The sequence below is a fragment of the Amphibalanus amphitrite genome, unplaced genomic scaffold (genome assembly GCF_019059575.1).
Source record: "Amphibalanus amphitrite isolate SeventyFive unplaced genomic scaffold, NRLGWU_Aamphi_draft 000042F_arrow, whole genome shotgun sequence".
NCBI lineage: Eukaryota > Metazoa > Arthropoda > Thecostraca > Balanomorpha > Balanidae > Amphibalanus > Amphibalanus amphitrite.
This window is the reverse complement of record NW_024881538.1, coordinates 1,272,916-1,417,094: the sequence shown is the minus strand read 5'-3', so window position 1 is coordinate 1,417,094 and position 144,179 is coordinate 1,272,916. Positions and strand designations below refer to the sequence as shown.

General features: G+C 47.9%; 4 protein-coding genes and 2 long non-coding RNA genes across 8 annotated transcripts; 4 read left to right on the top strand and 2 right to left on the bottom strand.

The window, feature by feature from the left end:
- Positions 1–38,772: 38,772 nt before the first annotated feature.
- Positions 38,773–141,498, top strand: LOC122376704 (calcitonin gene-related peptide type 1 receptor-like). Its single transcript, XM_043356622.1, has 11 exons — positions 38,773–38,786; positions 64,001–64,273; positions 88,879–89,017; positions 92,369–92,491; positions 98,709–98,907; positions 99,274–99,412; positions 99,741–99,897; positions 102,217–102,344; positions 102,621–102,706; positions 132,111–132,291; positions 140,953–141,498. The coding sequence occupies exons 2-11, from the start codon at positions 64,235–64,237 to the stop codon at positions 141,184–141,186; spliced, it is 1,425 nt and encodes a 474-aa protein (XP_043212557.1). The 5' UTR covers positions 38,773–38,786; positions 64,001–64,234; the 3' UTR covers positions 141,187–141,498.
- Positions 56,421–60,104, top strand: LOC122375894. The gene has a single exon (XM_043355470.1). The coding sequence runs from the start codon at positions 56,421–56,423 to the stop codon at positions 60,102–60,104; it is 3,684 nt and encodes a 1,227-aa protein (XP_043211405.1).
- On the top strand, positions 67,481–73,853 carry LOC122376727. 2 transcript variants are annotated; one of them, XR_006255692.1, is made up of 4 exons: positions 67,481–68,064; positions 72,542–72,637; positions 73,035–73,188; positions 73,676–73,853. It is a non-coding gene; the product is annotated as an uncharacterized LOC122376727 (long non-coding RNA). The 2 variants fall into 2 exon arrangements; XR_006255693.1 differs by lacking the exon at positions 67,481–68,064 and adding an exon at positions 71,042–71,108.
- On the top strand, positions 73,894–83,819 carry LOC122376737. The gene is made up of 2 exons (XR_006255694.1): positions 73,894–74,544; positions 82,779–83,819. It is a non-coding gene; the product is annotated as an uncharacterized LOC122376737 (long non-coding RNA).
- Positions 84,465–86,947, bottom strand: LOC122376713. 2 transcript variants are annotated; one of them, XM_043356648.1, is made up of 3 exons: positions 86,853–86,947; positions 86,230–86,342; positions 84,465–85,066 (listed from the first exon to the last, which is right to left on the bottom strand). In XM_043356648.1, the coding sequence occupies exons 2-3, from the start codon at positions 86,334–86,336 to the stop codon at positions 84,802–84,804; spliced, it is 372 nt and encodes a 123-aa protein (XP_043212583.1). In that variant the 5' UTR covers positions 86,337–86,342; positions 86,853–86,947; the 3' UTR covers positions 84,465–84,801. The 2 variants fall into 2 exon arrangements, with proteins under 2 accessions (XP_043212583.1, XP_043212592.1); XM_043356657.1 differs by lacking the exon at positions 86,853–86,947 and adding an exon at positions 86,522–86,654.
- On the bottom strand, positions 108,060–117,044 carry LOC122376710. The gene is made up of 3 exons (XM_043356636.1): positions 116,771–117,044; positions 110,979–111,099; positions 108,060–109,632 (listed from the first exon to the last, which is right to left on the bottom strand). Exons 1-3 carry the CDS (start codon positions 116,809–116,811, stop codon positions 108,754–108,756), a joined length of 1,041 nt encoding a protein of 346 aa, XP_043212571.1. The 5' UTR covers positions 116,812–117,044; the 3' UTR covers positions 108,060–108,753.
- Positions 141,499–144,179: the final 2,681 nt, after the last annotated feature.

The following is a 144,179-nucleotide window of genomic DNA, read 5'->3' as shown; positions in this document are numbered from 1 at the left end:
GCCGCCAGCCGAGCTGTTTCGGCGTGCAATATTCGCTCGTCATGAGAATGACCTGAGGCCAGTGACAGTAGTAGTCAGTGAAGTGAAGTCAGTGAGCGAGTCAGGCCTCTCCTGCTGCTTGGTCTTACATAGTTGCCTAATTCTTCGATTAAGTGGTAGAACTCATTACATGCGCAATCAGCGCTGCTTAGCGTGAGTTCAGGTCTAATACTTTGCACAAACTTTGGCCGAGCTGTAAACAAGACACGTACCTAAGGTCAATGTCAAGTTCTAGCGGGACGATTGACGGGATGCTGGAGACGACTAAGTATCAATTCATTGACATCTCTATTGACAGCGACGTAATGACCCATGGTGTTCTGATGGCAACACAGCAAGGCCTTAGTGACATTACAGTGGCAAAGCCTATAAGTTGAGGGATATCCCTGTCTGGTGACAGCGCAGTGACTCATGCGCGTTGTTCCAGTGACAGCTCGGTCACGGGTCACTGGCAGCCTGACTAGACCTCTCGGTGAAGGTCTGGTGACAGGCTTTGGTTGATTGGTTACAGCCCTGGTGACCTTTAGCAGCTAATTGACAGTTTGGTGACAGATAAAAGACAGATGCAATGTCATTCGGTGACGGTAGTGACACCGTGTTGACACTAGTGACACAGAGTGACAGCTGACTGCCAGACCAGTGAGGGATCACTTTGGGTGCGTGACAGACCGCGAGAAGTGGCCCACCTGGACTAGTGAAGCCGTCAGTGGCGGGACACTAACACAAGACACAGAGTGCAAACACACGTAGACACACATACGCACACACGGGGCGTTTCACGTCGCGCTGGTGCAGGTAGGTATACCGGTTGTGTTTACTCAGGCCGCCAAATACACGGTGCGACTGCGATGTATGCGGGCGGGCGGGCGGCAGACTTCCGCTGAGCCGGGGGCGCCGTCTCACTTCTCCCGAGTCTCAGGGACGGCGGCGGTGGCGGCAGGGGCGCAGGGCTGAAAAAAAGTGTTTCGGTGGTTGTCGTCCGAAGGAAAACGGGCTTATTTGGTTGTCGACTAAAGATGTCTAACCCGCACCCCGTTGAGGGTCCTTGATTTCCACGCCCTGCTGGGCGGAGGGGGGAGGGAGGGGTCCAACACCCCGCTCTTTTAACTCTGATCCTGGGCCAAGAAGTGACAAACAGAAAACGGCATTCGAAAGAACGTCTAAAATAAGGACGAAAATATGTCATTCATTTTTAGGTCAAGTCAAAGGTCAGGTCGCCAGATGCCATTAACCCTCGCCCGCACATGGGGGGGGGGGGGGGGTGGTTGCCCCCCCCCCCAGGTAGTCTTTCTGCTCTGCACTCAACATTTTTAGAGCTAGACCCCTGATTTTTCGTATAACTGCTTCTCTATCCTTTCTTGATGTCCACTGAAAATGTCAAGTTTCTGTGATTTTTGGTTTCGGAGATATGACCTTGTTTTTCAGGTCATGTCATGACCCAAATGGCCAATTCTCAACATCTTGCGTTTGCCATGGGCCTTGTGAGCTTTTGACACCTTGATTTTGGCCTTTTTTGCCAGTCTTACCTCCCACCTATCATAGAACATGTTGTTCGACGATGCACAGGTGTCAAGGTCAGGGTCAAGGTCAACCTAGGTCATCTAAGATAATTGCCTTTTAGGCAAGCTGAATTTACTTTTTGTGAAGTTTTTTGACTGCATTTTTGGTAAAAGCTTCTCAGATCATGATTTCATGTAATATGGACACAAAAACAATCGGTGCACACATCAGTAGGTATACACACAGACACACACAGACATACAAACACATATAATTGACCTTGACCTAACTTGACCTGGAATGACCTCAGCAGCAAAATTCTGGTCGGCTAGTGTGACAAAGAGGTGCTAGCTGGCTTGGCACCAGAAAACAGCACCGTCATCGGTATATGATAAGCAGCGCACTTGATACCCAACGGTGACCCAAAACAGCAACATTTTTTAGTTTGACCTGACCTGGAAGGTCAATGACTGACCTGAGAAGGTAAAACTCGGTATCATTGGATTCGTCTCTTCCCAAAGAATCTTTTTGGTCTTTACCGCTAAGCTCTATCTCCAACAGGAACGAAATGGCGCGGGGGGTGGCAACCAACCCCCCCCCCCCCCCCATGTGCGTTCTAGGATGGGAAAATGGCATGTGCGGGCGAGGGTTTTAAATGAAAAAATGTTGCCTATTTCAACTTTTTTTCGAAACACCGGCACACAACTCGGAAACCAATTATAGAGCTACGGCGCCGCGGAAAAGATTCGATAGCCCTTTTGACCCTTTCCGTGACTTCGACGGTGCCGCTGGTCGACTTCCACTCACCTTTGAACAAAACGTGCTCAAGTTAGTACATGCACTTTAGTCGTGCAGACGACGTCACGGACCTGCGTGCGAATACATTCTAATTCCTCTCCTTGAAAGCGTGGGGCGCTCAGCTGTCAGGCTCAAAAGTCCGACGATCCTTATTCCTCGACCTCAGAAGTCCCGAGCCACCATATCCTCGTGGGCATGACATGGCGTGCCCTCCCCGCATCAAAATATTACCGGCACTGGCGCGGTCCCACTGCGGACCTACCCCCAGGCGCCGCCGGGGGTGGGTATGACGTCACAAAAGGAGCCCCGGCGGATTGGAGGGGACGCTAACTGACCGCCGGCCGGGGGCGGCGCTGAAGGGTGCGGGGTGCGGGCAGGGGCCGGCCGAGTCCTGGAAGATACTAGATTTGCCAGACACGTGCATACCAGTGGACAACCACGACGACCACTTGGTATGCCATTGGTCGCCTTTATGAGGGTCGCCGGTCGGCCGTCCGAACGATGGTCGAACGACGCAGTATATACTAAATAGCTACGGGGATCGTAAGTGGTAAGTGGTTGTAAGTGGTTAAGCGTTCTGAGGAATATCATCATGAGAAGTATGCTCGACATCATCGACCGACGAAGAGCTGTGCTCGAAATATCTCGATTTTTAATACAGTAATTTATTTTTGCAATTTCATATTTCCATACAGAAGTGAGGATAAGGTCAGCCAGATGCGCATACTTCTCATAGCTACGGGGAGTTGGAATATGTCTGTAGCTACCAGGAAATTTTCCACTGGGATGCCGCCGCGTAGGGTGGAACGCCGGACTCGAGAACTGCTAGTCGATTTGGGGGAGGGAGGGGCAGAGAATGGTTTGAGTGGGCAGAGGGGGCATTCCACGATAGATCGTACCACTTTTTTCCAATTTGACACCCTCATCTCTCGGAATTTGACGAGAATTGGTGTCTGGGGTAATCAGGGGCTCTGAATCCACCTGTAACAATATCAGGCTAATCAGATAAGTATTTTTTGAGTTATGGTGTATAACATTTTTTGGATCTTGCTTTGCAGCGCTAAGTTTGGCGGGCTGTAACTCTAAGACGGATTATTCAAATGCCAAATGTTATATAACATTGAACTTGCAATGAAACAGAGATTAATATGTATTTTTGAAATTTCGAAAAATACGCTATTTTTGATATATGACATATCGAGTTTTCTTTCATTTGTATTTTTCGGACTTTGGGACCAAATTTTTTTGAATTTGTATTTCTTTAAAAAAATATTTGGCTCATTGTTAAGAAGTATGCGAAAAATTAGGAAGGTGTTCTTTCTATAAATGTATTTATTTTACGTCACGATAACGGTTTCGAATAGTGATTTCGGGAGGAGAGCTTACAAATGGCGTGGTAAAGCTGTCTAGTGACATCACGGGTTACTGAAATTTCAATTCAAGTCTGAGTCATCTGAAAAAAGTGAAAAGAGGGTTCATTCAACCCTCTTTCCTATAAGCGCGAGGGTGAAAAAGGCTGTTTGGTTCTGACATTGTTTTGTACGCCAATGACCATAGCTGTCAGAGATGAAAGTTACAGGACGCATATATGGTGTCCTCCAGAGGTCTCACAACTTGTATATCTGGGAATTTTTCAAGGTTACATGAGATCAGGTCGGTCACGTGCAGACTTGTAAACGATTCAAAAAAATTCAATCAATTCAATCACGACTCACTTGATGAAATGACCGATTCAATCATAACTCAATCAAACAGTCTGATTTTCCAAGCGATTCAATCACGACTCATGGACCTTGTGATTCAACTCAATCACGACTCATCCCATTATCAGTGATTCAGGGAATGACTCAACTCATGATTTGACTCAACGCGATTCAATCAAGATGTTATATAAAATATATACATATGTGATATCAATTTAAGACATTTTTGGAAACTGATACCAAACAGATATCAACCAAATACACTAGAAAAATACCAAAAAACATAGAAAAGTACTAAATCTATGCTTGCTCACAAATGTCCTGATGAAACAGGGTATTGAAAATATAAAGATTAACATGGTATCTAAAACATGTGTGTTGAGCACTGAACTCTATAATGACCGTGAGGTGTTGAGCAATGTGCACCTGCTTACTGCTACTGTTAACTTGATTACTATACTGATTTTAGGGCACTGGAAAGAAACTTTACATTCATTTTTTCATCTTCATGCATTGACATTTATGTATAATTTTGTGTTTACAGTTTGATTAAAAACTTAAAACAAAATTTTTATGTTTTTTCAATACTGATAGCTATGCGCATTTATAATACTGACAAAATACCTAAAAATTTTGCAGTGCATTGTGTGTGACTATGATGCAAATGCCACATATATTTCCACATAATATAGCACTAAATATGGTCATAACTTCAATTTCCAGCACATGGTGATTGAATCATTTTGTTAATTGAATCAACTTGAATCGATGAGTTGCCGATTCAATCACTTGCAGTTGCCATGTGTGACCGATTCAATCAGGATTCATATGGTGACAAGAGGTGATTCAACCGACTCAATCACAGTGAGTCGGCATTTTCAAGCGATTCATGAGAATCGATTCAATCAGAGTTGAATCGCTTACAAGTCTGGTCACGTGACATCACTACATAATAAATCAATGGGGAAATATAAAAACTGTTATTTTGGCGCCGAGAATGATCTAAAACTATCCCACGTACATGGTATCGTGATTTCATGCACTCCTTGCAAAGTCCAATGCTTTACTTTTGCATTGTTAACCTTGCGTGACGTCATTTATGACGTCACTAGGGTCGTACGAGTTTTTCGTCAATAACTCCCGATCAAATAGAGCTAGAGAGTCGGGAAAGCCACCAATGGACTCGGGAAGACCTTCCGAATCGAATGATATGCCATATGATACCCTTTGCCCAGCTTCGTGACCTGAGGGGCTCTGACCTGACCTTGACCCGAGGTCAACTACTTAAGTTGACCTCACCCTAGCAAAAAGTATACCATTCGATGCACCTGAGCTAGGCGAACACAATAATGCCAAAATCGCGGCTCTGCGGCCATTTTTTGCGAAGTTATTTACTAAAAACCGAACCCGTAACTTCAGTCACGTGACCTGACCTCAGACGCTACCGGTTAACCTGAGACCTTAAAATCGGGTACCAATCGCTGCGACTTGTAACGCCACACACGCCCGTTTTTTCCGCGAGGCTCTAGCTCTATTAGAAGCGAAACGGCGTGCTGGGGTCGTATCAACCCCTCCGAAACCCATTTTGTTTGCGGGAAAATGAGGAACTTATAGAGAGAACACCTTTCTAATTTTTTGCATGCCGATTCGCAATGACATGAAGATTATTTTGAAAAAATAAGAATGTGAAAAATTTTGGTCCCAAAAGTCATTAGAGGCAAATGAAAAAAGGTTAAGGTTTTTGCTCAACAATGAAATTTTTTCTTTGGAATTTTTAAATAGTAATATTAATTTTTGATTCATCGCAAGCTTAGTGTTGTTTACTTTTTGTTGGTTGCTTAACCCGTTCTTGAGTTATAGGCCATCAAACTCACCGTTACATACCGAAGCTAAAAAAATGTAATGCAATATAACTCAAAAAGTTTTGATCTGAGAAGTCTGATATTTTGCCAGGCGTCTTTGGGGCCTATGATTACCCCTAGGACCGATTTTCATTAAAATCTGAGAGATGAGGGTGACGGGCCTGGTACGATCTATCGTGGAATGCCCCAGAGGCGATCGGTAGGGTGGGCAGAGACGAACGGATTGCGCGCTTCTAACCGCACTGAGCGGGAGGTCTAAATCAGTTCAGGCGCTGCGCGTACGGTCGCCATAAGATCGTCTTCTCGGTTGTCGTCGACAACGACAAAACGATACAATTTTTCACCCCTGCAGGGGCGACCGTGGGCCGCCTTCCGGGCTCCCGCTGACGACAGCTCCCACAAACACTGCGACCAGCCGGGCCGACCCAATTCTGAACTCGAACCGATCCAGCGGCGACGCGTTTACGGAACCATGGAGACACAGAAATGCGGCCGGCTATTCTTAAAGCCAATCTAGGCCTCAGCTTTATTTGATTTTGCTGGGTGAGAGAAGAGTGATTGCCGAGCCTTTCAAACTTTGGAAAAACATATGTAATGCTTCTCAGCGGATTTGAAAAAATCAAAGCTTGGTAATGTGAATATTGGATAAGTCATTTATGTTCGTATGTGGGTGCACCGATGCGGTGTGTAATACAAACAAAGAAGAGTATAGGTACGTTCATAACCGTTCATCAGGTTTAGGTATATGAACAGTGAAGAAGGAGGTCAGTGTCTCATATGTAATTTTTGAACGTACTCCAACCCCAGCCTGTTAGCTATAGGCTAGTTCAACTGAAGGATATGTTATGCTGTGGTCGCCGCCCTTGGACCGGTTGACGTAATGGTCCCACTGCATCACCGTCACCGTGCCTGGTCCATAATGGTCCGCTGGTCCATAATGGTCCACTGTTCCATTTACCCCCAGCGGGCACCGAGCGGCGAGGCCAGCCCGCGTATTGTGCACGGCTGGTGAATCGCTGACTGATTACCATTATCTGTCGTCTGCCATCCATAAACGGGTTAACCTTGGCACCAAGTCAATGGCATTTATTCAAGAAACGGGTGGGCTGCATTATTTAAAGTTAGACATGGTAAATGGTTACTTAAGTAAGAAAGCCGATGTATGAGGCGTAACTAGGTGGAGTTGGGTATCGTGTCTTAACCACACTTTTTGAGGTCGCTAATAATTTCTAGTTATGGATGGATTATTTTTTATATAGATATCTAAAGGTCTGTTTCTAAAATAATAAATTTTTGTTTGAAGTCCTGTTCAGAAGGCAATAATAAATATTGGTTAGTTTTGATTTTGTTTTGATTTTTAGTTTTAAAATGGGAAATGTTCTCAGTAATCCCGCAGATATCCGAAATAGTAGCATTGCTAGACCTACCGTGCATGATCGACATTTCCCATACCTGCTACATCGCCTGATTAAATCGAGACATCCAGGCATTTAAACGGCACGTGCACTGTACCACACTTTTTCACAGTTTAATGCAATGCTTTAGTATTACAAGCCGTGTGGTTCAAGGGGTGTGGTTAAACACGTTGAACCACACGGCTGCCTGACGTCACTATCATATAGTTGTGAGCTTTTTGGCAGGTATGGGAAACACCTTCCAGCCGTTCCAGCCCTTAGGCCGGGAATTCAATAAATGTCACCTCGCTTTTTTAGCAAAATCACCTCGGGCCTAACGGCCCTCGGAGTTTTCGCTAAAAAAAACTCGGTGACATTTCTTGAATCATCCCGGCCCCGGGCAGGAATATATTAATCGACTGAAAAATTATGGACAAGAACAATGATCATTTATGATATGCACCGCATTTAATGTGTTAATGCTTATTGCCCATGAGCTTTATCTACGGTACACTATAGATAAGTCGTTAGTAGCTGCAAACATCGCTTTTGGACAACTGCCAAGCATGGTCATTATTAATGGCTGTCTAAGTTAGTAAATGTTTGGAAACAAGCTCCTACAGAGTAGCGAAGATGCTTGTTGGTGTTTAATTTGCTTGTTAACAAGAAACATTAACAATGTACGAAAAGATCGAGCGAAGAAAACAAAGATATAAATTTATTAAAGGGACCCTCCCACCTTCAAAAAAGTCAATGAATTGGCATAAAAGTGATGTCGCTCGGTTCAGAAAGAGCAAAAACGAATATCTACCAAATTTCATCGAAAAATATTCACCGGTTTTCAAGATATTAGACTTTTACTTTTGTTTACTTTTTGGGATCTCCGCTGTTCTTAGCGACTTTATTTGAAAGTGCGGCATTTGTTGCGCGCAAAGCAGCATATACCACCGCGTGCTACAAAACGTTTTAGTCAAACATTTAAAAATCGTTAGATATCTGCGATGACGTCACACATTCAGAGGGGTATTCCTATGCATTAGCCCCTCTGAATCAAAATGCTGCAATTTTGAAATTCAATATTTCCGATTTAAGGCATTTCTCGATGTTGTGAGTACCGAAACCGGTAATTGTGAGCCAGGGACCCCATTTTGGCTATCTCAACTCAAATCTAATGTTAAGGTGGGAGGGTCCCTTTAAGTACTTACATACGTCTTCACACAACTTATTTTATGTAATAGTTGTAAGAACGTTTTGTTACTGTTTAACTTTTGCCAGCGGTGATTTTTGCCGTTTATGACTGCAGCGTTAAAAATTGCGTGTTGCGGACTGAAATAGTAGAATGCAAACGGCTGCGCCACTTGCTTCGCGGCGTTATTATATGGCGTTATAGTTATGGCAGGTGATAGCTCATCAATACTGCTGACTCAGCTGTTCATGTATCCGATTAGACATTCTTTACCAATACGCACGAACGCTTTGCAATGCGTGCAAAGATGAGAGCAATGGGTAGATGCACCTATTAAGTCCTGTTGGTTGGCCCTAAACCTCAGATTATCACAAGCGCAATACTACAGATTATGCAAGATACTACCTATTTTTAACCAATAACCAAAAAAACATGTCAGGTAGGCTTGTGGATCCACTGGCGAATCCAAGGGGGAGGGGGATTCGAGGCAATTTCCTCTCGCGCAGCGCCCGAATTCGATGAATATTGGTCGTTTTTTTCTGGCACTGAAAGAACATTAAATATCGTTTATGAAAAAGTTTGCTTTAAACTGCTCAGCAGTGCATGAGGAATCAAAATCCAATGATTTGTTTAATTTTTAAGAAACATTTTCGGGGGAACGCCTCCACCAAGCAGCAGCAAAAATCGTGGCCATCTGGACCCATCTATGTGTGGACCTACAGCAAAAGAGATCAACAGACCATGAATGATGCGTGAAACTAGTTAGCTGCCAGCTACGGTAGGTATACGACTCGTAATCGAAAATGCCTCTCAAACTGTCTTCACATCAATATTGAGTAAAATTCTCCGTACCAGCATCGGCGGCGCCTCATTGCTGGAAAACCGTTCAGATTGTCTCCTAGTTTTACCCAGAAACGGCCTGGACCGATTCACTGGCCGCGGCTGAGGCCCATCCTTTTCGCTGTTCGAATTGTATCCGGCCATGAAAAACGTCCATATTTCACGGGTGGCCTTTCTAAACCAGAGCGGTGAAATCAGTATTGAGCCGTGAGTTAGGACCCGTTGGAGTCGACAGTTTTGTACGAATAAGATCGGAGCTCGGTTTGAGTTTGATGACATAATCTTTCCAACTCTCTGCCCACATTCAGTGGGATGTAAAAAGTGTTGTGTGATGTGAATCGTCTTCCTTGCTCTTTTATTTGTTATTCGCTCTAATACATTGGTGCACGCACCGTGGCTGGGAGAACACACGATTGCGAGAACTACTCGTGCATTAGTGGATATAACAGCACTGAAAATGAGCAATGCATAAGTACATGCTTTCCTTGTGGACCATTGGCTGATGTGTGCTATGACAAAGCACGACTAATTTACTTTCCACATCATGTTTTTGTCATTCGTAATTTAACAACTTTTTCGTTTTGGATAATTTGCAAATTATATGCATAAGTCCTGAGAGTTTTACGGAAACCAGTTAAAAAGGTTTCCCAATATTACCCGAATAAATATCATAATTTATTGCTACACACATAAAAATGGCATCAACGCGACACAAATAACTCATTGCACTCTACTTTCAAATGTTGTAGATACGAATGCAATGCCAGTCACGGTCCCAATATAAACTCGGTAAACTGAACAAGATCCGGCCCGGTCGGTGGTTGGGTCACCGTTTGGATTCAGTATCTGATCTGCTGGCACTGATATTCTGCCCCCGGCCATGTAGGTATTATCAAGGCTGAGGCATTTGCATGGAATGTAATTCACGGCATCATTTAACCTGCGGTATCGGCGGTTATGACTATGCTGAAAGAGCGCGGCTTTGGATAAACTGAATTCTTCCCAGTAACCCTGGAGCCAGGCGCTTTTTGAACTCGTGGTATGACGGCTCCGTTATGATCGGCGTCGTCAGCGCTGTATGGCGCAGCTGTCTCCAGGCTGTGTATTGCGGTGCAGCAGCATTCCAGGCGCTCGTCAGGCGAGCCATCTAGCGGCGGTGCTAGAACTAACACCAGGCAATACTGGCTAGAGATGTCAATCGGATACCAAGCTGTTGATATACCAAAACCAAGATAATTATATATAACGTTTTGATATTTTGCTGTTTTATGAAGCCTCAGTAGTGTAGTAATTCGGCAATGCTCTTAATTTTGGTAATAAGTTGGTTTCTAAGTTGGTTTAAGCTTTCTGATATTCCCTGGCTGGATTGGTTCAGTATTTGTCCATGGTTTTGGTAGATGTTTTGTTTGATCCCGGCTTCCCTATTGTCTGAAATTAACATTACTTATACAGACCTACCCACTGGGGTGCTCCAGAACGAGCCAAACATCCTTTGCTGGATGAAATCTACAAGCTATGAATTGAAATAAGTTTCAACATGGAATCAAGGTTTTATCCACTTAAAAGCAGCTGCAGATCTCATATCGTTAAAATGCAAAATTGGAGTTTAAGCATGGGACGCTGACGGGAGGGACTTAAAGTCTTGGAACATCTAATGTTTTCTGAATAGGTAGTATCCACAAAGTGGCGTAGGAATACACTTGGAAAGTGCATCATTGCCGCAGCAAAGCAAAAAATATAGAAGCTCCCACCTCACCGAGTAGCTGAGAAGGTCACTAGGTCACACGTGTGCTGCAGGTGGTACAGCTGATTAATGTTGATCCACTTTTTTCTTATTCCGCACAGTGCGCTGAGGTCTATCGTAAACACCATTTGTTGACGTGCGACCGATACTCTGTTCTTCTCTGCCAAGTGTGACACACATCTGGTATCGATAATTATGTCATATGTGTCACCTTGTATGCACATCTATCTGTGGCAACGTGTTTCCTGTACTCTTTTCTTACTTGTGGATGAACCGTAAAAAATCATTGTGTTACTGTGTGGTTTAACTACCAATACCTATTGCTTGTAATAAGGTAGGTGTACCATCGCCTAATGCTACTTTACTGTGATAGAAATTGAGCTACATAGATCGAACGCATTTCATGGATCGGCTTATTACTTAGATGAAGGTTGGAATACTAGGCATTTTTTCTTTTGTAGCTCTAGCTGTAGTTGATGGGTGCTTACGTTTGTGCCAGAAATAAATAATGAAGGAAGTACAGCGCACACGCCTATTTTACGGATACCATGCCATTTTTACTTTTGGCTTCTGTCTTATGTCGCCCTGTGTACGGAAAACACGTCAGTCGACTCATCACATCTGCATAATATTGCAGCTGTACAGATCTCACCTTCGTTATGTAATAGAAACCGTGCTAATGTTCTCAATTTAGTGGGATTGAGATTGTAACTCATAACCTGGCTAGTCTCATGAACTGCTTTATACCTCATATAAATTGCGCATTTGTCGGGGACCGCGGGGTATGGGTGTGGGAATTAGCCCTGCGGATGACGGTTTTGGGGTTCGGTGGGTGTCTCGCAGGCGATCCTTCAGAATAGGTAGTGGTGAGAACGACCCGGAGGAGGTTATGTCACTCGGGTCACCTATAGAGCTCGGTGGGGGTGCTTATACTTAGAAATAGAAATAGTGAGCTTTATAGATTGAGTTGAATATGACGGATTTAGGCTGAGCTTGGCAATATTGGTGCTTTTATTTGAACGCTGAATGCTGAATGAAAACACTTTTCTTCTTCATTAAGTCAAACCCAGCCCATTGTGCGCAAATGTGCCTACAGCTGGACACAGATTTGCCGTTGGTGAATTGTTCCGTGGTTGTATGAAAGACTGGGTCAAGCAGTCTAACATCGCGTAGGTCCCTCTTCGAAACTATCGGATTTATTTACATACGAGTTAACGCCTGGCCCGGGTAGGGATGTCCCATTTTAGGGTCTCGGGTAAACTGGTGACGGCTGAGGTCAGGTCAAGTGCATGGGCTCGTTTTTTAATAGCTTCATCAAAATGGCCACAACAAGCAAAGCCGCGGTTTTGCACCATCGTATTAGTCATGCTTAGGTGCTTCGAATGATTGTATGTACTTTGTGTTTAACGGAGGAGTCTCAACGCCAAGCTAATCAATTAAGCGTTTCGATGTGACTTGGAATAAAGGGGACTGGTTTCCTGTCGCCGCTCACACCGCGAGTGACCTTTGCGATCGGGCTGCCCCTTGGTGTAGATGGACAGCTCACGGCTCAGGGGACGGCACTGTTATCGCAGCTGCACACCCGTCATCTCCCCTGCCACCGCAGCGCAATGCTGCCACTGCACAGTGGTTGGAAACGCCGAAATGGTTGGCCACGCGACTTTTGCTGACAGTCATTTTGTTATAGCGTATAAACGACTTGAGCTTTTCGCACCAAACCTTCAACGTTGTGTTTATACATGCTTTGAGCAACTTTGGATGGTAAAAAACTTGTCAGGTCATGACAGGTCACGGGGCTATGAGGTCACTGATGTGGAAATGTCAGGCTCGATTTAGACCAAATCAAAGTTTGTCTACTTGCATGTGTGTCATTAGGAGACTTTTGACCTGGAATGGCATGTGGTGACCTTGTGCGACCTTCAATAGCTTTTGCTGACCTCGGTTGACGTTCCGTGACCTTATGTGACCTCCGAGCGATAGGGATGTGATGTTTTACATTTAACTGACGAAGGGCGTGTTTGGGGGCCCCAATAACGTTGCCAAATAGTTTTGAATGGCAAATTGTGATTCGGGGCCTAAAATTACACACAGATGTAACAAAATATTTGGGGGGGGGGGAGCGGAAAGCAAAAATCTTATCGTATGCATAACGTATATCTTGTAAGTATCATACAAATCATAACTGTATCATGATCATGATTGTAAGCATTAACAAATGCAATGCCTGATGTCCACACTAAATTACAATGGTTCATATAGGCGTCCCCCTAACACGCTAACACGCTTAACCCATGCGCCACGTATGTCTATTCAGGCCAAGATATATCGGCATTTGAACTCGGCAAACTGTGGCATATTTTCGGGCACAGTGAGCATTCTTCTGCACTTCATGAAAAAGCATAACACGAACAATGAGCATATGTACTACAAGGACTCAACTCAAGATGGAATGCATAACTCGTCATCGCTCGTCTTCCGCGCTGATCATCGGGATCAGGAGTGGGTTCCTGGTTACGAAAACACTACACTTTTCTTTGAATGCAGTCCACGTGCCAAGTTTCAACTGGTCGCGCTGGCTTGCACGGCTACACTTAATCGCACTGATCTCGTCACAGCGTGCTCTGACGCAGACGGCACCCTCCGGTTCACTGTCTCACGACAGACTGTTGTTTTCTCCAGTTGCCCCGCCGATCCTCGGTAACATGAGACCCCTCCCTCACCGGTGTTTGGTATCGCAGGGGGTGGGTATTCCCTTGCTGACCAGTCCCCCTCCCCCGTCAGTCTCCCCCATGTTTGCACAACGCATCCCGCACCGCCCGCCAGACAGGCGGGGCGCCGCACGGCCGCTGCCGCAGACCGGGCGGCGTCCAGGGCCCGCCAACGAGCGGTGACCCCGATTAGATTTTCTTCTGTTGACAGTTTTGCGCAAATTTGCGCACTTAGCGGCCTTCAAGCCCCGATGCAGAATTGATTGGGCTATCTTCACACCAAATACCAAAGTAAAACTAGTTAACACAAAAGTTGTTCGTCTATTTAAATAAATATATAGGTATATTTATGGTCGGAAATGGTCGGAACACCATAAATGGAATATTTTTCTTTGCCTAATTTGAAATCCAAAACACATTTCGCGAATTGCAGCCGTTAGCACACATGCTGGGCAACATTTTGGTGTATAGAAACATTAACTTTTCTGCAGGCTGATGCGCACTGTCGAATGCTGAAAACTCCGGACGGAAAAGCACGGTTATCGTGCACAACACAGAAGTTATGTACATCAACATTCAGACAGTGATTGCACCTATCTATAAGAGAAACATAACATTTTCAATGCTAGCATCGAGTTCTACAGTCAATTTGCATCCTATATGGACCCTAAAATGGCCAACTTTGCGATGTCCCAAAAGGCCACCCATGAGCCCGTTTCCAACCACTGTGCACTGTTTACTGGTGTTCCGTGATTAGTAAGCACACGTCAAGCCAAACGGCATGAAAATGAGCTATTCCTGGTGGAACATTTTTAGATGTTGCGGACAGCCATCGATTCAATTTGCCCAAGTGTTTGTATAACTTCTTTACCAAGAAGCAAATTGTATTGCTTCAATCTGAGTAGCAAGAGGCAGCGTCTCATTGCTATTCGTGGAGTGTTTCTTATAGGTACTAGGTAGGCGACGCTCTGAAGCATATTTTACGAAATAATGTTTACTATTATACGCATTACGCTTAGCCCGCGCCCCGTAGGGCTACCGGCGGACCCTACCACCCGTAGGGGGGGGGGGGCCGTTTCGGCCCCCCCCTAAGATCTCGGAAAGTTACCGGCCGATTTTCAAAATTCAAACGGCGTTCGATAGCCCCACCCGGGAACTACCTTTTGACCAAATTTCATTGACCTAGGTCAAACCGATGACGTCACAGGTCAGGTCAAAGGTCAGATTTCCACCGTTCACAGGCATTTCAAAAATGTGTTGTGAAATCGAGTTAATTGGTAATTTATTGAAAACCATCGATGGTGCATTGTTCGTCAAACACATACTTTGCTATCTGAGGTCACTGATACCAGGTCAGGTCACAGCGAGGTCAGGTCACCGGGGTCACAATATGAAAGTGTCGTGTGATACATGTTTTATGGTCCATTTTACATGACAAATGCGATTATGTGGGTTAGGCAGCCTTTGGGGCCAGCCTAGGTCACGTTTTGGTGAAGGTCAGGTCAAGGTCAGGTCAAATAAGGTCAAATTTCAAAGTTGATATTTTTGCATAAAATGGGTATCGATTCGATGCAGCTCGTCACGGGGAGTCTAATGGTGGTCTTTGTTTTGCTCTACGAGGTCTAGAACTGCCAAAAATTGAGTTTGAAAATTTGACGTCATCAATTTTTAACAGTTTTTTCGCTATAACTTGGCCAAAAAACGAGGTATCGATCTGAAATTCGGTATGTAGATAGAAGACGGTAAAGGCTATCACATATATTCCGGTTTTTTTTGAAACTCAAAAAACTTTTTGGATTTTTTGGCTAATATATCCAAAAAAATGTTTTTTTGATTTTTGGGGTTCAAAACTCAAAAATTTCAAAAATCCGAGATAGCAGTTTTGTAGCCCTGTCAATTCTACATCTTTTATGTTTTGATCATTTTTCTGTATCTTCAAAGCTGTAGGCCTGACAGGTCTTCTCGCGAAGGTCTTTTTTCGGTCGAAAATGACAGAACATGACGTCATTCTGACGTCATTTGTGGCCAACCTATCATAGCCTCTGGAAAAATTTTTGGTCACAATGTGTAAAATTGATGCCCGGAGGGGTCCTGAAAGTTTGGTGGCGATATCTGAAGCGGTTTAGGAGATATCGACCGAAAAGGACAGGGAGGGGCCGTTTCGGCCCCCCCCCTACGGGGCGCGGGTTAGTGTAGTGTTATACCGGGTGGCCCAGAAAAAACGTTCCGAACTTTGGAGGCCTATATATCAAATTCGAGTGCAAATAACGAGACAAAATTTTCAGCCAGTTTGCGTCATTTCTTTGCGCATTGGTATGCTAAATTATAACACTATATCATCATTTTCAAGTTGGCAATCTTGAGTTGAATTAAGCAAGACGTTTTTGCTTTTTTTGCCGATGTCAAACGATAGTGATGATTGAGTTAGACGCCCCATGTTATAAAATAGAAAAGAAAAATAGAGCATGTGAATGAAACCAACACGTATGTTCTTATTTTAAATATTTGTATCTCACTTATGTGCCAAATATTCAAATACTGAGCCAAAATGGTGCTCATGGATGCCATTCGTTTTAACACCAAATCATGATTCGTGGCACGGTGCATGGATTACTGCTGATTACCCTCCTTTCAGTAGATCAAATAGTAAATCGACCGGATAAGGAAAACAAACTAAAACAGACTAGTTCCTGTGCCAGAAGACCACATAACATTTTATGAAAAACAACATTGCCAGCAGATGACAAAAAAGAAAACTGGTTGAAAAGCTACCTTTTCCCAGGAATGTCAGCCAGGAAAGCATTTGAGCCACAAGATGGTTAGAAAACTGGAAACTTCTTCCGATGCCACTGGCACAGAGCCATCGTGGTTGCCTGATGGAATGTGTCATCCTGAGACCCGAACCATCAATGAGACTAGCTGCCAGTAGCAGCCATGGCTCTAGGCCGTGGTGCCGAGGGGTGAAAGTGACCTGTTCACTCACATTTTTTAGTAAACATCGGAGCAAAAAAGTAATTTTTACATGGCATGCTTGAAACACGAACCGTTTAAAAAGTAATTTACCGAACACCATGAAAATCACACCATTTACTGAAAATGTGTGTCGCATTGACTATTCGAAGTTTCAATGTTGTATCTTTATCACTTTCTGAGAAATATTGATTTAAAGTTGGGAACGTTTTTTCTGGGCCACCCGGTAGTTTCCTTCTTCATTTTCTGCCGTTTTGTTTTCTTCACGGGTAGCTTGGATAAGCCGTGTGATAACCATGTCACGTATGACGTAGGACAGCTGCATACGAAAACTTTAAACTCGAATGTGACAGCGATAATTACCCGCGCCGTTTTAAATCGTGAAAGTGAACCGCGTGGATCTGACAGCGTAGATGAATTCACCTTTCGCCAAGAATATTGTCGAGACTGTCGTGAAGATGCTGAGCACGTTGGAAAGTGTTGCTGTGAGGACCATGGTATATTTTACATGGTTAAACTTCTATACTATCAAAGTTTAGCCGTAAAGGCCAAGGCCATATATAGAAGGTACAGTCACTCCCCCGCCGACCAATCAGAGACAGATCCTGAGTGACGTCATCCCTGATGCTCGCAAGGGGTACTCCATTCCTTTACAACGTAAAAATGACAAACTTCATTTGAAGATTATTGATGGTGCTTTTCACTTATTGCTCAATCGTTGATGTCACTCGAAAGCCCAACTAATTTTCTAGCGACGAAAAAGAGCAGCAATATGCTAAGAAATGACCGGTTTTGAAGATAAAGGCGATTTAAAAACCCTCTGCAGTAGCAGAAAAGCAGCGTAAAAACGCATCGAGCTTATAGTTTTGCTATAAACCAGTAAAACGCCTTTTGGGCGAAGGACGAGCGAGCGAGATAGTGAGCCCTGCACGTGCGGAAGGGCGAGAGGGTACTTCCAACGGACTTGTGCAAAGCACCCTTCTAACCGGTCGCTAGCGGTGTGCCAAATTTGAACGCAATCGGCCCAGCCGTTCCTGAGATCTGAAAGCGGCATTCTGCACGTGCGCACGTGCAAACGGGGTCCAAACTGACTTTTGCACGGCACCCTCCTAACCGGTCGCCAACCGTGTACCAAATTTGAGCGCAATCGGCCCAGCCGTTCTCGAGATCTGGAAGCGCCCCCTGCACGTGCGCACGTGCAGTAGCACCCTAACCGCAACACATGGGAATGCATTGCCTGGTGGGTGCCTACCTGCATGTCAAGTTTCAGCGAAATCGCCCCAGTAATTACCGAGTTATTGAAATGGGAACAAATTTGACACATCTTATTGTTGTATTTTGCACGTGCACTGGGGGTCACTCACATAGATCAAGAGTATCCGATCTTTGGTAGAAGGGATGCAGCTACCCTATAAAAATTACCGCGATACAATCGCTCAAGCCGCTGCTGAGATATGGGCCTCTCAAAATCACTACTTTTGCAAAACTGCTTGAACACCCTTGACTTTTCACGTGGCACGTGCCACGACGGTCACTGAGATGTATCAAAAGTAGTCAATTACGGGGTAGAAGGGATGGGGCTACCCAGCAAAAAAGACCGCAGGGCAATCGGTCCAGCGGTTGCTGAGATATAAGCCTCTCAAAAGCGTTACAGGCCGGGCCGGGCCGGGCCGGGCCGCTCATACTGAGATTTTTCCCTTATATTGAAAAGGCTTCGCTTCGCTCGCTGCGCTCGCTCGCTCGTAATAAATCATTTTTCAGTATGTTTTTAGATATTGTATTGATATGATTAACAACTTCATTAAAATATTTTTTATTATTTGTAACTTAATTTCAAAATAATATTTTCAAAAATGGCGGCTGTTGGCAAGAAGCTTGGAAGCGATTGTGGCGCACCACGCCATTATTGTCTTGAGGCCCCCTTATGATGTCATCAAAAGTAGAGTGACATGGGCCTGGTAAAGGCCGTACAAATGTATCACGTGTCAAATACATGGAAATGGATTTCAAATGGATTTCTGTGATGCGAAATCCCAACGCGTGCTTGACACATGTCTTCGAAGATGAATTTTAGTTTTACCGGGCGTTATTGAATGGCCACTTGATGAAGAATGAAAAGCAAAGAAGGTCATTAATAAACTGGCTAAAATTTCAGTTATCTAGAGGTCATTGATACTTGCTCAAATACAATTTATTTGCAGCATGACAACTTTGTCAAAACCGCTTATATCCCACGGTTTCTTTGTTAATGCATGTGGTGTATAGGGCTTAGATTAATGCTTTCCAGAAACTCTACTGCTCCGTTCGACTTAATGGGGTTAGTTTTTATAACTCACATAGAATAAAAAAATAGAATAGTTATATAAGATATTCCAAGGCGAAGCCTAGACGCTAGACAGCCAGATAAGCTTGTTTTTAATTTATCGGTTTAACCATGGATTAACCCTCGCCGGTTAGGGGGTTAAACCGGTTTAGGGGGGTTGATGCAACCCCGCTAAGATGTTTCGCGAATAACTCGGGTAAAAAGCGGCCGATCGCGACGAAACTTTCAGCACCTTCGCATTAATCAATTTTACACCTACCCTGAAAATTTCATGACCCTGGCCCAAATGACATTTGACCTGTGACCTACTTTCCGAGACCATGTTTAGCCGGAATCGCGATTCGGCGTATGTCGGCTCGCATTAGCCGCGCGTTTGCAAGCTTTTCGTGGTATCAAACGTTCAAACATGTGAGTTGATGTTGCTCCCATGCATTAGGGCGGATGTCAAGGTCACCTGAAGGTCAGGTCAGGTCATTGACCTTTGGTGACCTCGGTTCACTTTTTCGAGTTTTACATGTTTTTTGCTAGTTTTTGGAGCTGATTTCGAATTTAGCAACCATTTGAACATTTACGAAGTATAGTTTTGGTGCCTTCGTAATATGTTACGAAGCTGTCAGAGGCGGTTGACACGTATTACGAATACCCGTCACGACCCCTACCGGTTGACCTGACCTGACCTAACCCGACCTGGTTTAAATGCTTAAAGACATCATCTCTGATCAAAGTGATTGATCAGAGTTATTATGATTGACATGTCAATCATAATAGCCATGTGTTCATGGACCGATTGCACGATGTAAATACAATACAATACAAAACTAACACGATATTCGTGATCAGCACCCCGAAAAACCCCATTACAGCCACACTTTACGACTTTCTAACGGGCCCCGATTTTCCCGATTTTCGGGTCATTGACCTGACCTGGAAGTTCACCCGATGACCCAGGACCTTAAAATTAGATATCATCGGCTTCCTCTCGTGACGGGCAACACGCTCGTTTTTTCCACGAAGCTCTAGCTCGATCAGGGGCCAAACGCGAGGGGGGGGGGTCGTACCACCCCCCCCCCCCCTTGTGCCGTCGAAGGACGCAAAATGGCCTGTGCCGGCGAGGGTTAAGGTAAGGTTTGACATATACTTTTTTGCTGAATGCATGAATGTTTTCAATTTTTGCTTTCTTTTTTACACATGACATTTGTCAAAAAATGTCATTTGAATTTGGTAACATTAGCTGGGATACAATGCTATACCACACCGTCAGTATGCGTCATTAAAGCATAACGGCATGGACCGTTAAATACTCGTTAACTCTACCGTAACAATTTGACCTTTCTGTGAACACAATAAGCAAAGTGTTTCCTACTGAAAAATTTGCGTGTGATTTGTAGCAATCTTTATTTGAATTATTAATGTTAGTTTATATTCGTCCAGCCGCTCACGCAGTGACCGAGAGGACTGCCGTCGATATCGACCATGGCTCCACGACACTTGCCGCAGTGTGCCAACAAGCTCTTGTCGCGCCTGCTAGGCACGATAAAGAATGACATCGACGTGCGACAGCCGACCGAAAACCCATTTCACAAGTTTAGCACCAGACTCTAGGATAGCTACACAGTACACGCGTATGAAGTGTCGTGCGAGACGGCGCTGGGACATCATGCAATCAACTGGTTACTGGGCGTGGCGGCCCGTCAGGCCGCTGATACCGGGTGGGGTGTCGCGGGACGAGGTCGACCAGCGCCGCAAGCGGCTCCGACCCGGCCAGCGCCACCGCCGACGGCGGTCTCCGCCCAAATCAGACGTCCGGACATCGGTTTATTTGGCCGCCGGACCGATGGCAGGAAAGGTTCCCAGAAGTGCCGCCGCCGTTCACTGATGAACTGGCGATGACGCGTATACCTATGCTCTATAGGCTGCAGCCGCGGCAAGTCCGGGAATGCGGGTCTATATTGAGGACATAATGAAATATAAGTTCATGGACTTTTTCGATTTAGCCCACCGATTGGCTGCGGCCTAGCATGATGATTACCTACTAGCTACCGCGGCTCAACTGTTCGGGCTACTACTTGCCAAATTCGTGTGACGTGATGTAGATCACGACTGACGACTTTTGGTAGTTCCAGTACTGCGAACAGCTGCACAGCCGTGACGACACAGCCACCGACCGCGGAGTTGGGGCGTTCCACGACAGATCGACCAAGCCATAACACCCTACCTCTCAGATTTTGATGAAATTGCGCCTACGGGGTTATCCGTACCGTAGATTCATAATCTCTTATTTTTAGCGTTATACTACGAAGGGTTTACGAGTTATAGCCAGAGGCATTTTTCAAAATGCCCAGAGTAACCCTCTTTTAAACTCGTATTATCAAAAAATATAGCCAGTAACCTACATTAACATGCATATCATTGGAATCCTCATTGACAGTAGAAAATTATCCAACCAAAATATTTTGAAAATTTTCAAAATCGCAAGATTTTTTGAAATAATGAATTTTTGATTTTCGATTTACAAAAGGTGGCCATTTAATTTTTGACAAAAATATTATGCCAAAAGATGCCTCTGGGTATGAAAATTTAATGTCCAAAAAATTAGAGACATGTTTTGCCTTTAACTTTTTATATAATTTTTTTGTTTACGACAATGTTTGTAGTAAAAGGGAACATTTGGTGATGCCTTCCAGAGTCAATCATTCTCCTACCCACATATCCTCGAACTGTTTCATGAAAATTAGAAATAAAAGCCTGGCACTCACACTCACAGACCAGGCATGCGATTATTGAATGATGTTTGCTTCACTTTCGCTGTAGTTTCGAACATTGTTCAGGCAAAAAAATGAGCTGAACACTGATATCGGCCGCCTCGCATGTAATTCTGATATGCTTCTAAGCAGCTTGCACTGGTGAAACGTTACACTGGCGGATCCAGGGGGTAGGGCCATGCTCCCCCCAAAGCCCGTTTACCCCCCCCCCGCAAAAACCCGAGTTTTAACATTGCGCCTATGGCGGTGCATGGAAAGGAAGGGGCCATTTCGGCCATTTGCCCCCCCCCCAAAAAAAAAACGTCCGGCTCGATCCGCCAATGAAACGTTAGGAATTATCAAAATTGCTAATCGGACATTGTGGCCGGACATACCTAGGGGAGAGCGGGGAGAGTTGTATCATGTCCAAGTTGTATCAGGGCAAATTGTGCCAAACTTATCCAATAGATGGGGCTCGTGACACGACCAGCCGACGAGGTTTTCCGGGCGCCATCTTTCCCTGTTCTGTCGTGTGGCTGGGTGGACGCGTCTCGAGGTGAGAGCCGATTTTATGTTTTTTTAATGTCATTCTAAAAAATGAGTTGCAAGAAAATGTGTGTATTGGGCATTTAGATGTGCACAAATTTGAAAGATATCCCTAGCGGTGGTGAGGCCTGAGGGTAGGTTCTAAGGCTGCGTGAGTGAAAATGGATTTCTCCAGCTGTCCGCTGTTTTTGAGCACGAGGATGTTTTTCCAAGATGGTGGCGAGGTACATGTTGTATCAGAGCCGGGTGGGGTATGTTGTAACATGTATGTATGTATGTATGTATGGGTATGTTGCTTTTGATCGCGAAAGCTAAGCCCTGGCTCGCGTTTGTAGGTAGCTAGTCAATATTCGTTCCATTTCGGCACAATGTGTTGGCTTCTTTGCTCTTAACGGGCCACTTTTGCGTCTAGTCTGTTGATTTTCCGTTCGTTTCGATGTTTCGTTCGGATTGACCTAAGTTTGGTCTAATAAAAGTGAAGCCTTTGAGCATATACATTGTAGTAACCCCATTTAATGTTGTTGTTATGTTCAAAACCAGTAGCAAGCACACTCCCTGAAACGTGAAATAGTGATACAAATTACCCCACCATGTGATACAACTCACCCAAGCCATGGGGCAAGTTGTATCAAAAACATTGTTCTATTCGGCAGACCGTAGAAGAAAAACTGATAGAGGTAGCGGAAAAGTTACTTTGCACAAAAAAGCCGAAGAATCAAGGAAGGAGATAGTATGGAAATAATGAGTTTACCACGGATAGTTACGAGGTTATGGGTCTCGGAGTAAAAACTGATACAACCCACCCCACTCTCCCACAACTTCCGTTCATAAGAGCCGAGGCTGTGTTGGAGTTAAATGAGGAGAAGGCTCTAGCTAGTAATCGCATGAAGTTCGCTCTGTCCTTGTAATAACGGACTTTCAGTAACTTTGATGAATAAATTTGCCACAAAAAAAAATTATATGAGTACCAAAATGCGGCATTTGAAGGTAATTGATTGCAATTGCCAGGGGCGTGACCAGGTCAGAGTGGGCGGGGGTGACAAAATTACAAGTACTTGAAAACTCGCCGATATTGAATTATGTTTTCTTGAAACTGGAAGCATCTCTAACGTTTTGAAATTAATGCATTTCGAGGTAGCTAGTGGCTTGGGATGCTCCATGTTTCACTAACATTCACTTTCATAAGTATTTTTATTCCCACCCGGCCGAAGGGGAGGGTTTGATGTGCAGCCCCAACGGTTTTCTCGATATTGTTTGCAGTGGTGTAAGGCTGGAGAGCTGAAAGTTGACATTCCGAATCTGTTGACACCAACAGAACAGGCTCAGGTCAGCTTACTGACATATGACGTCACAAATAAACCTCGGAATAATGCAAAAAGTTGCAGCTTTGCACTGTACTCTCAGTGTAAGGGAACCTTTTGCAGGGGATGACACAAGTAACGGCAGTAACGGCTCTTGAGATTTCACATCAATTCCCCTAACTTTCCTAAATTTTCACCCGAAGTCAAGCTGGTCACGTGACTTCACTAATATAAGTCAATGGGAAATATTGAAACATTTGAACTGTTATTTGGATGCCGAAAATGATCCAAGCCCATCTCAAATTGCATCTCAAACGCCTGTAATCGTGATTTCATACACTTTTGCGATGAGCGATTCTTAGGTTTTGCATTCAGGACCTTGCAATGCGCCGTATATGCCGTTACATTGTACGGTCGTGTGAGGTCATCGGTTTTCTTTTTGTCAATGACTGAATGGAATTTATCTAACGAGTCGAATAAGCCACCAGTGAACTCAGGGAACCCTGCTGAACTGAATCATATACTTACAATAGCCGTTTTCACGACGGTTATCTGACACACATTAACTGATATTTGATGGGATTTGGTCAAATTTGGTTCATAGTTGATTCTTAATTGTTTTTAGCTTAGGTTGCGCTAGTTGCTTATTGACCTTATTTATCAAATTATCAGTCGTTACTTTTTACTCAAAATTACGTTATGAAAATAGCTGTAGTAAAAGATTTGGCTAGATTCGTCTGATATCCGTCGTGAAAACGGCTGAAATGGCCTCATTTGAACAGCTTCTTGACCTCAGCGGTTTTGATGTGGCCTCGACCTGAGGAAAACATCTTAAGCTGACCTCTTCCAAACCAATTGTTTTATCATTCCGGCAACCGGTAACCTCTGAGGTCAGGTCAAATGCCTTGAGGCAGGGATCCAATTTTCGGTCAATAAATCCCTTAAATGGTCGCAGAACCGTCATTTCGGTATCTGGCAAAATATTTCAGGTCCCGAAACTGGTCAATTGAGATAATACCGACCTACGGCAAAAGTATCTGTCGATTCGATAGCTCATTCTCAGTACATTGATGTCCCTCCCCTCAATGTCGTCATTTTGTTAGGAATCTATTAACGAAAAACTCTCGACTCAATCAGCGTTAGTGACGTCATAAATGACGTTGCGTCATTATGACGTCATGCAAGGCCCACCAGCAAAACTAAAGCATCGGACCTTGCAAAGAATGCGTGAATTACATACGTTCTCTCCGTAAACTATTGTTTGGCGTTTCGCAATAGTAACATTTTTAAGCATTAGATAGGCTCACTTACGTGACGTCATAGTTCAGTAAAGTGACCTTATATGAAAGTTCATTTGATGTCACAAGATAAATCAACTAGATAACTTGTAATAACTTTCCGGCTTCAGCACTCTATCGCCAATGCGTCCCCAGCAGTGATGAGAAAACCGTCAAAGTTGATTAGCATTCGCTCCCTCGGCCACAGGGGGTTAAACCTCGCTCTCTTGAAAACAATACGCCATTATGACGTTTTTGGATCTTTGGGTCCTAACTTAGCTTTCGTAGGTGTCTTAACCCTCGCATGTGTGCGGCGTTTTCCAGCTTCTAATGTGTAGGGGGGGGGTCGGTTGGACCCCCCCCTTGCCGTTTGGCCCCTGATCGAGCTAGAGCTTCGCGGAAAAAACGAGCGTGTTGCCCGTGACGAGAGGAAGCCGATGATACCCAATTTTAAGGTCCTAGGTCATTGGTTGACCTTCCAGGTCAGGTCAATGACCCAAAGTCGGGAAAATCGGGACCTGTTAGAAAGTCGTAAAGTGTGGCTGCTAAGGGGTTTTTCGGGGTGCTGATCACGAATATCGTGTTAGTTTTGATCACAGATGATGTCTTGAAGCATTTAGACCAGGTCGGGTCAGGTCAGGTCAGGTCAACCAGTAGGCGTCGTGACGGGTATTCGTAGTACGTGTCAACCGCCTCTGACAGCTTCGTAACATGTTACGAAGTCACCAAAACTACTTCGTAAATGTTCAAATGGTTGCTAAATTCGAATTCAGCTCCAAAAACTAGCCTAGAAACATGTAAAACTCGAAAAAGTGACCCGAGGTCACCCGAGGTCACCAAAGGTCAATGACCTGACCTGACCTTCAGGTGACCTTGACACACACGGGAGTAACATCAAATCACATGTTTGAACGTTTGAAACCACGAAAAGCTTGCAAACACGCGGCTAGTGCGAGCCGACATACGCGAAATCGCGATTACGGCCAAACATGGTCTCGGAAAAGAGGTCACAGGTCAAAGGTCATTTGGGTCAGGGTCATGAAATTTTCAGGGTAGGTGTAAAATTGATCAATGCGAGGGTACTGAAAGTTTCGTCGCGATCGGCCGCTTTTTACGCGAGTTATTCGCGAAAAACCATGGGGGGGGGTCCATCCGACCCCCCCCCTACACATGCGAGGGTTAAGCATCTTTAAAAAGAATTAACAGCGTCGCAATGAGCTCTTGATCACATTTCACCGTACTCCGTTTAGACCGGTTGACAGTTATTGTTATTTTTTTTTCACTGTACGACGAAATTCAATGTTGTATAGCGACATTTAGGGGAAAAACATGTTTTTAATATTTTCATCATTGAAAGTCAATGCGTTGACAAGACTTTTGCTGCAAAAATAAATTGTAAAAAAAGATGGCCACGTTCTCAAAATTTGATTTTTATTAATCAATTTTATGTTAAAAAATTAAAAGAGCAAAATTTTCAAAAATAATTGATATCACCAAAATCTTTGGTTAATTCTTATTGTGATGATATGCAGTTTTATATGAATCTAATCAGTATTTAGCTAAATATTTGCGAATGAAACTTAGAGTTTTTATGGTAGCCATTAAGTTGCCTGGGACAATATCTCCCAAAGTATTGGACGAATGAGATTGAAAATGTCACAACACGAATCGCCGGACAAGATAACCCCATAGACGAATTTTCATCAAAATATGAGAGGTAGGGTGTTATTTCGCGATTTTTTTGGTCGATCTGTCGTGGAACGCCCCAGTTGCGGACTCGGGCGAAATAGCTACACGCTGTATGCGTCAGGCGTTTGTGTCGAAGGGGTCAGGGGATTGGGAAAGCGGTAGGATTTTTGCAGGCTCGCCAGTGCTACCCTAGTCTGCTGTCGATAGACGCGAACTCCGAAATGATGGACGCCTCTTCCACCGTCTGGTCTAATACACCTTCTTGTGTATGCTACTAGTAGATTCGATTGTTTACTACCTACGGCGCGAGGGTAAGGTTATTGATGTGGGGTAGTGGGGTAAGTGTTGAGTATACTGAGTCGAACATTATCTATTTAGTATGATGATGCTGCTTAGTATCTTTTGCCAACAAAACAGTTGCTGCTGGCAGAGCTCAGCCAATCTATGGTTATTATTTCTGTCCTCAGATAATACAGCCAGCTCATAGGCAATAGCGGTTAGATAGACGGTATACACTTTTATCATTCTGTTAGAAAAATCCCTATTTATTGCCGATTATTTACATCAGACCAGACGATTAGTTAGTGTTCGCCACTTGGGATAGGTCGGTGGCCGACGGCCATTGGCTGTCTCCAGTCACCGTGAGCGGCGCAATCTGGACACGTCGAACACAGGCGGTCCGCGGCTACTGCGGCGCGGCCAGCTGCCTTTGAGTTGTCCCCGCAGTGGCCTGAAGACCGTCTGATCGGCTGTCGGCCCGTCACACTCCTGAGAGGCGGTGGCGCTTCTGGGTAGCCCCGCGGCTGACTGACGCACACTGCTGGCCTATTCCATTTGGTCCGGTGGCCACCAATGGCGTGGGCTTCTTTTGAGAGCGCGGCACGACGTGTGGACTAGACCAGGTTATGGGATAAGCTCCTATGACAAGCTCGCAATGCATTCCAACTCCACGAGCTAGCACATTCATAAGAACAAAGAACATCACTTTACTTGCGCACAATCCATCCAGCGGAATCGGAGGCAAATTTGATGGTGATGGGTCACCAGTTGATTCTTACCATGGTGATGGTGAGAATCAACTGGTCTATTATAGTTATGTATAGGGTATTTACCCACATTTCGAAGCATTAAAATGTTTCGAAATCTAGCCGAACCAAGCATATGCCACGAAATCAAAAAATATGAACAAAGTCAGTTTTAGGGATGCTGCATTTGCCTGCAAACTTCGTGGTATTAACAAAGTTTTTGTTTGTATTACCGCAGACGCATTATCTCGTCTACGTGCAGACTCTTATCGGGATAACTACTTCCGTGCTGACCAGCATAGGAATGTCAGCTGTGTAACTTCTTACCGAGCATCTCACGAGACTAACACCAGTGCCACCTAAATCTCGGTTAGCCTTTACCGCAATACGTGAGGCGAGTGGCTCATTGGGCACCGACCTCTCGGCTGCCGACGATAGAAAGTCGTGTCTGCACACCGCTCCGCGAAATCCATTTACTTAGTGTTTGTTTTATCCAATTATTTTTAACACAATTTGGTTGATCGTCTTATCATATTATTCAAATGAGTGAAAAGCATAGCTCACAGTGGCTATGAGTTGTGCTATTGATGGCGACGTTTTTACCAAAAGGGAATGAGGCTATTGGAACGATTCTGTAGGTGTTTGAAAATATAGATATGGTCACTTGCTAACTAGAAAAATATCAATTTCTGTTTATGTCACAGATCATGACATTAGTGTTAAATTCTTTTCTAGCAGTCAATTGAAATATCTGACTACCTGATTGAAATATCGTCTACCTGATCCCTCACCAATAGCTTGCCTTTCAGTGTAAGCTACCTCAATACCTTTTGTGATTGCGCTTTATTATTACTTTTTTTTTATCAAACTCGACTCGCATGGCTAAAACATGAAGAGAATGTGTTTCTGACATTGCCGTATTATAAGATGGAAAGAACATTACTGCTGTAAGGCGATGCTTGGAAATCTATCTCATTTTCTCTTCCCTGAAAATCCTTACTTTGAGCGTCCTATATCCAAAACCAACGTGACCAAGGTGTTTCTTGATAGCTGTTGTAAATCATTGTCTGATTTCCACATTTGACTACATGCATTCTTCAGGCTGATCTGAACTCTCAGCATCACGAGCATCATGCTGCCGATGCTGCCAATATTTACTTCTCCATTGCCGCCGCTTCGCTCTGTATAAATGCTACCCGGCTCAATATAAGTAGGTAATACGTAGCACGCGCGTACATCACTGGCGACTATGGAGGTGCCCTATATCGGTGGGCGTGGCGCCCCTTTGTCACCTGTCTGCCTTTGAGTGCCGTGACGGGTGGAGAGCGTGTAGCGACCGTCGCCGGGCCGTTAGCCGCCGCCTAACGTATGGGCATGGGCTCCGGTGGTATATGGTCAGACGCCACGGCGGCGGCCGCGCTCGCCGCTGCACTGTCGACCGGGCTCCCGAGCCCCAAACACCCAACAATGGGAGCTGGTGTAAAATGCCGAGACGGGTAACATTAAACGCATGCATACGCACACAAAGGAAGCTCGCTGATAACTTTGATGAAATCTGATAAGAGACCATATGCGTCTTACTGTACATAATGGGCGTCCGAGGAAGGAGAAGCATTCTTCTGCAGCTCCTTACAGCAGGAAGACGTTCTATACACTAGCTGGAGTGGCTTGCTGATCAATAAATTCTTGAAATACACCAACCGTTACCTACTTTGTGTTCTCGCAAATCCAAACGCATTTGGGATAATAACTAGTCGGCTGAATGGTGCGTACCGTTATTCGACGCGTGGTGCTCATCTATATACTGTCATGATTCGCGAGATTAGGTTTGTTACTAGAAAAGTGATGTCTTTTCAACAATTTCCTGGATCGGAATGTTTAAAGTGTGGGTCTGGATTAGCTGCCAACTGGCTCATCTGGTTAGTTGTTGCCCATAAAGACATTGAACTCAGTTCGCAGCTACAGCCGTCCCACCGTAGCTTGGAATTATTCAGTTCCTTCTTGAGCAATTCTGATGACTAGCACCGTATGTGTATATTTCCATTCCCCGTTCCGCTCCTTGATCTTTGCTCCTTCGCCCCATCTTCCTAACACTCTGAATTTTAGGTACGTATCCGTTAGTCGGCACCAATAGGTATTCGCTATTCACTCCCTCCAGCGATTCAACGCAGTCATGCCTTCCGAATCCGGTCCGGTCTTGTCTGATGTCCTATGTTCGATATCTGTTCAATGACCATGAGGCTAATCAGAACCTTGCATTAGGCCATGAAATATTTCACAGCACCTATAAATCGATGTGTTATTTCAGTCCCTCGGTATGTGTGGAACGAGACGGGTCCTCGATCTTGGTTACTGCCTCAGTGTTCCATGGCGCGACAGCGTCAACCGCCCCAGACCAGTCTACTAGTCATGTATTATTCTGTGAACCCTTGACCTGCAATCTGCATTTATCTCGCACAGTGTATGTATCTAATCCTTGATCAATGGTCATATGTCATATCTCAATCAGCTGCAACTTTATCTGTCCCTTGCCATATTCGCTCCCAGCTTCCGTCTCCAATCTATTCATATGGAATCCATTCTGATAAATTGTATGATCCAGGGTCCTATTCCCACGAGTCCCTGTTTCGTAACCCACCTCCCCGGCCGTATTCCGCAGCCCACTGGGCGCACACGCTCCGCCGGCCGGCCCCGTGTCTGTCCATTCGTCATTCCTGTCTGTATAGCGAAGGGCCGGCGCTGTCGAGCGGGATGGATCGGCGATCCTGGGCCGATGCGGCGATCCCTCTCAGTCGCACCAGTGCAGCCGCCGGAACCTGCAGCTCATATCAGGGCGCCGCCGGGAGCCGCCTACACGGAGCCGGCATAACTGCACAGCCACCTGCCGCGGCAAATGACTTATACGTGTGGGACGAAATGGATGGTGTGTCCATGAATAGACACTGCTGAATCGACTTATGTGTAAGCTGTCTGGAAAACAACGGCACGGTTAAGAGTCCATATTCATGGCAGGTCCGTTTTCTTATGTATTCTAGGATTACACATCCAGAATGAATCATGTGTTCCAGACACGTTTGGTGTGCATCAATGGATGAGACGTTGTTGAACCACTGAGACCATCCTGACCGTTGTATGTGTCACAAGAAAGCTTGGCTTTCTCTTATTGAAAGACCTACTATTGAAACTAGGTTTATGCGTGTTTAGCCCCTGCTATTATGAAGACACACAATTTCCTATCGATGAGGTCCAAATGAAAGCCGGCTGTGATGCCGTTGTATCCGTAAATAATGCGTCATGGAGCGCCCTGCTGCGTCCCGCCGATCCGGCGTCGCCTCTCGAGGGGAGCATTCATTCTGGCCAGGGTTCATAATGTCCAGGGTACGCTATGCCCAGTGTCAAAATGGCCAGTGCCTTGAATGGGCCAGAGTTCATAATGTCCAGGGATTGCATGGTCCAAATGTGGCCAACTGGCTGCAGATAGGGTATATTCAAAGAGGCCAGGGTTCATAATGTCCAGGGCACGATGTGTCCAGTGTTCAAAATGGCCAGGGTTCATAATGTCCAGGGCACGATGTGTCCAGTATTCGAAATGGCCAGGGTTCATAATGTCCAGGGCACGATGTGTCCAGTGTTCAAAATGGCCAGTGCCTTGAATGGGCCAGAGTTCATAATGTCCAGGGATTACATAGTCACTGAAAGTGACGTCATTATGTAAAAAAACACGGAATCAGCTCAATGCAAAGCAGTGCAGTGCCGAAGGCAATGCCTTAGGAGAGATTACAGGCAATAGTAAATCAAATATTTTTAGGTTAAGTGGTTATGTATCTGATTTACTATTGATTTACTATTGCTTGCAATCTATTCATGCGAGAAACTATTTCCTTATCCCTGGTAGGCAAACATCATTACCTTAGGTTAGGTTAGGTTAGGTTAGGTTAGGTTAGGTTAGGTTAGGTTAGGTTAGGTTAGGTTAGGTTAGGTTAGGTTAGGTTAGGTTAGGTTAGGTTAGGTTAGGTTAGGTTAGGTTTGGTTGGGTTGGGTTGACTATGTAATCCCTGGACACTATGAACTCTGGCCCATTCAAAGCACTGGCCATTTTGAACACTGGACACATCGTGCCCTGGACATTATGAACCCTGGCCATTTCGAACACTGGACACATCGTGCCCTGGACATTATGAACCCTGGCCATTTTGAACACTGGACACATCGTGCCCTGGACATTATGAACCCTGGCCTCTTTGAATTTACCCTATCTGCAGCCAGTTGGCCACTTTTGGACCATGTAATCCCTGGACAATGTGAACACTGGCCAATTCAAGGCACTGGCCAATTCGAGCACTGGACACATTGTGCCCTGGACATTATGAACCCTGGCCTAAATAATACGCACCCCCTCTCGACGGGACGGGCGTTCGACCGCGCGCAGAGCCGACGGACAATCTCCCGGCTCAGCGCTGATGACTGATATACCTCCCCAGGGATGCGTGCTTGTCTCTGCGGCACCCCTCCACAATTACGTCACCGTTGCCGCCCCCCCCGTCGTCTCCACGGGAAGAGCCGGGGAGGAGGGCACAGGAGCTGGGGAGGGGGGGGGGCGCTCCGGTCACGCGAGTCGGCACGGCACGCTCGTGTCGCCCGCTAATGCAAAGGTGTTTAAAAGTTACCTGTTTCTCCTCGAGGGTCTCGTAATTAAAGCATATTTCTGTCACTTTGTGCGTTTTTTTTAGTCCATGGAGATATTTCAACATATTTTGGCACTTTGTCGATGGATGGTTTGCAGCATGTTTTCGAGGTATATTATCTTGAATTTAGCAGTCAAACGATGTTAAGTTTTTTTTTTAGACTTTTCTCTATATCAGTTCATGCATTTTATGATATACGTAGGTCTTCGTATTCCCCACTGCTTATCTATTTTATTTAATATCTTTAATGTCTCGTTTCCAGCGGAAATTGCGCGTCAAGACCGAGGTTATACAGCAGTGTTTTTCTTCATTGGCGGTTATTTAGAGGCATTTGTAAGCGATCGTCAATGTCACTACCTGCTGATAGTAGATGCTTCTGTTCAAAGGCTTCTCGAGGCAGATGTATATGAATTCCGTAAGAACTTGGATATGAGCGATTCCTATTATGCCCGACAGGCACACCTGCTGGGAGCCTTGATTACATCATCACATTCTCTTTGTTCCGGATCGCCTTGTTCAATAATTAAAACTAATATGGAATAAATAATGCATCCTAGATGAGTGTATCGCTTAAGAAGCATGCGGGAAAATATACATTTTATTGAATTTGTGGTATTAATGAATTGTTCACAAACGGGAAATGAATGAAATGTTTATATTTCTCAGCACATCGTGATTTCTGAAAACTTATGGGATATTAAACTAGCCCCTGCATATGAAACTAGTTAGTCAGGGCGCCGATCAACTCGCGTAATTTTTGCAATTTTATTTGTAGTTACGATTAATATGGGTTTAAAGGGACCCTCCCACCTTAACATTAGATTTGAGTTGAGATAGCCAAAACGGGGTCCCTGGCTCACAATTACCGGTTTCGGCACTCACAACATCGAGAAATGCCTTAAATCGGAAATATTGAATTTCAAAATTGCAGCATTTTGATTCAGAGGGGCTAATGCATAGGAATACCCCTCTGAATGTGTGACGTCAGCGCAGATATCTAACGATTTTTAAATGTTTGACTAAAACGTTTTGTAGCACGCGGTGGTATATGCCGCTTTGCGCGCATTAAGTGCCGCACTTTCAGCTGCCAAACTATTGCTTCCAAATAAAGTCGCTAGGAACAGCGGAGATCCCAAAAAGTAAACAAAAGTAAAAGTCTAATATCTTGAAAACCGGTGAATATTTTTCGGTGAAATTTGGTAGATATTCGTTTTCGCTCTTTCCGAACCGAGCGACATCACTTTCATGCCAATTCATAAACTTTTTTGAAGGTGGGAGGGTCCCTTTAAATATATGCGTGTTTAATATCTGTGATATAAATTCTAGCGAGGCTTTTTAGCGGTTTCGCACTTAACTATGCCGATAAAAATGACGGAGGACAACGTAAGTGCGCCCTGGTTGGATCGAAAACATCGAATCAAATAAGACTGCTGTAGAACGGAATCAAAGGTATGACTTGTCCGTGATAATATTTATTCCTGCTTCCTATTGCGATGGTCTTTTTTTCTACAGTGTCCCACGCCACGCTTGAATCCACGACATCCATATGACCGTTACAACCACGCCGTACTGGAGAGGCGAGAGCGCGATGTTGTACGCGGACTCAGTCTCTGTCGTACCCGCGGACTTGGTGCCTGTTGTACCCGAGCAATGTCTGCCGTACCTGCTCTTGATCTCTGTGGTACCTATGTTACGGCCCGTTTTAAAACCCGGCCTGTATTAATGCTGCCCGGCCCGTATTAATACTGACCGGAGGTCCGGCCCGTATTAATGCGGGCCGGTCAGCATTAATGCGGGCCGCCTTGCCGGTCGGTATTAATGCGGCCGATTTAGGTGGGCAGTATTAAAGGGACTATCCCACCTTTAACATGGGGTTTGAGTTGAGATAGCCAAGTTTGCGGCGAGGTTCAGAAACCACTATCTATCTAGGTTGCAACCCCCGCGGCCTCTTGGTGTTGAAGAAATTCGTTCCCTTCATTTGAAAATGGGCCTTGTACAAGGCCCTATCTTCAACATGGAGCGACCGTTAGTGTGACGTCACCTCGTTTAGTCATTCTGATTTAAATGGGTTTGTTCGTTGAAAAATCGCTTAGAACTTGGTCTGAACTTTGTTGTGGTGCCTACAGAGTAAAAAGAATCAGCTTTATGACAGTAATGTGGCCTGGGGAAGGAGGTAATTTTGGGCTGTGACGTCACATATTTGAAAGTTTGTGTTTGGAATATGGGAAGCCTAAGCTGTTTAATGAAAAATAAATGCCAGAACCGTGTTCCTGGTCATCCAATCTATAAAGTCGGCCACAATTTAACTGGTTTTAACAACATTTTAGAAGGTGGGATAGTCCCTTTAATGCTGCCCACCTTTTAGTGAAAAAATATCAGTTTCCTTCAAAATCAATTACATTAGCTATGAATGCATGTCCATATTGATGGTGGCTTACTGATAAAAGTTGAACGCCCTATGTGAACATTCGCCAGTCACGCCTCGAATCCACAACCATTCCATACAATTCCGGAACTAGTACCCCGAGACTAGCGAATCAAGTTCGAAAGGCTGCGAATAGGACAAGCAGTTGTAACTAATGCTCGCGAATGATATAGAACAAAGCGTGCTCGATAAAATAGATGTTATTATACATGATCAAAACAGTTCAAAATATCATGTAGAGAAAACAAACGAAGACATTTCATGATTCCGTGAAGACAACTAGCGGTATTCATCTAGATGTTGCCCACTGGCGGATCCGGGGGGGGCCACGGGGGCCATGGCCCCCCCATCAAAGGCCTAAAGTGGCCTGTTTGGCCCCCCAAAACGTCAGAAAAATTGCTAAGAAAATATACCTTGATGGAGGTTTTTAGCCACTTGGTGAAGTAAAGCTTTCCACAGCATAATATGGAAGTAATATGGTAGCAGCGAGGGTCAGTCAAAAGTTGCGCGAGCGAGTCGACCTTCAAAAAAGACTGTTGTTGGCACGTGTTTATGGCGCGGTAGCTGGGAGTTGGCGGTGTTTCGCGTGGTGTGGCATCACTGGCGGATCCGGGGGGGGGGGGGGGGGCACGGGAGCCTGAGGTGCCCCTGACAGGCCCGTGGTGCCCTTGCTAGGTCTGTGGTGCCCCTGGACCCTGGCAGGCCTGTGGTGCCTCTGGCGGGCCTAGGGTGCCCCTGCTAGGCTGCTGATGCCCCTGGGACCTGACAGGACTGTGGTGCCCCTGACAAGCCTTAAGTGCCCCCAACAGGCCCGTGATGCCCCCGACAGGCCCAAGGTGCCCCTGCGTGATGCCTTGATGCCTGCGAGGCCGGTGGTGCCCCTGCGAGGCCGGTGGGGCCCCTGACAGGCCCATGGTGCCCCTGCGAGGCCGGTGGTGCCGCTGCTAGACCGGTGGTGCCCCTGGCAGACCGGTGGTGCCCCTGGCAGGCCTGTGGTGCCCCTGCTAGGCCGCTGGTGCCCCTGGGCCCTGACAGGACTGTGGTGCCCCTGACAGGCCCAAGGTGCCCCTGCAAGGCCGGTGGTGCCCCTGTAAGGCCTGTGGTACCCCTGCTAGGCCTCTGGTGCCTCTGACAGGCCCATGGTGCCCCTGCGAGGCCGGCGGCGCCCCTGGCAGGTCTCTGGTGTCCCTGACAGACCTGGGGTGCCCCTGACAAGCCTGTGGGGCCCCTCACAGGCCCGTGGTGCCCTTGCTAGGCCTGTGGTGCCCCTGGCGGGCTGGTGGTGCCCCTGCTAGGCCGGTGGTGCCCCTGCGATAGGCGTTATCACAAGTGTATTCGCGGCCATTGGGGCGACGTAAGAAAAGAAGAAACCAACTGGCCCCAAGAACTTTAAATTATCAGTTAGCATGCACCTTTTCCTTGATGTGTAGAGAATTTACCATTATTTGTTACAGAAAATTGCATTTAAAATCTTCCATTTATGCTTTTTTCATCGTTTGCACAATATGTTCTTTTACTAAGCTAGAAACACTAATTAGAAATAGTTCCCGCATCATCAAGAACAATAGGGAAGGCTTGAAGTGAATAAAATAATTTAAACGGTTTTGTAATCTATGTGAAGGCACTTCTAAAATTGCCTGTAGAAATATTGAAGGCAAAAGTTCAACTTTTTCACAAGACGGATGTCTATAAACCTATCTAACTTGTGACAACTCAGCCGGTACCTATTTCGTCGCCTACAGCCCAGCTTTCCCTAGTGACCGATAGAGGCGCTGCTATCGATGTCCGCCCGTGCCGCCCACGGATAGGCCTGTGGTGCCCCCGGGCACCAAGGGGGGTCATGACCCATGTGGCCCCCTTGGATCTGCCACTGATACATATTATATTGATTTGTAATGGCGTTATGGCTTATGCAATATGCAATTGCAGGCACTTGGTATCCCTCACTTATCCCTCATTGGGGGCTCTGGCGGGCTCCTGAGGGCCCACGTCTATCTCCGGGAGCCCTAGACAGGCTCCTTTGGGTCCTTTCAGTCCACTATAGTATAAGAGGTCTCCATGCGAGTCCTATACATCTGAGGGCGTACCCTGACGTCTGAGGTACCCAACTGCAGCTCCAATGGTCTCTTACACTGGCGGATCCAGGGAGGGGGCATTTAGGGCCATGCCCCCTTCCCAAAGGCCTAAAGTGGCCCGTTTGCCCCCTCCCCAAGCGATAATGAAACATAGTTCAATCAGTGCCTGGCCCAGGAGCCGAGTTAGACAGGGGGTGTTTTACCGCCTCCCGGCCCGCAAAGGGACCCAAGCACTGACTAGCGGGTTAGCTGGTCGACAAAAGCAATGGTAAGTGTTTACAAAGTAATATAAAGGCATGGGTCGGGTGGGCTACCATTTATATATTTTTATTTTTAGTTTAAGAAAAAAATATTCATAGTGTCAGGGCTGTGACGAAAAATAAGTGGCCTAAATCCGATGAGAAAACAGGATTTGGGGGTACCCTAGGTTTGGCTCCTGCATGAGTTGCCCCCCCCCCCCCAAAACGCAAGCCTGGATCCGCCAGTGATGTTGCCTAGGAGAATATGAGCAGATCTAACACCTCACCCAAGGTCACCTCAGGGGGTGACCTTGGGTCACTGCAGGCCTACGGAGCATTTGCCAAGACATGAAATAGGACTAATTACAGGACTGTAGTTAGTCCGTAACAGAAATAGGACTGTAGTTGGCTAGTTTTGATATGGCCCAAGTCTTGATATGGCCGCGAGGAAAAAAGTGGCCTGTATTAATACTGCCCGGCCCGTATTAATGCCGACCACGAGGCAGTCCGCAATAATGCTGACCGGGGGTCGTATTAATACGGGCCAGGCCTCCGGTCAGTATTAATTTAATACGGACCGGGTTTTCAAACGGGCCGTAACACCTATACCGAGCTTGGTCTTTGCCGTACCATCGATTGGTCTCTGTCGTACCTAGCCTGGTCTCTGGCCGTACTCGAGCGAAGTCTGCCGTATCAGAGCATGGCCTCTGTCGTACCTGAACAATGTCTCTGCGCCGTGCCGCAGTCGTTCCTGCGATGCGTTTAATTAGCAGAGTACGATCCCCAGTTCCCTCTGCCCGCTCTTCCTACCCTACCTATCCCCACCTTATCTCGGCCTGCCGCCGAGGGTGGACACTGGACACTCGCCGGTTCCCTGACCACTGTTGACTCCGGCTGGTGGCGATCGGCGCGGCCCGCGGCCCCGGCCCGCCACAATAGATGTATGGGTCCCTGCGCGGCCACAGCAGCCCCGACGGCGCTCCCAGAGCCTGCGGGCGCTCGCCGGATATGTTTGTGCTCTGGTGAATGTCGAGCCGCGCCAGTGCGCGTAACATGAATGGCGCTACTAGCTTGATTTGGGGCTCGAATAGAGGGAGCGGAGGATGGCCAGCACGAGGAGGGAGGGAGGGGCAGAGGGGTGGGAGGAGACCCGAGTCGTGGCGCGGTTGACGACCCGGGTCCAGGGGGAGGGGACCGGGCTTCGGCCGAGGCGAGATAAGACACGCACAGTACACAGGCCGCAAAACAGGTCGGGCAGTCCAAGGCGCGCGCTCAGAGGCGGCGGACGGTGCGGAAGGGTGGAAACGAAGCGACAGGCTGTGGAAAACGAGCGTGCGGTCGCAGAGGTGACGGACAAAGCGAGAGAGTGGGAATCGAGCGTCGAGCTAAGCGCTGTAAAACGAGCGAGCAGGAAAAGTAGACAAGGCCGGGAGACAGGTTTGTGGAGCGACAGAGTACCTGGTGCTCAGCAGAGGGGGACCAAGGGAGACGGACATGGCCGGTAAGTCAGGCTAGCGTGCTAGCGATACTAGTCATATAAGGAGCCTGCTGCCTGCATGGCTGACTCGCCGAAAAGTCAAGCGAATGGATTATGCTGATGCTGTGAACGAATCAATACCAGTGGGATAGACCGTTGTGCAGAGACCACATGGCAGATGTGTGTGTCCAGAGTCATTGATAGTGAACAACTGATACAATACCACCCGCTCCATCTGGGTATGAATGTATATACCGGCTCGTCGTCTATGTCACAGACCACAGTAACACAGAGCGGAGAACCAACATGTCTGAACCATGTTGACCCAGTTAAATTTGCTGTTCGTCAGGTACGACAGAACCGTACCGACGCTGCTTATACACATGGCTGAATCGTGTGGGCCCATTAATGCGCCTGGTATGCCTGACCCATACCGGTGCAGAGCAGCAACAATCAACATGCATGAACCATGTAGACCCAGTTAAATTCACTGTTCGTCAGGTACACGGGCTCATTCGGCGACCGGTCTGACCCAAATCGCAGTAAAACTCGCTGTACGTCAGATATGCCTGAACCATATCGACGCAGCGCCAAGCCACACATGCCTGAACTATGTGGGCTCATTTATGCGCCGGGTACGCTTGCACCGTATCGGTGCGGCAATGCAACATGCCTGATTCATGTTGACAGAGTAAAACTCGCTGTTCGTCAGATATGCCTGAACCATATCGACGCAGCTTCAAGCCACACATGCCTGAACCATGTGGGCTCATTTATGCGCCGGGTACGACTGCACCGTATCGGTGCGGCAATTCAACATGCATGAATCATGTTGACACAGTAAATCTCGCTGTTCGTCAGGTATGCCTGAACCATATCGACGCAGCGCCAAGCCACACATGCCTGAACCATGTGGGCTCATTTATGCGCCGGTTCCGCCTGCACCGTATCGGTGCGGCAATGCAACATGCCTGATTCATGTTGACAGAGTAAAAGTCGCTGTTCGTCAGATATGCCTGAACCGTATCGACGCAGCGCCAAGTCACACATGCCTGAACCATGTGGGTTCATTTATGCGTCGGGTACGACTGCACCGTATCGGTGCGGCAATGCAACATGCATGAATCATGTTGACACAGTAAAACTCGCTGTTCGTCAGATATGCCTGAACCATATCGACGCAGCGCCAAGCCACACATGCCTGAACCATGTGGGCTCATTTATGCGCCGGTTACGCCTGCACCGTATCGGTGCGGCAATGCAACATGCATGAATCATGTTGACAGAGTAAAAGTCGCTGTTCGTCAGATATGCCTGAACAGTATCGACGCAGCGCCAAGTCACACATGCCTGAACCATGTGGGTTCATTTATGCATCGGGTACGACTGCACCGTATTGGTGCGGCAATGCAACATGCATGAATCATGTTGGCACAGTAAAACTCGCTGTTCGTCAGATATGCCTGAACCATATCGACGCAGCTTCAAGCCACACATGCCTGAACCATGTGGGCTCATTTATGCGCCGGGTACGCCTGCACCGTATCGGTGCGGCAATTCAACATGCATGAATCATGTTGACACTGTAAAACTCGCTGTTCGTCAAATATACCTGAACCATACCGATGCAGCGCCAAGCCACACATGCCTGAACCATGTGGGCTCATTATGCACCGGGTACGCCTGCACCGTATCGGTGCGGCAATGCAACATGCATGAATCATGTTGACACATTAAAACTCGCTGTTCGTCAGATATGCCTGAACCATATCGACGCAGCGCCAAGCCACACATGCCTGAACCATGTGGGCTCATTCATGCGCCGGGTACGACTGCACCGTATCGGTGCGGCAATGCAACATGCATGAATCATGTTGACACAGTAAAACTCGCTGTTCGTCAGATATGCCTGAACCGTATCGAAGCAGCGCCAAGCCACACATGCCTGAACCATGTGGGCTCATTTATGCGCCGGGTACGCCTGCACCGTATCGGTGCGGCAATTCAACATGCATGAATCATGTTGACACTGTAAAACTCGCTGTTCGTCAGATATGCCTGAACCATATCGATGCAGCGCCAAGCCACACATGCCTGAACCATGTGGGCTCATCTATGCGCCGGGTACGCCTGCACCGTATCGGTGCGGCAATGCAACATGCATGAATCATGTTGAGACAGTAAAACTCGCTGTTCGTCAGATATGCCTGAACAATATCGACGCAGCGCCAAGCCACACATGCCTGAACCATGTGGGCTCATCTATGCGCCGGGTACGCCGGCACCGTATCGGTGCGGCAATTCCACATGCATGAATCATGTTGACACAGTAAAACTCGCTGTTCGTCGGGTATGCCTGAACCATATCGACGCAGCTCCAAGCCACACATGCCTGAACCATGTGGGCTCATTTATGCGCCGGGTACGCCTGCACCGTATCGGTGCGGCAATGCAACATGCCTGATTCATGTTGACAGAGTAAAAGTCGCTGTTCGTCAGATATGCCTGAACCATATCGACGCAGTGCCAAGTCACACATGCCTGAACCATGTGGGTATGTATGTATGTATTTACGATCATGGGCGATCCACACATGGCGTGGCGATTACTGCCCACTCATCTATGCGCCCGGTACGCCTGAACCGTACCGATGCGGCGATTCAACATGCATGAATCATGTTGTCAGTTAAATTCGCTGTTCGTCAGGTATGCCTAAACCGTATCGACGCGGCGCCTCACCTGACTTAGATGGAGCCAATGACGCTATTCGTTGGGTGCCGGGTGACGTCACCAGGACAAATGCACACATCAAAGCATTGTCGCTGTGATGGCCGCCGGGGAGTGCCAGCTGTACTCCCGCGGACGGGGCTCCCCCACCCATTCCGCTGTGCGCGCCCACCGGTCGGGCGGCCAACACTCGGCCGTCAGGAGTAATAGGGCCGTTACGTCACGTCGTGACACCGCCGCCGGGCGTCGCGGCGTGTAAAACCACCGCCAGCTCACGAGGGGGAGGGGAAGGCGCGGGAGGGACGCAGGGGTCACCTCTGTGGGGCCAAGTGGTTGACCTTTTGTCCGATAACACTGGGGAGAGACCCACGACTCCAGCAGTCGGTCGGGAGCTATTTGCACAGGATAACCCCTCACGCAGTCAGGGAGGACAATGGACGCAGCGTCCATTTAAGCGCCCGGAAGGCCTGACCCATATCGGCGTGAGGAAGCGATTGATCACGCATGAACCATGTTGACCCAGTTCAATCACTGTTCGTCGGATATGACTGAACCGTACCGACACGGCTTACAAGCCACACACGCCCGAATCACGTGAGCTCATTTGTGCGCCGGCAGTCTGCCTGACCCATATCGGCGTGAGAAATTGATCTATCAAACATGCATGACCCAGTTTGACCCAGTTAAATTTGCTACTCGTCAGGTATGCCTGAACCGTACCCCGATATGCCTGAACCTTATCGGCGTGAAGAATCGATTGGCCAAATATGCATGAATCATGTTCACCCAGTTAGAATTCGCTATTCGTCAGGTATGCCTGAACCGTACCGACGCGGCTATAAGACACACGCGCTTGAATTACGTGGGCTCATTCATGCAACCGGTATGCCTGAAACATATCGGCGTGAGGCCACATCGACGCGGCTCCCAGCCACACATGCCTGAATCATGTGGGCTCATCTATGTGCCCGGTATTCTGACACGTATCGGCGCGGCAATGCAACATGCATGAATCATGTTGACACAGCTAAATTCGTTGTTCGTCAAGTATGCCTGAACTATATCTACGTGGCTCCCAGCCACACACGCCCGAGTCATGTGGGCTTCCCTACACCGGTTCTCTGATCCGTATCGGTACGGAAATTCAGCATGCATGATCATGTTGACACAGCTAAATTCGTTGTTCGTCAGGCATGCCTGAACCATATCTACGTGGCTCCCAGCCACACACGCTTGAATCATGTGGGCTCACATACGCCGTTTCTTTGACCCGTATCGATGAGGCGATTCAACATGCATGAATCATGCCGACAGTTAAATCCGTCGTGCGTCAGGTACGTCTAAACCATATCGACGCAGCTCCCAACCAAACATGCCTGAATCATGCGGGCCCATTTATGCGCCGGGTATTCTAACACGCATTGGTGTGGCGATTCAACATGCATGAATCATGTTGACACAGTTAAATCCGTTGTGCGTCAGGTATGCATGAACCATATCGACGCAGCCCCCAGCCACACATGCCTGAAACATGTGGGCTCATTTAGGCGCCCGGTACGCCTGACCAGTAGCGGTGCGGCAATTCAACATGCACGAATCATGTTGACAGTTAAATGCGTTGTTCGTCGTGATGCCTGAATCATATCTACGCGGCCCTCAGCCAAAAATGCCTGAATCATGTGGGCGGCTGGATTACGCGCCCGGTTCTCTGACCCGTATCGGTCAGGCGATTCAACATGCATGAACCATGTTGACCGTTAAATTAGCTGTTCGTAAAGTATGCATGAACCATATCGACGCGGCTCCAAGCCACACATGCCTGAACCATCTGGGCTCATCTACGCGTCCGGTATTCTGACACGTATTGGTGCGGCAATTTAACATGCCTGAAGCATGTTGACACAGTAAACCTCGCTGTTCGCCAGGTATGTCTGAACCGTATCAACGTATCGACGCAGCACCAAGCCACACATGCGTGCACCATGTGGGCTCATTTATGCGCCAGTTACGCCTGAACCGTATCGGGGAGGCAATTCAACATGCCTGAACCATGTTGATCCATTAAAAACTCGCTGTTCGTCAAATATGCGTGAACCATATCGAAGCAGCACCAAGCCACAAATGTGTGAACCATGTGGGCTCATTTATGCGCCAGTTACGCCTGAACCGTATCGGAGAGGCAATTCAACATGCCTGAACCATGCTGATCATTAAAAACTCGCTGTTCGTCAGGTATGCGTGAACCACATCGACGCAGCACCAAGCCACAAATGTGTGAACCATGTGGGCTCATTTATGCGCCCGGTACGCCTGAACCGTATCGGTGAGGCACTTCCACATGCCTGAACCATGTTGACCCATTAGAAATTTATGGAACAATGGCAATTATAAGCGGTAGCGAATAAGGAGATGGGCAAACCATTAACCAATGCTGTGTGCATAAAACTGCGGCCGCTCAGCGCGGCCATCGTCGAACAGGCGCACATAGACGCTTGGCGGCTCCGCGTCGACTTTAGACGCTTGGCTCCGCGCCGACTTGGACTTTGCCGTCGCCGGGGAATAACACACCCTAAGGACACCTGGCGACCCTGTTTTGCACCAGGCACCAGGCCACCAGCAGCATGACGTCCGCTGGTCCATGCATATCGCCAGCAGCACGGCTTCGGATGGTGTCAATAAAAAGGACGCAATGGCGGTGCCAGGCAAACATGTCAATTTCAAATATCGCCGTCTAGCGTTCGTCAAACGCGAAAGTGGATATGAGGGTGGTCTATGGCCACGGTGGTGCTATTGGTTCTGGACGGCCGTTGCGGTAATAAAGCTACACCCCCAGAAAACCGACAAACAAGAGAGGGACCGTGGGACGGGCCCGTCCGTCCCGTAGTCGGACGTCGGACGGGGAGGAAAGTGAGGGAGAGAGGAGAGAGAGGGGGAGGGAGAGGAAAGAGAGAGAGAGAGTGGGGAGAGAGGGGGGTTCGGCGACATGGGGAAGGGAAGTGTTCGTCAGTGTGTGCGGACGCTAGAAAAGGGGGACCTGGCGTAACTCATAACACTAATCGCCGCGTCGGCGGGCCGATGGGAAGTGCAAACAGCAGACAGACGGACACGGCAGGCTATGGAACTGCGAACAAAACACTGTTCATGCCGAACGTCGTGTTCATTGCCAACAATCAGGATACCTATATAACCGCGTACATTCTGCTCCGTTGGCGAGTTTGGCGTCTTGTTATCGATCATGATATGAACGATAACGCGATTTGGGTGCAGACGGCCATTAACAGCCAATACTGGACAGCAGATCTGGGGAGCGTACGGTATGAGACACCCTAATCAGTAATAGGGCCCACCTATTAGCTTGATTTGGGGCTCGAATAGAGGGAGCGGAGGATGGCCAGCACGAGGAGGGAGGGAGGGGCAGAGGGGTGGGAGGAGACCCGAGTCGTGGCGCGGTTGACGACCCGGGTCCAGGGGGAGGGGACCGGGCTTCGGCCGAGGCGAGATAAGACATCATCCAGAGATTAATCTATGGAGATGAGCGTCTGTTAAGCATGGTAATATAGTGAGATGTTATCCTTTATTACGCTAATATGCTATGGAAAAAAACATTGGTAATATAGCTGGCAATATCCGTCAATGCGTACTATTGTAGAGATACCGTGTGTCCTTTTTTCACGTCGTCCTTTGTAGACAATCTGAAGCATGTCACCAGCCCAGTAAGTAAAACCGTCTGAGTCTCCCCAGCCACGCTGTCGCTCAGCCCAATTCCCCTGTCGCTGGGCCGTTGTCTCTCAGCCCGTCTCCTGCCGCTGGGACGTTGTCTCTCAGTCAGTCTCCTGTCGCTGGGACGTTGTCTCTCAGCCCGTCCCCTGCCGCTGGGACGTTGTCTCTCAGCCCGTCTTCTGTCGCTGGGACGTTGTCTCTCAGCCCGTCTCCTGTCGCTGGGACGTTGTCTCTCAGCCAGTCTCCTGTCGCTGGTACGTTGTCTCTCAGTCCGTCTCCTGTCGCTGGGACGGTGTCTCTCAGCCCGTCTCCTGTCGCTGGAACGTTGTCTCTCAGCCCGTCTCCTGTCGCTGCAGGGACGCTGTCTTTGCCATCCGTCGGACACCGCCGTCGGCGGCGGCGCCTGCAGCCATTCAGGCGAGCTCAGTCGCCGTTTTGTAAACAATGACGGTGCTGGGAGGCCGGCCAGGAGCCGTCGCCCCGCGACGCTGCCCCTCTCCTCTCCGCCCCGCCCCAGTCATCGACACGCTATATCGTCCGGCCCGGGGCGAGCCGCGGCTGGGTGATACCTCCCAGAAGGCCACCGACGGCACTGGCCCGGCCAAACGCGCTGCAATAGATCGGAAATTGATGGTTTCCGTAATAGGGTACTTTGAAATAGCCTGTGTACAACAGAAACATCACGTAAATTTCGAGCTGAATTAATGGATATTGGCTACTTTATCGGCTCTTTATTTCCTTCTAAATCGGCTGGTCTTTGGTTAGTATTGACTGTGCATGATGTTCATCGAGCTTAAACAGGAGTGATATTTAACTTTTAGATTATTGATTTATTGAATCTGGATTTTCTGGTAGGTAATGAACTGATAAAGAGACATACAATGCTTGAAGTTGGCTGACCAAATATGATTACAGATAGTTAATGTATTTAAAACTTCAGCTTAACACACCAAGTTTTGTGGGAGTTTTAGTAAACATGCTTGCAGCAACACAACATGCGATCTAATTTCTCGAGTTTTAAAAGCTTATCTGCTTCTAAATTTCACAAAGGCTGACCTAGCTTTTTGGTGATCGAAATGACACGCCAAATGGCTGCACCGTGGATGGGTTCCTCAATTATTCAAGTTCTCGCACACTGGGCTTCCAGAAACCCGGATTGCTTGCCTTTCCTGTTGGTTGAGAAACCCAACCGATGTGTGGGTTAATGAAAAGAAGCCTTTGAACTGAGAACATACGGTGCTTTCTCGAAGATAGGAAGTCCTGAATATTAGAGGCACAGACAATGACATGTCATTCCTTTGGTCGGAGCACTCGCCCTCCACTCAATTGGGCGTGGCGTTAAGATAGATTGCGGACGATTACACCAGCCGGCTCCCGTCCATTTCAATTGTTGCTAAATTTGCTTATATATCACCATTTGCCGCTTCATTGTATCGCGGCATGAGACCGAGTTCGTTTGATCTGGCCTTGCTCCCGCAGCTGATTTCATTTATTTCTCATCCGGCGGTTAGTGTTCTCGGCCGTTTCGCGGCGGCCGTGCGGCTGCGACCGATTGGGCTTCAGTGGCTCTCCGAGAGACCGGCAATGATTGGATCTGGTCTCTTGGCCCGGCCGACGCGGTGCCGAAGCCCCCGGCTCTGCGGCCGCGCTCCTTTCCGTGGCTATATCGGCGTAATTGTTGTGTCGCACCCGGCAGCGGACGGCGGCACCCGAGGTCCGACCCGAGCGGTGTCAGCCCCGCTGCCCCGCTGCCCCGCTGCCCCGCTGCCGCGGCCTAGCTGGATTAACACGGCCCGACTGCAGAGCGGCCGCCGAAAATGTGGATTTCTAGCCAGTGGTCGATAAAACTTCCAACGTGCCAACGCTCGTTGGAGCAAGATATTAGCAATACTTGGAAGAGCTGGAGACAGTCCGCCCGTCTACATGGATGCTTCCTTACGCCTAAAATACAGCATTGACTCATAACTTTCTAATCGTCCGGTGCTGTTATCGGATGCTCGGTACCGCGTGTATGTTCCCTCATTCACTCCTGGTCACCCTTCGGTCACCCCTCGCTGGGTCGGGCCAGTCGGCTATTTTTATCCTCTTTCCGGCTAGGCCACCCGCTAAGCTCCCGCCGTGCCGCGCCGTCTGCGAGGGACCTGACCCTTCTGCCGGCAGAGGTTTCTCCAGGTGTCTCCAAGGAGCCATCGTAGCGCTAAGGGTGTGCTCCGCATACACATGCATTGATTTTCGCCCTTACTAGCAGGGCCGCTGGCACGCGTTGGCAGCGCCCCGCGGGCATTTTTTCGCTTAGGGTCATTTTGTGGTAAGGAGGATCAGAAAATCGCCCTTCCAACTTTCTCCAGGCCTGGGTGTTTTATCGAGCGCGCCTGAAAACGCACAGTGGACCGGAATTACACTTCGATTGCGTTACTTCGTATAAGGTAATACGATCAAAAGTGCGCTCTTTTCTCAATTAATAAGGACAAGTGCGTTAAAACACACTTATAAAGTTTTAAGTTAAAAGCTTTAAAATGCTAAATTTCAACATTTCTACGCTGATGATAATCGTTAGTTCTTTCAGACTTTGGCATGAAAACGTAGGCATTCAGATCCACCGTGTGACCGGTCACCATATGCAGTAGTGTGATGGTGTGAGTTGGGGAGTCAAGGCCGTGTGGGGAGAAGGTGAGGAGATGCCGGTGTGCCGACGCGGCAATTGGCAATGATTAGACAGTTGTGCATGCATTGTTCATCTAGCATATCATTTGCTTGGGCGAATTTATAGGCATGGCGCCTGTTTATCCGTCTAATTCAAAGGAAAGGTGTGAGTACCAACACTGGTCGTACTTTTCATAGTCATAGTCCAGGTCCTGAAATGACTGGCACCTGAAATTTTCAGGATATATCGCAAAAGGCTCATTCCCAGACGTTGTGCCAAATTTTGCGGCGCTACGCGACACCACCTTTTACGCTATTCGCGAAAAAAAAAACTTAGGGAGGCTGTATCCCCCTCCCGCCAGGCGAGGGCTAAGTTGGAGACAGTGATGGGACTAAGATGTTCGTTGGAGCAACTCCAAGCATTTTATCCAGTGGCGTTTCTAGCGGTGAAGGTAAAATTGTCGTGGCTGGGTGGGGCGATGCGACGTGTGGCCCGTGGTTTGGTCGATAAGGCGGTTATCCAACTGGCGGGCTTCTCTTAGGGATAAAACGAAAAAGCTGGAAACCGTTTTGCAAGGATAATGTTCTGCGATGAGCTATTTTATGTCGTGCTATTTTACAACTCGAGGCTTAGATGTTGGTAAAAATACGTCTGGAAACACAAAGTTACTGTGCCATTTCCACATGCACAGGTTTTTATTGTTTCCGTTAGTGTCTATTTTTAACCGTGCAGTGTGAGATTCCGTCAGTGGTTGTTATTCCCTACTCAAGCTACAACAGCATTTATGCTATTTGTTTTACGTTCTCTATTTGCAATGGTGCAGATGTTTCAAATTTTCAGCGTGTCACTTTGGTCACTTCAGTACGCAATCTACACGGGCCTTCTGAATATAACTTCAGCTGATTCATTGCATGACCTCCACTGGTCCATAAGTGTACAATGCACTTGCACATCCACCGGATCTTAGGTCCTCATTTGCTGGTCCACCGCGTGATATCCACCGGTCCATTGTCCGGAACTTAAGACATCTATTTGATTGTGTTTTAAAGCAAAGAAGCAAAGCAATTGACATTTCATTCGAAAAGTGGAAACTCTACCAATAAACAACTACAAAATTCCTCAGTCACCAAACGGATCAAATGAATCAAATAGTTGTCCAATGCTCGGTCGTGAAATGGGCTATTGCGCACAGAAAAATTGGCTGATGTTGACCGCCTTGTCAGAGCGCAAAAGGTTGAATGTGCGGATTATTTGTTTGACGCTGAACACATATTGACGATATTGCGCACCGTTCTGTGACGGACATTCAGAATAATGTTGACGTTAAACTGGGCAACGAAAATGTCAGATTACGGCATTGTCTCAAACACGTCTGGAAATATAAAAACAACAGGATTAACTAGAAGAGTGATTGCGAGAACAAAGGTCTGCAGGCTATTTATGCTCATTTTCCAGAAGCTAGCTTATACAGATTCTGTCAATGCACCTAACAAAGAAATCAACTTCAATAGGTACTGCTCAATGCTCATTTCTGTTTACCTCTTCCTATTTAATGCTGATTGACTTCGAAATAAGACACATCCCAGACTGTCCCTGCAACATAACGCTGCTGTTATTTGTTTCTGATATTTCTTATACAGTCCTTGTTATGGTGGCCCAAAGCATATTTAAATACCGCGATGTGTTGTCCGATATCACCTGGGAAACTCGACTGGTCGAGCCTCGGTGCGTGAGTCCAGCTGTAATGAACTGTTTTGGTTTTGCGCGGATGGAGCTGAAACTGGTTTCGCCGGCGCGGTGCGGCGTGTTGCCAGCGTGTCGGTCCGACCATTTGCCGGGGAGGCGTCCCCAGTGACTGTTGGACCAGACTGCTGAATAGTTAACCTGCTCCGCCCGCTGCCGGGCGGGTGATGCATGTAATCCGAGGACAGCACATAGTCGGCTCGCCAGCCGCCTGATGACGAGTATGATTGGCCATTCGCGAGGATTGTTTCATCCCCGGCAAATGGAGGATGGGGACATCGGGGGCAGGGTCAAGACTGAGTTGCAAAAAAAGGGGGAAATTAAATGGATAGGGGTGGGTAAAGGGATTGATACTGCCATGCAACAAAGGCAGTCGAAGGGAAGGGCAGCAACAGAAAGACGAGGTGACACAGAACATTGGATGATGGCCAGGAAAGGCTGCTGACGTAAGGACTGTCCCCTACAAAAATTGTTTCCTTGGTTTTTCTTTTATAGCGACACGACGCTCCCAATCAGGTCGCACCGACTGCAGTCTGCCGCGTGCAGTGCCTCATCATAATGACATAACTCACCGGTGTGGGCCGACCGAATAATGCCAGGGCTCGAATGGTGACGTCACCACTGTGACGTGCCGTTCCGTGACAGGCACTCGACCAATCAGTGTGGCATATGCCCATGTCGCATAACTAATTGGTAACATTAAAATGTCCACTTCCTATGTTCCTACAAGGGTGTTTTGAAATAAACAACACGAAATAAGCAACACACTAGCATGTCTGATATCTTCTTACTGTCTGTTTTCGTTGCGGCACGTTCCCCAGTTCTCACCTCTTCTAAGTATCTCCTCTGTCTCCCCTCCCAACGGCATACCAGCCCAGAGCGCCGCAGCGCACCATCTAATAATGCATGGAGCCTGAGCATTGCATTGTTCCATTTCCAGCGCCAACTGCCGCTCAATCTAACCGCTCCCAGTCGCTGTTTGGATTCACCAGGCTAGTAATATTCTCAGGCGGATTTTCGACCTCCGATTTACGAACTAATGCCGACGGCCGAATCTGGCCAGCAAGGTCCGAGGGGACGATGGAGTCTGATCTTATAAAGAAATAATTGCGGCCTAAAAGTGGGATGGTCTTTGTGTCTGTTACGTTATCAAGGCTCTTTGGAATAGTGATGTGGTTTATCCGACCCGCCAGTGCCATGAGATTGAGCTCTTCGTCACGTGCGATGTGCTTCATTATACGAGAGAGAGAGAGAGAGAGAGAGAGAGAGAGAGAGAGAGAGAGAGAGAGAGAGAGAGAGAGAGAGAGAGAGAGAGAGAGAGAGAGAGAGAGAGAGAGAGAGAGAGAGAGAGAGAGAGAGAGAGAGAGAGAGAGAGAGAGAGAGAGAGAGAGAGAGAGAGAGAGAGAGAGAGAGAGAGAGAGAGAGAGAGAGAGAGAGAGAGAGAGAGAGAGAGAGAGAGAGAGAGAGAGAGAGAGAGAGAGAGAGAGAGAGAGAGAGAGAGAGAGGAGAGAGAGAGAGAGAGAGAGAGAGAGAGAGAGAGAGAGAGAGAGAGAGAGAGAGAGAGAGAGAGAGAGAGAGAGAGAGAGAGAGAGAGAGAGAGAGAGAGAGAGAGAGAGAGAGAGAGAGAGAGAGAGAGAGAGAGAGAGAGAGAGAGAGAGAGAGAGAGAGAGAGAGAGAGAGAGAGAGAGAGAGAGAGAGAGAGAGAGAGAGAGAGAGAGAGAGAGAGAGAGAGAGAGAGAGAGAGAGAGAGGAGAGAGAGAGAGAGAGAGAGAGAGAGAGAGAGGAGAGAGAGAGAGAGAGAGAGAGAGAGAGAGAGAGAGAGAGAGAGAGAGAGAGAGAGAGAGAGAGAGAGAGAGAGAGAGAGAGAGAGAGAGAGAGAGAGAGAGAGAGAGAGAGAGAGAGAGAGAGAGAGAGAGAGAGAGAGAGAGAGAGAGAGAGAGAGAGAGAGAGAGAGAGAGAGATAGTCAGAAGTTTCTCTGACTTTATCCTACGGTCAAGATAATCGGTATTTTGAGCTATTTGCGATGCAATGCTCGGAATAATGTTCTTTTTATTTTTTTTTAATTTCATTTTCGCCACTATCATATTCTCGGCAACATCATACTGATGTAATGTGATTAATTTGAGTTATGATAGGATACAAATACCGTCTGCCACCCATTCAGATTGTATGTTAGAAATGAGCAAAATATATCACACTTATCATGTAAGCTTTTTCCATTGCCCGCGTCCGGCTCGACTCGGCGCCGGTAGGTCTGAGGCGACCTGTTGCCGCGCCTCGTCTCTTCGTGTCTGTCTGTCTGTCTGTCTTTATGTCTGTCTGTCTGTCTGTCTGTCTGTCTGTCTGTCTGCCTGTCTGTCTGTCTGTCTGTCTGTCTGTCTGTCTGTCTGTCTGTCTGTCTGTCTGTCTGTCCGTCTGTCCGTCTGTCTGTCTGTCTGTCTGTCTGTCTGTCTGCCTGTCTGTCTGTCTGTCTGTCTGTCTGTCTGTCTGTCTGTCTGTCTGTCTGTCTGTCTGTCTGTCTGTCTGTCTGTCTGTCTGTCTGTCTGTCTGTCTGTCTGTCTGTCTGTGTTTGTTTTTCTGTCTTCTGTCTATCTTCTTTCTATATGTCTGTCTGTGCTAGGTTCTGCGCCTGTAGGTCTAAGGCGACCTGTTGCAGTGCAGCGCCGCGTCTGTGCCCCGTATGTCTGTGTGTGTGCCTGTCTGTCTGTCGATCGCCGACACTCCGGTTACCGCCGCCGGCGGTGGTGCCAGATCAGCGGTCGATGGTAAGTGACGCGCTCACACAAACTCGGGGGACCAATATCCCGGCTTAGCGACCTTTCACACCGAAATGAGGTGGCCAGAGAAAGAATCGAGAGGCGGTTTTAGAACTCAATAGCCCCTGAACGCCAGTAAAACGGCTGATAGGACCCGAAAATGAGTCTGGTGGTCCCAATTATCGCGCTTGGTATCTGCAATATACAGTACTTTAACAAGTAGGAGCCCGGAGTGCATTACTAAATGCCGATGTGTTATGCAGACGTGAAGTGCAGACTTCTTTACTTTAGGAAAGATGTCTAGCATACCTATAGCTCGCTGAGGTGATGCAAATTTGATATTAAATTTGATAATAATTTGGTGGACTGATTTCACCGATTGGTTTTGGGTGATGCACATGCGGCACCCGGGACACGCCTGAGTTATATTTACTGCAGCAACACCACATCAGTGTTCACGCCAATTAACGGTTGCCTAGCAACACTAGCATCCGGCGAGAAATTAAGGGCGAATCGCACATTTCGTGTTTTGCGCCTGCTAACAGCAATTAGATAACTTCAGATGACGAAAATAGCTCTCACGAGGCCTGGCAAGATTAAACTGTCTAGACCTTAGTAATGTATGTATGTATGTATATGAACTCATGTGTGGTATGAGCAAATGTAGCTTATGCTACATTGCTGACGTTTGCAATCTTTAAAGGGACCCTCCCACCTTCAAAAAAGTTGATGAATTGGCACGAAAGTGATGTCGCTCGGTTCAGAAAGAGCGAAAACGAATATCTACCAAATTTCATCGAAAAATATTCACCGGTTTTCAAGATATTAGACTTTTACTTTTGTTTACTTTTTGGGATCTCCGCTGTTCCTAGCGACTTTATTTGAAAGTGCGGCATTTGTTGCGCGCAAAGCAGCATATACCACCGCGTGCTACCAAACGTTTTAGTAAAAGATCTAAAAATCGTTAGATCTCCGCTGACGTCACAAATTCTAAGGGGGCATACCAATGCACTTGTAACTGCGTAGCAGTTGTATCTGACTTTGGTTTCTCCTCATTTGCAGGTTCGCCAGCCATTGAATGAGTGCTAATTGAGCTGGGCGGCTATTTGTTTGTTTCTTTGTTGCGCATTGAGCGACTGGAAGGAGTGACTGTGGAGACAGCACACTGTTGTCACTCGAGGTACCTGGAAAGAGTACGTTTCTATTTTTCTCTAGTCATTTCCGTTGTATCGTTCGTCGCGATTTGGCTTCACCATGTGTTAATAATTTTTTCGCGCTATAATTCTGTTACAAAGTACAAGCGTACTGGTTTCGATTATTTATCATGCGTTTACCAAAGTTTCGACTGAACGTTCGCCACATTTTCATGTGTCACATTTAACGCGAAGTGTGTATGTGAGTGTGAATGTGTGCGCTTTATTGCTGAGAGAGCATTATTTTAACCCATTTTCTCATGTGTGTGATTGACAGGTTTTTACGGTGACTGTGGTGTTACCAACCCAAGGTTCTCTGTCATTACCCCACATTACTGGATCCCAATACATGTGCTCTATCCCAATGCATCCAGTAATTTGAGTTTGATTGACGGTGGTGGCGGAGGCCGCATCAGTAAAAACTCTTCCTTCCGTCAGTGACCATGCTACTAACAAACTAACCACGACCCGCAGAGTCAGAATTATGCTTCTCATTATTATTTTTTTCCTCAATTACCTCAGTAGTTAGAGCTGTAGCTGTCCCCCATTAACGAGTCAACCAACAAGGAACCGAACATGGAGGGAGACAGCATCAGTGAAGCGCGTGGACTTCCAGGTCTCACCTCACAACGTGGAAGACAAGTAACGCTGACTGAAGAAGGGAGACAGTTCCAGATCGACATCAAGCAAAAGAAGTACCAGAAGGATCTGAAGGAGTTGAAGAAGGGTGTCGATATCATCAAGAGGCTGGAAGTGACAGGTGAAGAGGAGAATGAGACGCTCAAAGAAGCATACATCCAGTGGAAGAGAACATATATCGATCTGGTCCAGACTTCCAGTGAGCTGCAAGGTCTTCTCTCTGAAGTTGATTTGCAGCAACACCTGTCAAGACACCAAGATGTGATGCCTGAACTCAACACAATGAAGGCCGAGATGGAAAAGAAACTGGAGCCTACTCACAAGACACAAGAAGTTCAGCCATCAGTCGCATCATCAAGGTGTTCTGTCCGATCGAAGATCAGCCTTCTGCGACTTGAAGACGCCCAGAGAAGAGCGGAGCTAGAAGCCAGAGCAGCTGCCGCAAAGAAGCGACTGCAAATGGAGCGTCAGAAACAAGAGCTGCAGTGGAAGATGCAGGAACTGGAGCTGGATACTGAGCGTGAGATCCTGAAGGCGAAGCAAGGGGCTCTACTGAAGTTTGAAGAGGAGGAAGGAATGTGCGCACCCGGGATTCCCATCCAGAGGAGCAAAGAAGAAGAAGACGCGATGCGTGCATCAGAGCTTCCCGTACCGAAGAGCAAGCTTGAAAAACAAGAAGCCTCAAGCAAGATAGCTGTGCCCGAGCAAGCAAAGGCGTGCAAGGAGTCTGAGACATCCAACGATCCGAGCCCTTCGACTGCGGCCGACGTTCTCTCCAGCTTGGTGAGCGTCCTGAAGGACCAGAACAAGCAGAGCCACCTCCCGCTCATCGAACCAGGCGTGTTCTCGGGGAGCATCGACAAGTTCCCGCTCTGGTTGAAGGCTTTCGAGACGTACGTCGAGCACCGAACGTTAAGTCCAGTGGAGCGCCTGCACTTCCTCAGCAGATATACGGAAGGAGATGCTCACAGCGCCATCGCCGGATTCCTGCACCTGAGGACAAGTGACGCCTACGTGAAGGCCAAGGAGAAGCTCGTCGCTCGATATGGGAACGACTTCCTCATCGCCAGCAGCTACCTGAAGCGCCTGAGGGAGTGGTCGGCAGTGAAGTCCGGGGACAGTAAAGGACTCCAACGATTGGCAGACTTCTTGGAGCACTGTCACATGGCGTCTTCGGCCATCCCAGGTATGAGAGCGCTGGATGATCCGCACACGATCCAGATGGTACTGAAGAAGCTCCCTGTCTATATCGCGGACAGGTGGAAGCGCCTCGTCGACTCCAGCGTCTACGGACCGACGCCGCACTACCCAAGCTTCGCTGACTTCGTTCAGCTCGTCTCTACGGAGGGGCGTATCGCCTGTGGTCCGGTGAGCAGCGGCGCGCAGTCTGAAGAGAGCCCACCTGCAAGGAACATCCGTGGCAAGGCGCATGCGTTCACATCAAGTCACGAGAAGTGTGAAGCGTGTGGGCACCAAAGCGAGGAGCAACGGGCCACCCAGCAAGTCACGACCGCACGAGCAGTACGCCGCCCGTGCGTCATCTGTACCGAACCTCACGACGTGCACACATGCAAGAAGTTCATGGCCTTGCGCCTTGACGAGCGCAAAGAAGAGGTCATGAAGAAGAGGCTATGCAGAGGGTGCCTGAAGCCAGGACACATTTGGCGTGACTGTCGAAGAAGAGATAAGTGCGACAAGTGCCAGATGTCGCACCCAACGCTGCTGCACGATGACAAGCTCATGAAGACGACAGCGAGCGCAGGCAGTCACGACAAGACAAGTAGCGGCAAGCAGCATGGCGGCGACACACAGGTGAAGGCATCTTCGCTGCGATCTACCGCTCAGAGCACCGGGGATGTCGGAGTGTCCAATTGCCACACTATGATAGTTCCCGTGAAGCTGTATCACGAAAATCAACCGGAGCAGCCCATCATCACTTACGCTCTGCTGGACCCGCAATCGGACGCAAGTTTCGTGACGGAGGCCCTCTGCGACGTCCTCCAGCCAGAGAGTACAGAAGTGGAGCTTCAGCTAAGCACATTGAACGGACGCAAAATCGTCAGGTGCTCGTCGGCGTCCGGACTGGTTGTGGAGAGCTCGGAAGGAGGACCGGCAGTGAACCTCCCTACGCTCTACTCACGTCACGAGATCCCAGCAGACCGAGAGCTGATACCCCGACGGGAAACGTGCCTCAAGTGGCCGCACCTTCGCCAGGTGGCAGAGAAGATGCATGGCAGAGAAGATGAGAAGATGAATACCACGCAGACGCAGAGATAGGACTCCTTCTGGGAGTCAACTGTCCGCGCATCATCAAGCCCAGAGAAGTTATTCCCGGCGAAGAGGACTATCCGTGGGCCGTGCGTACGCTTCTCGGATGGGGCATCGTGGGATGTGTCAGCGAGGGTGAGCCGACGGGATGCTTCTACGTCGGCACAGGTCAGGGAAAGAAGATGTGCCACTTCGCATACCGGACTCGAGTGAAGGATGTCAGCCTACGGCAGGTCCAACAGGTCTTCGACAGCGGCTTCTTCGACCAGAGACAAGAGAAGACAGTGTCGCAAGAAGATCAGCAGTTCATCAAGATGATGACCAGCGGCATGCACCAAGTGGAAGGAGGCCACTACGAAGCGCCTCTTCCGATGAAGGACGAGAAGACAATGCCAGACAACAGGGATCTCGCGGTCGCCAGACTGTCTCAGCTCAAGAGGAGGCTCCTTCGAGACGAGAAGCTGCGCGACGAGTACACAGCTTTCATGAGCGATCTTCTCTTGAAGGGATACGCTGAGCCGGTTCCGGACGACGGACAGATGAAAACGGGCATGATCAACTATGTGCCACATCACGGAGTCTACCACGAGAAGAAGGGCAAGTTGAGAGTTGTGTTTGACTGCAGCGCGATGTGCAAGAACGACTGCCTGAATAGCCACCTCCTCCAGGGCCCAGACGTCAACAACGACCTCACTGGCATCTTGGTGCGGTTCAGAGAGGCCCCCGTGGCATTCAGTGGCGACATCGAGGGCATGTTCCACCAAGTGCGCGTCAACCCAGAGCATCGTGACCTTCTCCGGTTTCTCTGGTGGGACAACGGAGACCTCAACGAACAGCCTCGAGAGTACCGCATGTGCACTCACCTCTTCGGAGCCACCAGTTCTCCAGCGGTCGCTTTGTTTGCTCTGAAGAAGACGGCCGCCACGTACGGAGAGGAGTTCTCGCCCGAGGCCGCGTCCTTTGTGGAGCGGAACTTCTACATCGACGATGGAGTGGCTTCAACGAAGACTACGGAAGAGGCGGTGCAACTGATACAAGACGCGGCTGGTCTCTGCCTGAAGGGGGGTTTCAAACTCCACAAGTTTACCTCGAACGACAGGGACGTCTTGAAGGCACTACCTGTGTACAGCTTGTCCAAGAGCTGTCAAGCTGCGCTGGACGAGGAGCTGCCTCTCCCGCGTGAACGCGTCCTGGGACTGAACTGGGACATGGAGGACGACACGCTCTGCATCGACGTGACCCTGCCCTGCAAGCCGGCAACCAGAAGGGGCATATTGTCATCCGTGAGTACGATCTACGATCCTCTCGGGCTCATCTCTCCGTGCATTCTTGCGGCCAAGAACATCCTGAAACGGTTGTGCGTGGACAAGTACAGCTGGGACGACTTGATTCCGGAGGACATGGAGCGAGAATGGCGTCTCTGGAAAGAAGACATAGAGCTCCTGTCCACACTGAAGATCCCACGCTGCTACGTCACGACGGAACTCGGTGAAGTTGAGAGATATGAGGTCCACCACTTCTCGGACGCGAGCTACGATGGATGTGGGCAGTGCTCGTACCTCAGGACCATCCACAAGAACGACAAGATCACCAGCATGTTGATAATGTCAAAGGCCAGAGTCACGCCTGTCAGAGCCGTGACGATCCCGCGACTGGAGCTGGTGGGCGCCCTGATGTCGGCGAAGGTGAGCTCTTTCCTCAGGAACGAGCTGGCGATTGGCGACTACCAGGAGTACTACTGGACTGACAGCCGTGCCGTGCTCGGCTACATACGGAACGAGACGAAGAGGTTCCACGTCTTCGTCGCCAACAGGGTCGAAGACATCAGGCAGCTCTCGGAACCGTCACAGTGGCGCTACATCGATTCGAAGAGTAACCCAGCGGATCTTGCGTCCCGGGGAGCAAGCGCCAGCGAGCTGCTGACCAGCAGTCTGTGGTGGCATGGCCCATCCCTACTAACAGCGAGCATTGAACTCCCAGCCATGGAAGAAGAGTTCAACGTACAGAGCGACGACCCTGAAGTGAAGCGAGCTTCCTTCCAAGCCGCCATCTCGAAGCCACCAGAAGACGAGAAGAAGCTTCCAACCGACGGGCGACAGAGAGACCAGGGCGGCGACACAGAAGAAGATCGACAAGACGTTGCCGAATTAGACGATCAGCACGATGAGCGATCACCGGCAGGACCCGTGCGAGGACGCGACCGACTACAGGGAAATGAAGACAACACACTCGCGAAGCGCCTGAGCTACTTTTCGAGCTGGCACAGGGCGAAGAAAGCTGTGGCTTCGTGTCGACGCTACACGGCCATCCTGGCAAGTAAAGCAAGCTCGAACAGAAGTGTGGCCGGCGCAAGAGTCTACACCCCAGTGGAGAGAATGACAGTGGATGAGCTGCTTCAAGCTGAGCAAGTGATTTTGAAGTCAGTCCAGAAGAGCGCCTTCGAAGAAGAGCTCACAGTGCTGAGGACGCAGCAAGAGAACAGAGATGACGAAGAACATGCAGACCTGGGAGAGGGAACCAAGAAACGCAGAAGAAAGAGTGACAGAAGGTGTCGGACTGTGAAGCGCAGTAGCCCGCTGTACAAGCTGGATCCCTTCCTCCGAGCTGACGGGCTAATCTGCGTCGGAGGACGAATGAAGAACAGCACTCTGCCGAAGGAAGAGGTCCATCCAGTGATACTTCCGAGGAAGAGCCACGTGACGGAACTCATCGTGCGAGAGTGTCACGAAAGGACGTGTCATGGCGGTCGCGGCTCGACGCTGAACGAGCTCCGCGCCTCTGGGTATTGGGTGATTGGTGGCCGTTCCGCAGTGAGCAGTTACATCTTCGACTGCGTCAAGTGCAAGAGACTCCGCGGAAGTCCGCTGACACAGAAGATGGCCGACCTGCCACCGGAGAGAACGGAGCCAGCCGAACCCTTCAGCCACTGTGCAGTCGACTGTTTCGGGCCTTTCTACGTGAAAGAGAAAAGAAGTGAGGTCAAGCGCTGGGGAATACTCTTCAGCTGTCTGGCGTCCCGCTCCATCCATCTAGAATCGGTCAACTCACTCTCTGCCGACTCTTTCCTGAACGCTGTCAGGCGGTTTGCTTGTCGGAGAGGACCCATTCGCAAGCTGTTCTGTGACAATGGGACGAATTTCGTGGGAGGAAAGAACATGCTAGAGGGGGCGCTGAAGGAGGAGGATCATGTCAAGATCAGAGGAGAGCTGCTCAAGAAGGACTGCGACTGGTTCGAGTTCCGGTTCAACGTTCCGATGGCAAGTTCCATGGGAGGGGCTTGGGAGCGTATGATCAGGAGCGTGAGGTCGGCGCTGACTCCGCTGATCATGGCTCATGGCCACACACTGGACGACGAGCTGTTCCGGACGTTGCTGACAGAGTGTGAAGCGATCGTCAACAGCCGTCCGATCTCGTACTTCAGCGGAGCGCCGGACGATACTCTCCTCCCCCTGAGCCCGAACCAGATACTAACACTAAAGAGTAGAGTAGCCGTGCCTTATCCCGGTAGCTTCTCCCAGACCGACCTGTACGTGCGTCAGCGCTGGAGGCGTGTCCAGTTTCTGGCGGACCAGTTCTGGCGACGATGGAGGCGTGAGTTCCTGCCGACCCTGCAGGAACGCCACAAGTGGGCGCAACGTCGCCGTAACCTGCAGCCCGGAGACGTCGTGGCCGTCGTCGACGACGACGAGCCGCGCTCACGGTGGCCGCTCGGCCGCATCGTGTGTGTGTACCCGAGCGCCGATGGACTGATCCGCAAAGTGTGCGTGCGAATCGGTTCCAGTGACTACGACCGGCCGGTGAATCGCCTGATTCTCCTGCTGCACGACCGGGAAGATTCCCAGACGGGGAGCCACGAGGCCCAGTGATCGATGCGCGTGAGAGACGCGCAGGTGTGAAAGTGAACGCTACCGACGCTCAGTGACGCGCGCGCGCGCGATTCGATATCCCGGAGGTCACGTTTGGACGAGTGCGCGCCGTTCGCGATCGAGGCGTTATAAGTCTGCGGTTTCGACTCGGTGATGAATGGTGTATCCGAGGTAGCAGGGTACATCCGTTCGTACGTTTCCGTGTGAATCGTCCGCGTTGCTGAGTGCCGTTGCCCCGCGGTGGCAACCGCCGACCACGTCAGATGGTGTATCTTTCTTGTGTTACCACCAGGTGATGCTGCTACAGAAGATTGTTTTTGATTTCGTGGATGAGAGGATTGCAGGAAATTTGTGATCCACAAATTTGGGGAGCCATGTAACTGCGTAGCAGTTGTATCTGACTTTGGTTTCTCCTCATTTGCAGGTTCGCCAGCCATTGAATGAGTGCTAATTGAGCTGGGCGGCTATTTGTTTGTTTCTTTGTTGCGCATTGAGCGACTGGAAGGAGTGACTGTGGAGACAGCACACTGTTGTCACTCGAGGTACCTGGAAAGAGTACGTTTCTATTTTTCTCTAGTCATTTCCGTTGTATCGTTCGTCGCGATTTGGCTTCACCATGTGTTAATAATTTTTTCGCGCTATAATTCTGTTACAAAGTACAAGCGTACTGGTTTCGATTATTTATCATGCGTTTACCAAAGTTTCGACTGAACGTTCGCCACATTTTCATGTGTCACATTTAACGCGAAGTGTGTATGTGAGTGTGAATGTGTGCGCTTTATTGCTGAGAGAGCATTATTTTAACCCATTTTCTCATGTGTGTGATTGACAGGTTTTTACGGTGACTGTGGTGTTACCAACCCAAGGTTCTCTGTCATTACCCCACATTACTGGATCCCAATACATGTGCTCTATCCCAATGCATCCAGTAGTTTGAGTTTGATTGACGGTGGTGGCGGAGGCCGCATCAGCACTAGCCCCTTAGAATCCGAAAACTGCAAGTTTGAAATTCCATATCTCCGAATTAAAGCATTTGTCGATGTTGTGAGTGCCCAAACCGGTATTTGCAGGCCATGGCCACCAATTTGGCTATCTCAACTCAAAACTAATGTTAAGGTGGGAGTGTCCCTTTAAGCTAAATGCTAAAGCCGTTAAAATTTTTCTCTTTTTAAATTGACCATCTCACATCATTGCGAAAGTTGACAAACATCAACACATTCCGTTCTGCCAAACTTCTGCATGATGTGTCTTTTGTTATCATCGCCACGTGGTGTCGGTCGCCTCATGTCTGTATATCTTATTCTAGAATCACTGACATTTTAACAACCCCCTCGAAGCTCCTTAATATCAATAGTCGGGTGAGGTCGCGGACGGACGCGCTCCGTCGTATACATCATATATGTCTGGGCACTGGCTTCCAGCAAGTATTCACTAATGTGCATGCAGTGGCTATGTGTCTCGCGCTTAGCCATAAATCCGCGCACTGGGCAACTGGATTGTCCCCCCTGGATAGTTTGCCTGATGGATGACACCGCTGTCGACACAACAGAGGAGGAGGCGGTCCCTCTGCTGAGAGCGCCAGCACGGCGCTCGGCCCATTCATCCCCGGCGGGAGACACAGACAGTGTTATAATGGCCCTCTTCCCGTGCTTGGTTTCAGTCCACTGGCAATTACTGGCTGTATGAGCGGTATTTCTAGCAAATTAATTTATATCGCCGGTCTGACGACATTCTTGTCGCGCGTGGGAGAATGTGGGTTCAATGACCGCATTTCACTTCCTCCCCAATGATACGCCGCTAAATGATCAAATGATCAATGATCAGGGCCCCACCCCCTAACAAAGGATCAATGATAATCAACCTATTTACCAACTAAGCCTAGCGACCAAATAAGCCTAGAGAATGACACAGCGTGCCTTTAAGGTGTAGGAATGTGGAGTTCAGTTCCTCAATTGGTTATAGCCTCAAAATCATCACCTATAGGCAGATGTCTTCTAGCAAGGAATGTGGCATAAAGCTGCAAGTACCCTATGCCTTCATCAATTTGCGCTGTTCTGGCAACCACGGCGACATCAAAATACTCCATTCTCTCAATGCCCTATCCCTAAGCATATTTCGTGACGTTCTTCACTGTTTTCTCTTGAAGCAGTGTCTTCACAGACCCGTGTCGCTATCAGTCATTTGATTTACAAACTGCCCTCCGGACGGTTTGGAGTGAAACCTGAATGCCTTAATGCTCCGAGAGCCAACAAACGAACAGCCCCATGCTGCAGGATACTGAAGATTTCGGGAAGGTCGGGCAATGTGGTTTCTAAAGGGACACGATATTTATTTAACCTGCGCCCCAGTGGCGGTCTCAGCCAACTTCGCCCTAGTGGGGGGGGGGGGGGGCATATGTTACCACCCACCTCTAACTCAAAAACTAAGAGGGCTAGAAAGACGCGGTAAAAAGCAGTCGATAGCTCTCAATGCGTACGTTTGAAAGTATTTCGGTCATTTTTCACCTTAGAGCAATATTGGGGTCAACAGAGGTCATCAAAGGTCAAAATTTGCCAATTGTCATTATATTTTTCAGAAAACATGCAGCTATCTCAGGAACTATGGTAGCTAGAAAAACGCATTGTAAACCAATCGATAGCTTTTGAACTCTTCTTTTGAAAAGGTCATTATCAATATTGACCTCAGGTCAATGGTTTAGCCTCCAGAGGGCAAAAACTCCAGAAATAGCTGTTTTTACGCAAAGTGTTTTTCGACAATAACTTTCGACTACAAGAAGCCACGACATTTCTATTGCCAGAATCGTGTTCCCCTCGCCGAGACGCGTCGAATGAACTATAATTTGACCTTGAAAGGTCAACTTGAAAATTTGACCTCAGATCAAGGTCATGACCTGACCGGAAAAGGTCATGTTGCATATCAGTCGATGCGTCTCAACAAGAAAAACACAATGAGACCATCCCCAGCGTTCTATCTCTTTCCAATTGCGAGTTATTGGCAAAAAACTGTTTGTAGCCTCAAATGACCTCGGATGACCTTTCTAGAGGCTATCAGCAAAAATGACACCTTGGCCATCACGAGTGGGCTAAATCATTGTGATTCTGAAATATTTGGACCGTTCCTATGCGTACACACGGATCTAGAGGCATTTTCATTTTTCTCCATTGACTTGTAATGGAAAGGTCACGCCACTGACCTGACCTTAGATCACGTATATAAAAAATCCGAGATATAAAAATTGTAGGCGCCCATAACAGCATGCAATCCACCAAGTTTAAAACCTTTCTGACAAACACTGGAGGCTGGACATGATTGCAAACTTTTTTAGGCTTGGTCAGTTAACTTGACCTGGTGACCTGACCTGACATGACCTGGGGTCAAAAATTTCACACATTGTCAAAAATTGATCTACCAAAAGCTACTCCAAGCGGTGCGGCGTTACGCGCCGCGGTTTTTTATTCACACGCAAAAAACGAGACAGGGTGGTAACATATGCCCCCCCCCCCCCCCACTGGGGCGAAGGTTAAATGGTATGCTTATGATGTCCTTGTGTTTGAAATCGCCCTTCAGATATAAGACTACGACTGCAATGCAATGAACTGGTATAGATTCTAAAATACATTGGTTGTCGCACCTGGTGTTGCCTTTTACACTCCTTAGTGACCTCTCCCGGGTGTTGGTGCAGCTGTGCCTCTTTGATGAGTGTCTTTTTACACCTGTTATCACAAACTGAAGAGTTTGAATGGCTCCAGAAAAGGAACAAGCCTACTGCACCAAAGCTACTCTATTGTGGGCTTGATGTTCACACCTCATCATCACGATGTCGATCCAGTATAATTAGATGTATCGCCATTGATGCATGCCAGACTGGTGACTCTCGATTGTCTGTTTTGCCGCAGGGTGTGGTGCCGCTGCTGCTTCTGCTGTTGGTCCGAGCTCAGACCGTCGTCGCCGCTGACTCCACGGAAACAGACGACCACACGAACCTCTGCAGAGCCAACCTGCTCTACCTGCCCCCGAAACTGTTCGCCAAACACACCTGCGCTCTCTGCTACAACTTTCACCCAGGGTTCTACCAGAAGTCGAAATGGTCGCTCGCCTGGAAAAAGGCTGTGATCGGCAACAGCACCTTCATGTACCACGTTCTGTGGAACAGCTCCATGAGCGATGCAGTAAGTATTAAGCTTCTCATCCTGAGTTGGTGATTGAAATGCTAAAATATCTAAGCGGTAATATCAAGCGGTGGTGGTTATGGTATCAATCGTCTCGCGCTTTAAACGCGTCGGCTCGATCCAGCCTAGTTCGGTGTGAAATACGACGACATAAAATTGCTAGACTTTACTTTTGTTTGTCTTTATTATGAGCAAGAACGATGAAATCGTTACAGTTTTTTGCTTCCTCAAACATATTACAACATTTAGCTTACAGATGTGTATAAACCTCTGTTTTATTCTTTTATTCTGAATGCCGAAGCTGCCTTACCAAAAAAGAACATTATTTACCATAGTGCTTATAGAAGTTTCCCGGTTACTTGTCATCCTTGATGCGTTTCGGAAACGACATTGCACACATTTTTGAAGGAACATCTCTTATGAATTCTTTCGATAAATAATCCTTTGATGTTACGGACATTAACGATTTTCAATCAGGCCAAGAAATATCAGAATGACTGATGGTAAGCTCCGCATCCTGGTAGCGTAGGCGTATGTCGTCACATATTGCCTTTAACGTTCCATTTTCGAACACTCCATTTACTTTCCTGCGTTACACTCAAGGCTTTAGAACTGCGTTACACTTATAAGTGAAGCCGGAGTAAGTCCCACACTGCTGCTATACTGGTTCCGGCCGGGTTCTGTGTAGGTATAATAAGGGAGACATGACCTCAGTTCGCATGGCTTGAGAGTGCTGCATGGCATGCGTACTTGGAATTTCTGTGAAGAGCTGAACAGCCATGGAACCCGAGGTTGTGTTGTTTAAGTACCGACTAGAAAAGTGACGTGTGTGCATGCTTACGTCACAAATGATGCGACCACTCATCTTGTCAAGTGCCAACCTTTGCACGTAAACAATATCGACACTTGCAGCAGTCGTGCATGAAAGCAAACACAAATCACTGTTTGCGTCTGATTGTCTGAGCAGTCCATGAGCCAGTGGCGTCTCCGGCTGTCTGCCCGTGCCATCGACCGTCGCGCCCTGTAGCTGAAATCAAATCAGCCGCCTCCGGCTGGCCGTCGCTGCTTGGCGAGCCTGGGGAGCAGCGCGTGCAGCTGCGCCCCGCCCGGACCGGTCCGTTGCCTCTCCGCTATACTTACGACGGCCCGTCGGCAGCGAAACCCCATCCTGTGGATCTGATCCCGTGCAGGATTATATTACGGACTGTGAACCCTGTCTTTGTGTGATCCTTACCCTGCGCTGACAAACGCCGAATCGCGTTTCCAGCCTGACATCCCTAGTGAAAAAATCCTTAAGGACAATCCTATGTATTTCTTAAGGACGATCCTTAACAAAATCCTTGTACGAAATTGATACACAATCCTTAAGGATTTTGTTAGAAATTCCTTAAGGATTCTGCGGAAAATCCGTAAGGATTTTTAGCTAAATCCTTAAGGATCTCTGGCAATGTCTTTAAGGACATTGGTAATAATCTTTAAGGACTTTGTGGTTCTTCCTTAAAGATTGATAGCAAAATCTTTAAGGATCTTTGCGACAATCCTCAAGGATTTTGAGGCTATTCCTGAATGAATAATATATAAATCCGTAAGGATAAAATCCTAGCAAACACATTTGTACGGTCTCTGGTGCTATATTTTTTACTTGAAACAAGCACACTTAGCCATTTCATTGCCAGGAATGGAGCAGCCGCCAACCACAGGCAACCGAGTATACATTTATGGAGCTCTAGGCATTCGCAGGTTGCAGCTGAGGCTCCGAGAAATATAAGCCGAGGACTTCCGAAAAACATATTTACAGGAAGATAAGTATACACTTTTTTCGAGTCAGCCACGCTTCAGATATTATCACGTCACACGTCCTCGGCCACCGCTCCTCCGCCATCCACATTCTACACATCTTGAGCGGTTGAGTCGCCCGTCGCCTGTCGAGTCTCGCATCCCATGCGTTCCTGTAACAGGTCGGATATTCCTATGTAATAACAGTAATATATTGATCAACAATACCTACTCAAAGGCTCACGAATTCTACTCTTAGGCTTAGACTGCAGTCCCAGCCAGAGAATATTGGTGAGCTTTTGAGTAAATTCAGTTCAGTCATTTCCAGCTTAGATGCCTGTGTACTGTATGTTCATTTAGCATCACATATGCACCTACGTCCTACTACCCTGAATCTATTCTATTATATTTACCTGGGCCTCGTTCCAAGGCATGACGCTAAAAGACGTTACCGGTAGCACTTTCATTTGCCGCAGCCAAATGAATGACGACGATCGCCATTAATTGAAGTGAACGTTTCAGCGCCGGTTTTTGTATCTATCAATGCAATAACTAGGATCAATTATCTCATTGTTACACAGCATGGCAGAAACTTACATGGCCCGAAGAGGAGACGGCAGACGGCACAACACACTCCACAGACTCGTCCGCATCCCGCGAGCGGCAGCGGCACAATGCGACAGGGGGACGCGCGGTCTCCCCTCTTGCCGGGGGCGAGGATCAGACCGCCCGCTGCCGCCCGTACAGTCTTTAAAACGGGCAGCGGTCGCTAAATTCCAGTCGGTACGGTCTCTGAAAGAGCACAGCGCAAACACTGTGGCACCGGTGACACTAAGAGTAAGGCCATACGATATTTATACTGTGGCACTTGGTTGAGATACCAATAGGTACTTTTTATCAGAACTATTCGTCTATCTGATTTGGAGTCTGGGTGAACCCAGCGTGGACATTTAGGTGATCATCCCAGCTAAATATTAATTCTGAGTTAAGATAGCCAAATTGTTATCCCTGGTTCACAATCACCGGTTTTGGCACTCGCAATTTCGAGAAATGCCAAAAATCGAAAATATTTAATTTCAAAGTTGCAGCACAAAAGTTGGCGAGGCAGTGCCCCCGGCCATAGAGTTGTGGGGGAAAGCTGCTCCCACTGCCGCCCCCCTCGCCTCCCGGTTCCCGCGCCTATGATGATAACGATTAACGAACGCTGCTTTGGTCCGTCACAAAGTTTTTACATGCCGTATATGTCATATGGTTAAGAAATTAACGGATACGGATCACGGAATAATACTAGGGAAGATTCAATCACTCCATAATGATTGACGTACTGGCTGCATCGGCTATCCTGAAGGATTAAGCGTTACTAGCAATTTCCTTACGGAATACTGAGCGATCCTTAAAGGTAGACTGTCACCTTTTTTTCACTTACCGGTTTTCGTAACAGGTGCCCGCCCTCACCACAGATGTCCAGTCCATTTTCCGTTATCCTCACCCTGTAACGCGCAATCGCCTCCCAAAGTTCCATTTGATGCCATCTTTTTCGCCGGTGAAAATGCTCTTCACTAGGTTAATATCGATAGCATGTATGACACTTTTCATTACATTTTTGCATCATAGAGATTCATTGTTATTTTTCTTGAATGTTGTGACAAATTTCGTAATACCAATATTAATTTCAACAGCAAAGACGTACATTTAGTAAATTAATGTCGAAGGTTTCCTAGTATACTAGCATGAAAAAAGGCCGATCTCTTAGCATTGTGAAGGATTTCAGGGAAAGGAAAAACTTTGTCGATTTTAATTAAGAGCATTTTATATAATTTTTAAGGAAAAACTCGTCAAAAGGGTTTTATTTATCTTTTCTTATTCACACATATTCAATTCAAAGGCCATAAATTGTTAATTATCAAATTTGTGGTAGAAGACAATGCTTTTTTTACTTGAAGGGAAGTGGTAAAGGGAAGACCTGAGGTCCGATCTCTTCAACACTAGTGAAGGGAACAGACCCTATGACAAAGGTAAGTGGTAAAGGATTTTTTGTTTGCTACCATGTTCTGCAGCATATTTACGTCTGGACAACGAGTTGCGTTGGAGAGGCCGGAAATAGTGGCGATTTCAGGACCGCAATAATGGACCGTCATTGGAATGATTCTTTTTTAAAACATGCGTTGTTTTTAGCCGAAATTTAGTTCTTACCATAAAATATTTTGTAATTAGAGTTTGGCCGAGAATGAATACCATCAGAGCTAAGTTTTTACTTTCATTGTATTTTGTCCAGAAGCATTAGTGCTGTTTTGTTGCAGTTTTTGCGCGTTTGTTACAAAATATGAAGCAAACCTGCAAAAAAGTTCCAAGGTGAAGATGATGCATATCACAATCATATTGACCTCAAGTTCATCCGTTCCTTCCATGATTGACTAGACAGATTTACACATTTCAATTTTATCTTGGATCAAAGGTGTTCGTGTGATCAGTGCCAACTGCCAGAGTTTAACTTGAAGTCCATGTCCCTCCGCTAAGAAGAAGAAGTTATTAAATATTTTGCTTTGTGTATTCCAAGAGGAGAGAGAAGTGGGAGCTATTTTCTTTGTGCCTTCATGTCGAATTGAAGATGGATCATTAAATTTTCAAGGCGTTGATCAACCAAGCATTTAGTCTTTCTCGTACATAAGCAGTGGCTAAGAAGAAAAAGTTAATCATCATACCTGAAGTTAAGTCATCTTACTTCAACTCAAACTTTGCAGCAAGATCCCCAAGGACAGAGGATATATTGTATACCTATCCTGTAAATCAAAGCATTTTTGTGCTTGCAAAGGCTTAAGTTATTTGTTGTGTGCTCGGAGTGAGGCTATGGGCGTTTTGTTGTATGTTTATGCGGAGATTGAATATAACTGTGACCCTGTGATTGTTTGTATATTTACTACAGTCAAACAGCATATTCAAATAACATACTCACCTAGCTCATAGCTGTACTCCCGCAGGATTTGTACTTGTTGATGTCTCAAGCATGAACAAAGCACTAAACTAGCTTAGTTATCATTTCCCACATTTTTCTGAGCATCTAACATGGCATACAGCAGTGCAGAGCAGCTTCAGAGAAGAAACACTTAAAATGCACAGACTCACAACACAACAGCCACCCGGGTGGCTGTTTCCCTGGATGTGGTTTGGCAAGGTGAGCGAACTGTTATCAAGTTGAAGGTTAGCAGGTAAGATCGAGTTAGGGTGAGTACCTAGTACCTATAACTGGGTGCTAATGCTATGCAGGTCTTGGGTAAGTTGCAAATAAGTGTGATGATTGAGGTTAGGTCAGGTTAGTCAGGTATGAATTGATCAGGTCACATTTTTATGAACACTTGGCAAATTAAAAAAAAAACTAACATGACCTAATATTAACTAGCCCAACTAAACCTACATAACTACTGAACTATAGGTACTGAGCACCTACCTACTTGTGCCTACATCTCATACCAAGTCAAAATAAAGAAGTTCCTTTCTGGAAGATTACCCTGGCAGTACTTTTTATCCCAGCCCTGTCAAGAAAACTAATACTTCTCAAGTTCTGAGTCCCTTCTGGCCATCCACAGAAAGAAATGCTGACAGCTTTGCTTTTGTATATTATACCAATAATCACCATCACGGAACACATGATATGATCACATCGTTGCATGGATTGTCACATTGACAAATGACAATTTTACTGAAATCCTTTTTCAAGAAATGCAAAGTAATGATGAACATCAAATTAAACATTATAAAGCTGATTTAGTGATCCAAGCTTTCTCTTCCAGTAGCAACAGAATGATCGCATGTTTCATTTGCCAGACACTGAGTAATGCACATTACCATCTGCATAGCAAAGTAAAGCTGCCCAGGTTTGTTCATTCTAGATTTTTCACTTGGCAGCTAGCACTCATTGATCTTGCTGCTGTAGCCTGTAAGTAATATTTCAATATTCATACCAATACATCAATACGCGTTCACCAGCCAATATTTTCTGGCTTGATACTGCGCGTGTTCTTCAGTATTGATCTCCTGCAATATTATAGCTTGTTTTCGGCCAATAAGCTCTTTTACCAGGTAAGAATACCAGGTAAGAATACTGAGTAATGCACATTACCATCTGCATAGCAAAGTAAAGCTGCCCAGGTTTGTTCATTCTAGATTTTTCACTTGGCAGCTAGCACTCATTGATCTTGCTGCTGTAGCCTGTAAGTAATATTTCAATATTCATACCAATACATCAATACGCGTTCACCAGCCAACATTTTCTGGCTTGATACTGCGCGTGTTCTTCAGTATTGATCTCCTGCAATATTATAGCTTGTTTTCGGCCAATAAGCTCTTTTAATTTTACTTTTTCTTGCTGATAGGTGAGCCAGATCAACTTGTGTTTATCAACCAACATTTCCTAACTTCAACCTGATATTACTCAGGACTCACAACTCTTAGCCTCCTGTATACATCAACTTGGGATTGTTTTCAGTCAACATGCTTCTTTAATATGATATAATTAAGTCACAAGAGATTCAAAACTTACAACAAAACGACATACAAGAGTTCGAAAACCATCAGATAAAAAAAAAGGCCTTGGAACGGAGAAGAACTGAGCGAATTGGTGTGCTCCATTTGTTTGTTTACAATAATTGTAGTGCTGATGTATTGTTTTAGGACTCTAGCGGTTGGCTCATAAAAACTGAAACATTTTCACAAAATCTGTAAGGCAATTAATATTTCTCTGAAAGAACTTAAATATTCAAAAGCCAAACACCATGAAATACAGGAATCAGAACGAAAAAGTAACCCGAAAATCCAGCCTAATAACCGGCTCCTAAAACTGCGGCAAAATCAGCACTTTTCCCCGCAACTCGTTGTCCAGACGTAAATATGCTGTTCTGCATGTTTCCACGGTTTCCACCTCTGTTTCAAACACGACGCGATAAAATTGAAGACTTTTTCGGGCACGTGTCAAATGTATTGCTAATTCATAGGCGATGCTGAAAGTGGTTCCATCCTCATTTCTACGGTCTCTGTGCGCTAATATTAAATGGTTTTCATCGTGGTAAGTTGATATACAACGGTGCCGGAATCTATCAACTAACAAGTAACGGGTGTGCACTTAGTTTTGCAAAAAGATCGATTATCTCTTTTTTGAACTTGAAGTTATAAATACAAATGCTGGCATAGTGAATAATCATGCAATTGAGGATGAGCATGCCAAAATTCAAATTTATACAAATGACTTGGGGAAACTACCCATGATGGAAACTGCCAGTCTGCAAGGTATGGCAATTTTGACAAGATCTGGTCGGTGCAGGCTTGTTCAGCTGTTGCGTCATGGTGCGGATTTCGCTTGGTGTGCGGATTTAGTGGATCACAGTGCAGATTTGGCTTGGTGATGGACTTGACGGACAAGACGATATTGATGAGGCAAATCGAAAAACATTGCTGGAGCTTTTATGTGTAATTCAGTGTCCCCTGGGTTTAAATGAGTGTGCAACTGCTGGTCATTTTTGGGTATGGGTTCTGTGCGGATCTTTTACCCTCAGCCCGCATTGGGGTGGATTTTCCAGTTTTGAAGGGTTGGTGCGGATTTTGAACTTGGGCTAGTGCGCTTTGTCGACATGCAAGCGATACTTTGCAGCACGGCTGCAAAGTATGGCTTCAGCTTCAGCAATGTTTTTCAATTTTCCTCATATATCTCGTCTGGTCTGTCATGTCCATCAACAAGCCAAATCTGCAATGTGCTACACCAGTGTCCCAAAATTAGGGATATTTTGGCTTGGGTGTTCGAGGGTAAAATTCCTCACTACAAAGAGGACTGAAAGTGGAAAATTGCCAGTCAGAAAGATACAAGGAAGAATGAAAACATGATCACCATTTTCTATGTGAATGTTGCAGGATGTGGAAGCTACGATAATTCAATGGAATTTGAATGTAGGTACAAGCCAGCCAGCAAATGTACATGCGGATGATCTTAGTTGTTAAAGTTGGGAGGGAAAATTGTCCTGGAAAATTTAAGGTGAGAGTGGACCGAGTGGACTATTCAATTTCACAAGGATTTCACTTTCCACCCAAATCTTGGGACACTGGGCTACACTAGATCTGCACCCCACCAGCCAAATCCACACCACGCCGCATCAGATCAGCACCAGCTGAACAAGCCTGCACCGACGAGCTTTTGTCAAAATTGCAATACTTGGCAGACTGGGAAACTACTAGGCGCAAATCCAAATATTGATCGACCAATAAACAGTTGAAGTGAGCAGGGCTATGACCAAACCAGGAATAAATAATTTAAATATGAATGCTTATAATTATAAATAGTTATAAAAAATTAGTATTTGTCAATCACCATTCAGCGACCGTTGACCTGACCCAGTCTGAAAAACGTGGCAGCCACGTTTTCCAGTCATGCTGAAAGCTGTCATGCTGCACCTCTTAATATTAATTGTATAACAACTTTAAATGACAAATACAGCTTCTCTTTTACAGCAGCAACATGGTAAACCGTCGTTGTGTCAAGACATGCAAGCAACACTTTGATTACAAGCCCCAACATAAGCAGGGTGCAAACTGGAAACTACACAGGTATGTGATCGCGCCACCGTCATTGCAGTATTTGAAATGCAGTATCATGAGGGTTATATTTTATCATGAGGCCTCGGTTATCTTTCAGTCTACCCCCAAGACCTAACTTATTGTTTTTTCTCTGGCCCAGCATGCTCTCGGCACCATCCCTCCAATTCTGGCCCAAGGCAACGCACGAGCGCTGCCTGCATCTAGTATTGAAAAGACTTCGCTTCGCTTGCTCGCTCGTAACAACCTATGTAGGCTGTCGCCATTTATTGTGGCACAAATGTAAATGCACAGAGAAACCACCTGCTTTATTACCAAGAATTTGTCTTCATTGTGGCAGAGTATTAGAAATTGACTTTTTCAGAAAAATTATCTGAGATGCATTGTGTCCTGCTCCTTTGCTCCATAGGATGCCCAAGGCTGGAGACAGCAGGCGCCAGGCGTGGCTGGATGCCTTGGGTCTCCCATCGGCCGATAAGACTCTCTTCGTGTGCAGCATGCGTTTTGTTGACAGCGATTACACCCCAAATCGCTTCCTCCAGCCGGAGGCTGTACCCTCGAAGGTAAGCGCGCTCCGTGGCCGAGAGAATTCCAGCGGTAGTGTTAGACGCGAAAGCCGTTGGTGCGGACGGCCATATTTTGTTCGAACGCGTAATCGCGTGCCGGTGGGGTGGTTCTATTGTTTGTCTGAGTGAGAGGCGGCTTACCCATGGGGCGGTATATGGTGCAGAGCTGGGCGCCACTGACAAAGAGAAGGACGCTTATAATGTGACACAATGTGTTCTAATGTTATATTATCTTTTTTTGGCATGGGCCAAGTGCATGTGACCTTGGGGTGGTGCGTCAGTCAATAGTATGGAGATGAGTGCCTGTGACGTTATGACGTTGTGCGTTGTTTTGTAATTGTGCCGTCTATTGATGGGGCGAAGGCTTGCAAATCCGCCCCATTGGAACAAAAAGACATTATTGGCACGCCCCCCCCCCCCCCCCAGCAGGGCACGGGTAAACACACTGGTAGTTCACCAACCTCTCTCTGCACTGTGATTTCAGAACCTTGGTACGTCACCTGCGACGGCGACGTCACCTGCGAGTTCCGCGGAACCCCTGACGCCGTCACCAGCTGGACCATCCGCGGCCCTGGACCATCCAGCGACGGCCGTGACGCCGTCACCAGCTGGACCATCCGCGGCCCTGGACCATCCAGCGACGGCCGTGACGCCGTCACCAGCTGGACCATCCGCGGCCCTGGACCATCCAGCGACGGCCGTGACACCGTCACCAGCTGGACCATCCGCGGCCCTGGACCATCCAGCGAAGGCCGTGACGCCGTCACCAGCTGGACCATCCGCGGCTTTGGACCATCCAGCGACGGCCGTGACGCCGCCACCAGCTGGACTATCCGCGGCACTGGACCATCCAGCGACGGCCGTGACGCCGCCACCAGCTGGACCATCCGCGGCACTGGACCATCCAGCGACGGCCGTGACGCCGTCACCAGCTGGACCATCCGCGGCTTTGGACCATCCAGCGACGGCCGTGACGCCGTCACCAGCTGGACCATCCGCGGCTTTGGACCATCCAGCGACGGCCGTGACGCCGCCACCAGCTGGACCATCCGCGGCCCTGGACCATCCAGCGACGGCCGTGACGCCGCTACCAGCTGGACCATCCGCGGCACTGGACCATCCAGCGACGGCCGTGACGCCGCCACCAGCTGGACCATCCGCGGCACTGGACCATCCAGCGACGGCCGTGACGCCGTCACCAGCTGGACCATCCGCGGCACTGGACCATCCAGCGACGGCCATGGCGTCGACTCTGCCGGTGCCGGAGACGACGGCGACGTCACCTGCGCCGCTGGTGTCAACACCGCATGGACACCAGCTGCGAGCTGGTAAACGGCGGTGGAGTGGAAGCAGGTGAGAACTGGGAACCTATTTATGACAAACTTTTCTTTTTTTTGCTTGAGGGATGCTTCTGGTGTCTTTCTGCTAGAATTATTCAAATTGGGCTTTATCTATTATTTTGACCATGCGCGTTCCTCGAGCATACTGCATAATCATGCCACCTGTCATCATTTATTCATATGAAAATTGTTCAAAAATTTACCCCAAAGAATGTACTTGTTAGCTGTAAATGTTTCTTTTTTTCAAAAACAAATCAAGGATAAAGTCATTTCAGAAGAAACTGTTGATCATGTTCATCGCCAGAGCACTTTACACGATTTCGTCGTATGCATAACTTAGCTGCACAATCCACAATCTGTATCAGTTGGGGGAGGTTTGGTCAATGGTTGTCATTTTTAGCACATGCCATTTTTGGCAACCATGTGCTAAAAATGACAACGCTATCAGCTATTTTTAGCAACGATGAAGCCGATTTCACTCCTCAGCGAGGAAATCACGATTTTGGAAATACAAGCACTGATTTTGGAAAAGAAGTGCTGCCACCTGGTGCAAGAAGAAGAAACCAGCTTTAATATGGCCGTTGTTTGTATGGTAGTCCAACGTTGAAGTATTGTAGGGATCATCTATACGATTTATCATCTATGCGATTTGTCATCTATGCGATTTGTCATTTCATGTTGTCATTTTCATTTATATTGTCACCGCTTTATTAATCAATCTGTTACCTGTTGCCAATTGCACGTCAAGTTTGTTTGTTATTTGTAAACCGGCCTGCCGCTGGCCTCAACCTTCCTAGTAACCGCTGTGCCATACGCTATAGAACGTGTCGTGCAAAGGTCACGGCGGCACCCCTGAGGCGGCCGCTGCCCGTACGTTTAGGAGCCCATTGTCGTGACGTCATGACTGTGAGCAAAGGTCGCGGTAGGGGCTCTCCCGGCAGCCGGACGGTGACTCATACGTTAAGCTTGTCTCTCGCCGCGCCTGCGGGCATATTGGTAGTACTAGGAACGGCCAGCATGTGACCGCGGTTTTCGGCGACATTGTCAATTCGTTTTTCGACTCTGCTGTTCGCTGCAAGACCAATACACATAGAAAACGGCTCGGGCATTTGGAGAAGAGCGGCTACTCTGAGGCGAGGGAAGAACACGGAGATTCACACAAACGACCTGACTAGGTTGCACCGGCCACAGTCGACCGAGGTGGGCTTCTGCGCCCTTAAAGACGCCTCTGACTGGCCATTGCGCTGACACCCTGGTCGGACCACGGTCATTGATCGGACCCTGCCACTGGTTCGTGCTCAGGCTGCCTTAGCGGGTAGACCTGCTCGACCAGACGCCCCACTGGTGGGCGAGTGCTCGGTTCCGACTTTCACCGCCGGTCCAACAGCGTTCTGCTGGTTCCCGCCGATCCGGTTACGACACCGCAAGTGCCGTACCGACTCGGGCGTCCCAGGTGGGCGTAACGGTTACCACACCAGTTCGCGACCCCCAGGCTCTGTCAGCCGTCGTACGGCTCTCGGACGGACACTCTAATAGATCAGCCACAGATCAATAGGTTGTCACGGACCGTCCGTCCAGCCACGCGCTACCCACAGCGCAGTACGACAATTGGTGACCCCGACGTGATCTCCGTTGTTCGACCTTAGCCTCTCGTCATGCCCGCGGACAGCGCACAGTCCGGCGCCGCAGCTCAAGACCCAGCCAGCGTTCCAGCTCCAGCCTCCGAGTCAGCTCATCGGCCCATGGCTAGCTTCCGGCTACCACCATACTCTCCGGAAGAGCCCGACCTGTGGCTACTGCAGGTGCAGTGCGCTTTCGACGTCAGCGGGGTCGACTCCGACGAGCTGAGGTTTAAGCTCCTCGTCGCAAACCTCCCCGCCAACATCGCCGTCCAGGTCAAGGACGTCATCCGGTCATCTCGGTCTTTCGACGTGCTGTGTGCAGCGCTCATAGCCCGCCTGGCACAGTCACGCGCCGACCGACTACAAGCCCTGCTCGGCCGCCAACAGCTCGGCGATCAGAAGCCGACGGCGCTGTTGCGTTCAATGCGCAACGAGCTAGCCGCAGCCGGGGACGCCCCGGTTGATACGGAGCTCTTCCGTACCCTCTTTCAACAACGGCTACCGCAGCCCGTCCGTGCTGCCCTCGCCCTCCTGCCAGCCGACAGCACGCTTGACGCACTGGCAGAAGCGGCCGACCGGTATCTGGAAGCTAGCGGACCGGACCCACGGCTATCAGCGATCGCGGCACAGCCGTACACACAGCCGGCACCGCCCATCGCTGCTGCAGTGACAGCCCCAGCGCCAGCTGCAACCCCTGCGCTGGACACCGTCATCGCCTCCCTGGTCGCTAAGATGGAGCGCCTGGAGGCCAGCAACCGACGACTCGAGGACGCCGTGCGGCGCGACCGCAGCCGTTCCCGGCCGCGCCAAGCGTCTCGCCAGTCACGCCGCCCGTCACCGGCTCGTCCTTCAACGCCGCCGCACGACGACACGCTGTGTTGGTACCACCAGCGATTCGGCGCCCAAGCGCGCCGATGCAAGTTGCCGTGCTCCTGGATCGCCTCGGAAAACTGAGGCGCCCCGTGCTGATGGCGCAAAGCACGGGCGCCCCTCCTGCCGCGCCACTCCTCTTCGTGAGGGACACGGAGACGGACCGGCAATTTCTAGTCGACACCGGGGCGCAGGTCAGCGTGCTGCCTCGCCGCTGCCTGCCCAACGGGTCTACGCTGACCCCTGCTCCTGTCGGCCAGCAGCTCGTCGCGGCAAACGGCTCACCGATCGCGGTGCACGGCACCTGCCTGCTGGACGTCACCTTGAGTCAGCAGCACCGCCTAAAACATCGATTCTTCGTCACTGACGTCACCACACCCATCTTGGGCACCGACTTCCTGGCCGCACATCACCTCGTCGTGGACGTTGCCAACCAGCGTCTCCTGCGGGACGGCACCGTCTGCGCCAGCGCCGAGCGGTCAAGGCTGTGCTCCATCGGAGTGCGTCTCGTCCGGGAGCAGGCTGCTGCTCGCTTCGCAGCTGTCCTCGCCCGGTACCCGGATGTGACCTCACCAAAACCTGGACCAACACCGGTGAAGCACAACGTGACGCACCACATCGTCACCAAGGGTCCACCGGTGTACCAGCGGCCACGACGCCTCCCGCCGGAGCGCCTTCAAATCGCACGTGCTGAGTTCAACAAGATGCTCCAGCAAGGCATCATTCGACCGTCGAGCAGCAGCTGGACAACTCCACTCCACATGGTGCCAAAGAAGAGACCCGGCGAGTGGCGTCCTTGCGGCGACTACAGAGCGCTGAACGCCCGCACCGTACCAGACCGCTACCCGCTGCCGTACCTGCGGGACTTTTCAGCCGACCTGCATGGGTGCACCGTCTTCAGCACCATTGACTTGGTGAAGGCTTACCACCAGATCCCGGTGGAACCTGCCGACGTCCCCAAGACAGCCATCACGACACCGTTCGGCCTCTACGAATGCGTTCGGATGCCGTTCGGCCTCAGAAACGCCGGACAGACCTTCCAGCGTTTCATGGATGAGGTCCTCCGCGGCATACCGGGCTGCTTCGTCTACCTGGACGACATTCTGCTGGCCAGCCCGACTGCCGAACACCACCTGCAGCTCCTGGACCAAGTACTTCAGCGCCTCAACACCTACGGCGTCGTCGTCAACAGGCACAAGTGCGTCCTGGGACAGGAGCAGGTGGTGTTCCTCGGCCACTCGGTAGACGCCGACGGCGTCCGCCCGCTGCCTGGACGAGTCGAGGCCATCAAAGACTTCCCGGAACCGACCACTCAGTCCCAGCTACGGAGGTTCCTGGGGATGGTAGCCTACTACCACCGCTTCATCCCCCAGGCAGCCGAGCTCCTGCAGCCTCTGCACGCCTTAATCACCCACAAGGCAAAACGCTCGAGAGCGCCTGTCACGTGGACAGACTCGGCGCGACAGCGTTTCAAGAACGTCAAGGACGCCCTGGCCACGGCGACACATCTCGCACACCAAGTCCCGGACGCGCCGCTCGCCCTCTTCGTCGACGCCTCGGACTGCGGAGTGGGCGCCGTCCTCCAGCAGCACGTCGCCGGCGAGTGGCAGCCCCTCGCTTTCTTCTCGAAAACGCTCCAACCCGCGGAGAAGAAATACAGCACGTTCGGGCGCGAGCTGCTCGCTATCTACCTGGCCGTCCGGCACTTCAAGCACGCCATCGAAGGACGGTCAGCAATCATTTTCACAGACCACCGACCACTGGTAACGGCCATCGGCTCCTCGTCCGACCGCTACTCGCCACGAGAGGTCCGCCACCTGGACTATATCGGCCAGTTCGTGTCTGACATCCGCCATGTGCCTGGCAAGGACAACGTGGTCGCCGACACGCTGTCACGCACGGTCTCGATGGTGGCCCAGCCGCGACCCCCGCTCGCCGACTTCACTGCCATCGCCAAGGCCCAGTTCGAAGACGGCTCGCTGGAAGACCTCGAGGCCTTAGACACCTCACTGCGCCTGCGCCACATTCCGGTCGGCGATGGACTCCGTCTGCTCTGCGACGAGTCCACCGGATCGCCTCGGCCGGTCCTCCCAGAGGCGCTGCGCCGGCCCTTCGCTAAGGCTCTGCACGACCTGTCGCACCCTGGCGTCGAGGCCACCGTCAAGTTCGTCTCTAAGCGGTTCGTCTGGCCCGGTATGGATCGCGACGTGCGCCGCTGGACCCGAACCTGCCTCGCCTGTCAGCGCTGCAAAATCGGCCGGCACACCAAGTCTGACGTCGGCACCTTCCAGCCACCTCAGCAACGCTTCGACCACGTCCACGTGGACCTCGTCGGCCCGATGCCTCCGTCAAGAGGGCACTCGTACCTCCTGACGTGCGTCGACCGGTTCACTCGGTGGCCAGAAGTCATCCCTCTGCCGGACATCCGCACCACCACGGTCGCCCGCGCCTTCCTCGAGCACTGGGTCGCCCGATTCGGCGTTCCGTCCATCATCACGACGGACCGAGGCGCCCAGTTCGAGTCGGCCCTCTGGTCGGAGCTACAGCGATTCCTGGGCTGCCAGCGAACTCGGACGACGTCCTACCACCCGGCCTGCAACGGTATGGTGGAACGCCTGCATCGCCAGCTGAAGGCCAGCCTCCGTGCACACCAGGCTACGTCATGGACGGACGTGCTGCCGCTGGTGCTCCTGGGCCTCCGCTCCACCATCAAGGCGGACCTGCAGGCGACGTCAGCCGAGCTGGTGTACGGCTCCTCACTGCGGCTTCCCGGCGAGTTCTTCATCAGCAGCCAAGCCTCAGCAGCATCACCGGCCGGTTTCGTACAGGACCTGAAGCGCGCCATGTCTCAGGTGCGGCCGACACTCCCACGTCCGGTCCAGCGCGCCACGTACGTCCCGACGGCACTCCAGACGGCGACACACGTCTTCGTGCGCAGGGACTGTCACCGCTACCCGCTGGACGCTCCATACGACGGACCGTTCCCGGTTACCGAAAGGACCGCCAAAACCATCACCATCGACCGTCGACAGAAAAAGGAGGTCATCAGCATCGACCGGTGTAAGGCCGCCTTCCTGGAGACGCCAGACGAATCCGGTCATCGACAGTCTGACCTGCCGACTGTGCAGCCGCACGGTACTCAGTCCAGCGGCCCGCCGGCCGCGCCACCGCTCAGCAATGAGCCCAGCGGTCCGGAGCTTCTGATCTACGGTGACGCACCAAATCGCCCTGCAGCCGTCGCTCGGGCTGACGCTGCACCATTGCAGCCTCGGCCGATACTACGGACGACCCGCTCCGGCCGCGTCATACGACCTCCGGTAAGATATCGCCATGTCACTTTTGTCCGCGACATGTCTGGCGAGGGGGTACTGTAGGGATCATCTATACGATTTATCATCTATGCGATTTGTCATCTATGCGATTTGTCATTTCATGTTGTCATTTTCATTTATATTGTCACCGCTTTATTAATCAATCTGTTACCTGTTGCCAATTGCACGTCAAGTTTGTTTGTTATTTGTAAACCGGCCTGCCGCTGGCCTCAACCTTCCTAGTAACCGCTGTGCCATACGCTATAGAACGTGTCGTGCAAAGGTCACGGCGGCACCCCTGAGGCGGCCGCTGCCCGTACGTTTAGGAGCCCATTGTCGTGACGTCATGACTGTGAGCAAAGGTCGCGGTAGGGGCTCTCCCGGCAGCCGGACGGTGACTCATACGTTAAGCTTGTCTCTCGCCGCGCCTGCGGGCATATTGGTAGTACTAGGAACGGCCAGCATGTGACCGCGGTTTTCGGCGACATTGTCAATTCGTTTTTCGACTCTGCTGTTCGCTGCAAGACCAATACACATAGAAAACGGCTCGGGCATTTGGAGAAGAGCGGCTACTCTGAGGCGAGGGAAGAACACGGAGATTCACACAAACGACCTGACTAGGTTGCACCGGCCACAGTCGACCGAGGTGGGCTTCTGCGCCCTTAAAGACGCCTCTGACTGGCCATTGCGCTGACACCCTGGTCGGACCACGGTCATTGATCGGACCCTGCCACTGGTTCGTGCTCAGGCTGCCTTAGCGGGTAGACCTGCTCGACCAGACGCCCCACTGGTGGGCGAGTGCTCGGTTCCGACTTTCACCGCCGGTCCAACAGCGTTCTGCTGGTTCCCGCCGATCCGGTTACGACACCGCAAGTGCCGTACCGACTCGGGCGTCCCAGGTGGGCGTAACGGTTACCACACCAGTTCGCGACCCCCAGGCTCTGTCAGCCGTCGTACGGCTCTCGGACGGACACTCTAATAGATCAGCCACAGATCAATAGGTTGTCACGGACCGTCCGTCCAGCCACGCGCTACCCACAGCGCAGTACGACAGTATACCCTTTTTTGTGGCCCGAAGTTGGAACTTTAAATTGAAGCATCCGAAAATGATCGATATTGATCGAAATCATGATGTTGATGAAAAAAATAATATGTTAAGTTGAGAGAGGAGGCCATTTTATCCAGATGCGGTGGTTTACTTCTTGAAATTATTTTTGCTTACGACGACTGCCATGTAATGAGGGATAATTAGCAGCCGTCATTAGCAAAAATAATTTCAAGAAGTAAACTACTGCATCTGGATAAAATGGCCTCCTCTCTCAACTTAAAATATTATTTTTTTCATCAACATCATGTTTTCGATCAATATCGATCATTTTCGGATGCTTCAATTTTAAGTTCCAACTTCAGGCCACAAAACAAACTACCATACAAATAACAGGCATATTAAAGCTGGATTCTTCGTCTTGCACCAGGTGGCAGCACTTCTTTTCCAAAATCAGTGTTTATCTTTCCAAAATCTTCATTTCCTCGCTGAGGAGTGAAATCGGCCTCATCGTTGTCAAAAATAGCAGAATCGTTGTCATTTTTAGCACGTGTGACAAAAATAGCACGTGCTAAAAATGACAACGATTGACCAAACCTCCCCCGACTGGTATGTATTGAATTGAGTAAGATCTAAAAATTTGACTTTTATTGTTATGCTGGCAGACAGCTGCATTCACATTGCTGTGAGCGGCGTTTGTTGTGTTTAGTGTGTGCCGGTCGTGTGACCGCTCGTGTGACCGCCCGATTCGTACGGCTGGGCCGCCGCTCACACATATTAACCTCACAGCACACAAGCTACATATCGATTCATTTCCAAAATGCAGGACCGAATCGGCCAAGAAAAGACGGCGGCGTTCCCAGCAAGCCGCCGTCCAATCACGGCGCCTGGTATATCATAGTCTGATGGATGGTCCCTGGTACAAAGTATATCATTCGACGCGCCTTGACGTGCTGATTTCACTGGTGCTTTTCTTTTCTCTATCTTAATTGGATCAAAAGTTATAAGCGAAAAACTTTTGACCTGTTTTTAGCAAACATTTTACATTTATATCTCCCAAAACCCCCCTAAATATTGACCTAGAGCAACCAAATTTGCATAGGGGCGAGAACTCCAGGGGTCCCACCTACCTACCAAATTTGGTGTTTCTAGGTGCCATAGGAGCCAATCGCGAGGGGGGTCGCATCAACCCCCCCCCCCTGCCAGGCCGTGTTATGAAAAGTTAATGTAGGAGCTATGCACACATAAAGCATGTGTTGTTTACAGCATGGTACTTCGGCTGCAAGCTTGAAATGGAACTGACTTTAGTCTTATCTGCGTGTGGTAGCTCGAGCAGAGGTATTACATCTGCTTACGTGTCCCGTAGCAGCATTTTACACCTTGTCCTGCTCTCCCACAGAGCGCGCAAGCCACCAGCCAGCTGACGCAGAGCCCAGAGGGCGTTCGCCACCAACATCCGCACGGCGCAGCTGCAAAGATGATTTCTGCCATGGAGCAGCATCCGCGGCTCCATGACATCATCCTTCCATCATTCTCCATCATCATTCCCGGAGCTCACCCGGCGGCGGAGCCGGCGACGCCCGCGCCCCGCCTGGCCGTCCAGCCTGCGCGCTCCGCCGCGCGCCGCGGGCCCGGCTCGCCGAGACGTCCGGCTTAGGTCGGCGTTTGAGGCGCGGCGGGGGGCACCGTCTCTGTGCCCTGCTCCGGGTCCCCGCCGCCTGCGGTCTCTTCTGCTGCCGCCACTGAGGGGAGCGGCTCTTCTTTGAAGACGGCATCGGTCGACGGTGATGCTGGCGGGCCGGTGGCGGCGTGCCCCGTCGGCAGCGCGCCTCGGGAGGACGCTGGTGACGACGAATCTTCATTGCCGTCGGCACCGGTCGCGAGCGAGTCGCTGTTTAGTTGGCCTGCTACAGGCTTTGCTGTGCCAAAAAGTGCGACTGTGGCCAGACTGGTATACGATTTGTCAGTGCTTACGCCCCTCTTGCCGTGCCGGCCGTGCTCTTTGCCGTCTATTGAGGATGCGTTAGAGTTATCGTTTTGGGGTTTTATACCGGTATCAAGATTGATTTAAAAGATGGATTTCATCACATTCCACACGTCCTTTTGGTGTTTTGTATGATGGTAAAACGTACTTATACCTTTTCTCTGTTACCAATGGGCCCTATTAGGTACTGCATCTCATGCATTATTAGGTAGAGATGCAGTACCATTATTAGGTACTGCATTATTAGGTACTGAAGGAGATGCAGTTAGGTACTGCAGCAGTACCTAACAGATGCTTTCAGTGAACTTGTAGAGTCGAGATTTAACGTCAGGTGTGAGGTGTTTGGCGTATTTAGATGATTTTCTTTTTATGTCCAAGGACGCTGAATGGTATCGCTGCGTTTCTGACTAGTGTTGGGTTGTGTATTAATTTCAATAAATTAGTTCTCGTTCCGTCGCATGTTTTTACGTTTCTTGGTGTGTCGATTGACTTTGGACGTGATTCTGCGCGTGTTCAGGATAATGCCTTGTCTTGTCACTATTGCGGGATGGCCGTGGTCCAAGCACAGTCGCTGTGACAGACGGTTCGATGTGTCGACCAATCATGTTGCTTCGTTTTTGGCGCCTTGTGTGTTGTCCGGTCCGTCAAGACTCAGCTGGCTCAGTCTCGACTCTGGCTCTGGCTGGCTCAGTCTCAGTCTCATCAGAGAGCGAAAGGAGCTGCGCGCGCGGCTGCAGCAATTCATCGGCGGCGGCGCTGTGAACGCTGTGTCGGCGGCGCGCGAACAGGAGCTGATCGCGCTAAACGAGGACCGCCAGCAGCTTGTCCATCTGCAGCAGCTGGTGTTGCAGCTGATGGGCGGCCAGCAGCCGGCGGCGGTCGCTACCCCCCCCCCCCCCCGCCGGTCCTGTGTGCGGGGACCGCCGCGCCCGGCAGTGATGGAGGGTACTATGGCGGTGGTACATTCCTAACTGTTGTCACATATCAAATGAGAACCGTCCGGCCGGAGGCAGTTACCGCCGGCCGGCACCTACTCACCGTGGCCGTATTTTTTTATATGGAGAGAGGAGAGAGGAGAGAGAGGACATCAGGTTGTTAGAGAATGAAGTGTATATTTATTATTTGAATCGAGCGAGTCGCGTGTTCCACGAGCGGGACTTGGAGCAAAAAGCTGGCACTGAGATACAACGAACAGAACGTGGCGTCGAGCAGAAACGCCCCCGGCTATGTACACGGTGCTGCTGGGCGCGCGACCAACAAAACACGAGAATGCATCAACATCAAAGACACACGGTACATCAAAGCCCTCCGCGCCATCGCTGGGTCCGTCGGCACCGCTAGCGCTTCTACAAAACAAGCACGCACATAGAGACGCCATTTCCAAACGCACGCATACACAGAACAAAAACGCACATGCACGTCCATTCGTTTCACTCAGTCACCCATGAACGGCTTGGGTTTCCGGACGGTCACCAGCCGGCGGGGCCGCGCCGCGGCAATAGGCGTGAGTCTCCTCGTTGAGCTTGCTGAGCGCGCTGCCACCGGAGGCGGACGGGGCGCCGCCGGCCGCGCCGTCCTTCGCGTCGCTCACCTCCACCTCGACCCCACTGTCGGAGTCCACGGCGGCGGCGCGCCGGCGCAGCTGCTCGCAGATCTCCTCTGTGACGACGGTGCACGTGGTGCAGGAGCTTCCACTGGTACACCTGGCGCACACAGAGAAAACACGTCACCGGTAAATCCCAGTTTGAAGTGAAGGAAGATGTGCATGAAATCCTAGGACCAGACAACTCGCAGGGGGAAGTCCACAAATGACGCAACATCACTAGGTACAACCTCGTATCGCACAGCAATGTAAAATCATTAACGGTACCTAATGGTCTCCCTAATAATCAGTGTACAGCCCTCTGCAGACTGCGTGGTAGGTATTCTTTTTTCGACAAAACCGATAATAACTCAAAGGTTATGTTATCAGTCGGTCGGAACTCACTGCAAATAGATGCGCCATGCTCCACTCCTTCGATTAGGTTTATCAATAAACAAGGTTTACGCCTTGTGTGGCGACAAAATGCAAAAGTTTGTTTTGGGGGCAAATATAAACTTTTGGGTTTAATTGCCGAACTAGATGAAAAATGGATACGGTGATGATGCCAATCTAAGGGGCGGGGTCTAGCGCGTCTTACTGTTACGATTTCCGAATGACCGATAGCATAGTATTCGCGTTATTCTCATTTTTGTCGAAAAAAGAATACCTACCACGCAGTTTGCAGAGGGCTGTACGTGTATCTCCAACCCGAGCCGCCTCCCACTATAAGATCAAGACTTGTACCATGTGTCCTAAGTATTAAGTAATTAGTTCACCTGTATCAAGTTCACCTAGCACCACTTTTCTGAAAGAAAAGTGGTTCATGTTTTAGTGCCATCTTTCATTATAGAAAGACAATGATGTTGAATGTGTTTTCTGATGAACCACAAAGTGAAAATCAGTGATTCATTGGTGCATTGTATTTAAGAATTCCTTTTGAATTATCATGAGCAGAGTTGAATACCTCCTTTTGCACTCTTTAGAAAATGAAGAGACTCACAAAATTAAAACATGATTAGAAAGAACACATCCTTAGAAATGTTTTGTGTACTAACCATATCTTTTTCACAAAACATTTATAACTTCCACCAAACCACACAATGAGTCAGGTGAGATTATCTTACATTAGGTAAGGTTAGGTAAGGTTAGATTAGGTTGTATTATTTCTGCTTGTAGTGTACCTGACTTTTCAAGGTAGGTACATGATAATTTTAATTGCAATAATCATTAAAGTATATATTGGCTAGCAACCTAGATAAAGGCTAGGCCACACATGGCAATTACCTTTGGGGCTCGGGCTGGGCGGTGGGTGAAAAGTTGAGAATTCTTCTTGCCCCTCGACCACCTCCTCTCCTCACCCGTCCTTGTCCTCTCCCTCGCTCACCAGGCATCTTCACCTGGAAGGTAGGCATACAGAAATGGGCCAGTCTGCAAAACGTGGCAGGTCTTGACAATATGTTGTCAGGGCACACACCACAGGTTGTGGCAGGTTTGAGGAATTTTGGGGCAGAAGCAAGGAAATCTGGGGCAGAAGTTGAAAGCTTGTCACAGCATTGATTCGTTTCGCTTCTCATACTTATTAAATGATGCACTTCATCATTATATCATTTTCATCATATTCATGAGGGGCCCTCATGAAAGGAATTGGGTTGCCCAGGTCTCGGCATTCCGCTTGGGGCAATGTTTTGACTGTCCCAAACATCTTGTCACGGATTGAGCACCCTGCCACACTTTGAAGACTGGGAAATTGGTGCTGGAATGGAAACACTATCAGATTCATGACAACTTTTCCAATACCATAGGTATTTGTTATTCAAATAGCATTTGTCTCAACTTAGTCTATCACTATTCATATAAACCTGGAAAAAGTATAGCTTTTAATATCACATGCCAAAATACATGTAGGCCTATCAGATGAATCAGAATTGGAATATTTTAAGATATAGATAACATAACTCATTAAAACAGGCAATTCCAAAAGCGTAAACACGACATACATAACCAAACATTGTATATTTCAATTGTAACATGCGCGCCGTTTATGGCGACAAAACCCGCTTCCATATCTTATGACCTTGAAGTCTAGTGATGTGTCAACATTGTCGCTAGACATTATCCGATTGAAAATTTATGATAATCGATAATTTTTTACGCGATTCACGTGATGATAGCTTGCCAGGTGAATTCTAAAATTTCGTTTTATCCAGGGAAAAAATCATGGGCCGATCTGAGAAAACTTTTTGAAGGTGGCAGTCTTCCTTTAAGGATACCAAACATCGCCCTAAAATCCTTACGGATCGGCGAATGCATCCTTAAGGATTCAAGAGGGTCCGTAGAATCCTTAAGGATTTCACATCTGATCCATATGGGTCCTTATGGATCCTTAAGGATTGTGGGGATTCTGGCGAAATCCTTAAGGATTTTTTCACTAGGGATGGTCTCAGTCAGGTCGAAGGTCAAAGGTAATTTAAGCCAGGGTCAGGGATTTTTAAAGAATTAAAAATTGTTTAACTGCTACTGATGGTTTTGTTATGATCAGCCTCTTTGTGCGGGAATTATTCATGCGAAAAACCGAGTGCGCGGGGCCGTTCGAGTCCCTTTGTTAGCGCCATGAGTTAAAGCTGAGTTGAAATCTCCAAGTTGACGTGAAACCCAAGAAAAAGGTAGACCACAACATTCAATATTCATTTGACTCTTATCAATTTGTTTTTTTTTTCTTCAAGAAAATCACATTCTTTGTTGGATGTGTGCCCTATCTCATGAACATCAAAGTTTGTCTGAGTGATGTCATCTGCTTTTCTGATGCTTAATATTTTGATTAACCTTGAATCCTTACGAGCGAATGCACTGGCAACACTAATATTACTTTAGGATGATGTATAAAAGTGAGAGATGGACGGCGATGGTTATCGCTTACCGATAGCGGGCGATGTGTAGCCGTCTCCCATCGATTTCGGTAGACGTATGGATGGCTTTACTCGTAGACAGAAGTGGGACGGTGGCATGTCGCACTCAGCGGCGCTCATTTGTGCACTTCCGTCGAAAATAGTGGCCGGCAGAGCCTGACGTGAGCGTTTTTTGTCCTCTGCATGTCGCCGCGAACGATCTCCCACAAAGGGCAGGATATTTGCGGAGCGTGGGGCTTCTGGGAAGATAAGAACCACGGTCACTGGTAGATCCAGAGGTGGGGTAGTTGGGGTAATAATCCACCCACCTCCCAGCAGCGTCTAAATTCAATGAAAGTTTTCCGTGTTTCAGAATGAAAATAAAACAAAGCAACTTTTATTAGGAAAATGTTAGTCTTAACTGCACAAATGCTAACCAGTGCATAAGAAATTTGAATCCGAAGGGGTTTCGGAATTTGGAGAAACTACTTTGGGGTATGTCCCCTCCCCCTGTATAGCGTTCGAGACCGCTTCTCTGAATGCGCCTTTGGAGCAAGTCAGTCTGCATTTGTTTAGGGAGATAACAGTCGAATTCGCTCGCATTATGATTTATCATTGTATGTCATTGTCCATAGTGAAATCTGAATTGTTAGTTAATTAACATCATAAGCGACTGTCATTCTTTGTTTCTCATTAACGGCAATCTTTATCCGGTGAAATATGAAGATATGTTAATTGTTTTTTTCTGCATTGGTCTGACAGTTTGAGCCGCGGTGTTAGACTGACGCTGTGTTATGCAGACCAATGAGCCCCGTTGTCAGACTGGCGCCGTGTTCTGGTGAGTCCCAGCGTCTGACTGGCGCTGTGTTCTGGTGAGCCCCGGCATCTGACTGTCTCTGTGTTCTGATGAGCCCGGTGTCTCACTGGCGCTGTGTTCTGGTGAGCCCCTAATTAACGCTGCGTTCTGGTGAGACTCCCGGTGTCTGGCTGGCGCTGTGTTCTGTGGACCAGTAGCCGCCCCTATAACTGGCGCTGCGTTCTGCGGCAGGTCGAGGCCGACTTCCTGCAGCCGGACCTGGACCTGCTGTCCACCTTCGTACGCCCGGAGGACGTGGCCAAGTGGATCGACTGCTGCCAGAACGCCGTCTCCTGCTGCCACAGAATGATCGCCGCGGCGGGCAACACTGGTGAGCGTATTACTCGTCTGTACGGAGGAGCGACTGGACCACTTTGAACACTTTGAACGAGTAGATACTTTTCTAGGCGTTCCAATCAGCGGCCGTCTGTTTTTTGCACCTCTATTCCAAGTGGTTCTGATGGCTCGCGACACTTCTAACCACCTGTGGCGAAGTGAGTTCTGAAGTACAACACAGTACGAGACACGTACGATTGCAGTGAGGGTGACGGCGCCTCCGCCTCCTCTTTTGTAAGTGCTGACAGCTGGGTGGCTGTCACAACCAGGAGCAGTTGGAGTACAACTGCTAAGTAGAAAGGCAGGCACAGCCCTCACGATGGTCTCCCGTCACACACATGTGACTTCTAGTTGTGCGACTTTTGAACGGAGTTGAAATAAGGGCTGCGGAGTCGGAGTCGGAGTAGGAGTCGGAGTCGGTCGGAGTCGACAGTTGTGACCGGAGTCGGAGTCGGAGTCGATTTTAAAAACCCGAGCCGGAGTCGGAGTCGGAGTCACCGAAAATCTGTCGACTCCGCAGCCCTGCTAGGTCTGCGGAGTCGGAGTCGGGAGTTGGAGTCGGTCGGAGTCGACAATTCTGCCCGGAGTCGGAGTCGGAGTCGGAGCTGGTTTTTGAAAGCCGGAGTCGGAGTCGGAGTCGCCGAAAATCCATCGACTCCGCATGGCTCTGGTTGAAATCGCCTGGCAGGTGAATGCTCACTATTACTGCATATTTCCTCATCTGTCATACTCCTCAGTCCTCACTCTTCCTCTCTCGCTCTGTCTGGCTGTGTATGTCTGCGCCGTTTTCTTCCCTCTTGCGTGGTGTATCTGTATTCATCGCTTTCTGTTACTCTGTCACGAAACCCAATGCAGCATTTCACCCGCCCCTATGAAATATGAATATGTTTTCGTCAAAATAGTTTTACCTTTTAGTATGGAAGAGAATTAATGAATATCATGTGCGTGGTGAACATGTTGATTACCGGGCACAACATCCGATACGGATAACCGATTACAACAAATCATTGTATCCACGGGCGGGTAGAGAAAGGCCAACGTGGTGCAACTTTTGGGCGCTAAACACACGGAGGGGATAGACGTTTCTGTAGTATAATTGGCACTCTCTGGGCGCTTCCCAAACACCTGTTACAATTGAAGTACATTTTGGGATGTCATATTTCATCGACTTTGCGCGTAGAATCGATAACCGTCTTACCTGCGACTTAGGTTTTAGTATCGGACTGCGTCTGTAAATGGGTGTCATACCTGTGGGCGTTCAAATAAATACATACATACCTGCGCTGGTTAGAGGCCATATCACTTGCCTAAGTCCGTTGGCTACCATGCTTATTGCACTCTATCGTTTGAACAAAGGAACATTCCGAGGGTAGATTGATATTACACGTTACGTACTGGAAAGGAATGTCTCGTAGCACAGTCCATTCATCGATTAAATTCCATCGAGTAATCATGAAGTAAATGCAACTTGCCTGAGTGATTTTTAGTGATTAATTACGTTCGATAAGCTTATGCAATAGTCTAATAAGCTCGGAAATATTACTTGACTTGATTTGTACTTGATGAGAGTGGGATTTGTGGGACTTAATAAACATTGAACCCGAATGTCGCATTCACAGTGACACCAAAAAATTGCACATTTATTGTCGTATATTCATCTCATAATGAGCAATAGCAATTATAATAGAAGTAAACCGACAGAAATTTCTAGGGAAAATGAATAAGAACCGCGACCCAAGTTTTAAGTAAAAGTAAGGAAATAACATTTTTATGGACTTATGCGGGTTTAAAGATGGATGAAAACATGATTGGCACTGGAGTATGCACGAATGATGACGCAAAAACTCTACAACATGGTACAGAAATGACGGGTTCTTCATATACTTCTAGTGGGCGACAGGATCAGGCACCCTCATTGATTTTTGTACATATGTTCTGCTCTCCATCGGGTTGGGCTCTGCCGGCTGCGTGTGCTGAACCGTATCACTGCAGATTCCTAGTAAACTTACACCTAATTGGTGCTATCCCACACCAAGTTAGTGCTCCACCAGTCGGGAGACGGAAAGTTTGTGTGGTAATTCTCGAACTTTGTCTTTGGTCTGCGGAGCATCGGATGCGTGTTTTCTGTCATTGCTAACGGTGCTCTGTCAGGCAGCTGACAGCGCCGATGTTTTCTGCCCGGTCTGCAGCAGTCGTCATCCGAACAGACTCGGTCGCACAGTGGGCACCAGGCCACTGCAGCTCTGGCTATAGTTACTGAATTGAGCACTGGCTCTTGTCATCTGTTGAGTCCCCATGGTCCCATGGGGTACCCTTACAAAGAAGCTAATGGAACCTTTCCGCTCATTGTCACTGTTCTTTGCAAAATTACGCAGCACAGACAGGACTAAGGCACTGCGGTGTGCTAAATGCTGTATTCTGAGACCCTACAGCTGTTCCGCTGAATTTCCAAGTGAATGACCCAATCGTCCGGTATTAAGCTCTCCGCTGAATTGTGTGAAGTACCTGCTATTTCGCACAAGGAGTCCTCTTTAGTCAGCGCTCTTGGCTGGCGCTCGGGGACAGCTTGTTTTGCTGGTTTAGCTCTCCAGTAAGTGCGGGTCTTGCGCTGTTGAGATAGGCATAACGAGCTGAAACTCGGTCGCTCTGAGAACTACTGAATATGACGCAGCAGTTGAAGAGGTTTCGATGGTAGAATCCACCCACTGATAGATGGCCGATGCAAGCGAGAGGGTTTGAAGGCAAGTGCAGATGCTGGTCTATTCAGTGAAGTAAATGGACGCTATGTTCCCCTCGGTGCATCCCTCTTCAGATTGGTTTGGTGTCCTCCGACCCGGGGCGGCTGGCAGTGTTTGATATCGGGCTGATTGTGATGTTCCTCCCTTCCATGCAGACACGGACTGGTGTCCGCGACCTGGGACGGTTGGCAGTGCCACTGGTCCTATGAGTGTCCAGCTGACTGTGCTGTCCCCTCCCTCCCCTCAGACACGGACTGGTGTCCGCCGACCTGGGACGGCTGACAGTGTTGGGAGGTACCGAGAGTGCCCAGCTGACTGTGGTGTCCCTCCCTCCCCTCAGACACGGACTGGTGTCCGCCGACCTGGGACGGCTGACAGTGTTGGGAGGTACCGAGAGTGCCCAGCTGACTGTGGTGTCCCTCCCTCCCCTCAGACACGGACTGGTGTCCGCCGACCTGGGACGGCTGACAGTGTTGGGAGGTACCGAGAGTGCCCAGCTGACTGTGGTGTCCCCTCCCTCCCTCAGAGACGGACTGGTGTCCGCCGACCTGGGACGGCTGGCAGTGTTCTGAGTGCCCAGCTGACTGTGGTGTCCCTCCCTCCCTCAGAGACGGACTGGTGTCCGCCGACCTGGGACGGCTGGCAGTGCTGGCAGGCGGCGGCGCCGGGATCCACGGCCACCGCCGTTTGTCCCGACTACGTCTACTTCGACAACACTCCGCATTGCGACCGTGAGTGGCAGCCAGTGCTGCAGGCAGGGCAAACACACTGTGACCGTGAGTGGTAGCCAGTGCTGCAGGCAGGGCAAACACACTGCAGCAGTGCAAACCAAGGCTATAGAACTCCAGGTAAGGACACCAGCCGTTTGACCTTGAACGCCGCCGGCCGGCCGATGACGTCATTGGAGGCAAGCCGGCTCGGCGGACACACAAGGCGAATGCATAACGGAGGGGCGTTGGAACGTTGCGGGAGCCGGGGGGATATTTTAATGTGGTTGCATACCACCATTGTTATGTTGATTGATCTACAGACTGCATTCTTTTAAACCTCGATGCATCCTAGGCCTGGATGGTGCGTAGGTACATTCGTGGAACGATCACCCCGTCCGACGTCCGTGGTCGAGGCTGTCATAGTATTAACCCGCGCCCTGCTGGGGGGGTGTTTGAACACCCCCCCCTTGTGGTTTTTCGCGAATATCTCAAAAACGGCGGCGCGGAGCGCCGCCGTTTTTGGTACACCTTATCATACATCAATTCTACACATGTTGTAAAAATTTCAGACCAAGGTCATTCAAGGTCAGGTCACTAGGTCACTTGAAGTGACCTCACCTCATAAAAAGTTTCAATGTCTGTCATAGCTACATCGAGTGACCGATCGCTTTGAAACTTTCAGCGATTGCTAAGAGCAATAGCATGTACAAAATGTATATCTCAGAATTTTGATATCGATGACCTAAGGTCAGGTCAATTTTGCGACCTCCCCATTATAAGTCAATGGGAGAAAATTGAAATGCGCCTCCTTTGGACGAAAGACATTATAAACACTCCCAAACACTGAATTACAAGTGTTTTAGACACACTGAACATGAAAATGGTGTCCGTGACCCCTGTTTATGCCCTGAGGTCATCTTAGGTCACGAATGGTACCTAACAGTTTTTCGCAAATAACTTTTGATAGAGGCATGCTAGAGCGATGAAAACGCCTTAGATGTGTTCATCTCGACGATACGGATCGACTGATATGCAACATGACCCTTCCGGTCAGGTCATGACCTTGACCTGAGGTCAAATTTTCAAGTTGACCTTTCAAGGTCAAGTTATAGTTCATTCGATGCGTCTTGACGAGAGGAACACGATGCCGGTAAAAGTAAGCTCGTACAAGGCTTGGGTCAAAAGTTATTGCAGAAAAACTGTTTCCGAAAAAATCGGCTATTTTTGCAGTTTTTGCCCCCTGCAGGCAAAACCATTGACGTTAGGTCAAATCTGAGAGAATTACTCAGAAAGGGCGTTAATAGGGCTATCGAATGCGCTTTTCCGCGGCGCTGTAGCTCTATTGGTTCCCGAGTTATGCGTTGGCTTCTTGGAAGTTTTCGACATTCGACCTGGAAATCGGCGAAATTTTGCCTTCAATGACCTCTGGTGACCTGACCTTTGACCTGACCAAAAAATTGACCGAAGTTATTTCCTCATTATTTTTGACGCTCTTTCGAACGCCGCCTTCCGCGTATCGCTACGTGGCCCAGGAGCCGAGTTAGAAGGGGGGGGGGGTGTTCAAACACCCCCCCCCCCAGCAGGGCGTGGAAATCCAGGACCCCCAGCTGGGCGCGGGTTAAAGACACTAAGACGGGTGCAATAACGGCGATCCGATCCCGTCTCTGGCGAATCTAAAGGGGTCGTAAGGACCCAGACCGAATCTGACCGTCTATTTTTAGGGAAACAGGGTGGGTGAATTGACAACCGATGGCTTAGGAGATGATGAGAAGGGATCCCGTCGTCGATTGTTGTTTGACAGACAACACATATTGTACTGGGCGTATGACCATCAGAGGTAATGCCTGAACGTAGGCAAGCATAATTGGTCTGTCATACTGTTAAGGAATATAAAATGGTAATGGAGATCATTGAGGATATGATCTCTACATTACGGGAATTCACTAATTACTACGGCCCATAGGGGCACCGCCGGAGCTGTTGTTTTGCCATCGGTCCCAGGCAACTCCAGGGAGCTGCAGTACCCGGCGGCCAAAGCGGCCACCTCATCGACTCGCAGGTCCTGTGGGATTCCGTGATGCTTTAGTGCTTCACCCACAGAGGCACGGGCATAGCAGTAGGATGTGGGGCTAGGTGTCTGCCCACCTCTTCATTGAAAGAACAACGTATACAGCGCCTGGTCCCGCCGAAGCTCGGTATCGACCGTGACTTATTCACAACTGGCGGATCCAGGAAGCGGTCTTGGACACTGCGGGGGCTTACCCCAAAAAGGTTTCTCGGAATTAATTTAAAAAAAACCTCGGATTTCGATTCCTTGCGCACTGCTGTGCAGTGTGATTAACCAACATTTCCTCAGAAAAGCTGTGAAGTTTTCTTTTATTCTCGAAAAGCGATTTCGGGCGCTGCCCTGGTTGTGGGGGAAGACATTTGCCCCAAATACCTTCCCCTGGATCCGCCAGTGGGCTGCCCCACTCCGAGCTTGACTAAAAACGTCTTCAAACCCCAGCAGAAACCGATGGTAAGGTGAATTTAAATCCAATAACTCATCTGTGTCTGCCCGCCTAAATATACGACACATGGTACGGCACCGGCCCTGTCGGAGCTATGAGCCGATCGTGATATTTTCGGCTTTCTCCATCCCAAGCTCGATTAGAAACGTTCTCCTTCCCCACCCGATTGCTGATGTCAATTCAAATTCAATACCTCATCTCTGTCTGCCCGACCATAACCCATTCATTGCACACCGTTCAGCGCCTGGCCCCGCCAGAAGTATCCTAGCGCGCTGAGCAGTTGCCTCCAGCCGCGTCATCGCGAGGCCCCGCGCGGCCCATAAATGAATACATTGCGCGAATAGCCGTGTCGCCCCCTGGTGCAAACATTAGTCTGTGAGGTGCAGTAACAGGTGCCCACTTATTATATTTTTTTTTTTTAAGAGAAACATAACTCCAGTTTATTGTATTTTCTTATGCTAAAACAGCTTTAAGTTACATGCTTTACTTAACCCGCGCCCGGCTGGGGGTCCTGGATTTCCACGCCCTGCTGGGGGGGGGGGGTGTTCAAACACACACCCCCCCTTCTAACTCGGCTCCTGGGCCACGTAGCGATACGCCGAAGGCGGTGTTCGAAAGAGCGTCAAAAATAATGACGAAATCACTTCGGTCAATTTTTGGGTCAGGTCAAAGGTCAGGTCACCAGAGGTCATTGAAGGCAAAATTTCGCCGATTTCCAGGTCGAATGTCGACAATTTCCAAGAAGCCAACGCATAACTCGGGAACCAATAGAGCTACAGCGCCACGGAAAAGCGCATTCGATAGCCCTATTAACGCCCTTTCTGAGTAATTCCCTCAGATTTGACCTAACGTCAACGGTTTTGCCTGCAGGGGGCAAAAACTGCAAAAATAGCCGATTTTTTCGGAAACAGTTTTTCTGCAATAACTTTTGAACCAAGCATTGTACGAGCTTACTGTTACCGGCATCGTGTTCCTCTCGTCAAGACGCGTCGAATTAACTATAACTTGACCTTGAAAGGTCAACTTGAAAATTTGACCTCAGGTCAAGGTCATGACCTGACCGGGAAGGGTCATGTTGCATATCAGTCGATCCGTATCGTCGAGCTGAACACATGTAAGGCCTTTTCATCGCTCTAGCATGCCTCTATCAAAAGTTATTTGCGAAAAACTGCTAGATACCATTCGTGACCTAAGATGACCTCAGGGCATAAACAGGGGTCACGGACACCATTTTCATGTTCAGTGTAACTAAACCACTTGAAATTCAGTGTTTGGGAGTGTTCATAATATCCTTCGTCAAAAAGAGGCGCATTTCAATTTTCTCTCATTGACTTATAATGGGGAGGTCGCAAAATTGACCTGACCTTAGGTCATCGATATAAAAATTCTGAGATATACATTTTTTACATGCTATTGCTCTTAGCAATCGCTGAAAGTTTCAAAGTGATCGGTCACTCGGTGTAGCTTTGACAGACATTGAAACTTTTTAGGAGGTGAGGTCACTTCAAGTGACCTGGTGACCTGACCTTGAATGACCTTGGTCTGAAATTTTCACAACATGTGTAGAATTGATGTATGATAAGGTGTACCAAAAACGGCGGGCGCGGGTTAAAACAAGACGTCCAAAAAATCAAATGGGAAAAAACAAAAAAAAAGCCTTTCGCCGTAAAAAAGCAAATCCATCCTTGGAAAATGTTCATCGGTTTTCTGCCGCTAGGGCAGAGTTTAAATCGCTGGTAGCCGTGAAATACCGTCAGTATCTATTGAGTCTTGTTGATGACTTTAAAGACAATCCTAAACGTTACTGGTCGTTTGTCAAAGCAGTTAAGTCATCAGCACAAGTGTCTCCTGTCTTGGAATGTGACGGTCGTGTATATCGTGGAGATGGCGAGCGTGCGAACTGTTTGAACGCTTGTTTTGCCCGTAAGTTTAGCGACCCGGCGGTTGATGCACTGCCGGTGGCGCCGGTGCTCGGTGCCCCTGGAACAGACCGCTTCACTGTGCCGCGAGGCCGGGTCGCTCAGTTACTGCGGGAGCTGTCCCCGCACAAGGCCTGTGGCCCAGACGGCCTCGCATTCTGCGTGAATGTGCTGATGAGGTAGCCGTCCCACTTGAAATCATTTGTGAGATGTCTGTTTCTTGTGGGTACTTCCCATCCTATTGGAGACAGGCTAATGTTGTTAGCATTCATAAGAAAGGTTCCAAGAAAATCCCTGACAATTACCGACCCGTTTCCTTGCTCTCAATTTGCTCAAAAGTCCTAGAGAAGGTAGTTTTGGAGAACCTCCTGCCGGTCTGTCTTCCTGCCATCCCCGCCAACAGCATGGATTCCTGCCAGGCCGCTCATGTGTCACTAACCTGTCCTGCTTCCTTGATCACTGCTGGTCTTCCATTTCCAAAGGTAAACAGACAGACGCCATTTACACCGACTTTTCGTCCGCCTTCACGTCTGTAAACCATGTCCTACTTCTTCATAAACTCCGCTCATCCTTTCACATCACTGGCACTGCTCACTCCTGGCTTACATCCTATCTCAGCGATCGCATGCAGCGCGTTGTATTGAACGGCAAGCATTCGGCGTGGACTGCTGTGCAGTCAGGCGTGCCCGAAGGCAGCATTTTGGGACCTTTGTTGTTCGCGTGCTTTGTTGCTGACATCCCGAAGTGTATGGAGACTGGCTGCCTGTTATATGCAGATGATGTCAAGCTGTTTCACCGAGTGGGGTCCGATGATGATGTTGCTTTACTTCAGGCGGACTTAGACAAGCTTCACGACTGGTGTAAAACATGGAAACTAAAACTCAATCCGGTTAAATGTCAAACGATCACTTTCACCCTTAGGACAACTCCCATTCAGTCGACATACAGAGTTAATGGTCATGTGCTTAATCGTTGTCAGGAGGTGCGCGATTTAAGCATCCTTTTGGACGCTAGGCTTACGTTTTCGCAGCATGTTGATGCCACCATACGGAAATGTAACAAGATGTTAGGCCTAATAATGCGCAGTGTACAGTTGCCTCGATGTCCCCGGCGGGTCAAATTCAATCGAACTGCGCTGCTTGCCGCCTACAAAGCTCACGTCCGCTCAATTGCTGAGTACGGCAGCGTTGTCTGGAGCGGTGCAGCAAAGACCCATCTTGTGCGGCTCGAGCGAATGCAGCATCGTTTTTTGATGTGGCTGGCATCAAACTCCGACGGAGACGGCTCCAGTCTTGATTACGTGTGTCTCCTGAACCGCTTTGGTTTGTGCTCGATTAAGTCCCGCTTTGTACAGACCGATCTTTCATTTCTAGTCAATGTGTATCGCAATAGGATTGACTGCCCTTACCTGATGGCAATCTTCGGACTAGCAGTCCCCAACAGACGCTCTCGACAGACAGGGCTGTTCCACGTACCTTTCGGTCGCGTGAACACTGTGAAGTCAGGGTTCACTGTCCGTATCCCTGTGCTATGTAACCGCTTCTTGCAACATACACCCACCGCTGACATGTTGGCATCATCGTGCTCCGTTTTATCGGACATCCGTGAGTTTGCTCGTTCTCAGGGAACGTACATGTAATGTGTTGTCATCGTTGTGTGCATGTGTTGTGTTGTGTTACTAGTTTAAATTGACTGCCACTGTAAATGGGCTGCAAGGCCTGTAGTCGGTTAATGCAAATACAGAATACAGAATACAGAATACAAACATCTATTACTAGGATACCGACTGACGTTGTGTTCTGTCCACAGACTACGCCACCAAGGAGTGTGAGCACACCGGCCGGTGGTTCACGATTCTCAACAGCCGTAACCAGACTCGCGAGTGGTCCGACTACGGGCCCTGTAAGCAGCTGACCGAGCTGCTGCGGAGGGTGTATGTGCACGTGACGGCCAACGCCGTGTCCATCGTGGCTCTCGTGCCGGCGCTCATAATATTCTTCAGCTACAGGTGAGCGCATTTATCTGACGGTTGTTGTTGGCTAGGGATTGGTATTTTAGGGATTGTTGAATTCGCCGAAAGCTTTGTCTTAGAGTCGGGAGTAATGCGGTTGTTATTCCGTTATGTAATAAAATTTTAAGTTCAACGATGCCACGCCTATGTAATCCATGATGGCTTAGCACAGATCAGTCTAACATGTTATTTATTACACCGTTGCACATTTCTGACATATCGGCAAGCGACAAACTTTCAGTACAAAACGGATGCTTATGTAACGTGGCGGTGCTAGCTTAATTAACGATGTAAACAACATATTTACAGACGGGTTTGATATCTGTTGTAAATCGCAGTGATCAGTGATCATTTTTTTTTCAGACAGCTGAATGTTCATCGCGTCAGCATCCACAAGAATTTCTTCATGTCACTGCTGCTGAATTCAGTGATGGTCATTGTGTTCAAATGTGTTGTCATCCTCGACGAACTGAAGGGAGGGAGTCCTTCAATCGTCCAACAGGTAATCCGTCAACCAACACGGGCAGAGTGAACTGGTCACACTCAATAAAGTACCACACAAACAGAGGCGGATCTAGCTCAGAGTTTTTTTTTGGGGGGGGGGCAAACCATAACAATTTATCGATTCTTTCCATGCATCGTCCATAGGCGTAATGTTAAAATTATGTCGTTGGGGGGGGGGGGGGGCAAATGCCCATTTTGCCCCCCCCCTGGATCCGCCACTGCACACAAAATATACCGTGAGGATCATCTCTATTGTAACTTGTTGGCTTGGCTGTAAGTGATGTTTTTCTTCAACCTCTAATCTGACGGATCTATCTCTTTTTCAGAATGGCATTGGGTGCAAGCTATTATTTTTACTCACAAAGTACTGCCGCCTCACAAACTACTTGTGGCAGTTTTGCGAAGGGTTTTATCTGCACAAGCTTATAGCGTCAGCGTTTGCGGAGCAGAAGAGTCTACTAGTGTTCTACCTCATAGGATGGGGTAAGAAAGAAAATGAGTGAATGTGAATATGCTTTAGAGCATGTCTCTGCTCATGGTCGTAATAAAACCGGCCAGAAAATTGCCTCAGAATTTTACCATCGTTACGAAAAAATGACCGTCGACCTAATACGCCAGCTTAACGGATATTTTTTCACATCAACTTCTATTTTTTGCTTGCGTGTCCGTCGGAAGTTGTGGGCGACCGGCGACTTGAATAAATTATCACAGTCGGATATTTTCTATCTTGTAAAACTAACCTCTGAATTCTGATCCATTTTCAAAATCTACACCCATATGATAAGTCCATATACGAGTATGAAACTGATTGTTATCTTAACACTTAATAAGATATGATTCTGCTTTTAGGTTCGCGCTGTTGAGTGTAAAGGCCGGGCTCCACTACGCGTTTTTTTTCACGCGCGTTTTATCCGTGTCTGCGGGTTTTCCGTGAAATAGGTTTTGCTCTATATAGGGCCTTGGGTTTTGCTGGGTTTTGCAATTTGTCGGTTTTTGCGTGATATCGTTTTTTGCTTGTCATCCTGAAGCACGTGACATTGTTGTCATTAAACCCAGGCTCCACTACGCGGAAAATCATACTTTGTTTATTCTGAGCCTATAAAGAAGGTGTTTTGCAAATACATTTAACAAAAAGCACACCAAACTTTTGTAAATTTTGTCTGAAGGGTTGAGTGGGTGGCTTTGAGCCTGGGTGACCACTAAGCAGAGGTTGTTGCATAGCAGCATGGACCCACCAATCAATCTTCACCAGCACCCAGTTCATGTTCAACAGGTGGATGGCAGCACGGCGCAAAGCTGGGCAATTTCTCACGCCGGAGCCTCTGTGCTCGGCGTTTACATACCTACTTTTTGATGCACCTGTTCATTATTTGAAGGGCATAAATGACAAAATTGAGCAGAGTTTGATACTGAACTGTCTTGCACTTGTTGCTAACCTTGCACCCATGATAAACTTGCTTAAATACATAACCTATTTAACAATACATAACCTATTTAACAATGTCAAAACCAAATACAAAATTGCATTCACATTGTTTGCCGCAGCGTGCAAGTTCTATCTCCCAGCCGCGAGATCACGCAAAAAAAAAACGATGAAAAGTTCAAGTAATTGAACTTTTTGTAGGTACGAGATTTCCGAGTTTGCGTGACATCGTCATGCGTTTTACCGAGATTTCCTTAAAATCGGTACGGAATTTGCAAGTTGTCGTGTTTTGCGTGACATCTTTCCCAGTGTAGCTTGCCCAATGTTGAGCAATGATGCGAACTTTTTTTTCGGGAACGATTTCACGCAAAAACCGATGTCTCGGATAAAACGCACGGAAAAAAAACGCGTAGTGGAGCCCAGCCTTAAGGCTTTGACTTTGACACCGAATTTATCGCTCCTGATTTCCTTTCTTCATTCGCATTCTTCCCAAACCTTTTGCATATTGATGAATAAAACAAGCCCTTTCTGGATGCGATGGGTTTTTAGAGTTTGAACTAGAAACCATAATAAGTTTTATATGAACGTTTCTCGCGTCTGCTATTTTGCATGCCCACCAGAACGTTCTTTAGAGCTGTTCTGAGCAGAGTTATTGTCGGCTTTGCTGCCTTTGAACCCGAAACAGGTGCGATAAATGCGTCATGCTGCAGAGCGTTGCTCGTTCATCGCCCCATTGACCTTATGCACTCTTTGCAACCGTAAATGGTGTCATATGAGGAGGTCTAGATTGAATCTCCACTTTCGGTTTTGCTTTCCTATGGATAACGCAAAATCTGATTGAGCTGAGCACATATTCTAAATTTCAAAGATTGATGAAGTTATGTTGTGTTGAATGATAAAGCTTAAACTTTTGAGCAAAGCTAATATTGACGAAAGGTGTTTATGTGTATGTTGCGGAAGCTACTCCCAGCTTAGCGGTGTCTTCCGTGCTCTTGTGTTATCGGTCGTTCGTGTGTTGGCGACTGGTCTGATTGCGATATGCTCCCGTGTTTCAGTGTTTCCGGTCATTCACGTGGTCATGTGTTCTGTGTTCGTCACATGACAGCGGTAGCCTGCCATGTTCCAGTGTTCCCGGCGGTTCCTATGGCCGTGTATTCTGTGCTCCCGATGCTACAGCGGTCTGTAGCATCGGGAACGAAACATCGAAACACTGGAACACGGTGTGCTCCGTGTTCCAGTGTTCCCAGTCGTTCCCATGGCCTCGTGTTCTAGTGTTCCCAATACCACAGCGGTCTGCCCCGTGCTCCAGTGTTTCCGGTCGTTCCTATGGCCGTGTGTTCTGTGCTCCTAATGCCACAGCGGTTTGCTCTATATTTCAGTGTTCCCAGTCGTTCCTGTGGCCATATACGCCGCGCTGAGGGCACGGTTCGCCGACCAACAGTGCTGGGTTTTGCCTGTCGAAGGCTACGAGTGGGTCCTCAACGCCCCCTGCCTCCTCAGTCTAGTGGTAAGCACATGTTTCAACATGAAACACCTGTTGCAAACGGGCTAAGCAGAAACCCAGACGGAAAGCTTCTTGTACTTACAGTTTACGAAACATTGGCACAGCTTTGCATGGTTAGCAGTGCACCAATGCATTTAGACTCGAATATAATCTAAGATTGAATGATTACTTTATCCGTAAACTCGCGGGCCGCGGCTGTTACTATCTCTCGTCGATGAGTATTTGACGAGAAAAAGTTGATTGTTGTTGATATGTGATCTCTTTCGGGTCTATTTTCAGGTCTGTACCATATTCCTAATCAACATTATTCGTGTGCTGGTGACAAAGTTACGAGCCCAGCACGCCAATGAGCCCAGCCAGTACAGGTGAGTGGGGCGGAAACTTGGCAACTCTGCAGGTGAGCAAACGCCACATGGACACGAAATTTTTGGCCTGTTACATACGAGTACCTATTAAAAACTTATCAGTATTCACTGGATAGATGTAGAGGTCAGAATCGATTTATCGAGTAGTTCTGGAGTTGTGATACGATTGTCGCCTTTTGGCATTCAATGGAACGCATAGTGCTGTATTATTCATAATGTTTTTGTGTAGGCAATGTTGTCATTTTTATTTAACACAAGTAGTTTTAGTAGAACGAGAGACGAAAACGCAATTAATGACTTCAATATATAGCATAATATACGAAATTTAAGTATTCGATGTAAACCATTAAATATACCAGTATAACGCCTTTTGGGGCGACTAACGGAGCGAGCGAGAGGGTGGGCCTTGCACGTGCGAAATTGCGAAGGGGTACCTCCAACTGACTTGTGCATGGCACCCTACTAACCGGTCTCTAGCGATGTGCCAAATTTGGGCGCAATCGGCCCAGCCGTTCTCGAGATCTGGAAGCGGCACCCTGCACGTGCGCACGTGCAAAATGGGTCCCAACTGACTTGTGCACGGCACCCTACTAACCGGTCCCTAACTGTGTACCAAATTTGAGGGTAATTGGTCGAGCCGTTCTCGAGATCTGGAAACGACCCCTGCACGTGCGCACGTGCAGCAGCACTCCAACTCTGGCACATGGATATGCATTGCCTAGTGGGTGCCTACCTACATGCCAACTTTCAGCGCAATCGGCCAAGTAGTTACCGAGATATTGCAACAATTACAAAAGTGACACCTCTTCGTTTTGCACGTGGCACGTGCATAAGGGGTCACCCACATGCATCGGGAATAGTCCAATACTTGGTAGAAGGAATGAAGCTACCCTACAAAAATTACCGCATGTAAATCGGTCAAGTGGTTGCTGAGATATAAGCGTCGCAAAAGCGTGACCACGGCCGGCCGGCCGCTCATACTCAGAAATTTCCGTTAAAGGTAGTGTGCCACCTTTGAAAGATTTCCCATTTTATTTTTCCTAGGATAAGAAGCTTCTGTTTTTACCTAATATCGCAAAAAAAAATCAAAAATGGGCCTGGAATAGTGCCTTTTTCGCCTAAAAGTTTATCGGTTTTTAGATATGTATAACAACTGTAGTGGGCTCACCTGCAAACAGGCGTCGGGCAACAATCGCGAATGCGGCGCACTTGTGACAATAAGCAAAGGTCATTATAGTGTTACGACCATACGACGTACGGGAATGAGTTATCAGCTGTCTAATCGTAGACAACACAATGTCGAGCCTTAAACTGTAAGCCCGTATTGGTATTGTTTCTTTTATTTGGCTGTCGAACATTATTTATGGTTTGAAATATGATTTTATGTAAAATAATTGATATGAAAAAGCCGCCTTATAAGTTATGACCCCATTTCACCACACGTAAGTGGCAGAAATGACAATGATCAGCTGACGCATTTTTCTTGGCCGAAGTCAGAGCGCGTGGCCCGACGCACCACGCGTATTTGGAAATTCCGACCTCGACGAGCATCAGAAGCCAACTAACAGGCGTGTTCGAAACCGCAGGAGCTGATGATGAACGGGTTTATCGAAACTTGATTGGATGAGCATATCGGTAATAGCGATTTCAGTGTGTGCATTTATTGTTCACAGTGGTGTGAAATGTGGTTGGGGTACGACCGACAACCCGTCGGGGCGAATTTCGCACTGGGGTACTCAAAATTTGAAGAATTTAAGACGTTTCCATGAGTTTTGAAGGTATGGATAAGTTCTAAAAATCCGGTTCTCCTTATCTGGGCCATTAACTCCATACGGTCCATGAAAGCTGGCACACTACCTTTAATCTAAGCATGATCTAAGGAAAGACTACGCTCGCTTCGCTCGCTCCGTAATTAAACAAATGATCTTCATTCGTTTAACTTTGTCGACCGCTAAGGCACCACTGACTTACATCGACTGAAATTGTTACAAGTTATTTGACATTGCATCAGTTACAGAGGGCCATAATGGTGTCACAACTTGCGTGCATGATCTATTGATAAATGTCTAACAAATTATCGTCACCGTGTTTCTCCTCGCTAATCAAACACTGATGAAAAGAGCCGATTTACATATGTGTGCCCGTGTGTCCAGCCAGCCAATCAACTGATTTTCTACCGGCTTGTTTTTCGTTTGAAGCTAGAGAAATGGAATTCGTTTTTTGCATAGATTATGAACTTCAAAGAGAATGGCTCCACGTAACGTTTCCAGTGATAGTTTGCATATGCTTGGAGTCGACGTAACTTTAAAAACAATTCCTTCAATTTAGCCCTGGAGCTCGTTTTGGCGTTTTGCTAGACGCTGACGTACAGGGGAGGAAAGGGGGCTGGACCTTAATCGAGCTAGAGCTTCGCGGAAAGAAACGAGCATATAATCTGAGACGAGAGAAAGCTACCAAAGATACCAAATTGTAAGGTGGCTGACCTTCCAGGTCAGGTCAATGACCCAGTAGTTAGCCCGCGCATGACTGGGGTATTTTCCACAACGCGAGTGACTGGGGGGGGGCTCTCCAGAGCCCCCTTCTATCTCCGAAGCTACTGGGCCGATCGTCAAAATTCAAACGGCGTCTGATAGCCCTGGAAAAACTGTCGAGCGAAACCTATTTTCATTAACCTCGAGGTCACTGATGACGTCACAGGTCAGGTCAAAGTAAAAATTATCGACATTTTTGTTAGTTCACAATTTAGGCTCTGACCGCCGGACCGCCGGTCCGATCAGGCTCATTTTTGGTTTACGCACTCCTTGATGGATGCCTTAGATACCCTGAGGGTACCGAACTTTTACTTCGAATTTTTAAGGTCAAGGCCAGCTCATCCTAGGTCACGAAAATTGTATATCATGTATCGGTCACGTGACGCATGTTTTATGGTCCATTTTACTCGTAGATTTCGAAAATAGTGTCGTTTGTGTCATTTGAGGTCATTGTCAGCTGAATTTACCGGAGGTCAGGTCACTTTCAGGTCAGAAAAGGTCAAATTTTGAAAATGAAATTTTTCAATAACAAAGGTGCCTAGCAGATGCAGTTTGAGCTCAGGAACACGATGGTGCCATTTATATTGCTGTACGACGTTAAAAACGTACTGAAAAATGGATTTGGAAAAATATAAAATTGTAAAATTTTGACAATAATGCGAATAACTTGGCTATTTTTGAAGATATTGGGCTAAAACTTGCAACTGTAGTTCATCAGTGTGTGTTCTATCACATATATTCCGGTTTTTGCGAAAAGTCAAAACTTTTTGAAATCAAAAAATATATTTTTGTAATTGTAAATTAATATTTTTCAAAATTTTCAAAATTTCGAAAATTCGAGATAGCAGTTCGATAGCTAGGTGTATTTGTAGTCCACTCATGCAAAGAAAATGAATGTAGCTTTACAACTGAGCTCTTGAGAGCGTTTGCCGTATTTCAGTATTTTGCATGAAAATCGGCCGACATGACGTCACTCTGACGTCATTTCCGGCTAAACTATGGTAGCTAGAAAGTTGAAATTGTAACACAAGGTGTCAGTTTCGTGTTGATCCGTCAAACGGTTTAGAAGATATTGCTGAAAAACATGAGGGGGGCTCTGTAGAGCCACCCCCCCCCCCCAGTCATGCGCGGGTTAGGGACCTGCTTATTAAAGTGAGGTTCTGTAGGCTTTTTCGGAGTCCTGATTTCGAGTTTGATATTAGTTTTCATCAAAGACGATGTATTCATCCATTTGAGGTATGTTGGATCAGGTCAGGTCAGGTCAACCAGTCGGCGTCCCGCCGGCTATCCGTTGTAGGTGTATGTTAACTGACAGCTTCGTTAGATGTTACCAGCATAGGCACCAAAACTATGTACTCCTCAAATGTTCAAGTAAGTGCTTAATTCGAAATCGGCTCTAAAACTACCCTTAATCCTCGGCCATATAGGGGGGGGGGGTCGAACGGACTCCCTCGGTTTTTCGCGGATAACTCGTGTAAAAATGGCCCATCGCGACGAAACTTTCGGTACCCTCTTGTTAAGACCTACTTTTCGTGACCATGTTTGGCCGGAATCGCGACTCGGCGTATGTTGGCTCGCATTAGCCTCGCGCTTGCAGTCTTTTCGTGGTTTCAAGCGTTGAAACATGATATATGATGCTGCTCCCATGCATTAGGGTGGGTGTCCAGGTCACCTGAAGGTCAGGTCAGGTCATTGACCTATGATGACCTGGGCTCAATTTTTCGAGTTTTACATGCTCCCAGGCTAGTTTTTGGAGCTGAATTCAAATTAAACAACCATTTGAACATTTACGAATTAGTTTTGGTGCTTTCGTAACATGCTACGAAGCTGTCAGAGGCGGTTGACGCGTACTACGAATACCCGGCAGGACCCCTACTGGTTGACCTGACCTGACCTGACTCAACCTGGCCTAAGCCCTAAATCCATAAAAACATCACCTGTGCTCAAAACTTACATGATGTTCGTGATCAGCACCCCGAAAAAGCCATACCTAGCAGTCACACTTCACGATGTTCTAACAGGTCATAATTTTCCCGACTTTTGCGTCATTGACCTGGCCTGGAAGGTCAACCGATGCCCTAGGACCTTGAATTGGGCATCTTCGGCTTCCTCTCGTCACGGGTAACACGCTCGTTTTTCCGCGAAGCTCTAGCTCGATCAGGGGCGAAACGACAAGAGGGATCCAACGGACCCCCCCCCCCCATACGTTCAAGGCTGGCAAAACACCAATACGGGCTAGGGTTAAAGTCGTAAAGCTAAAAAGTCACCCGATGTCACCAAAGGTCAATGACCTTGACCAGACTTGGAACTGACCTTGACACCCACCAGAAACAAACATCTTTGGACATTTTAACACGTTACTAATCATAAGAAGCCTGGGAACGCAGGGATATGCCGTATGCGCCTACATGCGTCCAGGCGCGATTCCTGCCTCATAACAGGTCTTGGGAATTGGGTCACAGTTCAAATGTCATCGAAGTCAGGGTTTTGACATTTTCAGGGTATGTGTAAAATTGATTGATTGGAAGGTACGAAAAGCGTTCTCGCTATCGACCGCTTTTCGCATGAGTTATTCGCGACAAACTGGATTCAGCGTTCTGTGAATGTTTCGGTTTTAGCAATGATGCAGCAAGTACCTTACGAGCAAGCATCCTGTACAAAGTAACCATAATTTCACCGTTCAAGGTACAGGCATTTGTGTGGTAAGTCGCGTCACGTTTCTTGTTTTGTCTCCCGGTCGTGAGGAATAAAGTATTGATGATGCTGTTGAAACATTTTGTCGAAATGACATAATACTTTTCTCGTTAAAGCGTGTCGATAAAAAACCATTTTAAAGCTTTTATTGTGCTCCATATAGATAATATGTTATCTCTTGGTTACCCAATCGGCCATATACATTCTATTCCAGACCAACCTGGATATTACGTCCCCATCACAGATGTATAATTGTCATAAGAATTATCCAAGCTCTTCCAATATACAACTTACAAATAACACACTTGTGCATTGTGAAAACCAACTGGCAAGCGCGCACGTGTTACCGCAGTCTGTGACGTAGCAAAACACAAGCTGCAATGAAAATATTGCTCTGTGGGTAACTGTCCGGCCTCAGTGGTACCTTGCTTTTTATTTCAAGCACCCTGTGCCGGCATCATCACTTCATAGTGCAGATACAACCCATGTACTGGCGGTCCTGGAGCCGGATCTGTAGGGTCCCGTCTCAAACAGTCAGGCCTGGCGGGTCCAACCGTCTCAGTCGGTGAAACCCAGTGCCAGCTCTGTTGGTCTGTCCCTGCACCGGTGGCCTGGCCTGGTGGCGGTTCCTCACGCCTCACTGACTTAGCCTCAGGTCCGGCACAGACGCTGTTGGATTACCCCGCCTCAGGCGGCTTGTCTCGGTGCCCGTCCTGAAGGCTAGCCATCTCAAGCCGTCGAGTCCACCGTCCGTCATGTATGTATAGGAGGACGTCAATCTCAGCCGGCTAGGTTTGGCGCTGTCCTTGTGTGTCAGCTGTCTCAGGCGGCCTTCCCCTGCGCCGGGCCGGTCCGCTCAGTCCACTGACGGAGCACGTCCTGCTCCCAGTCGCTCTCGGCACGGCCGGCCGTGCTGACCACCAGCGGCGGCTGGCGGCAGGTAAACAGCTCGTCCAGCAGAAGCGGTCGCTCCGGCTGGCTCACCGTCCACTGGCAGGGCAGCAGGCCGACCAGGTCCGGCCGGCGCCGCCTCAGCTGGGTCAGCGGCCCGCCGGCGTCCGGCTGCAGACCAGAGTCCGTGTCCGGCAGCTCGGCGGCGGCCCCCAGCTGCGGCTCGGCCGCCAGCCGCGCCAGGTCGAGCAGCAGCAGTCGGCCGCTGACCCCGGGCGGCGGCAGCTCGGTGGCGCCCTCCAGGTGGGAGCGGCTCAGGTAGCGCGCCGTGTCCTCTGGCGCGCCGGCCGCCACGCGCTGCTCAGGGAACGCCTCCAGTTCTGTCAGCAGCGGGCCGAGGTCACCCACGGGCACAGTCTGCTCGTCAAGGAAGACGACTCGCCCGAGTGGCGCCAGCTGCCGGAGCACGGTCAGCAGCTGACGGCCGCGCTGCCGCTGGTCGGTCGCTGCGGCCAGCTGCTCGCCGCCACGCAGCAGGATGTAGCGCGGCCGGCAGCTGGGCGGGTGGTGGCGCTCCGCCACCAGCTCCTCCATCAGCTGGGCCAGCTCGAGGATGTGCTGCGCGGGCACCATCAGGTGCAGGCTGAGCGGCGAGCGGCAGTGCTGCAGCAGGCTGGTCAGCTGCTGCTGGTAGTGGCTGCGCGCCTGGCTGCTGGAGAAGGACGGCAGCAGCAGCAGCACCGGCAGCGCGCCCGGCTCCGGCGCCGCGCCGCCCGTCAGCGCCTCGTCCACTCGACCCTGAACCGGCCTCTGTGGGAGGAAAGGCAAAACGTCAGCGCGTCGTCCACTGGACCGGTCCTTCTGGGGAGGGCACGGCGCCAGTCTCTTCCACGGGTCTCTGTGGGAGGAAAAGCCCAACGTCAGTCTCGTCCACTCGAGGGGAGGAAGGGCACTTCGTCAGCGTCTCATCCACTCGATCGGCCCCTGTGGGGAGGTGGGGAGGTAAGGCCCACTGTCAGCCTCGTCCACCCGGCCCTGGACCGGCCGCTCTGGGGAGAAAGGTCAAGGCGTCAGCCTTGGCATTACCTCGGTCCGTAACAGAAAGGGGCGCGTAGTTGCCCTCATTCAGTCGCCCCTGTATCTGGACAATGTCTGCTGGCATTGGCACACGTGTTGGTGCTTGCTTTTGTCGATATTACTTAACCCACGAGCCGCTGGGGGGCATAAAGTTGCCCCCCCTTTGCGTTTGGTGAAATATCTCCGAAAGCTGATGAGCTACGAACGTGAAACTTGGCATAGCTTCAAATGAATACATAGGCAATGTTTGAGGAAAGTTTGGTGGTTGTAGCACCTAAGATGACGTCACAGTGACGTCATAAAGTTTTGTCGTTTTCCGATATGGACCATTTCTGATGACGCTGAGCATGAAACTCAACTGTAAATAAACTAGACAGCACCTGCTGTCATCCTAAAACATCTAACTACACTTCCATCTATTTCTGACCAATAATCGACCCTTTATATTCGGTCCCATATATCTGATGTATCGTGAGGAATATGAGAGTCGCAAATCTATAATGTCACTTATGACGTTACTGTGACGTCATTTCAAATGGGATCGACACCAAATTTAGACACAACCTCGGCTAGGTATTCAGGAAGATGTGTGCAAAGTTTCGCTTCTCTATCTCTTCGCGTTGCGACGATATCGTCGCAGAAGTAAAGGGGGGCAACTATATGCCCCCCCCCCCAGCGGCCGGCGGGTGGCGCGGAGGCCCAGGAAAATAACATAAAAAGTATTATAACATTAAGACCCTGTGACGTCCCCCCAAAAAAAACATTAGATATGTTCTGAAGCACCTTGAGAAGAATACACGCTACTCATCTCATCGAGTTGATCTAGGAATGTTCAAAAGAGCCTATGAAGACCAAATGGACGCACCTTTTGATAGTGTCTTACTTATATCACATCACTGCATTACATTACCTATGTTAATGGTGATTAGTTGTTACTTGTTAGAGTCGACTTAATTATTTTATAATTATTACATTTTAATTTTATAGTACCTTGAATATTTCAAAGCACATACACGACGCTTTTCTTCCTTCGAGGGCATTATGCCGCGGTTCAGCCGTCAGAGTATGAACTTACGTACCTCACTGTACTGTGTGAAGATGGCTGAAGCGAAGAAGCCGAGGGCGATGATGCAGCCGGTGACACCAACAGCCGTCCATACCCTGACCTCCAGCAGGCTGGCGCAGAAGCGACGCGCCACTCTGTAATGCATATGCAAAGCATTATCGTTCAATCAGGACTCACACGGAGCACACATTCTTTAAACCTTTATCGATTGAAATAATGGAGGCATTACATGAGTTGAACGACCGGGGGGAAGGAGTGGGGTTGCGAGGGGGAGCGCTGCTTGGGTGACATGCAAAGGAACAAAGATTAATGTGAGGCGAATGCTCAATCGCTCGCAAATATCTGTGCACGTACGACAAGAATGTATTTGCGATCGACTTTCGCTGCACTGCAGTGTCCTCCCATTTTATTGCTGGCGTATATGTTGCATTTGATTATACTCCATGCTGATTAGATCAGTGTTTTACTTATGAAGTGTCACCTCACGAAAACAAAGAGCTGATGCATGTGAAGACGACTATGGATGCAATATCGTTTCACCCCTCGTAGGCAGAGGTGGAGAATCGCCTTATAATCGCAGGGGGTGATTTTTTAGCACCTGGCGAGTGACAGTGTCAAATTCTTGAGTAATAAAGCACACATACACCGTACAGAGTATCCCAGAATTGAACATTGTTTTGTTAACGAACATTGTTTATCAGCGTATAAGATGAGGTAAAAATAATTGCATATTTTTCTATTGTCCGATATATATATCAGCTAGGCCAGCAAGGGAATGACGAAATGAAATGGCACATGCAACGGACGCGTTGTTTGCAAGATTAGCCGGCAGTTGCGAATAAATGCAAGCCCATGCTGGTTTTCGTTGTTTTATGGGTCTCCCGAAACTAGTTGTAGGCCGATTTTCATTGACCTCTTGCAAGAGGATACCATATAAATTTTCGATTAAATTTGTACCCAAACTGTTTCCAGGCCATAAGGCATTTTCTCCCCCCCCCCCAAAAAAAGAAAAGAATGTGCCTAAAAAACACAGTTGCGTTTTTTACATCGGAAGTGGAGAAGCTTTATGTCTGAAAATGGCGTGCCCTTTGGCTTACCGCAGATTTGGTTTTCAAAACAAACCTGTTCATGGCCAATGGCCATTCCTTTGACGGCAACCAGTTTTTGTAATGAATATAATGGCAGTGGCTACTCTCAGTTTACAGTCGTTTTTGGAGCATCACCACCTGAAGCTGAATGAGTGCATCGTGGCTCAAAATGTTTCACGCTTTAATTTTCGACGGATGCCTGGCCGTCTCCGCTGTTGTAGTGTTGTCGCCATCTGACGTCCACACAATACTTTTTTGTGGTGCAAAGGGCGGCACAATACCTCAAATGGATTTTCGTAAGACTAACTACAAAATGTATTTCAGTTCACTTTTTTGTTGAATATAATACTCCTTTTGGCTAATTTGCAACGATTTGCGTTGTTCTTTCGTTAGTTTTGGCTCCTGCTTTTCATTCCAGAAGCCCGGTAACTTCCAAAATTTTGTCGACATAGGGGTGAAAGGTAGACTGATGTTTTGTAGCTAGCCCTGATCAGTCGTTAACCCGGCCGGGCCCGGGGGGTAATCCCAACCACCCGGGATACCAAACGAAAGGTCCTTACGAGACGATTCTAAAGCACCTAAAATTTTTGACCTCAGGTCAATTTTCAAGGTCAGAGGTCAAGGTCAAAGGCAAAAACCGGCACATGTGTAGTGATCTCAAAGTAAGCCTCCTAGAGGACGGCAGGCTGCATCAAACCGGCAAAATTGGGTGTCAAACGAAAGAAGAGAATCTGAGGATTCCGAAACTGTGCTCAAAATCAAAGGTCATGGTCAAGGTCACGCTCAAAATTGACCTCAAACTTGGCACTTTTTCGCACATCTTGCGTGCTAACTTCCAAGATGTTTTGAAATGTTTTGAGGCTTATCAGTTCCCTATTTGTGGTTCATCTTACAATACAAGGCTGCTCAAAGGTCACGGTTACAGAAGAGTATCCCTGCTAGAGGCTATTTCACTAATTCAAGTTAGTTATAATAAATAAGACAATTTTGCCATCCGGAAGCTCTAAATGAAGGCTGAGAGGAAAATAGATGCCAGATTCGTGATCAGCGGATACAAATCCATCATAAACGACCTTTCATGTGTCAAGGTCAACCAGAGGTCATTCGAGGTCACATGAGGTCAACATAAAATTTGACCTTTTCCGAACAAAATATATATCATTCGACGCGGCTTGACAAGGCGAATGCGATGGTACCACTGCCGTAGCTCTAGGACCATTTTTGTCGAAGTTATTTGCGAAAAACTAAAACCACATTTCGGGGTCGTTGACCTGACCTCTGACCTCAGGTCACCAAAACTATTTTTCTATTTTTCTCTAGGTCAAACGCTACACAACCGTGCTCGTAATTTGTCTTTATCTCTAAAACTCTATTTTTAGCAGCTATTTGAAGTTTGCGTCTGTGACGCCGAAGTTTGCCGTGCAGGGGTCTAGAAAAATGGACCTTGTGACGTCATCAAGGGGGCTAGGTCCAAATTTTTTACTTCAGAAGATGTCAAATTGATGGGAGAAAAGGTACTGAAAGTTTCGCTTTCCTATCCCCAAGCGTTCGGGAGCTATCACAAATATTCGCCAGGGGGGCGAAAAACGCCCCCCCCCGGGCCCGCGAGGGTTAACCCGCGGCCCGTAGGGCTATCGGCGGACCCTACCACCCGTGGGGGGGGCGTTTCGGCCCCCCTAAGATCCCGGAAATTTACCGGCCGATTTTCAAAATTCAAACGGCGCTCGATAGCCCCACCGGGAAACTACCTTGTGACCAAATTTCATTGACCTAGGTCAAACCGATGACGTCACAGACCATACAAACAACGGCCAGATTAACCCATATTCCGGGCGGGCTCTGAAAGGTTCGATTCTGGGCGGGGAGGGGGCCTTTTCGGCCCCCCTTCAGATCTCAAAAACTACACATCGGAACGACGAACGGCAAACGGTTTGATAGGTCGTTTAAAGATCTACAACTTTTACATAAAACATTTTCGATTCAGGTCAATATTGAGGTCACCAGAGGTCATCAACGATAAAATGTTATGGAATTAGTTACTTATATAACTTTTAAACTAAGAAACATAGAGACATAAAACTATTACATTTTTTTTTGTTGCTCTCGTCGAGGCGATGCGAAATAAGTATGAGCCATGACCCTCACAGGTCAATTTGAAATTTGACCCAAGGTCAAGGTCCGGGTCATTCACCAATGAGGTTGTGGAATATGGTCATGCTGCATACCAAACGACGCGCCTTGACCATGGGCGAGCAGTTCGGTACCACTTACAAGTCTTAAGCACCATCATGCCGTGATTTATTGACAAAAAAAAATGATTTATGACGTCACATGACCTCATATGACCTTTCCCGGTGCCCCTGTCAATAAGCGGCACCAGGATCATCACCGATGAGATAATCTTCCATAATACTGAAAGAATTGGGTGGTTTTGACTCGTTTACACGAAGCAGGAGGCATTTCAATATTTTCCCATAGGCTTGCAGTGTACAGGGTGTCTCAAAAGTTCGTTCACAGGTACCAGCCATGCTTTTTTTGTCAATAATTCTGAATCAACAAGAAATTAACAGTCGAAATTTTGCATGGGCATTGGTGACAACCTTCCTCAAGCAGTCTTATTGTTTTCAAGTGCATTCGACCCTTCATGAGCTCACAAAAAGGGTTCACCTCTGACCATGGGTCAGGCACGAAAATGTAGGTTGCAAAGTCGGGTATGTTGTGAAACTCTCTGTTTCAGGAGTAATGGGAATGGTTAAGTCGGAAATGACACATGTCTAAGTGTCGGCGAGGATGAGTGCAACATGATGGTCATCTCATAAAAGACGGTGGCTAAAATTTTTGAAGGACGAAACCATGCGAGACTAACGGCGTTTTGAACGACCCTCGCACGACAGCAGACTCGTGTTCCGGAAAGCAGCTGAAAATGCGGTCATAACTATTGAAAACTGGCAAGAAGGTCACAGACAGAGGTTGTCCATTTTCAAAAAGTGCAGGTCATCGTAAAATAAAGACAAATTATAATTTAAAATTGTTTATAATATCTATAACGCTAATTTTTGGGGACAATAACAGAAAAATCGTCAATGCCAAGGACACCTGACACTCCAAAAGTGTCAGTTATTGTAAAATTTTATGTAACGAAGTTTCAAGAGGCAGATCTGCAGCGAATAATTTTCTTTTAAACACAAAATCCCGATAAAACCACACGATGGACAGGTTTGGGCCGTTTACAAAGCAGAACATCTCCCGAGGAAAACACTCCGCAACCGAGCGAAGGTCTTGGCATGGGGAATGACGAGCGCTTGGAATTTGCAAAATTTGCACAATGTGTCTGAGAAACAGACGTCCGACACATTCTGCTACCATATGATGCGAAAAATTTACTCCTGGTACTTCCCGTTTGTTCAGGACCGGGGTCGTTTTGAAAAGGAAAATGGCGCTTGGGATGTCGGCGCCAGTCATTCATGAAGGAGTTAGCGCCAGAGAATGCCTACAAAATACTCAAGAATGGTGTCGATGCAAGCTGTCGGCTTTCAGTGGAAATCAGATGTTGCCGGGGAGCTAGTCAAAACTAAATCCGACGCAGAAACTGCAGGGGATTCCCTTGCAAGAGCTTGAAAGCTGGTAACCTTTTATCAGCCTCCGGCAGCTGACGGAGCAACAAAAATCGGTATGGGCAAATATTTTTGGAGATACAGCAAAGGGGTTGGTTTCCAACCTTCTTAATCAGTTGTCAAAGCATGCATATTTGTCTAGTGTACACACAGACACCAAAACCTTATACTTTTGGCCGGTTCTTATATGCTTTATTGGCATGGGAAATGTGTGAACGAACTTTTGAGACACCCTGTAAAGGTCACGAGTCTGGCCTGGCCTCAGGTCACAGATATGAAAATTATGAGATATACAAATCGCACATACTGGTACCCTAACTAAAACCTGAAGAGAAGAAATTGATCAGTCAAAAACTCTAGCTCTGGCGTGATTGCAAACTTTTCTGAGGTGGGGTCAACAAACAGTTTCTGGTGACCTGACCTGACCTGACCCGGCAACTTTTTTTGTCAAAATGCGCGCAATGAATGGTTAGGAAAAGTCACCGAGTTTGAGATTTCAGTCTTGCAGCGTTTGGCAATGGCACAAGAAAAGTCTGAAGGGGGGGGCCTTAAAGGCCCCCCGCGGGTTAAAGCTGGTTTATATTTATTGCACCAGGTGGCAGTACTTCTTTTCCAAAATCAGTGCTTGTATTTCCAAAGTCGTGATTTCCTCGCTGAGGAGTGAAATCGGCTTCATCGTTGCCAAAAAGTAGCTGATAGCGTTGTCATTTTTGGCACATGGTTGCCAAAAATAAAATGACGATTGACCAAACCTCCCCCGACTGATATATGAATAATGATCGATGATTAAAGCCAACCTCACGCAATGTTAAGATGCAGAAATGAATTATGATCGACAGTCCCAGCGCAAATGTCACACCTTGCATAGGTACGGACGGACATTAATTACGATCACGTGGGATTAATCATGACTATTTTCCCGTTATAGGTATGTAGCATCTATAATGTCCGACACGGACAACAAATATCGTTGCGTTCCGAATGATGCTTTGGCGAAAAAAATAGCCTAACATACGGTCAACTGACTCTGCGTCAACCCATGTAAACGCCTCGTGCCGAAGGCGTTTGCCTTCTAGGTATGTGAATTATGATGCCGCACTTACCTGCCGAACCGAGACGGCGCGGTGGACGAACGCTTCTCCATCCTGAACTCTGGGTGACTTTTGCACGACACCTGTCAGCTGCGCTGCCCCGTGCACCGGGTGACAGTGTGCACCTTGCACTGGGCTGCACTGTGCAGTGTGCACTGTCAGCCGGGCCGGCCCGCTGCCGGCGACCCTCAACCGCGCCGCTCCCTCGCCGGTGACGCGCCACGATCGCGGCACGGCTGCACCGCTCACTGCCCGCCGCGGCGGCCGCCGCGCCGCGCCTGAGCCCGCGCCGCACAGACAGCCGCGGGCGGCCGGCCGGCTGCACCGTTATGGCACGGTCACGGGCGATGAGCCCAGAGTCACACGACGGTCACTCTGCAGTCACACAGTCTGAGGAGACTCTGGTCCAGACAGTGCCGCACTATGAGCAGGGGACCGATATCACCAGACTCTGGTCTGCATAATGCCTAGTGCCGAGCAGTGGAAGTTCTGGTTTGTACTGGGTGCTGCTCTGTTCTGCACAGTACATCGGCCTCTGGTACATCTCCTCTCTCTCTCTCTTCTCTCTCTCTCTCTCTCTCTCTCTCTCTCTCTCTCTCTCTCTCTCTCTCTCTCTCTCTCTCTCTCTCTCTCTCTCTCTCTCTCTCTCTCTCTCTCTCTCTCTCTCTCTGTCTCTCTCTCTCCCTCCCTCTCTTTCTCTCTCTCCCTCCCTCTCTTTCTCTTTCTCTCTTTCTCTCTCGCTCTCGCTCTCTCTCTCTCTCTCTCTCTCTCTCTCTCTCTCTCTCTCTCTCTCTCTCTCTCTCTCTCTCTCTCTCTCTCTCTCTCTCTCTCTCTCTCTCTCTCTCTCCCTCCCTCTCTTTCTCTCTCCCTCCCTCTCTTTCTCTCTCTGTCTGTCTCTCTCTCTCATTCTCCCTCTCTTTCTCCCTCTCTTTCTCTCTCTCTCTCTCTCTCTCTCTCTCTCTCTCTCTCTCTCTCTCTCTCTCTCTCTCTCTCTCTCTCTCTCTCTCTCTCTCTCTCTCTCTCTCTCTCTCTCTCTCCAACCGGTCTTTGAGGTATTGGTCAGGGAATCGTGAGATGAATCGCAAATATCTACGGATGCAAAATGCATGATGTGCACTTAGTAGCTGCAGCCTCATGCTGTGACAACCATCTACATACATAGACTGCTTATGTAGATCTCCATGTCGACATGAGTCGAAGTTTTCGTTTTCATGCAGCATAGCTTCGCATCGTGGTTATCTCAGCTTAACCCTCGCCCTGGCAGGGGGGGGGGTCGATGCGACCCCCCCCTAAGGTTTTTCAAAGATAGCGTGAAAACGGCGGCGCGCAGCGCCGCCAAATTTGGCACAGCCTATGGGGCAACCTTTTTACATATGACCTGAAAATTTCAGGTCCGGGTGACCTTGGGTCAGGTCACCAGGTCAGAAAAACCGGTACAAGGTCATGGTCAAATTTCAATTTTCTTTTTGCACCTGTCCAACTCACAGTTTTGGACTGATTTCCTTCAAACTTTCAGGATGTGCTAAGTTCACCGAGTTGTATAACATATAGTTCGGGTTTTTTGAGGTCACTGACCTGAGGTCAGTTAGAGGTCATTACGTCGTAATGTTAAGCCTATGGGAAAATGCTAAATTCGGAAAATACTGGAGATATCCGCTTCGTTCTATCACTTTTGTGCTTTGAAACCACAGTACTTAACAGCAGGTCACTTGGTGCTTCTTTGTTTGGTGTACTTATCCATGGGTCAGGTCAAATGAGGTCAACTGAGGTCAAATAACGTTTTTGCCAATAACTTGACACATAATGACGCTAGAGCTTAAAAAATGGTATCATTGTGTTCCTGGTGATCAGCCGAATCGAATGATATGCGATATGATGCAATTTGGTTAACTTGAACTTAATTTATTAATTTAAGTTTACTTAAAATTTAAGAAAAACTTTAAGTACACTTAAGCAAGGTAAAAAGTATATCATTCGACGCGCCTGGACGTGCTGAGTTCACTGGTGCTTTTCTTTTTGCTCTATCTTAATTAGATCAAAAGTTATAAGCGAAAAACTTTTGACCTGTTTTTAGCGAAATTTTTACATTTATACCCCCCAAAACCCCCCTAAATATAGACCTAGAGCAACCAAATTTGCACAAGGGCGAGAACTCCAGGGGGCCCACCTACCTACCAAATTTGGTGTTTCTAGGTGCCATAGGAGCCAATCGCGAGGGGGGGGTCGCATCGACCCCCCCCCCCCTGCCAGGCCGTGTTATGAAAAATGCCCTGCCAGGGCGAGGGTTAAATCTAACTAAGGCGAAAACGCATATTAGCGTACTGCCTATCATACAAACATCATAATTATATAGTGACTATAATCCGACAAAAAAAAACAGCTTTGGGTTATTGTTTATCGGGATTCATTTAATCTTAGTGATATCTTTTTTCAAGCAAGTTGCGAAAAACCGCACATTGTGAAGATTTTATGGGAATTTAATCAGTACGTTTCCTTTATTTTTACTGTTATAGCCCATTGACTGGTGACCTTATATACTGGTTCCGAATTCGTCCAGAAAAAAAAAAAAATCGAAAAACATGTTTGACCCCGAAACGTCTTGAAGCTTTGGGATGAAGTGAAAATATCGATATTTCACTGCCTAATCGAAAGCTGCGTTTTGGTAAGGCAGGCTGAGAAGTTTATATGAACGGGCAATGTAATCTGTTTGCGTTACAACGCCACTAAAACCAGTAATATAACTCGATTGGTTTGGCTCAACTGGCCTGACTGAAAACAAAATGACACAAAAAACGACTAAAAACGCACAGGCAGAGCGTGTTAACTAGGTTTTCTTGTGTACCGTACATCATGCATTTTTTGACCCGTCCCAGACGTGTCAATTTACAAATGTGTTAACCCAGTCGTGTTGTGTCCTAAAACCCAATATCATTGTGTCTTCAACACATAAAGCTTGTGTGAATACATTTGCAGAATACAAGGTAAATGTGTTACTAAATTTAACACAAATCGCAAGTGAAAGAAGGAAACACGTGGTGATTATGTAGTTTGTTGCCGGGGCGCAGTTGAAGGGACTTTGGCTTTGGCTGGACAGGCTTATTGCTAAAGTCGGGCCCGAGTGGAATCGGCCGCATGGGTGCGGTCAGGGCTGAGCACCCGGCCGGCCGACCCATACGGTCAGGGCGCGGTCAGAGCTGAGCACGCGGCCGGCCGACCCATACACGAGCTGGAGTTGCGCCCGGTCGGCAACTTCAGAGACGAAGGGTGAACGCGTCACGTGGATGGCTAAATTAGAGCACCAAGTGAGGATGCCCCAAATTAGCGGACTATTGCACAATACAGTTGTCCAGACAGCCGGGATAAGTTTACAGCCTTTTTCATTTCATTTATTTGGTTTAAGGGCATTTCGGTCAACATTGACCATTTCATGCCCAGTTAATGTTACCGTAAGGTGGGGCTATTTGAGACAGTGGGGCTATTTGAGACAGTATTTAAAATTGCTATAAAATAAAAACCACTCAAGATTCATGCTTAATTTTTTGCTCAGGCGATTTACTGCTCGATTCCACACCTCCCTGTGCAAAAATATCACACAAAAATCAAACGATCTTCATTTTATAGCGATTTTAAATACTGTCTCAAATAGCCCCACTGTCTCAAATAGCCCCACTTTACGGTATCTTGTCATGTCGTCACAGTGTAAAATTTTTACTTCACCGTTACCTGTGCAGATGAAAAAAAGTTTTGTTTTTTACCAGTCAGTGATGAAAAAAATTGACTGATCTTAACATGCAATGATGATTTTTACACTAACGGGTGCTATGATGAAAAGAATGACAACGTGTTTTAGATGAAACATTGTTTTAGATGGGCACACGTTGAAAATATAAGCAAATGGGCTAAAATTTCATCGTATCAGTATGGACCTATGGTCATTATTCACAAGTTATGGGCAACAATCAGCACCATCTTCTCTGATCAGAGAGGATAGTGCTGGAGTTGAAGGTGAAAAACTTCTTCACAATGTAAAATTAAAATAATTCTGAAAATAAAAATACCTACCAGGTTTCAGAGAGCTACCCAGCGACGCATTATCATTACGTTGCTTATATATATCCTGATCATTACCCTCTCTGAAAACGGAAGGCACGCGACGCGTTGTTTGCGCCGTAGTTTGTCACGCTGGCGCCAGCAAATGCGGCTACTAAATAATTGCGTTGCATTAAACCGAACCCGGCCCCCGACACCGTAAGAGGTGCAATTTCCCTCGAGACATTACCCAGCCTGCATGGCATCAAATCGGAAGAAACTTGCACCACACAGTTCAAAAATAACCGAGGCTGTCACATATGTATAGTATTTGCCATATCTTTCATCAAATCATGAGATAGCTTGCGTCCATGTTGCAGCCTGGACACCAGTCCGAGGATGAAATTTTTGTTCATTTTCGAAAGGCAATATTTTTATATCAACAGCAATCTAAGAGTTTGTATGCATCTTATAACGAAGTCCAGTGTCTTATCTTCTAAAAAATGCATTACAGTCATAAAAATATTGACTAGACTCCCTACAAGCATTATCGACTGGTGACTAAAAATCGAAGAATTTTTCATCCTCGGACACTCTGTAAGAAAACAGCTATAATTTCCCTAATATTCAATATTTTTCGATTATATCTTCAGCAAACATGGAGAACGATCCATTTAACATGCTAATCCAAACAGCAGATGATTTGGAAACTTCATGAAGGCGTGAGAGATCCCCGCGGTTACCTGGAAAATTTCATCCTCAGCCTGGCCTTTTTAATGCTTTTTCATCCTAATTTCATCATTCAGTTGTAGAACTAGTTTAATCCAATTCTTCAGGGAATGTTTATACAAAAGCAATAAATAAATTTATTTTTAATTTTTAGACATTATTTGATTGATAATATTGTATTTTCGATTGTATTTATCTGCACTTACCTACACCTTTTTATTGTTCTGTTTCTTTTTTTAATCGAGGCAATCACGAAGCGCATGATACATACACTGTGCTGAGATATTTCCATGTGTCATTACTATCATTGCTGATTGGAAAGGAAGGTGCGTATGATTTATCATGTATATTTTTTGTGGTTTTCATGATAGGTGCAGTTTTTAACCTTCTAACATTATTTTGGGACAGTTTAACCGATTTGAATAAGGATTTGGTGCATTTGTGTTGAAAGATGAAAATTATGAGCCAGGATGAAAAATTAGCAGATTTCATTAACTGTGATTTTCCAGGCTAATACTGGAAAAATTTTACACTGTGTCGTCATAACGTGGAGAATGAATATATCAACTATAGCTTGTTTAGAATGTCGATTTGCCGGAGAAAAGAGAAGAGGGAGTCAATCAATGCTTCTTCAGAATCACCAAGAAGAGATGCCAATGTGAAAGGAAGTGCTTTTTGGTTGCATATATCTATGAGTCTTGCTCTTTGTGTACAAAACTTTCTACACTCTACAATGATGTGGGTTATTGATTGTGCACAATTACATAATTCACATCTAGGACGAAGGTCTTTGGAATATATGTAACCGTGAGTGTAGAAGGTGTGACCTATTCGCATTCTCGCCAGAGCCTTTTCTTCTACTCTATTTTCTCGGTTTGACGTGTACCAAACTTCAACTTCGGGTTTTAGTTGCTTGAGATGATTATATTGTGGCAGCTGTGCCCATTGTTCTTGCCATGTTTTAAAAACCGCCTGCCTAATGGACGATTTAATAAGTTCAAGTTCAAGTTCGGTGTATTGAGGACATTTCCACATAGTGGCTTAATATTTAGTCCGAGTCAGAGTACATAGATAAAAACATGACACAGTCAATATCACAGTAAATCACAATCAAGAGATGGGTATATAAAAACACGGACCAAAGTCGGACAAACCAGACCCTCGACTAGTTCGATAGCCGGCGCAGAAACTCGGCGCGGGTTACAGAGCCGGTGACAGCCGGCGACAGGCGGTTCCACGCCGCGGCTGCTCGGTAAGAAAACGCGCGGCGCGACGCGGACAGGCGGTATGGAGGCAGCTCGAGAGCGCCCGCCTCAGTCGACCGGGTGCTGCGCCGGGAAACCGCTGCACGAGGGACGAACAGGGAGCGGATCGCCGCGGGAGCGTGCGGGTCCCTCAGCGCCCTGTAGACGCCGAGGCAGTCACGGCGCTCAACCAGCTCGCGCACGTCACACCAGCCCAGCGCAGCTAGGATCGGCGATACATGGTGATGCCTGGGCACGCCAGAGACAACCCTCGCACCAAAATTCATCGCCTTCTGCACACGGTGAAGGTGGCATGCAGCGGCGCCACCCCAGACAGAGAGGCAGTACAGGATGTGAGGAAAGGTATGACACTGGATAAGGAGCTTAAGGATGTCGGGACTGAGATGATGGCGAATTTTATACAGACATATAAGGATGGAATTGCACTTTTTGACAACGTTGGAGATGTGCTTTTCCCAGGATAAGGTGGGGTCTAGGGTCACTCCCAGCATCTTCACAAATGGCGAGGGTGTTAGTAAGTAGCCTGGCAGGTTAAGGTGGAAGGATGAGGTTTTCTTAAGGTTTTGGGCAGTGCCGACAAGGAGCAGAGTGGTCTTGGATGGGTTCATTTTTAAGGAGTTGGATGTGAAGTAGGAGAGGACAGCACGGAGGGTATCCTCCTGTTGGGATTTAAGGATGGATAGATCTTTAGGACGGGCCGAGTCAAGTAATTGGGTGTCGTCGGCGTAGGAGATGAGGCGACCGTGAGGAAGATAGGATGGAAAGTCATTTGTGAAGATGCTGAAGAGGATGGGACCGACTAGGGAACCTTGCGGAACCCCATGTGAAAGAGGCAAGGACAAGGAACCACCTCTCACCACCTGCCGTCGACCAGTCAGGTAGCTACGAAACCATCTAGGATCAATACCATACCAGCACAGCTTTCTAAGCAGAACGTCATGGTCAACACTGTCAAACGCCCGGCTCAAGTCGATGGACGTGACGGCGACAACATCGCCATCGTCGACACGCCGCGTCATCCACTCCACCGCGTCGATCAGCGCGTCCTCCGTTGAGTGTCTAGATCGGTAAGCATACTGTGACGGAGCTAAAAGGTGACAGCGAGCGAGATAAGATGACAGCTGAGTACAAACAATTTTTTCACACACTTTTGATAACACAGGTAAAATAGAGATTGACCTAAAATTGCCTGGTAGATCTTTGGCACCGGACTTGTGCAAAGGCACGACTGTAGCGAGCTTCCATGTGTCGGGAAAAGTACAAGAAATGATGGACGCGTTCACAATGTGTAAAATATGAGAGCCTATGACAGTAAAACACGATCTTATAGCCTGCAGCGGTACACCATCATGCCCGACTGCGCGGGACGAAGACAACCGGCTCAGAGCCAGCGACAGCTCCGGCAGCGTGGCAGGCTGCAGACGCAGCCCCGCCGACGTAACACACGGCGGCCGCGGCGGGAGTGGGGAGGGGTCACTGGCGGACAGCTCAGCAGCGATTCGAGGCCCAACAGCTGCGAAATGGGCGTTAAAAGTGTCCTCTTGACCCGGTGGTACCCCCTCGCCAGCACCAGCTCCACCACGGGAAGGACGGAAAGCGAAATCCCTGATGTTGCGCCAAAAGGCTCGGCGATCGGAAAGCATGTCACTGGCTAAAAAGTCGCGCTAAAAAGTTAATAGATTGATACTCGACAGGGATATTTGTGATATTTGCGAGAGAAAGTGCATCTTTCGCTGCTTCGTCTGCTTTGACGTTTCCAGGTATGTCGCAATGTCCTGGCACCCAAAGGAAGTGCACGCGTTTTGCTCTGTTTGACATATTGTGTAACTTGTTGTATATATGTATGAGAAGAGGCGATGATGGACGTGCAATTTGTAATGATTGAATCACAGATCGCGAATCGGAGCAAATCATAGTTTCCATCCAAGGCCTTTCGCTGACAAAGTCGATTGCCATAAGGATTGCGTGGAGTTCGGCAACAAATATACTAGTCCCATTTTGTAAACGAGTTTTCACAACATGAGATCCTGACGGATCGACGACAGCATTGGCAACGCGATCGCCGACCTTGGAACCATCTGTGTAAATGAACTTATGTGTGGAGAATGCCTGTCGTGTTTGAATAAATCTCTGCTGTAATTCACTGTCTGTGAAGGTGGTTTTGGGGTTATCAATGAGAAATGAAACCTTCCAGGTTTTCTCTAACCAAGGAGGGTGTTGTAGTGTTGGTAGAGGAAGTATATTTGGTTGCACGAAGTCAATGTCACGACAGAATTTCTTAATCCTTGATGCAATTGTAAGCCCAGAACGCCGTTCCGCTGGGCCAATACCGGTTGTGATGTATAGAAGGGAGAATTTGTAACGACTTAAATGCATTGTGATCTGGATGGAACCTAACTTTGCTAGCGTATCTCAGTGTTTGCTCAATTCGCCTAAACTGCAACGGTGTTATAACAGATTCAACCAGCAACGAGGGAATTGGACTTGTTTTCATCGCACCTGTTGCGATTCGGATGAAAGAGTTCTGGATCACATCAAGTCCTTTTAATACGCCGTCACTTCCACCTGCATAAACAGCAGAGCCATATTCTATTATTGGTAATACAATCGTTCTATACAATTGAAGAAGTGTTTGCCGATCTGCCCCAAAATCGGTACCTGATATGCATCGGAATAAATTGAGTCTTCTACTACATTTTGTTTTAACATACTTCACGTGTTTAGCCATAGACAGCCTAGTGTCTAAAACTACTCCAAGGAATTTGAACGAGTTAACACGTGGTATGTTAACTCGTTCAAATTCCTTCAAATTCCTTTTCGGTTTACTGCTATTTACCTGGACATTTCAAAATACTTTGACAAAATTTGGCACGAGGGACTTTTGTACAAATGTAGACATGAATTTGGCATCACTGACTCACTTTACGACTGGCTAAAATCTTACTTGTCTGATAGACGACAGCGAGTTCAGATCGGCGATACCTTTTCAAAAACAGAAATTATCAACGCCGGATGCCCACAGGGTTCGGTTTTGGGTCCTCTTTTAGCCCTCATTTACCTCGATAACCTCTCTACTAGAACACAAAACGACATTTTATTTTTCGCAGACGACGTATCGCTTTATGCATCCCATACAAAACAAAATTTGAACACAACACAGACGTCATTACAAAATGATCTCAATGAAATACAAAAATACGGTAAAGAATGGGCGATTACTTTTAACGTAAGCAAAACAATACAACAGACATTTTCACGCAGCCCACAAAACACACCACCAGCTCTTACATTTGGGGACGACATAATACCCATTCACGAAAACCACGCTCATCTGGGAATGACATTTTCAAAGGACTTGCGGTTTCATCAGCACATTAACGAAATTTGCAAAAAAGGTAAACAGAACCATGAGCCCATTGTACTCCATTGCTCCATACATCCCCCGAGAAATTTTAGATCAAATTTACAAAACATACACGAGACCACATTTTGACTTTTACGACACAGTTTATGACGGACATATTACGCTCCAGGACACACAGAGACTTGAAGTTTTACAAAACAGAGCGGCTCGGCTTGTGACTGGCACTTTATTTAGAACACCAACTGACAAATTGTTAAAAGACCTAGGATGGAACAAGTTAAAAACAAGAAGAGAGATGCACAAAATAACACTATATCATACACTCAATAGCCACATGCAAAAAACTCCCAACTACATCAAATCAATCATACCGGACACCCGCTCACAAAGAACAGGAAGGACCCTGCGAAATCACAGGAACCATACACTCCAACCACATCGCACCACATCCTATCAGTCATCGTTTTTCCTATCAACTGCCAAACTATGGAACCACCTCCCAGAATCATTAAGATCCTTGCCCCAAACATCCTTCAAAAAAGAAATTAACCAGCGACTAGGGATGCCCAAACCCCCAGACTACTACAAAATTGGCTCAAAAACTGGAAATATTCTACATACCCGACTAAGAACTGAAATGTCTTGTCTAAATTCTCATCGTTTTCAAATCAACAAAGCAGATTCGCCTGAATGTTCTTGCGGCCACTTCAAGGAAGATGTCCGCCACTACGTAATATTCTGTCGAAATTATGATGCCCAAAGGAAAACACTATTTGATAACGCTTCTCGTATACTGGGAAAAAATTTTGCAAATTACTCACCCGACCAAAAATTAAACATTCTTATCCACGGAGATCGCTTGAGTGGCGAGGGCAGTCGAGAAATGGCTTACGCCTTTCAAAAGTTTTTGACAAAAACAAATAGATTTTCGTAGTAACAAATAAATTCATTCAAAGTTTTCAAAATTTGCAATCCCGAGAGCTGAGCGGCTGATGGAACACCAAAATTTACCGCTCATGAGCGACTGGTCAGCGGCGGCGGCGGTTGTTTCACATGTTTTATTTTTGTTCCAGAGTGGTGCCTCGAGTTAAGCGATTGCGCTTTTGCACCACTCTGCTATCACTTTTATGTTGCTACATTGTGCCATATGTTTCATTGATCATGCTTTATTTCTCTTGTATCTTTTGTTCCTTAATAAACGTTTTGTGTGTGTGTGTGTGTGTGTGTGTATGATGTGGCCAGATAAACGTAGGTGAGAAGGTTCTAGCATTCTAGTGTTTTTTTTTTGTGAAAACCATCACTGCAGACTTTGTGGGTGAAAAAATACAACCATTCTTAGAGGACCATTCGTCAAGTTTGTTAAGCACTGATTGCAGACGTGGAATGGAGTACTGCGAATCGGTATCAGTACACCATATTGCGCAATCGTCTGCAAACAGTGAGTGTTGTATGTCGGATGGAGTGTTGCCAAAAAGATCATTTATCATGATATTAAACAGCAGTGGAGACAAACAACTACCTTGTGGTAAACCATTTTCGAAAGAAAAAGTATTTGAAAAAATGGAGCGAAAACGTAACTGAAAACTGCGAGCGCCAGTGAGAAATCCAATCAAGTAGTGAGCGAGGTGTCCACGAATACCAAGTTTGTGAAGCTTAAGTATTAAGAATGGACGGAAAACCATGTCGTAAGCGCGAGTAATATCCAAGAAAACGGCAGTTGTGTGTGATTTATGTTTAAAACCTTTGCGTATGTCTGTTTCGAGCCGTATAATGTGATCCAGAGTGCTGTGATGTTTTCGGAACCCGCTTTGATACTTAGACAATAGCTGACTGCTTTCCAAAAACCATTCTAGACGCTTTCCGACCATGCGTTCGAATATTTTGCCGAAACAGCTTGTCAGAGAAATCGGGCGATAACTCCCTGGATCTTTTCTGTTTTTCCCAGGCTTCAGCAATGCTATAACTATAGCCTCCTTCCACTCTTCTGGAAAAACCTGTTTTTCCCATAAGTCGTTAAAAGTGTGTAAAATAAAATCGAAAGCGCTGTTTGGAAGATGTCGGAAGAACTGATAATGTAATTGATCAGGTCCGACAGATGTGTTCCCCGTCGATGCGATTGCATCTCGAAGCTCCGATGAAGTGAATAAAGTGTTATATTGTTCCGTATTGTCAGACATGAATGCATTTGGCGGAAGACGAACATGTCTTCGAGCATGTTCGAGAAATCCAGGTCGGTATTGCTGTGTTGAGCTATGCTGAGCTATGGTTTGGGCGATGGTATTTACTATGTTTTGTTGCTCTGAAATAGTCATGTTATTAACTTGTAAGATTGGAAGAGAAGGGAAGCATCTCTTACCCGATAGTGAGCGTACTAAATTCCATATTTTGCTTAACGGTGTGCGATAGTTAAGCTGGGTGAGGAAAGATTTCCAAGACGCTTTTTTTGTTTCTCGGATAATCTTTTTACACCTTGCTCTCTCTTTATTTCGGAGGATAAGTGTGGTGTTGTTTCTATGGCGTAAGTATAAACGAAAAGCTCGTTTACGTTTTGCTATTGCACGAGCTACATCTTGCGACCACCATGGAACTCGTTTACGATTTGATGCTGGATTCGTCTTCGGGATGGATCCTTCTGCCGCTGTTAATATGGTATCTGTGAGAAATTTAATGCCTTGTTCTGGAGCCTGAAAATGTTCGTGATCTATTTCGCAGAAGTTCTGGAACTTTTCCCAATCAGCTTTCTTCAGATTCCAACGAGGAAGAGAGCGGGGAACAACGTCAGCATCAGAGGAGAATGTTGTTTGTAACTGAATTGGATAATGATCACTATGATGGATATCATTATCAATGGACCAATCAAATAAAACACTTATTTGTGAAGAGCATATGGATAGGTCGATCGCCGATTCGCTATTATGAGATAGCGAGAAGAATGTGTTTTGTCCCTTGTTGAGAAGAACGAGCTGGTGATCATCAATAAATCGTTCGACGATATCACCCCGCTCGTCTGCTATTAACGCGTCACGACCCCAAAGCGGGTTATGCGCGTTAAAATCACCAAGCAGGAGAAAGGGGTGTTTGAATTGCGAAATAAGGTTGGTGAGGTGCCTATGCAAAGTACTATTATCTGTGTCTGGTGGAATATAAATAGAGCAAACGTCGATGTTTCTTCCGTTCATTTTTATTGTACAAGCTACAGCTTGTAATGGAGTGTTCAGTATTACTTGATCATGAACATAATCATTACAAATGTATAAAGCGGTGTCACCGTGGCGCCGCTCACCATCAGTCTCATCGTATCGGTACAGAGAGTAGTTAAATAAAGAAAAGTTGTAGGGGTCTGTTGGAAGAAGCCAAGTTTCTTGCAAAGCAATAATGATGGGCGCTAGAAGTAAAAAGAACATTTTGCTTTCGGCCCAGTTTGAAACTAGGCCTCGGCAGTTCCACTGGAGTAGGCTGTTTATTGTGTTTCTAAGAGAGAGTATTTGTTAGACACACCACGACGGGGCGAAGCCCAACTTGACGCACGGTTGTGGCCCATTGCTACTCTGATAGGTGGACGTGATGTGCGTGTGCCTGTAGACTGTCGATCATCTCCTGGGGGCTGGGGGCGGGGTCCTTTCGAGCGCTGGACTTTTGTCCAGGCTGCCGTGGAGCGAGCAGCTCCGGCAGAGGGCTTGTTCTGCTGAGCGATCTCTGGTGAAGCCTCAGGCTGTGACTCGGGAGGAGAGGAAGGCATCGGGTCACCAAAAATGGTCTCCGTCGCGTCGCTGGTGTTTGTGGATGTGGTCGTAGATGCAGTCAGGGGCTTCAGACACTGAAGAGGGGGGAGTGCTGAGATCGGTTCAGTCTGAGTGCTGCATGAGGTGGTCTCTGTACGGGCGGCCTTGGCATAAGACCGACCAGGAGCCGGAGTGGCTGTTTCGGCTTCCACACGGCGACGAGCGTCGGGGTACGAGCAGCCGGACTGAGCTTTGATCTCACAGATACGCTTTTCCTTCTTCCACGTGGGGCACTGTGAGGATGAGACCGAGTGATCGGGGCTACCACAGCTCAAGCAAGAGACTGGCTTAGTGCATTCGGAGTTCTCATGAGGAGCCTCACCACATCTCTGACAGCGAGCAGCCTGGCGACAAGTGGAGCTACCATGTCCAAATCGTTGGCACTTGAAGCATCGGAGTGGATTTGGGATGAACACCCGGACATCTTTTTTGAGCCAACCGATGGCTATCTTTTCGGGCAGGGTCGTGTTGTCGAAGGTGAGGACCAGCAAGCTGGTGTCCCGTCGCTGGCCATCACGGAAGGTAGTCAGTCGTCGGACGTGGGACACTCCCTCTCCTCTCAGCTCGGACAAGATCTCAGCTTCGGACATGTGGCGGAGTTCGGGGGCGAAAATCGTGCCTTTAGAGGAGTTGCGAGCCTGGTGGAGAGAGACTGTCACCTTCTGACCACAGAACATGGTTGTCTTCAGGAGTGCTTTTGTGTCCCTTCGATTGTGTGTTTTGATGACGAGAGTGCCGTTAGCTGGAGCTTCTATGTCTTGGCCATGCTGTCCACAGATAGCAGCGATCTGCTTCTGAGGCCAGAAAACGTTAATCTTCCGGAAAGAGAAGTCGCTATCGGTAGCCTTAACAACCAGAAAGGAGCCGTCGAGAGACAAGTACGGTTCGAGTGGAGAGCGATCAACCGAATCACAGGCAGGTGCGTTGGCCAAGTTCGTGCGCGGGTCAGAGCTCCGGGAGTGGTCGGTGGACGGGCGAGGGTCATGGCTCCGGGCGAGGTCGGTAGACGAGCGAGGGTCAGAGTGCCGGGCGGGGTCAGAGGTCAGGTCAGCGGTCAGGGCGTGGTCAGTGGACGAGCGAGGGTCGGTACCGGGTAGATCAGTCGAAGGGTGGGTAGAGGAGGGAGGGTTGACGGTTGGGCGGGAGTCGGTATCCATGGCAGAGGGAGGAGTCGGATTCAGAGGGGAGTCAGAGTCGGAATCGGATAAGGAGTCGGATAGCGGGCGCTGACGGCGCCGCTTCCCCATCGTGGGGCAACTGGATGCGGTTGTGGGCAGTGAAGGAGAGTGGGTGGAACAACTGGTAAAAGGTTGGATGTGAGGGGTGGGGATGCGCGTAGGAGAGCTCTCAGAACAAACCCGTGAAATGCCAACTGCCGAAGCAAATTAACGATCACCTTAGCCTGTGTTGGTTACAGCCACCGATTTTTCAAATATATCCTATATAGACCGAGGAGTTTCTTCCTCCAAGCAGACGTTAATTAGCTATGCTTCAGCTTGCACTTGATGTAATCAGCGCATATTGCTTTGGACAATTTATCATGTATCGACTCCCTCGGCTGTATTGTGCATTTTGACATTTCTCAAAACACTTTGACAAATTTTTACAAAAACCCAGCATAAAAGTCGGTGCTCGAAAAACGCCCTCTGTTATCCCCATCTGAAGCTAAGGTTCAGAGGTCGCTCACTGGTGGATGGCACGGTGTATTTGTGTAAGGGTACACGTCTACCATATCCGACAACACATGATTTCGAGATGCATTACATTCGTCCAGCGTGCTTGGCACGAGAAAAGTGTGTCATTATTCTGTTTTCTGTGTTATCAAACGTGTCGAAGGTCCCGCCAAGCGTGAAAATACTCAGCCTTATTGTGTTTTGGGTGCGATTAACACATGACTGATGTGTTACCAGTACAGAACATGCCCTCACTGTGTCGATTTGTTTTCAGTGTACTGGCCCTCTGACGGCTGCTGGTGTCGGTCTGGCGGTGACCACTGGTGCTGGTGTCGGTCCCTCGGTAACCGCTAGTGCCCTGGTGCCGGCTACTGGTGTCGATACCGCAGTGACCGCTGTTGCCCTGTTGCCGATCCCGCGGTGACCTCGGGTAGTGTTGCCGGTCCCGCGGTGACCGCTGGTGCCCTGTTGTCGATCCCGCGGTGACCTCTGGTGCCCTGGTGTCGGCAGGCGAGCGGTGCGCGCCACGCTGGTGCTGGTGCCGCTGTTCGGCCTGCACCTGATGGTGACCATCTACCGTCCGTCGGACGGTGGCTGCGTCTGGATGGAGATCTACTACTACTGCGACTACCTGCTCGACGGACTCCAGGGCGCCATGGTGGCGCTCATCTTCTGCTACCTCAACGGCGAGGTCAGTGCTGCACCGCTGTGTCAGCGGCGAGGTCAGTGCCTACTCACTGTCTCAGCGGCGAGGTCAGTGATGCACCATTGCTCAGTGCCTTCCCGCTGTTTCAATGGCGAGGTCAGTAATGCACCGCTGACCCAAAGGCGAGTGCCTTCCCACTGTCTCAACAGTTAGTTCAGTGCTGCTGCTGCCCCAAAGGAGGTTAGTGCTGCGCCTGATTAGTGGGGCTTACATTCAAACTTACATACATGTAGCTCAACGAAAGGTTAAACGAAAGGACCGACAGCCTTCCCAGTCATTCATAGTACCTACGTTGCCTCAGCAAAAGGTGAGGACCGGCCGGGCCTGGAACAGATGATCACTGGTGAGTGGTGGGTGTCTCGTACTAAAAGGTGAGCGCCTGTCTGATCCCCCTGATCGGCGGGGCGAGGATATTTGACAACAGAACACAGGTGATTACGCAGTGTTGTACGGTCCAACACAGAGTGAACATTATTCCATCCTTCAGTTCAGATGAAAAGCGCCAAGTGTAGTGGCGAGCTGGTCTATTCGTTAAGATGCGCTGCTTAGTTACCAATCAGTTTAACTCTAAAGAGATTAGTTTCTCGACTGCCGTTCCAGTAAATTAGATGACACGTGATGTGTGACTGTTCGAGTATAGATGCTCAGCTGAGTGTAGGAACATTAACCCGCGCCCTGGTGTGGGTCTGAGCCACCTTCGCCCTGGTGGGGGGGGCCAAAATGACCCCCCCCGTCTAACTCGAAAACGAAGAGGGCTAGGAAGACGCGGAAAAAAGCAAACGAAAGCCCATAACAAGTACGTTCGAAAGTATTTCGGTCATTTTTTCGCTAAGGTCAATATTGAGGTCGCTAGAGGTCATCATAGGTCAAATTTCAGTGTTTTCGGTGTTGCCGGACATATTCCGCTGTAGCTCGGAAACTAGAAGAGCTAGAGAGCCGCGGAAAAAAGCAATCGATAGCTCTTTTCAAGCTCTTTCGCCAAGGTTCGTCAGATTTGACCTCAGCTCAACGGTTTGGCCTACAGAGGTCATGCAAGGTCAACTTGGCAAATTTCGTTGAAAATGTTTTTAACTATAGCATGCATTCACGAGAAAATAGAGAAACGATTCATGCACCATCGTGCTTGGCTCGTCGAGACGCGTCGAATGATATATAGTTTGACCTCGAAAGGTCATTTTGAAAATTTGACCTCAGGTCAAGGTCATGACCTTACCGAAATAGGTCATGCTGCATATCATTCGATCCGCATTGACGAGACAAACACGATAAACGTCGAACGGAGTCTCTATCTCTATTCAATAACAAGTAAGTGCAGAAAAACCGCTGGTGACCTCTGGTGACCAGGGAGATGACCTAGCGTGACCTCAGCGAGGTCACAAGCAAATGGTTTCACATGGGCTGTGATTTGCTGACCCAAGACACTTCAATAACGAAATATAGGAACAATCACGCCCGATTTAGCTGAAAAACAACTACTTTTCGATTCTCCCATTGACTTATAATGGGGAGCAGCGATGACCTGACCTGACCTTAGGTCACATTTATAAAAAATCCGAGATAGCCATTTTGTAGAGCTGGGTGACATCTTCAAGTACTGTAAATTTTACATCGATCGGATAAAAGCTGTGCCTTTGAGAGAGCTTTGAACTTTTTTAGAGGTGGTGTCAGTTTTGGTGACCTTGTGACCTGACCTGACCTGACCCGAACCCCCAAAAAAAGGACATGATGTAAAAATGTTGAATAAACAGCTATACAAAGTTTCAGGGCGCTAACTCAAGTGGTTTCTGAGTTATCGCTGAAAAACCACAGGGGGGGCCAAAATGCCCCCCCCCCCCACCAGGGCGAAGGTTAAGTGGTGAAAAACAATGCTGATCATAAATATTTCTAATGACGTATCACACCTCAACACTGCAAACAGCAATATAAAGGAGAACAAATGCTTGAGTTGGCAGTATCAGCAGAAACTATGCAAACTCCTTTCTTCATTTTTTTATGATAATTCATGATAACCGCTTCCATGACGGCTATCTGGTACATATTTAGTTCATATTTGGCGTAGATTTGGTGCAGCTTGGGTCAAATTGGGTCATTGGGTCAATTAGAAGCTATCAAATTGGGTTGCACAGTTGCTTATATACCCGAGTTTTCAAAGTATCAGATATTCTTTTCTAGTAAAACGATGAAACTGCACGATATTAACCCTCGCCCCGTTGGGGGGGGGGGCATTTTAGCCCCCCCCCCTGTGGTTTTTCCTGAATAGCAAGAAAACGGCGGCGCGCAGCGCCGCCAAATTTTCAGTACCTTCCCGGGCATCAATTTGACACCTTTACACCAAATCTCAAGTCTTAGGTCACCTTAGGTCAGGAGTTATTGAGGTCAAACTGAGGTCATGTTCGAGCAAAAATGAGCAAAAAACATGCAATCTTGAAACGCTCACCAAATCTACAGTTATCAAGCAATTTCAAAGTTCTTTATATGGTCTAGTAGACAAAAAGCGGCGCTACAAAACTGCTATCTCGGATTTTCAAAATTTTGGGTTTTTGACCCCAAAAAATTCAAAAAGTTGATTTTTTTTAGAAAAACTAAAAAAATCCAAAATTTTTCCGAATTACGAAAAACCGGAATATATGTGATAGTCCCTGCGCTCTTCTATATACATACCATATTTCAGATCGATATCTCGTTTTTTGGCCAAGTTATAGCGAAAAAACTGTTCAAAAATGATGACGTCAAATTTTTGAACTCAATTTTTAGCGAATCTAGACCACGTACGGCAAAACAAAGACCACCGTTGAACTCCCCGTGACGAGCTGCATCGATTCGATGCCCATTTTATGCAAAAATATTAACTTTGAAATTTGACCTAATTTGACCTGACCTTGACCTGACCTTGACTTGACCTTGACCAAAACGTGACCTAAGCTGGCCCCAAAGGCTGCCTGACCCACATAATCGCATTCGTCATGTAAAATGGACCATAAAACATGTATCACACGACACTTTCATATTGTGACCCCCCCGTGACCTGACCTCTGTGACCTGACCTGGGATCAGTGGCCTCAAATAGCAAAATAAGTGTTTGAAGAACATTTCCCCATCGATGATTCTCAATGAAATGCATTTTACTCGATTTTACAACGCATTTCTTGAAATGCCTGTAAACGGTGAAAATTGGACCTTTGACCTGACCTGTGACGTCATCGGTTTGACCTAGGTCAATAAAATTGGGTCACAAGGTAGTTCCCTGATAGGACTATCCAACACCGTTTGCCGCTTGTCGCTAGGTTGCGTGGTTCTCGAGATCTTAGGGGGGGCAAAATGCCCCCCCCCCCCAACGGGGCGCGTTGCTCGGCAGAGCCCAACGGGGCGCAGGTTAATATATTCGCCAGGTAACTCGTCTTGAAAACGACTTGTAGAAAGAATGATATCCTAAACACATAACCATAAACGCTTTTTCACACTAAAGTGGCTGGGTTTATCAAACGGCTAGATATCTCTCAGGCGATTGAATGCTATGAAAGCTGCCGTTCTCCGTGACCCTTGTTATGTAATGACGTGTTTTGAATGGACGGATGACGGAGCAGAGGCCGTGCTACACAGTGTCTGCTTGTAATCCCATGTTCTCCAACGTCTGACTGGGAGAATTCTAGATTTTCTAGATATTTATCAGCTAAAGTTAAGCTCTTAATTAAGGATGCGGTCTGTCCCAGCCACCACACTGTATTCCAGCTTGCTGCGGCTGCTCACACCAACCGCAAACCGGATCCCGTTAGTAGGCTGTCAATGTTCAGTTTCGATTGACTTGTATTGGGGCTTCCTCACCTCTAATTTGGCACCCTGCCAACGGAGCTTACGGATTGTGTGAACTGAACCAAAGTAAGCGTCACCTAAAAAACGTCCTTCAACTTATCATTATTATAACAGCGTGCCTCAAAGTTTCCCGATTTTAAAAACTAGGCTGGAGGGTGACAGTCTTCGACCCCGGACTCTACCGGCGTCGGTAGCCAGGATAAAAACCCGTCCATGAGATCGCCCTCCGCGATATCTGTGTCAGAAGTCTACAGTAACGGATCGACAAACCAAGGTCAACACTGCCGGCTACCTTGTCTTCAAACACATCGGGAAGAAAAATGATCTGAGGAGCTTTGTAAAGCTGACCAGGCTCCAGCGACTTCACCATTGCGGTCGTTACCCCCGTATCGAAGATAAATAACTGGTTTGTATTCACTTCGACCTGCTCCTAACATCTGAGAACCGGTCAGATCAAATGCTTATGATTTTATTTGTGGAAATAAGTTAATTATTGACCGAGTCGTTTCGGAAGATCTTGCCACGCCGGACGCGTGGTAGTTATGTGAAAGAAAATATGCGAAGAAATAGAGAAACTGCATTGTTGATTGTAATTATAAGTTGAACGGAAACGGGACATTTGGTTGACACTATAGCATGAGGTGAAAGGTGTTTTTTTGTTATCAGCGCTGTTAGCGGGTGTGAATGCCATTGATTCATCGGGAGAACGATAGTTAACCTAACAACCAAAATGCTTCATTTGTGAGCTATAGCATTATTCGCACCTATTGTTAGGATTTTTGTTGCTACCTCGCGCACAGTGCAAACATGAGTGAACAATACTGATACAGGAAACAGGTCTGCTGACGTCCTGTTGCAGGCTGCGGGATGGGACCGATGCGGCATGATGATTGTGTGCAAGGGACGGGCTCCGGCATGCAGGGAGTTCAAAGGGTCCGTGATAAAATCGGCTTAGCGAATGGTGTGTCGCGTGGTTTGAGGTGGTGACGACTGCTGGCGACTGTTGGTGACTGGTGCGGCTGGCTGGTGGCCGTGGCGCCGGTGGTGACTGGTGACTGCCCGCCCGCTGACTGCAGATTGCGCTGCTGGTGCACCGCTCGGCCCTGGCGCTGGCCGGTCACCGGTGGGCCGGCCGCGGCGCCGGCGCCGTGCCTCTGAGCGCACTGGCCGGCCCCGGGCCGCCCCCCACCCGCCTAGGTAGGTGCAGGCAACGCTGGCTGCCCTGGCCGGCCCCATCCGCCGCGCCGTCTCCACTGAGCTGGCACAGCTTCTGCGCTGCACATGGCTGCTTGTCGGCGGGCGGCCGGCCGGCCGCCGGACCTGGTGGAAGGTCGCGGCGGCGGCCGCCGCCCCCTCGGTGTCCGCTCAGCTGTTGTCAGTGCTGTGTCCCGGCGACCGGACCTCGGGAGATGCCGCCCAATTTGGGACGGCCCGGTGCTGTTTTCATCGTAAACTAACTAACCGGCGTAATCGGATCATCGTGCCATCGGCTCGGAAAAGGCCAATCAATCCCTGGTGTTTTTCAGCGCCGCCCTCTTTAAAATTAAACCGCGCCGTGTTGGCGGTAAAAAGGTTTTGATAAAATCACCAAAGTTTCAGATGTGGCAGCCATGAACTTTCAGTTATTTTTTATCGTTGTTTCGAAAAGTATGATCGCTAAAAATATCTGAAATTCATATAGAATATTTTTACGTTGGTGCTCATCCTCTAATTCGGCTCTTGGGCCACGTTGAAAGAAGTACCAGGCGCCATTTAATTGCTCATCAAAACTGAAAGTTTTTTTATGAATTGTTCAAGTGATCTTATGAAACGGTCGTTGTAATAAGGCCGATGCATTAATTCTTTGAAGAGACGCTAGGTTTTTACTGAAAGTCTTGCTGTAAGAAGAAATCGTTTATAACTGAAAATGCGAATTTTATTAAAACCATTCTAAAATGTATTTTTCGAGTCATTGCGGTACTAAATGTCTCCAATGTCTTACCTACTGTAATATGGAGTACTTCTTCGGCGTGGGGTGATGAAGCCATCAAGTAGCACTCTTGAGACAGAGCCAAACACAATAGACTGTTCTATTGAAGGATTAAAACAGTGAGAAATCATACGTTGTGACTGAAGAAAAGACTGTTCAGCTGCTGCACTCCTGTAACTGCTCTAATCCGCTCAAAACTTTTGTGAAAAGTACGATTTTGTGCAATTCGTTTGGTGCCATTACCAAATGACACTTTTTAACAATGCGACAATTGTTAATAACTTGGAAAGCTGCCAAAAGCTCAAAACACATTGAAGTGATTATTTTAGGTAATCTAAAAAAGATTGTTTTTAATAAAGCGAGAATATTCTCTGACTTTACCTTACTCATTTGGTATCCATTTTTATTATTTTTTCTTTATTAATTATACATTTTTCCTCACGTTTAAAGGAAATAAATCAATTTTTGCTGCTTCCTTTCGACATTAGCAAAATGTCACTATTCATATACTTGTACAATCAGAATTATAACAATGCTAAAAATAATCGTAAAGCCATTGTAAAGTATAATTTCTTATTTAAAAATTAGATTCGATAAAAATCTAATTATAAATTAGAGTCGTCTTTCAACGTCATCGCCTATCCATATAGTAAACAATTTTCAAAAGACACCGTTTGCTTTGCGAACACAAGTACATTTGGAGGCAAACTTACCGTTTGATATAGGCATAGCTGCCATGTAGCAACTGTAACGACCCACAGTTAATCAGCACTACAAAGTGATTTTAAATTATTTTTACAAGATGGGATAAAATCAGTACAAATGTACAATGGCACTGAGCAAATTCCTTATAAAAGTGACATGTGGTGGTTGAAGTCAGCAAAATGAATGGCTGTTCCTTATACAGCAAATACGGTTGGGATAGCACTCTGTAGGCATTTTTCAGATGGTGACCTTTGTTCCTATGCCGACGTTGGCATTTTGTATCGTATTAGCGGGAGGTTTGCCAGTTGCAACAGCTTCTCAAAAATCGAGTGCGACGAGGTTAGTGTGGTCCAAGCTTCTGAAATGCAAGATTATCGCGTTATGCATGCACAATATATTGTATGTCCAAGTGTCGTAAAATAAAAGGTTGTTTTCCATTGATGAATTTTTACGTCACGTTTGCCTAGTTGGTTGCTGAATAGCTGATGAATGGCGTGCGTTGTATTTTTGCATTTAGAAAAGCCTGTCCGTGAGTTATAGTATTAATGTGGTTTTTAGTTGGGCTGCACGCTGCGCGGGCTTGGTGGCTCTCACAATCATTGCGAGTTTGATGTCGAGTGTGTAGACTGTAGAAGGTAGATCGTGTTCTTGGAACTATACCGTTTATACGTGAGCGAGAGGACCTGATTGATGCTGGAGTGAATGGTTTATATTTGTAGCTCTTAAACTGTTTTACTTTCCTTCGAAAAGTTATTCTGGACAGCTCAGTTATTAGCAAATGTTGAACGATTGTCGATGTCCATTTGCATTACTTGTTAGCATATGATTCGTATTCATTGCTAAGGACAGTGGCCCTAAAGCCTGTTCTTTTGATTTCATTTTAATTGAGAACTTCATGATAAATTCATGATAGAGAAAGTCCTAGGTCAGTTCCTGGAAAATGCTAGATAAAAACACCTCAACCAACGGCAGGGTGGTTATGGTGTATCTATCTTACATTATGAATTTATTAATGAAGTCCTATGGTCACTTGGAGTACATATGTGTTTCGTGCAGTCGTTTTAGCAAGCTTTCTCATAGATACATGTATAATGTATTGTATATTTCGTCGTGACTTTATTGCATTGTATATGTGCATTGTGTATTGTCTATTGTGTATGTAGTAGGCCATTTTTGAATACATATTCGGTTATATGTTTGCACAAAGTTTCATACCTAATGGATGTATCATGTAACCATCTGAGAATGCCAAGAATATATCGAAGCGTAGCGCCGCAGATTCAAATTTGATGGAATACATATGTACAGAAACTAATTAATCTGAATATAGTCAACCTTCTAAATGCATCAAAACACAATGCAGCCATGCCGTCCCTGAAAATTAGCGGCTATTGTTTCTTTGTTGCTGTTGTTATGTGAAGTTTTAATAGGTTTTCTCTATTTCCGCTTATAAAATAGTCCGTGCCTTTGTATATCATCGTGTGTGTTGCTCAAACGTCTACTCGGTCTACTAATGCACATTTTTTATTATTCTGTTTTTTTTTTCTCGATTGTTGTAATTAATTTGTTTCATATTTCAAGTCCATATCTCAATTTTCCCATTTTACATGTCAATATTTTAAGTCCACAAGTCTACAATTCGGTCTATACCGATTTAGTATAAAACTTCTGTACACCAGATCTAAGTGTTACTTATCGTCTATACTCTATATCAATGGCACATAAGTCAATTCGGTGTCGTTCACATCTCCCTACACGTATTCCTTGCCAAAATGTTAGGCAATGCTGCCCGCTATCTCTCAACCCATGACCCTGTGTCTCTCATCCCGTCACCCTGTGTCTCACCCGTGATCCTGTCTCACCCGTGATCCTGTCTCACCCGTGATCTTGTCTCACCCGTGATCTTGTCTCATCCCGTGCCCTTGTGTCTCTCATCCCGTGACTCTGTGTCTCTCATAGTCTCATACCGTGCCCCGGTGTCTCAGCCGGCGTGATCCTATCTCATCCCGTCACCCTGTGTCTCACCCCTAATCCTGTCTCAGACCGTGGATCTGTGTCTCTCAGCCCGTGGTGACCCTGTGTCTCAGCCCGTGACCCTGTGTCTCAGCCCATGGCCCTGTGTCTCAGTCCGTGACCCCATGTCTCCCCCGCTGTGTCCCCAGGTGCAGAACCTACTGCGCCGCACCTACGGCCATCACCTGAGTCTGCATTCGACGGCGTTTCGCACGGGTCACCGCAGCTCGTCGCTGTCGGGCCGCTCTCAGAACACGATGCACACCATGGTTGGCCTGGACAACACGACCAGCGCCACGCTGGAGCACGCCGACTGCCCTGGCGGCGCGCCGCTGCTCCACCGGCCCCATACCGGCAGCTCGGAGAAGGAGGAGCGCCTGTAGCTGCGGCCGGCCTCGGAGCGATCGCAGCGACATCTGTAATACAGGAGAGGTGACGTAGAGCGACACCTGGAGGGTGGTGATGAGAGACGCAGTGAGGTGCTCGTGGGTAATATCGACTAGTCCGATTATCAGGAAACATTCGAGAACTGAGACTCAGTGGTTTTGCGAGACATTGTCAGATGAATATGTGTCATAAACATGATATTCGTTCAATGTGAGCTGTGTACTATTGATGTGCGACTTTTTGTCGCCAGGTAGAGTGTCATCGTTTAGGGTTAGTGGTCGGAGCCACCAAGTGGCGGCGTTACCTGTTATTTTTTTTTTTTTTGTGAGTAGCGAGAGATTGACCGAGTGAATGATGGAGCAGCGACGTGCAGTATGCGCAGTTGTACGCTAGTCCGTGTTGAATGGTGCTGCTGGTGTATGTTAACATCGTGACACATCCTGCGGGTGATTGGTGTCGGAGTAAATGCCGTTTCTGTAGCTGCTCAGCATTGTGGCCGCAGCTGCCCGGCGGGGACCTTTACCTGACGGCCCCTGCTGTTTCATGTGACTCGGCTATCATGTGGTCGTGGCGTCTGATGCCGCTTGTCCACGGCTCCCTTGTGTCCAGAATAGTACCTTATGTGCTGCAGGCCCAGCTTGTCGGCAGGTGTCCGTGACCGTGGATACCGTGTGTCGGCAGGTGTCATGTGTCCGTGGATACCGTGTGTGGGCAGCTGCCATGTGGGCGTGGATACCGTGTGTCCGCAGCTGCCATATGTCGACAGCTGCTATATGTCGGCAACTGTCATATGTCGGCAGCTGTCATATGTCGGCAGCTGCCATATGTCGACAGCTGAAATTATGGCATGTCGTGCCCGCTGACCTGGTATTGGGGTGCTTCCCGGCCCGTATGCCGCTATTGCTGGTGTTACACCTTTTTACGCACATATATTGGCACAGTGCATGACAGTGCATGACATTGCAACTGGTGCAGAGTTTCGCCCGCATGACAGCGTATATTATTTTATCATATTAGGCGTGTAATATAGTACATTTACACTGGTCAATTTTATGAGTAACGCATGACTTAATGCATCATCGAATTAAGTACCCGTAATGCTATCGATATATTGCAGGCTCTTTAATATAGAAAGTTTGTATCTCAAAAAGTTCTAAAAGTTGCGTTAGTCTTATGCGCTCTGCTCCATCTGGAAGGTTTTACAAATATGGGTTACATTTTTTCGTGAACTCACCATGCCGAACGGTCGAAATTATTTGCACTTTTTAACTGTTTGTCTACCGAGAAGACGCAATCTATGCCAAAGCCAGAAATGAGAATGATGTTTCTTTAAGAAGTGCACTGTTCCGCCTGTATGGAGCGTAAAAAGGTGTAACGGTTTGTTAGCAGGCTGGGTGCGCACCGCAAGAGTCTTATAAGGTGGTTGTACCCAAAGCTGTTCCCTATATTTATTTATTTATTTATTTATTAAACATCATCAGATCGATCCACTATAAGGCAGGGCTTTTCTCCGATCATCGTCATAACAGTACGAAACACATGAAGATGACAAGTAAACTAAGATCACAGTAGTGCGATACAATGACAATGACAGTAGGTAAATATCCTACCCGACGGTACCACTCAGTCGCAGCACGTTCCTGATCTTGGACTTGAACACTGACTTACTAAGGCCAGCAAAGCCATTGTTCAACGCTGTTCGGTTGTACAGGGACGCAGCACGGTACGTAAATCGACGCTTGCCATGGTTGTTTCTTACACGTGACAGAGCTAATAGGTGTGATTGTCTAGTATCCCGACATACGTGTTCGTGGTTGTAAGAGAGATAACAGCGTAAAAGATGAGGCTTTCCAGATGTAAGAATGCTATGGATCAGTGACAGGTCGGCATGTGCTATAAAATCAGCAGCAGGCAGCCACGCAAGTTCCTCGAGCACATCAGAAATGTGCTCGAATTTCCGTCTCCCGGAAATAACTCGGGCTGAAAAGTTGAAGACCTTCTGCAGCCTGGCTATGGCCGTGCGATTGGCGCTACCGAAGACGGGCGCACAGTAACGTATGTGTGAGAAAACGAGAGAATCGACAAGGCGAGGTAAAACAGAGTGTGGAATGATATGTCTGATGTGCATGAGACCGATAAGAATGCCGAAACAGCGGTTGATGATGGTGTTGATATGTGATTCCCAAGAAAGTTCAGAGTCCATGACAACTCCTAAGTTCTTCACTGTGCTTGACAGAGGAAGTGTTTGACCCATAAACTCGATCTGAGGTGGTTCTCCGATCTGAGACAGCTGGCGACGGTCGCCACACATGAGCAGCTCCGTCTTGCTGGCGTTCACCATCATGCCGTGCTGGGAAAACCATGTACACAGCACGTCTAACAAGCTCTCCAGAGACAGCTTCAGATCGGGTAGTCTGCTGCGAGGACCCGTGATGGCCACCTGGGTGTCGTCAGCATAACGAACTGAGAAGGTGTGGAAGTCGTTGATGGTGGATGGTATGTAGCAGCTGATGTTGTTGCTGACGATGTTGAATAACAGGGGCCCAAGGCAGGAGCCCTGGAATGTGCCGATGTCAATGGGTAGGGGGTCCGAGAAAGTGTCTCCCAGCCGTACGCGCTGTGTGTGGCCTGACAAATAACTCCTGATCCATCCGGTTGAAATCTGGAGCTGTTCTAGGCTAGTCAGCAGTGTATCGTGGTCTACGACATCAAAACAACGGCTGAGGTCGATTAGTGCGAGAAGAGTTACCTGGGACTGGTCCATGCCGTCCAGGATTTGGTCAGTCATGGATAAAAGAGCTGTGGTTGTGGAATGATCTGACATAAAACCATGCTGTTCCGGACTAAAAAGGCAGTGATGTTCAAGGTAAGTACTGATCTGATGATGAACTAACTTCTCGATGAGTTTGCACACAGTTGGCACATTGGTGATAGGTCGAAAGTTCGATGTCAGTGACGGGTCTCCTCTCTTATGGAGAGGGATAACAAC

Bases quoted from the DNA above. Each gene is read 5' to 3' on its own strand.
- LOC122375894 (XM_043355470.1), top strand. From the start codon at position 56,421: ATGTGCCACTTCGCATACCGGACTCGAGTGAAGGATGTCAGCCTACGG.
- LOC122376704 (XM_043356622.1), top strand. From the start codon at position 64,235: ATGTACCACGTTCTGTGGAACAGCTCCATGAGCGATGCA. The intron at 99,413-99,740 runs GTAATCCGTCAA...TCTCTTTTTCAG, and splicing joins GTCCTTCAATCGTCCAACAG to AATGGCATTGGGTGCAAGCT. The intron at 132,292-140,952 runs GTCAGTGCTGCA...CTGTGTCCCCAG, and splicing joins TCTGCTACCTCAACGGCGAG to GTGCAGAACCTACTGCGCCG.
- LOC122376713 (XM_043356648.1), bottom strand. From the start codon at position 86,336: ATGCCTGGTGAGCGAGGGAGAGGACAAGGACGGGTGAGGAGAGGAGGT. The intron at 85,067-86,229 runs GTAATTGCCATG...TGTGTGCGCCAG, and splicing joins GCCCAGCCCGAGCCCCAAAG to GTGTACCAGTGGAAGCTCCT.
- LOC122376710 (XM_043356636.1), bottom strand. From the start codon at position 116,811: ATGGAGAAGCGTTCGTCCACCGCGCCGTCTCGGTTCGGCAG. The intron at 111,100-116,770 runs GTAAGTGCGGCA...TATGCATTACAG, and splicing joins GCGCCGTCTCGGTTCGGCAG to AGTGGCGCGTCGCTTCTGCG. The intron at 109,633-110,978 runs GTACGTAAGTTC...TTCCTCCCACAG, and splicing joins TCTTCACACAGTACAGTGAG to AGGCCGGTTCAGGGTCGAGT.